This window comes from Megalops cyprinoides, chromosome 1, assembly GCF_013368585.1.
Source record: "Megalops cyprinoides isolate fMegCyp1 chromosome 1, fMegCyp1.pri, whole genome shotgun sequence".
In the NCBI taxonomy this organism is placed as follows: Eukaryota; Metazoa; Chordata; class Actinopteri; order Elopiformes; family Megalopidae; genus Megalops; species Megalops cyprinoides.
The window spans coordinates 26,727,534-26,836,428 of NC_050583.1; the positions used below are offsets into that span (position 1 = coordinate 26,727,534).

The following is a 108,895-nucleotide window of genomic DNA, read 5'->3' on the forward strand; positions in this document are numbered from 1 at the left end:
CATTTATGGTGCAATGCAACTGAGGCTTGCATTTAAATTTTGATTTAGTAAATTCAACAGAATAATTAATGGACCCCCTCCCAGTTTAAATGCTTTCATCTTGGTTTTTACACATCCATGTGTAGACTTACATTTATGCTGATGCTGTACCTTAGAAACAGCATTTAGCATATTTAACCCATTAAGGAAGGGTAGATTAGTAAATCCTCCCTGCATCCTACAAAACCCTACATTGTTTTGCCTTAGCTGACCATAACATATATGCAGTCCTTTAATGACACTGGTCTTAGGTATCAGGAAAGACAGAACTTGAAAGTGACTATGAAGAGACATGAAACTGTGACTGAGATGAAGATAAAGACAGACATATATATATATATATATATATATATATATATATATATATATATATATATATATATATATATATATATATATATATAGAGAGAGAGAGAGAGAGAGAGAGGGGTGACAGGGTTACCCAGCCTGAAGAGAGGTGCAAAATGTAAATAAATAAGGGTTGGAAGATTTAGAACTTGCATGTTAATCATTATTTATGTAGTTTTTTTGATATAAGGAGAATAATGTCCACCAATTCTCTGTTGTAAAATTGTGTGGCATGATGAGGAAACAGTCATGGTGAGGTCAACGGTCAGAGAAAAATACCCCCACCTCACCTGTTCCACTGGCAGCTTAATGTGAGGGCTGAAAGCTCCCTGCACTGCACTGCCCCGCCCCCAGTTCCCTCCCATCTCCCTAATTATTTGTAGCTAATTAAGCGACACTATGAGCAGGGATGTGGAGAGACAGCCCCTCGATTGAAAAGCCTCACTCTTACCCTTCATTAATGGAATGCTTAAAACAATGTCAAATAAATGAGAGGATAAATGGTGTGCTCCTGTTAAATAGTGCCATGGGAGCGCTGGGGACAGATCCCGCTTTAGCAGGATAATGGATGTTAAAACGGAGCCAACAGGAGACACAGTCCCCAGGTAGTCCAGCTATCCAGGAGACATATTCTTAGTAATTCTTCTGAAGGATCAAGCTTATCCCGAAGCAATCCTAAAAATAAAATGGATATCTAAGACTATTTTCATGACTTGTTTTATTCTTCTGTTAAAATCAAAGTGTCATACAGTAATAATTACTCCGTAGCTTTTGGCAACTCCAGTCATCGGAATCCTCTGTGGTGCAGTAATGCATATGTTGTAAAGTCTTGTTAAAACAGTGGTAATAATGCAGCTCCATGTTGAAGTTTAGGCCGCAGTGCTTACAAAAAGGCTTCATTGTAATGGATTTATTCATATTGTGTTCAGAGCCATTTGAAATGGATGAAAAGGTTTATCCTAATTTAGAGCTCTGGAGGTAAAGCAGCATGCTCCTCTGGTCAAATCCAGATCAGTTTGGCCCTGCAGCAGTACAGGAACAGCACTTAAAACAGTGATGCTATGGATGACTTGGGACATCTGATGTGGTGATTTAGAGGGTGTGCAAAGGTAGTGGGGGTTGGCGTGGGGGGGGGGCTCACTTCTGCCAGCAAGAACTGTGAATGTTTTTGGCAGCCCGATATATCCACACATTTTATTCATGTCACAGTTAATTAAAGGGCATTGGCATTTCAGATGTATTGACTGTAAAGCCTACTGCCGCTGGCTGGATTAAATCTCTTGATTGATTTTGCTGCCCACAGCAAACCAGGAACAGTGTGAGCCCATTGCATGTTGGGAGGGGAAATCAAGTAGTTACCTCACAACCACCACCGACACCACACACACACACACACACACACTCACACACACACACACACACACACACACACACACACACACACACACACATATACCCACACTATCTCTCTCTCTCTCTGTATTTCTCTCTCTCTCACTTACTCCCTCTTTTTCTGTCACTCCCATCTGTCTCTGAAATAAGATAAATTTGTATAGCCATCAGGGTTACATTAGTGACCTTCCGCACCTGTCATTTGCTGTCCTATCATTAAAGCCAGAGATACTTTCCTGATTTTTAAATACGTCTCTCATGTAATGATCACCATTAGTGATACATTTCAATTTGCAGTACAATACAGTCTCGACACCCATATTCCACTGGACGTGTGAATTAAGTAGCGATTAAAATGATACCATTGGTGCATGCTTTTTCTGCAGCATTTGTTCAGGTTAAAAGTGTCACTGTGTGCAGAAGCGTGTCAGTCCTCTCCACCCAAGGCACATCGGGCACATGAAAAGTAGGGTGCGATTTAACTTCCCTGGACTGTTTTCATCCAGCTGCAGATCACCTGTACATCATAGTCGCTGGTCCCTTTTCCTGTAGACAGAGGAGAAGATCTATAGGAAATCAATACAGAGCCCGTTTATACAGCACTGCACTGCAGCAGTGGCACTTCGGCACTGATTAGACCGTATTTCCACCCTTTTGGGCAGAGCAGAGCCACCATCTCCTCCCCCTTCCCCTCGTCCTAACTTCATCACTGCTCCAGTGCCCTCCACATGAACTGCCAGCCCACGCTGACGTTGGCTGTGAAAAAAGGACAGCGTCCAAAAGGAATGAACTGAAATACGCAGCCAAAATAGTGCTCCACAGCTGTTTTCAGGAACTGAAATGAATAATACATCAATGTGGATATAAATGTTTCTTCCATTATGCTTTGAATCACTCATTTATTCATGAAGGCCACGGCAGAAAAACAATTCCCAACAGGTATGCACATCCGATATTTTACTAATGTTGTTCAGTCAAGTGGTTGTAGCTGAGAAATCATAATCACCCCGCTGTTTGCCAGAGCTGCATATCTTTAATCAATATCGTCTGCCTTAAGGACCCTTCTTGATGAGACACATTCATATTATAGCGATCACAATTAAATAGGGGTTTGTCATAAATGTGTTAAATGTCCTCCTCTATGGCTGTATCCCTGAGCTCCTCGGCCCTTTGTCTGTCTATGCAGTGATTGAAAGTCATAGTGAAAAGGGCAACAGTTCAGGACTACAGCCACTACATCTCACTCCCAAGAGCCAGACAGCTGGGCCTCATGTTCCCATGACAACCCTCGATTCCATCTCCATAGAAACCATGATTCCTTCTAGAACAGGAGCAGGAAGGAGCAAGCATCCCTCTATCAAAGCTCAACGATGCTGTTTTTTACTGTGAAATCCCTCCATGTTGTGCTGTCAAACGTCAGCTTTTTTTTTTAACGGGGCTGCTGTATAAGCAAGATTCGTGCAAAAGACAGGTGGTTTAACAAATTATATAAAATGGCTATGGTATTAAACAAGGGCCATAGCCATATGATTTATGTGAAAGCTTCAGATCCGAAATATTCATTTACATGCCAACATAACTACCAAAGCTTCAGAGAAGAGGAGCTTTTTATTGAAGGGGAAAACTAGGAAAAATATGAAGCAAACCCATTCAAAATGAGTATAAAATATTTCTGCAGTTTTGATGATTGCATTTTAAAAGGTTATAGCACAGCCTGTTAAATTTGACAGTCAAATATTACACACAATAGTATAGGGGTTGAAAACCAGTGGCCTATAGGGATGTTCTACAGCAAGAAAACATCAGAATAGTTCCACAGGTGCTGACAGGACCCAGAAGAGCTTGCTGCAGGACTCTGTCTTTCTGTGGAAAGAATGGCTATAATTAAATGGCAAATGGCTTTAATGAATTTCCCGCATTGCAAGGAATCGTAATTAACTCCTCCAGTCAATCATTGCTGTGAAAGCACAGAGCTCAATCAAGGCAAAAACTTTATCGACGAGATTAAAACAAGAGAACTTAACTGTTCACTCCTTTGGTAAGACTGCCAGCAGTCATTTATAAACCTCCTTTTTGTTTTGTTTTAAATTAGTTCTACATTCCTGTGGAAAGAGAGCTGAGTAATTTTTTCTTTTAAAAAATCTTATTAATACTTTTTTCAGAACTAACAGATTTTCCTACTGGAATTATAAACCAGTAGTAAAATCAATTAATACTTAACTTTCTCTTGCCTGCCCCATACCACCCCCCCCCCCCCCCCCCCCCCACACACACACCTCATAAAAAAGGACAATAGTACTTTGTCAGAACATTGTGGTGTTTTGACATTTTCAAACAGAATACAGCTGAAGGGATGGAAAACAAGAGGGAAATTATTTCAGTATACCCAATCTGTAAATATTGATGTGCTTAGTTTCGCCTAAGGCTACAAGAACAGAACAATTTGTAAAAAAACAGCATTTATAAAATACCATCTGAAACTCAAAAATGAAAGTAAAGTAAGTATATTGCTGGTCCCTAAAGATGTGTAACCCAATCTAAATGTCTCTAATGTCTTATTTTACTAGTAATTGAACTGAGATGTAAGTGAAAAAGCAAGCCGACTATTCAACAAATTAACTAGCCACTTAATCAACATTAAAATGAAGGTCTTATAACTCAAAGAAAGAACTCAATTAGATAGTGTGCTTTAAATAAAAAAATGCTGTCACATTTTTTTGTATTTTTACTTTCATATGTTACCTATAGACTTACAGACCACTCTGCTGAAGACCTACAGTTTTCTCCCTTTGTTCAGCTACATATTTTGGAGTAATTTAGAGTAATCCTTTAGAGTAACACATTTAGAGTAATCTTTACTGCACCAAAAAAAAACATGATCATGATTTTTTTCCCCATTGCTGTCATGATGGGGCAACATCTCCACTAAGGTGAGAAAGATAGCCTTCAAAATACATCTGTGAAGTCCCCACACATTTGACCATGCTGACTGTCTCACAGTGGGAAGTGAATCGGAGGACTGGATATAGGAAGCATCCTGAACTACAGTGCTCTGTTGTAGTTTTATCTTCATATGCTTTCAGGTTTTCTCATTTCAAAGAAATATGATGTCGCCTGGCTTTGAAAGGAGGCTAGGCAGGACTGTTTATTAGGCCTGGAGTTGTGTGTGTGTGTGTGTGTGTGTGTGTGTGTGTGTGTGTGTGTGTGTGTGTGTGTGTGTGTGTGTGGGGGGGGGGGGGGGGGATCAATAGCAGTCTCCATGCAGCTTCATCTATCTTTAATAGTGTGAACTCTCTTTAAACCCTCTCATGGAGAGAGCCGTGCAGCTTGCAACTGAAATAGAGGAGCATGTAGAGGGAGGGGAGGACACGGAGATGGAAACAGGAGTCTGGGGGACAACGGTAAAAGTGCACACTACTAGCAAAGGAATTGTGCAATGTGAAACAGTGGATCTGATCTGGTGTGTCACACCATGGTTATTATTGCTTTCTCGCATTGCCTTCATGACTGCTGTGTGCTGGCTCCTTTCTGTGGAGTCAGGATCTGCAAGGAGTATGGAGATATGGAGGAACAGAGGCAGGTGGGAGACTGAGACTGACTCCCACTGTGAGATCCCTGTGGATGGTGAGGGGTCATCTGTGCTGTCAGACATGAGTGAAGACCAAGGAGGTGAGCTCCGGCAGGTGTCCAAGACTGCCACCTTGCCAGCCACCTCTCCTCTCATTCCTCTTACCAAACCACTGTTAATGGAAACTGCATGTCTATAACCTACTCCTACTGGCCTACCCCAGGCCTTGGCTCTCACTCACTTGGGTGTGGCCTCTGTCTTTCCACAGCCAATCAAATCTACCTTGTGCTCGTGCACTCACTCCAACCAAACAGGCATACACTCTGCAGAGAGCTGGGCCCAGACTGGTCTGCCGAGGGAAAATAAAAATGCACATAAAATTTCTTATCAGCGTTCTTTGTGATTTGTGGGAAGAGGCACAAAAGGCCAGAGATCTCTAAGCCTTCTTAGAGAAAACACAGACCCAGCCACCTGCGAAGGTACAAACCCCTCTGAGTGACACAGACAGGGGCTGTGACAGACCGCCTGAGGTGCTGACAGGCAGAGCGATGCCCGAAACCCCCCCCCCCCCCCCCCCCCCCCCGACTGGAGCTGCACAAACACACACACCGTGCTGGTACTGAGCCGCTGCCAGACTCCCCACCTGTCACCTAATGGCCTTATTAAGGAGATGGGGGCGGCCCCACATAGTGGAGCAGGAGGTTAGTCCATTCCCTGCCTTCACACCCTGATGGATTGAGCCACCGCTATCTGCCAAGCTGTCACTCAAGCTAAGAGCCTGGCTTTGATTGCACAGCCAACGCTTTGTAAGCACTGCATCGATTGGGTTTATTTGTATACCGCCACAATCCCCCCAGTTCCACTTAAAAGTGCAGTCCTGTAGTTCATGTTTTACTTTCATCACTCGCGAGCCCCGGATAATTCAATGTGCAAACACCCCTGGTGCAAAAATAGGCAGCAATAGAAGGTACTGCTTGATGATACTCCGCTCATACAATTGAACTAATTCAATTTACACTGTATTTTTAGAAACTGTCTAAAAGTCACACATCAAAGCTGAATCTGCCCCCACAGGAGGAAATGGCATCACCTCAGAGTGTGAAAGAAGGAATCCCCATATCATTATTTTTTCACACCGGTGACATGAGGTGAGTCCTACTGCCGTAGTGCAATAGGTGTTACTGTAAACCCAGTGGAACACTCTCCTCTATGGGCTTTATGGTTCAGCAGGAAGGACTTTGAAGCCTCTTTCACATCGGAGAACAGAGAACAGCTCTACCTGCTTTGTCAAAGTTCACAGACTAATTCTGAAAGCTGAAGTGTGTTATGTCTCAAGCCACTCTCTGAAAAAAATCAGAGGCTGCATTATGGGTTGCAAAACACACAACAATAAACATTTACAACATGTACTTTTGTAGAGGTATTTACACTTAGTGTCAGAATAAATCTCCCAGAATCCAAATAAATCTCAATAACAAGAGTATAAGACTGGAGATGAAAAACCCTCTCACTCATCCTGCAGCGTTAATGAAATTAAACCTTACTATAAACCAAAAAATGATATTTTTAACTATATACCTAGCTAGTCGTATTTTATTTACATATCTCACCTAGAGACTGAGATGGCGATATCAAGTGTAGTCTGTGTTGATAAATAATATTTGACTGAATCAGCACTAAAATATACAGGGAAAAAACAGGATTAATGGCATTACTTTAAAAATCTTTAATTTCTCTTTTTCCTTGCATACTTATAACAATATTACTGATGAGCTAGCTAGATAAGAAATCAACAAGAGTCCTATAGAAAAGATAAAATGTCACTGAAACATGATCCATTCTGAAGAAAGGTAGCGACCATGATGAGGTTAATGGGCTTTGTAATGACAGTATGCCTAGGCACTCTATCAGGATTGTTAAACTAACAATAAAATTGAATCTTGCTTTATAATCTGCATAGATTGAATTGTAACACACAATGTAACCATGTTCCTTTGTTTTACTATGCTTCACTTGTGTTTTCTTTTGTGCTGTAGGCCACTACGTGAGAAATTTTAACGAGAAAACCATTAAGAGTTAAACCAGTTGGGCAATAAACTAGTAGTGACACAACACAGGGAGACCTCTTCCCCAGCTCATGCCATGCCTCCCCAGTAGACATTGCTGACAGCTATTTAGGCTCATTAATACCAGACAAATAGGAGTACTCTCACCTGTGCCGGGTGTGGGAGTGAGAGGGATTTGCTGTTGTAAGCAGTGGAAATGGTGTGTAAATTAGAATCTACATTAGTGTACGACTTTGTCTGGAGGAGAACCTGACTTGTTTTTTTGACCTGTCTTTGGATTGGATCTACCTTTTTCGATTCCCCCTGTTGGACCTGTATGCCTTATTTTTTTTCTTTTTATTCTATTAAAAGCCCAGTGTTTGCACTGTGGGAACCACATTGGTCTTTTGAAATTATCATACGCATGCTGGCACTGAGGCTCGGCCTCTCACCATGTCAAACAATCACGATTTCTGCCATTTGTCCCCAGAACTGGTCAGAGCGTGAATGGCACAGGAGAGCACTGCATTGCAGCTTCAGATTTACCTGTGATATCACAGCCAATTAAAAAAGCAGACCTGGCTGCAGCCTCCCTAAAACAAACAACCATAAAGCTGGAGGAGAGTCTCAGAGGTGCCGGCGGTTTATAGAGGGCAGTGTTAACTACAGCTGTGGGCATCGTCACTGATGACACTGATTAATGCCTGAGAGTTCCTTGCTGCCAAGCTGCTGTGATAAGATCCCAGCGGAAGATAAATCAGTCCTCGGCAGCCCCACAGATCAGGCCCTATTTGACAGCTGTCAGAGAGCGGTGACAAGGAGACCTGCGGCAAGACCCCACTGTGCCACCTCCCCAGACGCACCCTGCACCCCTCCAGCGCTCACCTCCTGCCAGTCAGACACCTCCTGATGGGTGCACGCACACACAGACACACACAGACATACACACACGTACACCCACACACAGACACAGACACCTCCTACTCTCTCTCACACACACACAAACACGCACACTCATGCCCTCAAACGCATACACAAACATACTCCCCCCAATACACACACACTCTCCCCCAAACGCACTGATACCCCCTCCTAACACCCACAAAAGTTCACATGCACACATACACATTCTCTCCCACACATGTATGCACACACAAGCTCATAACACGAGCAAGCACCTACGGATCCACAGCTTCCTCGCTTCATCTGATCTGATGCCATCTTATGGGTTATGGCAGCTTCAATGAGGGTCAAAAACAGAACATAAAAATTAAACAACAGATCAATAATCAGGGGGACACACTACAGCAATATAATACATTATTTACGTGTTAAACTGGTCTGTGCAGTCTCCAAATCATGCAACGCTCTTCAAAGAAGCAGCAAAATTAAGAGCACTGTTAAATAATAAATCCCTAAATCATATGCCGCTACCTATTCAAGGAGAGAGGGGGTGTGTGTCTGTAACTGTTTTAGGGCCTTAACAGACACAGGGTGGTTTTCAGCACGATGTACCAGAAACGCGGCACTTGCAAAGCCTAGCATCAGAGTGTTGTTCCAGGGATCTGAGCCAAGAGCATGGTCCCACCATACAGGGCCCCTGCTGCTGTAATGCCTCCCACCCCACTGATTCACAGCCCTGACTGCATCTCTCCGCTGATCACTTCCAGTCCCCCAGAGTCTGCTCATCAATTCACTCCGGGTGCCTCTGCGGCGGAGGGGATCCTAATGACACAGGAAGTGGCGCCTATTTTCGAGCGACGACGCAGCGTTGTCGTGGTCTGGAAAAAACGAGCCCGCTCCCCCCTTCCGTCACGTTGAATAAGAAACCCTTTGAGCAGCCGCGCACTTTCATTAGGCTGGACGGAGTCCATCTCCAGGTTGTAGACCGGCGCAGACCTGCATTAAAATGAACTGACAGGAATGATCTGCACAACAAAAAGCCCTGACGGCGGTGACAATGCAGAGGAGGTTTCCAGACACTGTACAAGCACTATTTTATTTACCCTCTGAGGCTCTGAAGACATTATTCTATTGGCATACGAGGCACACATAGCACCATGATAGGGGGTTTACGCAGAGTGAGAGCATGCAGGCTGTGTCACCTTTTGTTGATTTAAATCAGAAACCGCACTATTATAAAAACGTCTCGGCCCGTATCGTCCACAAACAGCTGCTGTGAGAGGACAAATCCCCTGGTGAAAAATGGCTGTCTGACGAGTTTAACAGCAATCCTGCTGTAACACGGTGAGGTCTGGCTGCTTTCTCTGGCTGCTTGTACCAATTTAATGCTCTTTTGCTCTCATATGGGAATACAGGCAGTCACCCATTGACTTCTGGAAATTTGCAGATTAATGTTTTGGTGCTGATCATCATTAATGGCTTAGTGGAGACAGGTAATGAAGTCATTAATTAAAAGGTGGTTTTGTCTCATTTGTCGTGATTATGATGTCATTTTTAAAGCTGACAGTGAGCACTGGGTTTGAATGTTTGAACAGGAAAATTAACTTGTATATTGTGTGCACACCTGTTTGTATAATTCAACTAAGAATGCATTTGTACCTGCTTGTATGAGCATTGGGGAATGCAGAATCAGTGCAGCTCCTATCCTGAGGATTGTGGGGTACTGTGAAATATTATTATTATTATTATTATTATTATTATTATTATTATGAGTAGTAGTAGTAGTGGGAGTAGTAGTATCCCTTGTAGAGGTAGAAGCTGCAGCAGTAGCAATAGTAATAATTACTTTTTTAGCCCCTTAGTCAAAGTTACTTTACTTACTGAGGCAGATGTCATTCCAAATTACACTGCATTTCAAAATTTTGTTTGAATCAAAAAGCAAAGTATAAAGTGCAGCACAGTCCACAGCAGACAACTACTTGAGGTAACATAAAGCTATCTTATCTATTAACACACACATATCTATCTACCAACAGCAATAAAAGTTATAATCATCCAGGTGCTGGTGTCATTATAACTAAAAACAGCAGCCCAATGTGTCTCATGGTCTCATTGCACCCATAGGTCAGGGCAGACTCCAGCCTTAAGGGATGAGCCTTCAGAAGCTGGTGAGTCATTATGCTATCTTTATCAGTGACAAGTTTATGTGCTGTTCACTTTGTGTGAATGTTCATTTAGTTGTAAATAAGAACCAAAGCTAATCTGAAACGCATTCATGGTTTTGTAATTCCCAGAACACACATTATGATTACTGAAAATAGTTAGCAAGTACACTGCAAGTGTATCTGACACATGATACAGCGGAATCACTGAAGCCAGGGCTGACAGCACGTGTTTTCAAATCAGGGAACTGTGGTATGTTAGCACTGCAACATGTGGCTATGACTATCACTATGCCTATTTTACCAAGCTTGCTATTTTCTTGCAAGATTACTTAGACATTTTAAAGAACGGAACATACCTTTGGAGCATATGTCAGCTACCCACTGTGTCTACAAATTCACCAAGGTTTTTCTTTCCATTTATTATTTATTTCTTGGGTGTCATTGTAGAGGGGCCTCTGTAGACGGATCAAATAAAGTCTGGGTGTCCCATATCTCAGAAAGCTGCTCCATTTGGGCCTCTCTGCAATGTCCTCCTGTTGCTATTGTGTCTCTCCTCTTCCTTGGCTCTCTCTGTCTCTGCATCTTGAAAGAAACAGCTGCTGAAACATTATGTTGTTAAATGGTCATTTCTCATTGGTTGTTGGCAGTCCTTCTCGTCAGCTCGACCCCCGGAAACCTGACAGAAGGCGATTCTGGCAAAAATGCCTCAAACGCAAGAAACTGACTCATAGCTTGGAGGTGCTCAAAAGAGCAATTATCATTACTTGCAAACACCTGGCATGGTGCAGGATCTACTTTCGTAAAAGAGCCAAAGATGCAGCTAAAATGTTCAAACATTCAGGCATGCTGTCTTCATCAGTGAAATACAGGTTGCCTGTAGTAGAATGACGGCAGTATTCCAAAATATTTGAAACATTTAGCTTCGTATTTACTATGTATCACGAGTTAACAAATTACTTTTAAATTTGCACCTCAGTTTTTAGCCATGGGCTACAATAAGAGCATAATACACTTCTGTTGAATAGCACAAGATTTAAAATGTAAAGCCAATCTAAAATTTCAGCTTGTTCACACCAAATTTCATAACAGATATTTGGAGGGGTAAATCAGAGCTAAAAGTCATTTTTTGTGCTCTAAGCCTGTTCTCTGCTCATCAGATGAGAAAAAGTGTCAGAGGACATTTGTGAATGCAGGTTACTTAAATTTTATGTCCATTTTTTAAAAAAAAATTAGAAACTGTGAAAAGTAAAAAAACAATAAAAGTTTATCCTTAATTCATGGGAGACCTACTGCAGATCAGCCAGCTTCACAATTTACAAAACACAGAATATATTGCTCACCCCTTAACTTTAATTTGTGGCAATGTAGCTCTGTGAATTGCATTGTTATCCATAATTATTCATGTAAACTTACCTAAACCCAGACTTCAAACACTTCTGAGCTGTATATACAGTCTACGCTTTGTTCGCTATGCTGTTGTCATACCATTTACAGTTTGAACACAATTTCCTTTCACTGTTTGCTAGCTGATATGCAGCACATGTCTGAAATGTGAAATGTCGGAATTGTTAAGAATGCATTTCCTTTATATTGTCTCCTATAATGGTGTTCAATCACTTTGAAATCTCAGAATCTGAGGGTCTGTGGTCTCAGATCAAATGTTTTGTGATCAGTTCTTGTTCAAGTCTTGTTCAATATGTTTGTTTCAAATACTAAGTTGTTGATTTTTCACAGGAATGTGTTTTGATGTGGCTGTATAGTTGCTGGATGCCAGTTGACCCACACAACTGGACGACTGGCACAGTGAGTTCTTCTCACACGGACATGGATGGATGAAGAGCGCAGCGTCTGAGAGTGCTCAGTATTCCACACACAACCAACTAGGCTGCTGTCTGCCTGAGGGTCCTGAGAGAAGGATGGGTAGAGATACCAGTGTAGCCTGCAAGACGCCATGTTTTATTCAAACTCACCAGGTGTGCCAGGGGTTTCTGTGGCTGATGTGAGAGAACAGCTCAGTTTTTCTTGGGTGGAATGAGTAGAAGGAGCACAAAATGAAAGTGAGTAAAAAACAGGAAGGAGAGAGAGGAACGGGCCGCTGAAGGATACCAGCTTTAGGAAGAGGGGAGACTAACAAGGAAAAAGGCGAAAGGAAGGAATGAGACAAGAGACAGAGGGAAGGCCTGGGGTTCTCTTCACGGAGCTTCCACCTGATGCTACAGCCAGCCCTCTTAACGATGACCTTTGCCTGATCTACAACCCTCCCAGAGGGTCTTTCAAAGTCAAAAGGAAAAACAAGTCAAGTTGTAACTCAAAGTGCATTCTTTGCTCTGATTTTAGAGCCCCTCAAAGGCCCTGGAAAAATATTTACATTTAGAAATCACCACCGTCACCCTCTCACCGCCATCTTGCCTGATATTTGTATTCACTTCTATATGCCTCACGCTTCTGCTGTCTTCTCACCACATTAAACATGACGTGCTATCCTATGGAAGAGTGACAGAGGCCTGGGAGCAGGGGAGGAAATATATCAAGATGACAACCACCCAAACATCAGGGAGCTTTGCCAGGGTGTCAAAAACCATACTACCGATAAGATCAAATATGCATATCTGAATAATTAGGCAATTATGTATTATTCATAAAAACAGTCAATAACTTACAAGCACAAAACATCCATTATTCATACCCAGAGCTGACCCTGAGTGAAAATATGAGGCCTGAGGGGCCTGTGTTTCAGCAGAGCCCATCCCAGAGTTTTACAAATGAGCCTCAAATCAGATGCAGCTCAACGCCAGGACGGCTATAGTTAACCGGTATTTGAATTTGAGGAGAAATGAGATTAATGGCCTGAAAGAAACTGATTACCCTCAACAAATGGGCTCTGTTTCCTCCGGTAATACACAGAGGATCCCCCATTGTGTGAGCCATGCAAACAATGTTGCCTTGGGCTGAGATTTTTCCCAAATGCCTCAAACCCTCTGCCCTTACCCCCTCACCCTGCCCCGACCAAGAAGCCCCCTGCCTGTGAAGGTGATCAATTCTGCCTGCTAAATGGGGCCGCAATCCCACAGCAAATTTACACAACCTTATTTGTTTTGGAGAGCAATGTAAATACAAATTAGTCATAAAATTGCTTTGCACTTCAGGGTATGGTGCAACGAATCACCATCTGCAGGATATAAATTAGTGGGATTCAATTACGGTGGAATTTCCCATTCGAAACTGCTGAAGTCAACACGACGTGGAGGGCAGAGAAGCTCATTAGGTCATTTTATTTGGCCTTCTTTATTTTTGCATAGGGGGAGGATATAACCCTCCTGTCTGGTGTCCACGCTCACTCATCACCTCCGGAGACCCGGTCCTGCAGGGTTACAGTTTAATTGCTTAATGGGATTGGAGATCAGGTCTGTTTAGATCATAAGACAATCAGAGCCACTGAGCTAATCATAGGCCCCTACTGCCTCTCCATCTGCCCACAGCCACCATCCTGCTGCTCCTCACTCCACCGTACCCTCAGCCAACCTCCAGTCACTCACCTGTTAGAATCACTTACCAACCTGCTTTACGTTGTATTCAACATTCAGAAGTTATACTTAGCTGTCTGGCAGAAATAATCATTATGTCGTTACATTGTAATGGTTGTTAAATGAATAAAAAAGATATTGTGATTAAGCTTGTAATTAGAGACTAATTCTAGATTACAGTTAATCAATAATTTTAAATGAATGCATTTCAAAATAAAAGATAACTAAAGATTGAAAAATCTTTTGTTTGCAAGTCCTTCAGTAAGTGAAACTGTTAAATAAAAATATTTCTAATGGAAGTTTTGTTGTTTTAAAATGACCTTGGCCTTGAATGTTTTTCACCTCTTCAAGTGTAATGTGTTCATAATGATAGAGAATACAAAGCAAACAAGGCTCATATTTTTCTTTACACATACTGTAATAAGTTAAGGCTTTCCACACAACCAATTTCATACAGTGCAATCACAATTTACATTGCCGACATTCACTTGAATCAAATGCAATCAGCTAAGAAACAACACTCTTCCACAAAAAGAGAAAATCGAGACATGAAATCAATTTACAAATCTTCAATGCAATGGGAAATTTACATTCTTGCCCTTAGCAGTAGAGTAATTATTGAAAGTAGTTGTAGCCTACCAGTTAAATACATACTGTGTCTTTCTAATGAGCCAGTTTCCAACACAGCAGAACCTGATGATGTTTTCAGGAGATTCTACCTCTCCATGATTCTGTAATATCTTACTTTTTCATAGCTTACAACCATTTCACGCCTGAAAACTATTGGTGCTGGTATGACAGTGGCCACAGAAATTAACTTCTGTGTTAAATATCGTCAACATTGTCTGCATAATTCCCTTAAGTGTAAGTCATGCATCTCCTGCTGCTTTTGCAGTGTACCTTACATGAAAATGATATGGAGATGATCTTGGGAAACACAAGCCAAGCAGATGTACAAAGGCACGAGCACATACTGAATGAAATTGTTGATGGGTAAATTTGTAGAATGGGACATGTGGTGTTGCAGTTGTGGATGTGAAGAGGCCTGCTTCAATTTCACCAGCTGCAGAAAACAGTAATTAGATATCCTTAACTGAATCCCATACTAACCTGTAATTGGCAGATCTCAATACGCAATTTTTCACAGAATACTGTATTTCAACTGAAATGTTGTTCAGGTAAAAGGTCTAAAACTGAAATGAATTATTTGAAAGAATAAGGTTAAATTTATCAGGGAATAGTCCACTCTGAATTTGGAAATAACACCAGTAAAAATGAGATTTTTGTTTTATTATTTTAATATGTCAAGTTACTGGTTAGAGCCCTGCTGCGGACCTTTCCCAATGATAGCCAGTGAGTTTGTCAGTCCTTCATGTTTTCCGGGTAACCAACATCCGTGAACAATTGAAAGTCTGCCTCTGATGTGATTTGTGACGTCATGTGTGACAAAATAGTGTATTTGTGTGTATTCTGCCTGTTGCTCAGTCTGCACAGTCTAAATACTGCCCCTGCCCCAGTGACAATCCACTATTATACGAAGGACATGTTGACGGCCCTGAGATAGTGTAGCAAACAAATATCAGTAACGGCGAATACGTAATTAACCAGTTAGGCACTGTTTGGCCGAAATTGATTCTTCTGATTTTATACGTAGTCCGTTTGCTGAAATTCTACTTCATTGCATGAAACGGCTGGTCTATATTCCAAGCCAATATGACTGTATTGTTCCAAAACACAGGTAAAACTAGATTTAATATGGGAAAAGAGTACCAGTTTAAATGTATGCCCATGTTTGGTAATATATTTAAAAAATCACATTTTTAACAGTGAGGAGATTTTACGCATAAACATTTTAATTCCCCTGACAGCTTTCTCAGAGGATCTTTATTCAGAGTCACTTCTTTCAATGTGTGATGGTGCCATAGACTTCTCTCCACCATCACCTCCACATAGCACAGTGATAGGCAGCTGACATCTTCATACGACCACTAAAGGAGAAACCTGAAGACCTTTCTGACTAAAATTACTGTTGAACTATACTCAGACCTTTCTTGATTGAAATGTGTGGCAATGAAGACTTCAGTACAATAACAAATAATACAACCAATACATTGAAATAATAACAAACAAATCATATAATATTCATGCTAGGGACATTTCAGCTTTCAGAGGCTATAGCAATATATAACTATATTCATAAAACATCCAACAGTAGTCCAAAGCAAAAGGTAATCAGTTGATCTGGGTTCATTTCTGTAAATATGTCTGTGAGCCAGGAATATGAGAAGGCTGGAAACACCAGCATGTATCCAGCATGGTTAGAAGAACGCACTCCTGCTGTGAAACTGAAGTGAATTTAGAAACAGACTCTCAAATATGTGACTCTGCCTACATGAAACTATTATTGCTTTACAGATTTTTTACTGTATGCAATTTTGACTTATCAGTCTGTTCATATACATAATAGATTTAAATGGGATTATGTTAACACAAAGCAAGTTATGATAAAATACCAAGCAATATAGTCTACACAAGCCAGGTTTCTAGGTTATAAGATTAAGTTTATTCTCGACTTGAATCATAAATTAGTTGTGGTAGTTCACAACCATTGGTCATTGCATATATACTGCTATATTTTAATTATTCACGAAAAAAACAACCAAAATACATTTATGACCTTGAATGCTAACAATCTCCACTGTGTTTCTATACTGTCCAAAGGTTTGGAGAAAAATTCTTCAAGCCTCACTGTCAACATAACAGCTTTTTGCAATGATATGCAATGATCGTGTCTTTGCCCTCTTGATAAAGTCATAGAATTATTGTTACAGAAAAAAAGGTAAACGAAAAAGATTGCTGGGTTAATGAATAAATAAAAAGGTCAATCACTGATAACACAATGCAAATAAAATCTCAGATTTAATACCAACCACTGCGATGTCCATGTTCTCACTCAGGCTTTGTTTTCTGGAACATCAGAGGAGGAAGAGTTGCTCAACGCATCCCCAGACTCACGTAGGAGAGCAGCAGGCAATGCCACACTCCAGGGGCTCTGTCTCTCAACTGTGCATTTCAACATTGCTACCGCTATCCTTATAACCACATCTAGTGTGCTTGTCTGTGAAATGAAGCCCAGAATTATCCATCTTAATTATCCAGCTGAGGTTTTTGTAGGTGTTTTATAGGCCTTGATACATTTTGTTTCTAGCTCCTTATTCATGAATGTATGTATCCAAAAATATATCTGTAGGGATTCCTACAGAAATTACTTCTAGGCAACCATAAAATGTAACCTTGTTGAAATGTATTAAATTAAAAATTTAATATGTGCCTTTTTTGTTAAAATGTTCAGGTGTTAAAAGCCTATATGTCTGTTTTCAGTAATTATTGTTTTGTGCTTGACAAAGCACAAATGAAATGACAAAAACAAAAACACTTATATATTTAGTGTGGTGGTGATAATAACTAAGCCATGGTGGGCAAAATAATTGTACAATTAGGGGAATAATGACATGACAGGATTGTATGCACTGCTTCTGTTGAGCATGATGCTTATCTCCATCCACTACAGGTTAGGCTTTGGTCTTTTTTGGATCTTTCCAAGGGAAACAAAAGAAATTGTCAACCTTGAAAAGTGGCTTCAGTTAGTTGCATGTTCTTGCAGTGCTGGGTTTATACAGGTAATTACTAAAGTAGTCATAAACAAAGTATATAAATTAAAAATGGCTTCAACCTCCATTAGAGGTACATGCTATTCGGCCTTTCAAATACAAAGATACAAGTATGTCCCTATAAATAGAGTACAGCATGTATGTCACAAATGGGCAGACATTAAAATCTGTTGTCTTTTACATATACTTATTACTTATACATACAACAGGTGCACTGAAACGTGTTTTGGTGGAACAAAATGCTAAAAGTCCATATTTACCTGAAATGTGCACATGTTGCATTTCAATTTTCTGTAAGATCTAATGGGACAGTTCTAATGTAGCTCTCTTTTTCTTTAATAGCTGTTACCTATACAGGTATTGTCACCATGATTGAAAATACACAGACATCAATTATTTATGTAATCTGGTTTATTCATTTGTAGTCCAACATAGCAGCTGTCTGCAGCTGTTGTAGCTTTGGCTGTTAGTAATAGTGATGATTCACTTTTTATATACTGAGATAGACTCAGTAAAAACATCTCTTTTAGCTCCTGCTACAGCATGAAACTGCTCAATTAAATTTAGCCGCTTTCCCAAGTCTTTTCTTCCTAATTACTGTGGCGATGCCAACCGTCGCACCACGAGATTTTATTAATTTGAGCCAGTAGATCATGAACGGCCTCCTAATGAGCAACGTTAGCCAACTAGCCTGGTGATGATGGCATTGGCAGTGCCACACAGACCAAAGAGGGCACCCCGTGCCCAGCTCCTGGCCGCCTGCTCACCGCTCACTTTCCAAACCCATAGTGACAGATACACCAATGCGCTGACTGTTCCATTTATTATTGAACACTTCCAATAAATATTTGCCTGACCTGACACAGTGAGTAATAACTCAGGGCATCCAGCTTGACAAATTATACACTGTCGGAATTTAAAATCACGCCCTTGCTCACTCGCTTTCTGCACCCCCCCAACCCCCCCCCCCCCCAGTGCACACACACACACACACACACACGCACACACACACACATCCTACTCAGTTAACTGCAACAAACTAATGGACCTCTAAAGCCCCACTTCCCCAAACTGCACCGTTAGTCCGCAAATCCGCAGCTGTGGAGCAGGGATCAGCACAACACAGAGTAAAGTCCGAGCAGGAAGGAGAGAGCACCGCCCCGCCCGCATTCCCATCCCAAATGACCTCTAACTGACAGCATCTTGACTTTGGGCTCCTCTCTGCACTCATGCAGAACCCTGACAAACGGACCGCACAGCCTGTTTGTTCGACAGCCGACCCCCTGCCTCCCGGGCTCCAGCCCTGCCAGTCTCCAGCCATCCCCTTAGTGTTGCCCCCATCGCCCCCCACACCAGCATTCCCCAACTGTGTCATCATTAGCTCTCTGACTATCTGACAACTGAGGGTGTTGGGGGGGCACATGCTATATCCAGCACTTGCAGCAACATCCCAACCACACTGCTTTAATAATAACGTGCACAGCCAACTGCTGATTCTATTCATCATTTTGCCAATTACTCATCTCTTTTCACTAATTAATTCAATTAATCAGCAAAGGTACACACTTCCACTAACAAGAACCGTATGTGGTGTTTTTCATGATATCATTATTATCGCATGCTTGCTGCACAGCGAAGGGCGAGCTAAAGTTAAAATTAACAACAATGGCGCTGAAAGTCACATCCTCCTCTTCATGCGGTTAACCACACTCGGCGAGACGCTGGAACATTAATGTAATCACTGCCATGTTTTGGCAGTGCAATGGCATTAGATTAATGAACTTCCATTTCAACCAATGAGAGTGTGTAATATATCCGTTAATGGTTGGGTAGATGTAGTAGTAGCTAAAAATACCATTAATCAATTATAATTTACTTACATTTATGCTGAAAATGCAATGATATTTAGAGTTTGCTTTTTAATTCACTCACGCAGAAGATTAACCTCCTGTGCATATGTGTAACACCATTATTTTTACCAGGGGATTGTGACACTGGCAACACGGTTCATACATGCAAATTACACAATTAAATATAACACAGAGACTTACATACAGTACTCAGAGATCAAAGGAAAAAAAAACATCAGGACTTTAGGAAGTAGAAGTAGAAGGGAAAAGTTGCTGCCCTGACTTTGTCCAAGGACTCTGATCTGAGGGACTCCACCGAAGAAGTGCCTGCCAGGCGCTGCCAAGCATGCAGACAGCAGCGCTCCTGAGAAGAGGACTGAGCCCCATCAGGCCCAGAATCCTCTGCCTGACAGGCCTTTTATTATCATTATTTCTTTTCTTTTGTCGTGGAGTTAGGCACTGAAAATCTTTCAAATCCAGAGGCGGGCAGTCACCGAGACCTTGTTGAATTACTCTGCGGCTAAGCCTTTATCTGATTCGCTAGGCTGGTTTGAGCCAGCGGTGCGTGGGCAGGGCTCGCTTACCTGGGCGGCCTAAGCACCGTGACGGAAATAATGCTGATATCATGAAGCAGGCACTGGGCCCGTGTCACCAGGCCTGGGAGTCGGGATCAGTCATGCTGGAACACAAATAATGAGCACAAGGGTGAGGGATGAGCTCACTGGAGCCTATTTTACCCGATGCAGTGATGCAGCCTTACATGCCCTGACGTACGAGGGGAGAGACCTGGGTTTAAACCCAGGGGGAGTGACCGATAATGGGAGCCACGCTGCAGTCTTCAGTGGGCATTGTTACAGAAAAGAATTGCAGTTTGGTCCAGCTCAGCATGGCATGTAGCGGTCAAGAAACTGGACTGATAATCTAAGAATCGCAGGCTGGATTCCTGGCTGAGCTGTTGAGCGAAGGCACTCAACCTGAATTATTTGAGATGTCCAGCTGTATAAATGGATAACACGTCAACTGTAAGTTCTAGAAGTTGCCCTGGAAAATGGTTTCTGCCTAGCAAATAAATACGAATAATGGCCATGCGGAGGGAATGGCCTCATTCAGACGGTCACAGTTCAGGGCCCTTGACAGGAGACAGGAATGCCTGGCATGCAATATTAAATACCCCGTAGAGCAGGACTGACTGACAGGCAGGTATACATTCCATCATTATTTATTTGCTTAGCAGACACTAAATTTATTCATATTGTCCATTTCTACAGCTGAAGTGATTCCAACCAAATGCCTTCCTCCAGGGAGCAACAGCGGTGCCCCATGGCCTTGCAGCCAGAACCTGAAGCCCTCTCTCAATTCCACTCCTTAACCACTACACCAAACTGCTGCCCTCTGGTTCCCTAACAAATACATCGCCTTTCTGTAGGGGTCTTTTTGAAGGTAGATATCATTGCCAGGCACGGGCTTTGTCATTATTCACTGCACTGTGTAGGGGTACTCTGTGAAGAACAGGACAGATGTGGCAGAGGAGAGAAACTGTGTAGAAGGACAAGTGGAGCGCACTTGAGCTGAGCAGCAGTGGAGGGGAGCGATCGCTACATAATTTAATTACATCACGCCATCAGTCATCCCTGACTGTGTATTTCATTGTGGTGACAGAATGTGTTTCCTGGCCCTTACTTAGACTGGCACTCAGGGTTGTCAGATCTCAGTCCACAGCCGCGTCTCTCTCCCTCTCTCTCACTGCCTCCGTCTTCGACACAGCGAGGCAGTAGATACAATTACCCATTCGAATCAGGTTTCGCCGCGCTAAAATAATCCTGCTCATTATTTCTATGAATATTTCATGAATCCATCTTTCACGGCATTCTCGGAGAACAGCTTTTATTAATATCTCAATGTTTTCTGCCCCCTTCCTTTGGGTGATTTGTGTCTTCATTGACATGTCATGACTGATGGGATGATTCTCCCAATGCTGGAAACCCAGTGACCCTGCCTACACACTGCCTGCTGTACCACTTCAATGCACCCACCTCATGCACAGGAATCATTCGGTAGCAATTGCAAGCATGGCCCCGGAGTAAACTTTGCCCTCTCAAATATATGCTAAAGTCAAAGTGAAAGTCAGGGCTAGTCAAAGTGACTGAGATGTTCAAAGCGTGCCATAATTCATAAAGACATTCATAATTAAGAATTTTTTTTGAAACAATGGCTAAGAGTATCTCCAAGCTCTATGTTCCAATGAGTAGGACATTTGAAAAATGAAGTGTTATGAGTGTGAACAGTAACATTTACATGCCCCATAGAATCAATGAGCCAAAATTTATTTTAATTTGTAATGCCTCTATCTATGATATGAAATAGACAAGCGAAGCCTGCAACAAAACAGAGCCCTGCTCCAGTGACTGTACGCCTCTTCTTGGTGTATTCCATTCTCTATTTTGTGTCCTAGCACTATCTGCAGCCTCAGAGTTCAACACAAGCTAACTGGCCGTCTTTCAGGACATTTGACCAAGGCCAGCCCAACACAGCCAGTGCCATTGAATCCCCGCAGGCTGAAAAGGACTAGAGAAAGCTTGGAGAACATTCTGACACAGGGCGTATTGGCCCTGCCTCGGTTAGTGAGGCTGAGGCTAAGAGCCCTATGGTGCTACACACTAAGCAGAGGGCTGCACAACTGGCTCTGGTGATAAGAATGTTTGAAGGGAAAATAGCCCCAATGCACTTCAAAAGCAGTCTGCAATCTCCTTTGCCTTCCTTTTCCACAGAGTTCAATATTAATGCCAGCACAGGGGAGACTAGGCATCTTGCTTCATTAAATATTCCTTGTGCAATACTAAGACCATGGACATTACAGCCAGCTGCCTTCTAGCAAGGTGTATTTGGCCTGCCACTGATGTGGAAAATGGTAAAACACTGTATTGTGTCAGAGATGATTTGACTGTACACTGTAGGAAGAGGTATGGTGTCATTATGTATGGTTGTAGGTTTTATTGCTAATAGAACACCACTGGTGTACAATCGAGCGAGGTGTTTCATCTCAATCTCTCTTGTAAAAACCCAGCTGTCTTGCTTAACTTAGACTCCGTAACTGAACTGTAAAACTAGGAGCCTTATAAGCATCAGGACAACCCAAATTGAATTTCCAATGAACAAATTCAACATCAGCAAAAAAGAAAAAGAAATACTTACTATTTTATAAAAAGTACCTTTTGATGAACTGGTACATTTCCTGCAGAAAGCATTGCACGCAGCTATTTTTGCCACATGCAAACACACAGGTGTTGATAAGAAAGGCTTTCTCCATTGCTAAGACACTGGAACCATCATGAAATTTTTCCAACTGTTGAACGATGTCACTCAAAAAAACATTTTTCCTTCCTCCTTATGAGTGGCCAGTTAGTTTAGTCTTTTCTGAAATGTATTCATCACATTCGTTTGGAAGATTTTTTCTTCTCTGTGGACATCAGTTTAGACCAGGCACTGTACTAATTTATGATGTATGGATATGTCACTATTCAGGTATAGTGAAGAGCATATGTGTTCCATGAACATGTCAAACACCATAAAATCACTAAGCATGTTCTCTAGAATACTTTTGAGGATTGTTCAACATTTACCCGACCATTGCATTAGCCCCCTTTCCAACCCCCTTTTTTTTACTGGTTCAGTAAAATGCCCTGCTGCTGCTTTGTCTTCTGCGGGTAATTAGTTGTGTCAGTGAGTGGTAGCTAGCTGGTCATCTGTCTTGTCTAGAACACAAAATATAAATGATTCCAAATTATCATTTGATTTTATTCAAATAGTATACCTTTTTGCCCAAGAAATTGTTAAGTGTGGGAGGACCTACAGGTATCTTATTATCTTCAAAAGTGTGCTTATGATATGCGTCCTGAGAGAGCTGGCTAGCTAAGTTAGTTAGGCATAATATTTGCACATGTAGAAGCAACATGTTTATGCATGTTTAATTTCTACTGTAGCTAATTGCCGAAAAAACAAAATAGCACACGGGAAAGGCAAGAGCCCAGCACACAAAGGGTGTCTGCTCTCAATCACATTACCTGCATTATCTCCAGAGAACATCTTCTGCAGGAACACAAGAAAACCTCAAGTGGCCAAAGTGTTATTCTGAAAGGACACCAGGAGGCAAATCACTTACAAGTGAACTTGGTGTCAGGGTGCCCCAAAGGTTTTCAAATGGTATTCATGCTACTACATGGAGGCATGCTAAAACTATTGTTGCGTAATCCTGACAAGAAATTCACTGTGAAGATTCAGTTCTCTAGTTGTACTGTTTAAGACATTGTTGGAGAGTCCAGATTTTTAAATTACAATGAATATTTGTTTAATATTTAAACAACAAAATAAATATACCACTGTTTCTTACTCTGTTTTCCAAAAAATAAAACTCAGTGGTAACAAAAAGCAAGTGTTAAGTTAAAGTAATAATAGTTATTTTACTGGAGTGTCTGTCTTGGGAGCTGAGTTCCAAATTAAAGAAAAACATGGTCAGTAACCTTTTGTAGTATGTGCAAAAGGTTTTTTATTAATGTTTAAAACCACACTGAGGCCTTTCAACCCGACATCACGTCAGAAGACCTAAAAATGACCATCAAAATGTGTTTGCCCTGTTAATAACGCATTAATAAAAGCAAATTCATTGGAGTCATTGTAGTCCTTGGAAGTTGCTGCTCACTCTGTCTGTTCTGCTGCTATCTATTTTAAATAATCCCTTCCCGATTGAGAGAAAGTCTAAACTGAACAATGGATACAAGCAACCATTTTGTGGTTGGATGCCAGAAAAAAAGCTAAATGAAATAGACTCAGTCCATAGACTGTAAGTCATTTATATGCTGAAATCTTATACCTTATTATGACCTTGTTTATTTCTGCAGAAATAACCACAAGCAGCATCCAAATACTACACATACTAAATTAGTGCTCTAATAGGATATTGACTACGGGAATGGTGCATATATCTAAATATTGTTCTGCTACAACAACAAAAGACCATACCTCAATGAAATGGGACTGCAATTGTATCCCCAGATTCTGCAGTAACAAGAGGAAGGTTGAGTAAGCTGTGTTTTGCAAGCTTAAAGTTAAGAAATCAATACCATGTAACAGGAGGTCTTTTAAAACACTTCATTTCCCCTGTCTGGGAGCAGTTAAGTAGCCCTCCCTTCTACCATACGCAGACTTGATCCTACATGGTTTGAGTGTCCGATAAGAATGGCTAAACCCGTCAAATATCAAATGTTGTTGCTGCCTTTCTTTTCATCCTTAACTCATGTCAAACTGCGCAGAATGTCATTGTAATTGCCATTTTATTTTCATGCACGTATAGGTGATTTTGTACTATACTCTTCTAAATCTTGTTTGGAGTCAGCAAATTCAGAGGACAAAACACTTCATTTGTATTATTGTGGCTTTGTAGTGACAAGTTTCCAGGCACATTTAATAATTTTCAGAGATTTCATATACAGATGTTAAGTCACAAAATCAGCACCTCAGGACCAGTAAACATGCACAGGTTTAAAATTGTATAATGCCATAAATATATCAGGGCATTACCTGACTGTTGGTAGCTTCTTCCCATTCTCATGAGCTTAGATACAGTTATCAAGATTTTTAGATCAGGAGAAAAAGGACTGGCAAACATTCCCAAACTTTTTTTCTCTGTAAAATTCCAAAAACTTCTTGACAGGTGACAAAATGGATTTGGTGCACCAATATATGTAGATTGTGAAATTCTTTTCCAGACTACATTAAGGTAAGCTACTGCGTGCAATCTCCACAAATATCCATTTCAAGACAGACATAAAAACAAGTTTGTTTAAACAACCAAAGACTAAAAACCTCATCCACCATAAGATGGCAGCATTGACACATAAAATCAAGCTCTGGGGCACGGAAGTTAGCTGAGCTATGTGCAATTAGTTATTTGTAATATTGGTTACATTTTTGATTAGTTTGTGCAAAACAAAGTGCTGTGAAAACTAAATGAATCTGATGTATTGTCAACCTCAATGTGCAGTTGAAAGCCTCTGTGAATTCTACTACTTACAAGTCAATCGAAACATGACACTGTCATCTCTTATACCACCCTTTGTCTTGTCTAAGAGAGATGAGATTCTTGTTCTCCACAACAGTGAACCTGGCTTGCTGGAACAGTGATTTATGGCTTAAGTGTAGGTGCCTGGGCTTAATGCCCCATAGATCAGTCATTCTTCATCTGTGGCACAACACCGCCCCCAACTGACAAGCGTCTGAGACCACGCCACATTTTCTCAGAAAAAGGTTTTTGCATTTTTTTTTTTATTATCTCAACATAATCAAATCTTGACATAATTTAAGATTGATTCTCGACCCCACAACCCCCACCACCCCCCTCATCCCACCCCACTACCCAGCCCATCAGCAGTACCACAGGCCGTCACTCAATCATTCCAACCCAGGAAGCTGCCAGGGGTCACTCAAACTCTCATAAGCAACCTGAACTTCGGATACAAAATCATTTTTTAAAACTGCAGGACAGAAACATTAATCACATAAAATAAAATCTCCCCATTAATTTGGGGAAAAAAAAAAAAAAAAGAAAAACGTGTCAAGGTAGGTGTGTGACCCACCTTCACAGACAGTGACATGCACGCTTCTGTGAGGCGAGTGATCTGAATCAGGGAGCGTCGTACACACAGAGACTCAAGCGCATGATCCCCCCCTGCTGCTGGATCTGAGGGACTGCGAGTGCTGGGGCCCAGGGTGACATCACCCTGCAAAGCCATACTTAAATCCACATGCTCCCTGAGAGCGCTCTCACTCAAAACATTTCACAATCACATCTAAAGATTTATTGTTCATAAATTAATCTCTCCAGGTTACATCCCATTTTCCTCATATCTGTAGGCTCCTAGATATTCACAATAATTCTTATACCTGCAGTTTCCCCAGACTGCCTCATCTCTTCTAAGCAGACACACAAACATACACATACACTCCCCCACTACCCAAAACCATATTCTAGAGACAAAGTCATACACAGGAACAGACACAATCTTTCCTTTGTCCTTTAGAGCTTTTGCAAAAGGGCTCAGATATCAAGTAACACATGAAAAAGGTACAAAAAGGCCCATATTGACGGTATGGATTCTTCCAAGGGTGTGAAACATCCATCAGAGGCACACCTGACAGAAGTGACAGTGTACTGCAGAAGGTCCACTCTCATCTACCCTGCCTTGAAATGTTCCCAGCTCCAGAGCAGAATCCATGCTGGCAATATCAGTCCATCAGTCCATGCAGCTACAAGGTGATGTGGGAGTGACTGCAGTTCTGGTTGTCCCGTCAGCTCTGGAAACGTGGGTGGGGTCTGCAGTCCTCTTTGGTCTCCTCATGTGCGCCTGGTTTTCTGCCTCTTGGCTTGGCGTTTGGCATCGTCCAGGACTGCGCCGTCCCCCCCTGTCTGCGCCAGTCCTCGAACCCCCTGCACACGGCTCAGCAGCTGTAGGAGCAAAGGGATGACCTGGAAAACACGTTGCCCGGGCCTCGGTTAACTCATTTTACTGCAGTCGCCGGTGGGTACTGGGCAAACTACCAAGAGCTGCAGGCAATTTCGAGTAGTGACAGATTTCACTCGGGTCAGCTCAGGACATCAAGCCTCTAGCAGCATCACAAAGGATAATACATCAAACAACTTCATGGAGAACATGGAGGAGGTGCAAGTGCAACACTGGAGCTGGCCAGCTTGTAACACAACAGTTAAATATACAATGAAATGAAATGATGCGGAAAGTTGTGATCTGAAGGAATGCATGAGGAAGTGTACCTTCTCGTGGTTATAAGCAGCTAAAAGAAGCAGCAGAGTGAGGGGCAGTGCAATGTACGACCCCTGGGCCACATCCTGGTCAGGCACTTTGCGCTGAAAAACGAACAACATTCACTCCATGAATTCACATGTAGTATTGGACTGAGTTCATGGGATAGAAGGAGGCATTCAAATCCACCACGAAGAAATCAGCCTGTTAAACAAAATCCATTAAAACAGTCAATTATCTCCTCAACCATACTACACCTAACTGGAGAGTCCTATAGACGCAATACATGCAAAGACTGGAGTTTACTGCTACACTAAGCATTTTTTTTCACCGCCCCAAATAAAATCCAAATTGGTCTTTTTACATTTGCATTTTGACTTATGGAGGCTTTATCATACAGGCAGAGTGCAGACAGCATTTCTCGATCTATTTTGTAAGTCTAGTTGTTCAAAGCTGCGGCAAGCTGCAGCAACTGTACTTGTTCTATTCAGCTGATTCTGTAAAAGCAGAAATAATTAATAGATGGGACACGTGTGGGCTAGTACTCACGGTGGGGTTAAAGGTCAGCGTGACGTGCTTGTGGTACCCAGTGGCAGTGAAGGAGACCTGGGGCCGGGAGAAGTCGTACTGCGAACGGGACAGGGTGGAGTCCAGCACAAGCACGTAGCTCTGTGCAGAGAAGAGACAGCATAGTCAATGAAACAAGCACAATAACCAGGGACTCAGAAAAACTATTCCTTGTGCATGGCTCTTTGACCAGTGCATTTAGTAGCAGCCTGCCATATCCACATCCCATTTGATCCTGTTATATACTGGGACAAAACTGCACGTAACATTCAAATGCCAAAAAGGGGTGGAAATGACACCAGTGTATCTATGCTATCCCTGAAATTTCAGGTAGCTCATTAGCCAAGATGTTGACATCTCCCAAAAAAACAACAAATGCATCACATTCGCAGTCATCCCCAAAATTCTGCCCAACAAAGGAGTATGTCAGACACCCCAAGCTTAGGTGACAGGGCTAGCATGAGGTTGACAGGACTCACCTCTCCATCCCGCAGCAGCGGAGCAAAGTGGAAGAAGAGCGACTGACCCAGGGACACACTGTGAACTGGGTTGTCCAGGTTGTCACTCTTATAAAGCTTCACCTGACATTAAAGGGGTGCAAGTAAACTGTTAGCACTACACAAAAAGGCTGAAATAAGAGACTTGCACTCAGAAGAAAGATCAAGCCATAGGTGACCATTAAGATGTCTTTTTGACATGCAGAACCAGTCAAACGTTCGGACAGTGGGAAACATGCATTCAAAGACATTTTGATCTAAAGATTTGAGCTTATATGCTTAAAATTTGTTTCTTGGACAAATATAGAGAGTGAAGTTGATGCCTATGTATGCATTTCTTTCTAAAAAAAATAAAAAAAAAAATTTTTTGGCTACTTTGAAGAATGTCTAATATAGGTTAGTTCTGATTTGTTTGAATTTGTTTGAAGACTTTTTTGGGCACTGGCCAAAAACCTTCTCTAAAACCTTACAGTCAGGTCAGACATTAGGCTCTAAATCAAGTGAGACCAGGCTGGAAAACATGGAACAATACTAATGCTTCCTTTCTCTCATGGGTGTCAATGACTTCCACTTGACTTGACATGTGCTTAATATGTGCTCCTATGGGAAATGGCATGCTGACACTGAAAGCCTGGCTTGCGGCCTAGCCGGTTATCGGAGCTACTAAGGCTCTGCCTCTGTGGTTCTGTGGGCCGGCCGAGAGGATGTGTGAAAGATGAGAGCGGCCTTACCCAGAGAGTGGGAAGGTGTTCTGGGGATGTGATGACGTTGCCACTCAGATCAAACTGATTGATCTGTCTGAAGGCGATGATGTTCACACCTTCAATGTCACTATTCTCAACCTAGACATTCATACCAAAAAAAAAAAAAACATTAAGAGTTCAGTACAATAGTATAAATCTGTTTAATTCACAATACAGCTCAGGCAATCATAGTTTACAGTGTCAGGATGGATCTGAAGCAAAACAGCAACACAGCGCTGAACTCTCACCTCAATAGGCCTGTGCTGGGGCAGGGCTCTCTCTATGTGGTCGTTACCTTCAGCTCTCAGCTGGATCACATATTTGCACCCAGGCTGTGAAAGACATTAAAAAAAAACAGCTATTAAACAGATAAACTGTTGCAAGATGACACTCCAAATCATTAAATTCCCCACCACTTCACAAAAAAGGCTGACAGCACACTGTCTGCTTATTTCACCAATTAGAGATAGCGGTGCGACAAAATAACAATGCAATTATTTTTTTTTATCTCCGCCCTACTTGAACATGACAAGTACGTTCTCATAACATCAATCCAAAGGTGAGAATGAAATTCATCCCCTGGTTCTCCTGTATTGTTTCTGTCTTTTTGAGACCCCCCCCCCCCCACCCCCACGTGTGGGCCTGCCAGCTTGACTCACCAGCAGGCCCCGTAGCCTGAAGCGACCCTCCTCGTCCGTCACAGTGTCCTCGCTGTACAGGCTGCACTCCCCCTGACCCACTGCCTCCACCGCCACCCCCTGTTCCGCGTCACCACTCAGGGAAAGCACAGCACCGTAGCAGCTGCAGGGTGAGGAAGAGAGAGGGGGGGTGAGACCCACAATGCACTGCTCCTCCTTTACTTAAGTCCCAATGACAGAGACAAAAGGAAAATCACGAAAATAATGATCACAGGAAAATTACAACCGACAGTGAGTCAGGGTAGCTGAATCCTATCCTTCCATAAGCCAGGCCACTGCTCTGCCATCCTGACCCTACCTGTACGCAGTTTTGAAGCCAGTGATGGCGATGTTGAGGGTCTGACCCTCCTCCACTTCAATCATCTGAGATGCAGGCTCAAAGCGGAACTCCTTCATCATCGGCTTGAAGTAGTACTGACCGGGACTCTGCGTAGAGAGAGAACGGGATCACTGAAGAGAAATTACGAGAGCTCAACCATCACCCACAGCTACTGGAGCGGGACAGCACTAATGAGAGACAAAGCTGTCTGTGTGTATGTGAACATGGCTTGGAAAGGGCAGATGGCCTTCAAGGCTGCAGACTCGTGGTGGGATGGGACGTACCAGATTGTTGAAGGTGAGGAGGCCAGTTTCCTGGGTAAGCAGGTTGGAACGGAACTGACCGCCGCTGAGAGAGAGAAGGACTCCAGAGAGGGGCTGGCCATCCTCTGCCTTGATCTACAAGCAACATACAGCAAAGACGCCGGGTGACCACTGTGCCACACAGGCCCACCGAATGCCACATAAAATCATCAACATCTCGCCAGTATGCTGTGCCTGTCTCAGTGCTGTAACTCAGAAAGAACTGCGATCAAAGAAAAACAGTTCTAAATCTCTCACTAACACAGAATGGACACCTTTAGAATGCATTATCCACAGTCCTCTAGGTCAACATGCATTTGTGTGCCTTTCCAACTCGGGACCTAACTGCTCATTAGAATAAGGAGACAAATTGCCTGTCTGAAATGAAAGGTACCGATAAATTCACCTTTACAAGGTTATCCCTTACATACCCAAGGAAGACGTGACATTAGGACAAAAACCATGCTAAGTCCTAGCATTTGGCCCACTGACAGAACACATTAACAATGTTTTCCCAAGTTTCTACCTCAAAGGTGACCCCTGCCAGGGCAAAGGCCTTGAAATCCCTCTGAGTGCCCTCCACCGGCGTCAGCACAAAACCCTCTTTGCTGGCGCTGATGTCATACTGCAGGTCACTGTGCAGTGGCCCCACACTGGGAGACGAGAGATGAGAGAAACAGCTTCTCTGAGGCTGCGCTCTGTACAGTACCAACCTGCACCTTCAGCTATATCTCATTTACATCATAGTAACATAGTGCAGAGCAGTGTTAAAGTAGCATTTACAAGGCCTGTGATTCACAATTACTATTCATACTCGTAAGCTGGTAAACATGTGCCACCGCTCAGCTCATGGTGAAACTACTTTCACAGATGCAGTCCTTTTAAGACCAGCGGACGTACAGACTGAAGAGGCTGCCATACCTGTATGCTCCCTTCTCATTGGTGAACACAGTGATGAGGGGCGTTGCCGCTCCTCTTTCGCTGATGGATATTTCCACACCCTCCAGCTCGGGTGACACTTGTCCCTCCAGGAAGAGTCCCGCTTGCCCAGCAATACTCACCAGGCGCCCGGGACAGCCCTCTGTCGGTACAGAGGAGATTGTGCTTCGTCACACAGCTGTATCGCACAAGGTGGGCCCTGCCTGCACTGCGATGGCACACTTTCACTCTCAGGTTTCAGAAGAGTCACTCCACCCAGAGGCTCCTACCTCCAGTGATGGTGGCCTCCACTTCGGGCGGGTAGAAGAGGAGCTCTTTGGAGGAGGGCGTCACTGTGATCTTCTCCCCAGCCCTGTGAGAGAAGACAGAGAGGCCGTAAAAGGCTGCCAAATAAACTAACCTATCTATCAATCAATCACCAGCGTGATCCAGAGGGCCGCTTCCTCTTATGAGCAAGATGTTACCACGGGCACTTCATCATCAAAATAACACTCCGTGGCGATCTGCAGTCCTGTCTCATTTTCTTAATCACTTTCGTTTGAGCACCACAGGCACGCTGACAGCTTTTTGGGCTGCAGTTCTGATCTGGAAGGTGACTGTACTGTGTGTTGTTGGGTTCCAGCACGGTGAAATTAAGACTCACACTAATGGCACTGCATCACTATTCCCTGTGTACACAGAGAGAGTCCTAGGCGCCCCTGAGCTGCCTGGTGCTATAAGGCCATGAGGCTATGATAGAGGCTATGATACCTCTGCTTCTCCCACTGTTACTAAGGAGTTGTTCCAGTGCAGAAGTACAGAATTGTGATCATTTGGGTCACTGTTTGAGTGACTCAAATTGGGTTTTCATTACAGCGCACGGTACCTGGCCCAGTAGGAGAACTCGTAGTGGAAGGGCCCGTGCAGGTCGTCGGCTTTCTCCTGCACCGGGGGGCTCTCCTTGCCCTCCTCCTCGCCGCGCCGCTCCCTCTCCTGCCTGCGCAGCTCGATCTCCTGCAGCTGCTGCTCCTGCCGCAGCTCCTCCTGGGACCGCAGGGGCCCCAGCACCAGCGCCGGCTCACTCTCAATAGAAGACCTGAGGGACAGGAGTGACCGGCCGTTAACGATCACAGCACTGCGTTAACATTTAAAATCAGCACCTGCTTGTAACTGGACACGCAACTTAAACGTTTCTGCAATCCGCCAGCACCGTTCTTTTGATTACCTTTTCAGGTTCATAAAGTTCATTGTGACGAATATGGGCTTTGCTTACTCTTCTCAAGTGTTAGGTTTTTAGGGTACCTTAAAGGGTGGTCTAATATCTTCAAGTGTCGAACCACACGTCTAAATTGCACATTAAAGTGGGAGGCACAGCAAAACATTTTAGCATTTAAAATACACTTAATTGACCTCTTCATGAGCTCTTGATTTATTCTGAGATAAAGCAGAGCATGGCAATTATTGCTCTCACTGAGTCTCACTACCTCACTTCAACTCCATACTTTTGAGAAGAGAAGAGAATAAAAGTTCCACAGAACTGCTAAGCTTGTGAGTCATCTTACTTTGTCCTCAAGTTCAAAGGTTCTCTGGTCTGAAGGGGATGTATGTTTAACTATACATACAGTTTTATACAGTATCAATTCACACTCAGTTCTGCCTGGTACAGAAACACATTGTAAAGTGATTGAGCCAAGCAGAATCAAATGCATCATGTCCTTTTGAGAGAAAAAAAAATATAACCTTGATGCTCGCTGAAAAAATGTTCAGAATGTGAGGCACTTAAGGAAGCCAAATGTTCCAGAATGCACCATCGTTTTCCATTCCAACAAATAGAACATACATAAAAACATCTGACAGCACTGCTTTTCTTCCCTTCTGCTGCCCCCATGACCACTATAAATGCACCACATCACAAGAAAATGCAGGGGTGAATCACTCCCAGTGGAAACTCACTTGATGGTCACGGTGACATCCATGATCTTGTCGGTTGTGATGAGCCCGGTCATGTGGTGCCTGACCGCAGTCAGAGTGAGGATGCTGGGGGCGGAGCTGAAAGAGACACGCGGCGAGTCATCCGGTGGCTGGGCCGCGACACACAGCGAAGCGCAAGCACACCTTCTGCCCTGATCATTACTCTGAATAAGCACTACTCTTTACGTCACAGCAGATGCAACTGAGACCATTTATGCATGCAAAGCACACAGATAACACTCACGTGTCATAGGTGTAATAATCCTGCTCAAACTGGTGGCAGGATCGAGGTGTCACTTTGTACACGCCTACCGAGAAGAAAAACCGTTACCCCAACAGTTCGTCATATGGGTGACACAATGGAGGTCTGAGGAGGTAGGGGAGTGGTGTCATACCTGGCTTGGACAGGCAAAAGCGGTTGACTCCCTTGGAGAGGTTGTAAATTCCAACATTCTCAGGTATGCTGTCATCTTGGAAGAATTCCTGCCATAGAAGAGAGAAGGTCAAGTGAGAGCTCTTTGACTGGCCAGTGGCAGAGAGATGGTAGAGAGAGAGCAGGGGCATTTTAGGTACTGACCAGTGTGATGGCGTGGGAGAGGGAGCAGCGCAGCATGTATCCCGTCTGTCTGAACTCCAATCCCAGCACATCTGTGTCCAGCACCTCCACCTCCACGGACTTGTGTTTCCAGCACCACTCCTCATGGGAGATACTCGCTGCCACAGACAGAGCAGAGAGATAAATGCCCCTGGATTAGCCCCACCAAGACACTTGTGCCAGGGGCTTATTCTGCAGTAGGTGTGCTCTAGGTTAATTCAGTAAGGTCGCTGCCTATGGGGCGGAACTGCGTTACATCCTCTCATGAGTGCTAATGCTCACCTTTGTACTTTCCTGGCAGGACGTTGTCGAATGAGAATGTGAGCGAGTCGGCCTTCCCCGAGACCTGAACACTGCGCCGCTCGCCCTGTCGGCTCACAGGCTGCAGGGTCACTGTCAGGTCACCGCAGGCCGCTGAGAGACACACAGGGAGGTGGGGGAAGGGACGGGGTTAACAACCGACTCAGCACAGCACGTTCCACCACACCTCGCCACTTGGAGAGTTCCGACAAAATCCAGCCAGGGGAGACTCACCCAGGCAGGACACCTTTCCAGACACAGAGGCCATGAACTGCGTGAAGTGGAGGTCAGACAGAGGCTGGTCCACAAGAGACACCTCCAGAGCCTGAGGCTGCAGTGCCAGACCGGCCTTCACTTCAGCCTCTGGGAGGGACACCTACACAAAGGACACGCTGTGAGAGCAGTACGGACTTCCCTGTGAAAACTTAAGAAAGCAAAAGCAGGTAGTCCTTACAAAACAAGACAAAAAGCTGTCCTTTGCTTTAAGTACCTGGATGCTGTAGTCCCCTGGTCTGGCCTGGAAACAAAACGCCCCCTGCTGGTCAGAGTCTGTAGTGCGGACAGCGGCCTTGTCTTGCCCTTGGGGGGTTAGGGTGACACGGTAGCGGCCCTGTTGCTTCATGCCCTCGGGCAGCCGGGTGATGGAGATCTGGCCACACACGCTGAACCTGTAAACAGAGTGTGAGACAGGCCTCAGTTTTAAAATGTCTCCAGGCTCTGCCTAAGCCTAAGAAAATATGCTGCCTGAGAAGGATACATTTTTAATAGCACTGTGTCAGTCAATGTGAGTCAGCACCCACCCCGCTGTGATGATATCAGGCAGCTGCGGCGTATTAGGGGCAATCTTCACTGTGATTGGCTCAAAGAACATGAGCTCCTTGTGCGTGCGAATAGTATAGGTTCCGGCGGTCATGTTCTCCAAGCGGAAAGAGCCGTCCTCTTTGGTCAGCACTGAAAGAGAAAAGATACATCCAATCATCAGCCAGCAGACTGTCACAAAGGGCGAGACTGAAACGGTGACACCTATTTGTTGTTCTCAGATGAAATCTCTATGCAGCAGTACAGAGGATTTAATCCAGACACTCTGAAATGGGTCAACCCCTCTCAAAAGACTTGGTTCCGACACCCACCGTCACACACCCACATTATGCTTTGTGGTCTCATTCTTTGAAAACATCCGTTTATGCTGTAAAACCAGATTTGTCCACCGCATGGTGCTGCCTGGAGGTGGTCATTTAAAGTAAAGAATAAACTTAAATGCAATTCTCTTGACAGGAAAAAATACCCATCAAAGTTTTGCACACTGACAATCTGCATAACTTCAGAATGTAATCTGAGGAGTAAAGCACCATACTACTTGTCAGACAAAGACAAACTGCATCATATACCGTTCAATTAAATATTAAAATTATGTAGGCTTAAAAAAGGGCACTTTGCTATTGATTTGGATTCCTTGTGCCCTTATATATTACTACAACCAAGGCAAGTCCAAATCGGTGTCATAGTTTTGAAAGTATTGATTTTGACGGGAAACAAGCTGGGTGGCTTGGTTAATGTTAATTAACTGTTATCCACGCAACCAGCAAACTTCTTTTTTTTTGTACAAAAAAATTGAAGCCACCTCTCTCCTCACTCCTACACCATCTGATACAATGACAACAGGTTCCAAGACTGTTGGTGTCAAATGTCTTAGATTATCTGGAATAGAAAGAGTCAAATATAGTGGCTTCACAGAATGTGATGAAAACCCATTCTGAACAATCCTAAAAGTTACGAAGATGATTTACGTATAAATACACATCTTTATTTAGTTATGAAGTAAAGCTAAAGCTGGACAAACCATGAAAGAGGACAACTCCTTTGAGCAGATATGTTCCACACCAAAATAACCTTCCCAGTTCCCTGGATCCAAACCTCTGCCCTTGAGAATGCGAAAGGTTCCCCGAGGGGGGCACAGGATTGAGGTTCTCACCTTTGATCTGATTGTTGAGCGTGACCGTGGCATCAGGAACGCCCTCCCCATCAGGGCTATTGAGCACCCTGCCGGTCACAGAGAAGCCCATCACACGGAAAACAGGCTGGGAAGAGAGCAACAAAACGATCACACCGCAAAGCCGCTGCTTACACACATACCCCCGAGCCTCTGCGCGGCACTGGCACTGTAAAACCAAACGCTGCGTGAAGAGTATTAATGCTTCATTTCCACGGACAGATAGCGACTCCACAACACGGGCAAGAAGCGCAGGAAGCCGCAGGCAGACATGCCAGGATCAAGAGCTTTGCGCTTACTTCCAGTTTTAAGCTGTTGTGCTCCACTCTGAACTCCATCCGAGATGGTGCAACATCGAAGGTGATTCTCTCTCCTCTGTAGAAAGGCACCTGAAACACGGCAGAGTCAGCACATGACAACACAACACAGGAGACAAACACTGGAACTGGACATCCACTGGCAGTGGATGAAATTTAGCGTGTGAAATTTACATTAAAACCAATCAATTAAGCAAGCAAAGATTCAGATGCCTTTACCTTGCTTTTACTGAGTGATGATCTATTGTATTTCAGGATAGCAAGATATATATTGGCTCACACATAGAAAATTTTTTTTTGCTGTACCAGTAGGAGTTAATCCAATAGCGGTTGCTAGTGCATATTGATTTACACAGTTATTTGTATTAAAAATAATGGCATTTATAAAATTAGCTGAATACACACATTCAAACATCTTACGATGCTATTCTAAGATAAATATGAGACTAAACATGAGCATTTGCATTAGATGCTACTATAATTAACCACATCTTTTCTACATACAAGGGAAAGATGTATTGTTACTTATCACTTTTATACAGTTTACAACAGCAACTATGAAGAGGCTGTTGGGGAAACAGCATGTGGTACAGTTTGATTTCATGGCTGTAGTGTGCTGATGAAAGCAGTGGTCTTACCACTGTGTACTCCCCGCTGGCCAGAGAGGGGAAGGTGAAGGTGCCATCTTCCCGGGACAGAACGCTGCACAGGTAAGAGAGGGACTCTTCTCCTGACAAAGCACCCTCCACCGGGGCCATGTTGCACCCTGCGATGTCCTGGGACACACAGGAACACAGGTCAGAGCACCGTCCCAGCAGCTCACCTAAATCTACACCTCAGCACTGACTCGCCTAGATATCTCTGAAGAGCTGCAGCTCAGAGAGCAGAACCAAGAGTTCAAAGCAGTTCCTCAAGATCTTTTATGAACACAACTGTGAACACAACTGATGAGCGGTCAATGTACAGCATCAGTGACGCTGGTCCCACTCACCTCTTTCTTGACTGTAGCTGAGTAGAGTAGAAAGGTGACCTCCTTCATGGGCTCTCCATCGCTTCGCACTTCCCCAGAAACATCATAACCTCCCACCACTAGGGGCGCTGCAGCCGGGGCATTGGCATTGGACACACGCACTGTGGTAGCGCTCTGCGGGGAAAGGGAATGACTACTTCTTGTCTGCTCTGACCTGCTCATAATATAATAACATAATATAGTGCTTTGTAATATCATGAAAATGCAGATGAACCCTGAAAATACAGTGGCTGTCTAACTGTTCACTGTTAGTTCACGTCTGTATCTTTCTAGTAATGCATAACAGGAGAGCGCAGTATACACAGCATGGCCACTACGATATTTACAGAAAGGAAGACTGGAATGTAAGCAGAATAACAACTCTGAGCCTCCTTTGGAGGTTGTAAAACTCACTTCCTGCAGAATCCAGGACGGATGGGTTGCAGTGATTTCATAATCTCCAGGCAGAACTTTGAAGAAGGTATACCTGTCATAGAGATGCAGAGAAAATAGAATAGAGAGAGTAAATAGTGTTAACATGACCATGAGGAAAAAAAAATCTTTAAATCTGCACAGGTTCCATTTCACTGAAAGGCTAAAACTTGTGAACCGCCATCATAGAGACAATCTGACAGAACACAATTTACATGACATGCTGTTAGCTAAAGTGAATCCATCCTCATATCTGTCAGGATTTGGACACTAATGCTTGTAAGGATGTGAACATTAGAGTTTGTGAGGATGTGCGCCAGGTGAGATTAAGTTCTCTTGCACTCACTTTCCTCCTGGCTGCGTGAGCACCGTCTGCAGGTTCGATTCCGCTCCACTCTTTCGCAAGCTCACCTCCACCCCAGCTGGACCCAGCTGCTGCCCCTTACTTAGCACCTGAGCCAGGACACACAGCAACGAGAATCTCAGAACCAACTAAACTCTTCCTTAGGTCCAGAAGAGACACCACATTCCTTACAACTGTACTTGGAAGTGTGTCTGTTCATCTCACCGTTCCTGACACAGAGAAGCCTGTGAAGACAAAGTTAATGTCCTCCCCTTTGGTGCAGATGTCAGTCAGTCCATCCACATGAAGATCCACACTGGTGGTCTCTGAAAACAGACAATCAGGACATGTTACAGCACACATACCACCAAAGGTGTTAGACCAAAATATGTAAAAAGAGAGCAAGCTACCTACCAAAGCTCCATCCTAGAGGTGGCTCAATCTTCAGGATAAAATCTCCCTTGAAACACGGACACATGAAAATGTTAAAATTACACCTGCTGTTGTTGGGAATATGCAATACAACGAATACCTGCTTGCACAACCCTTCCCCACAATCCTACCTTGTCATAGAGTGGAATCATAAAGTAGCCATTGATTGGAGCACAGTCGGTTTGGTACTTCAAGGAGCCTTGTTTGGTATATAATTTAATCTGGGGAAAAACAGGGAAATTTACTACTTTATTATTTATTGAAGGAATAGAACAAAACACTCATATTCATGCAAAGCAATGTGGTAATGAAGCATCCCCCAGCCCAGCTGTCACGGTCAGCAACTTAGGCAAGCCCCCCTTCTGATAATCTTATTACGGCTGTCTGTGGAGCCTACCACCACGTCAGCACAAAGGGGTTTAAATTGAGAATACATCAGCTAAGGCATCTATGACCACCTGATAAAGTCCACTGAGAACACTATACATGTGAAGCCACATATTTCAAATATTACCAGCAACTGACAGCACAGACTGATTCTTAGAAATGAAGTAACATTTCACTGGTTTAAAATGTCAGAAGCCAGACGGCTGCAGGTAACGAAGAGTTAGCTAGCTAGGCAGTTCTAATAATCCTGGACGTTGAAATACTAGTTAGCGCATAGCTAGGTCAGGAGGTATTCAAAATATTAGGTTTACAATTCACATTGGCTTGCTAGCGGAACACTACCTATGTTGTTGTTTGCTAAATGCCCTGAATTTGAATAAGACGTGACTACCTAAATAGCTGGCCTGCTAACGTCAATTTGTTCGGCCAACTTCATGAAACTTGTTGGCTAACTTGCAGTGCTTCGTGACAAGGTTAATAGCTACCCATTTACAAACGCTGGAAACGAAGAACTTCCCGTTACCTATCGCAACAAGTCTGTAAACTGTTGGCCAGCTCAATTTATGTATCCAGATAGCTGGCTACTGACAAGGTTGCATTTTTCCTATGACTTTTGATGCGATCGTGCATATGAAGCCTGTCTTACGCTTCCGTGAAATTACTAGGACGTTGGCCAGCTAACCTGCTTCATTCAAACTACAGGTGCAGAGAGGAAGATCAAGTTTACCAAAGTCACCACCCTACGGTTGGCCGATGCTCACCTCGATGAGGGAATAATTGATTTCCACATCTGATTTGACGAATCCCCCGCAGCCCACCACGATGTCATCAGCCTTAAGATACTTCAATTGGGAGGCAAGAACACCAAGTAATATCCACAATACCTCCATCCCTCACAGTTTAACCTAAACCGAAGCAGACCCAGGTTAGCTAACGTTAACTGGATAAATGCCCGTCTCCCGTCTTAGCTGTCAGACCGAAAAAGCACGCTGCTGCCGGTTCCGGGCCTACGGGCCTCGACATTCACGGTACTTGTCCAGCTTATTTTTAAGTGATAAAAGTGAGCAATGACATTAGTTACGACATCTGCTGGTGAGGAGGTAGTACTGCGTACTTTGCTTGGTTCAGCTGGCCTTTACTTCAAACCAAATTCATAGCTCTAAAATATGGATACAATGAAACAAATAATAATATATAAACAACATTACAATGTAAACAATAGTAGCCGTCTAATGAGTAGTCTTATGTCTTAAAGAGACAATACTGAAAATAAATCGCCAGAGAAATTAGATTCATAATATTTTTCTTCAGCTTTTAATGGTATTGTTTTCAACATTACCATAACTTTGCCACATCTCTAATAGACATTGATTGTGCCACTGATCTTTGTTGTGAGAGGGCAGTAACAATAAAATCATTAATCTAATTATAATGTATACAATATCTAATTAATAAGCATGAGAATAAATATGTTAATTTTAACAATTTCCTCTGTTGTTCCTCATCTGTCTATGTAGCAGCACAGATTGTCTTTGTTTGCTTGTCAGACACAGACCTCTTAAGCTGTTCTAGGCCTCCCCACTGTTTGTTGCACCAGGTAACCTGCCACAGAGATGTGGCTTCCCCGCCTTACTCACCCTTTTCCTCACTAAAACATTACGCATATGAACTTCAGGCCCTTAGAAAATATTATGGTACATTTTGTCCTCCATATAAATTCAGTCTGTAATGCTCATCTTAGCAAGGTAGTGCTGCTTTATTTGACATGTGGTACTTGCTAGCTTAGCCACCATTTGCAAGGATACAATTACATTACATTACTGCCATTTAGCAGACACTCTCATCCAGAGCAATTTACATAGGTTACAATTTTTACATGTTGTCCATTTATACAGCTAGATATTTACTGAGGCAATTGTGAGCTAAGTACTTTACCCCAGGGTACAACCACAGTGTCCCAGCGGGGAATCTGTCCAGCAACATTTACGTTTTAAGTCTTGCTCCTTACCACTATGTTACACTGCTTTCCCAGTTCAAAGATATATGCTGATCAAAAAAAATTAATGGTTGATAATTTTACTACATTCATACAGAACAATATTTTGGGAGCAAACTTGCTAGGAAGCTACCCAGTCAGATAGAATGGTAGGATTTAAATACAAAAGAAGTGTTTTTTTTCACAGATTGCTAACTCAAATTTATGAAGTTCATAACAAAGTGAACCTACACAGTATTGATATTTTCCTAAGAATTTTCAAGATCTATCCTACAAAGTGTTGTGTGATTCCAGTCCCTCTGGCCTTGTCAACATTGACCATCAACATTTTTGACAGTACTATTTACTGCAAATAGATCCAGTAGGGGGAAAGCCAGACCAAGTTTTTTTATGTAAATCAGAAATGCAATCTTAGTATTATATAAAGCCCCTTTTCCTTTATTTACTCCTGTGTGAAAAAATCTTTTAGTGCATATTTTAACATTTATATCATGTATTTGCTTGTCTCCAATTCATAAAATTCACTTGATGAAAAAGGGTGAAGTTATGGCAGCCCACTAAAATGACATAATTTGTAATTATATGAAAGCCAGTATTCTACATGTGAAAGTATAGTTATGATGTTCAGTGTTAGTTCAAGTCTTATTAAACTCCAGCTTGATTCTTGACCATCTTCCACTGCTTACATTTCTGAATCTTATTGATCTCAAACATTTGGATAGTACTGAAAAAAAAGAGCTGCCATGTTGTCCTGACAGTGTTTTATATTGTCTCCATGACAGCAAGCTCTGATTGGAGGGACTAGGAAGCATTGTGTTCTGCACTACCTGGATACCAAAAGCAGATTTCACAGTTCAAGACTGCAAACAAATAAGTGGTACACAGCAGGAAAAGGAAAAAGGCAGGATGCCTTCAAATGATCTCATCAGTTCTGTTGCCAAAAAACTGTGAGTAGAAAAACCTTACTAGGTACTACAGAAAGGCATTTTTGAAATGCAAGGTAAAACATTATGATATACATGCTGGGACAACTGATTTCTGGCTATGCTCACTTTTTCTTTACTAAAATTCACTGCTTTTGTGTACGCAAGCTTTGTTAAATGGATATCACAACTTTACTGTACAAAAAAATGTCTTGTACTTTTAGTGCAAGACAACATTGTACTAAATTCATAAAAACGTGCTGCTAATACCATTGTGCTATTATACTAGTACTGCTCATTGCTGCTACACTGCTACTATATCAGGGTTTAGAATTTAGCAAATCTTTTTATAGTTGATAATAATATAAGAATATAATGATTGATACATCTCATGGTTGTTATAGAACATCACAGAATGTGTGCTTGCCTTGGCTCAATTTTAAAGCTAAAACTTCTAATGTGTTTATTTTTCCACAGACAACACTATGTTCAGGTGGGAAGGAAAGAAGATGGCTTTGACCTTTCACCAATGGTTGTGGATGTCTCCAAAGTGGTAGGGCAGTGTGTGAGAGGACAATTTCAGTGTGAGAATTGGTTTATGCTGTCTATCTCTTACAAAAATGTAATGTGTGGTACCACAGCACCCTCTTCTGAGTCCTGGGAAACTGCATGACCAGAGTAAAAAACATTACATCAGTGAAATGGACATTGGAGGGGTTCTGCGACTGGAGGGACTTAAGGTTACAACAGTGAAGCGGAGCCACTCGGAGCCAAGCCCTGAAAGGCAACGCACCATTAGATACTCTATAAGGCGCCAAATGAGGCATTCCAAGCTGGGTGTAAGATTTAAAATATTGAACATTTTAATTACTGTAGCCGACTTTACCATACCTCAGTGCGAATGTTACTGTAAGTAATCCACTCTCCCTTATATTAATATTTATGATTTAATGCTACAACCTTCATATTTCTCTAGAATCATAACATTTCCGGAGCCAGCAATGTGAACTATTGCAAGCACAGGTAAATTCTGACCAATGCTGTTAAGTCAATTAAATAAGCCTAATACATAAGGCATGTACAAAACTGTTGTTTCTCTTTATTTCAGAACTGCAGGTTATTTGCCAGAGCCATTGGCATTATATCGTAGAGCCCCTCCTCCATACATCTCCAAGGGAGAGCTGGTACGGCTTGTGTCATCTGCATCATGCCTCATAGATGCTGTGGTGAGCAATGTGTTCCTTACAAAAGGCAATGTTGCAATGCAATAGCAATTTCCACAGGAAATTTTGCAATTGTTCTAACTGCTCATATCTGCATTCTAATTCCTACATGCTAAAACAGGACTATTTAAAAACAATGTTCACCCAAATGTGTTAAGCTTGAGCATTTACTCCTCAGATGTTTCCAATGATAGACTGCCTGCATATTTCAAACATAAACATGTAAAAAAGACAGCAAAGTGAAGACTAAAGCCAATACCCAAAGCTATTTTAAAATTCCCTTTGTTGTCTAGAATGCCAAGACCAGCTATGATATGAATGGTTGCACCGGGTTTGTGATGATCCTGGTGTTGTGGCAGGGTTTACACACTTGGACATGTTTTGCATGTTAAAACTTTTTTTTTTTCCATGTTGACCATGCTGAGTCACAGACACAAGCAGCATTTTTGGGACTGAGTCAACTAGCAGTCAGCAGCTTATGTGACTCACACAAGCACGCGTTCAGTTCAGAAAACATAACAGAGGACCAGTGGAAAAGAGACAGAGAACTGATGACTTACCCTTCCCAACCACAACAAACAAAATCTGCTTTGACACTGCATTTGCCTTCATTGTTTTTTGGCAAATCCAATGTTGTTGAAGGTTCTGTTGTGGATAGAGCAGAAAACACAAGCCAGTATCTTTATGGTTAATACTATGTGAGCCTTATGATACACTTATTGAACAGTGCTTTGTTTCTTTACTTCTCACACATATTACCGCTTTTGTCATAAAAGGAAGTGGTGTCTATGACTGGTGAAGTGGCAGACACCTCCAAAACAAAGAGTGGCCGAACCAGTACTTGCACTGGGGTGAGAATATGTTTCCTATTCATTTTCTGCTCTATTCATCTTAATTTCTTTTATTACGATCTTTTCTCCATCAAGCAATAACCAATGCCCATTGTTAAACACACCAGCATTTGTTTTGTAAGGCACGGTCTTCTCTGTAAAGCAGCACTCCTCTCTTTATGTCATTCATCCTGGAATGTGTGGGATAGCTTGTCGTGTTGGACAGCATGTAAAGGAAGTTCCAGTGCGACCACGTGCAACCATATCCTGTGACATTCATGGCAGTGTTTTAGGGTTGTACACTATGAATGGTGACAACCCTTGTATTTCAAGCCTTGTTGAATAGATAGTCCATGTCTCTTTGAATGTGGAAAGTGCACGAAACCAATGCAGAACGGATTCTCCTTTTTTTTCCCCATTTTTCTCCCCAATTTGCCCTCCTCTGAGACATGTGATGTCAGCCGCTGCTTCTTTTCACACTGCGGTCCACAAGTCCACAGCACAGAGATGAGCCTGAGGAAGACATTTTGTATGCAGCTCTGGCACGTGAACCACAGGCGCCCAATTGACCAGCAGGGGTCACTGTTGCTAATGGGACTGAAGCCCCTGCCGACGTACCCACCCCTATCCCCGGCGGAACGAAGCCAATGTGTTCTGCCTGTGAGCTCCCGGTCACTGTCAGTTAGTGACGCGGTCAGGTTCAAACCCAGGCCGTAGCGTTCAGTCTACACTCAGAACGAGTGCTTTTACCGACTGAGCCACTCGGGAGCCCTGGACAGATTCTCTTTAACATGCTCAATTTCTCTCTTGAATTTCTCAATGAATTTCTCTCTTCCAGAAAGACATCTTCTTACCAGCCATCCAAACAGGAGGAGGTGAGACTTTGAATGACTTTAAAAAAAGTGTTATGAACGTCTTGCCTAACACTTCAAATCTGATTCAAGTTTAAATCAATAAATTTGATTTACTGAACTGCTTAGCAATTCAAATTTGATTGGGAACATCTGTGCCAAGAACAGTTGTCCTTTTTGTCTTCCAGAGACCAAGAGAAAGGCCCAGTCCAAGAGACAGCTGAAAGGCAGAGGCAGTGACATGAGGATGGGCTGGAGGACCATCCTCAGACCTGGTAGTCCTGATCCCAGATCAGGCAGAGCAGGCACACGCTGCAGGACAGCTGTATCAGTGAGGAGAAGGAGCCCTCTGTGTGAGGGTACAGCAGGAGCCAAGGGAGGCTCAGAGATAGAGACAGGAGCAGTGGGAACAGACGGCAGCCCTGGGACAGGGGGTACACAGGCTCACACAGAGTCCTTCAGGAAGCCAGAGAACAGCAAAGAAAGAGACACAGAGAACAGTGAACTGGCGCTCAATGCAGACAGGAAAGACACAGGCTCACTAGGGAAAGCTAGTGACTACATTTTGGAGGAAGAGGAGAGCGCCCCCTTCAAAACTAAAGACCAGATGGCTTCCACCATTCCCCCAAGCTTAGAGGACCAGAATGTGGAAGCAGACAGACCCTCCCTTCTCAGAAGCTGCCTGGCTTTATCTGGAGGCACAGAGAGTAGCAGTGACCAATCGGAATCTGAGGATGAAACAGAAGGTGAAGAGAGCTTCTCTACTGGTAACGCTGAAGACAAGGCCGTTCAGCTCATGGCACCCACAGTAGATTCAGTAGGAGGTATATCACCCAGAGGGTGATCAACCCTTGAGGCAATGAGAATCCAGATCCCCTGAGTCACAATGGTGATCATCTGCAGAGAGACAGGGGAGATACTGTAACCAGTTCTGGCTGGCCTGATGTTAGCCTTGAATTGGACAGTCTTCCTTTTTCTGACAGATGGTGTGTCTGTCTGTTGAGGTGCATCTGTCTGGGATAATCCCACACACAGGCCAATGTAGTTTAGTGTAGCATAGTTGTTAAGGAGCAGGACTCATAACCGAAAGGTTGTCGGGGGAACTACTGTACCCTTGGACAAGGTATTTAACCCACAATCACCTCAGTAAATATCCAACTGTATAAATGAACAACATTGTAAAAAACCTGTAATTGATATAAGTCGCTCTGGATAATGTTTTTGCAACATTAATAAATTACTCAAATTCCTACAAGTCTTAAAAATAAGCAAACATTGGCACATATTACAGTAAATCGGACATACAAAATGTTTTCTTAACAAACAAATGTATATTTTAAATGAAGATTTCATATTTCAATGGAGTTCACTGAACTGAAAAATAACACTTTAGTAGAAACAATATTTTGGTTATAAAATCCCAAATGATCAGACTAATATTTTTGCATGAGTGGCTACTTAAAATATTTAAAAATGTCTCAACAGTGTATTAAAAGCAATTAAATTGTGCAAACACAGAGAAAATGCTCAAGGAAAAAAGCAACCTCCATCTACTGCATTATATTCAGCAGGTTGGAAGAGTTGTAGTGGTTACAGACCATACTTGGTACAGTGTCTGCTTGTACATTCATTCACAAACACTGTAAAGGCAGCTTTTGAATCAAGGGCAGTCTGTTTAAGCATACCCAAATACTTATAGAAACAGGAAATATCAGTTAGAAAGCCTATGAAAAGGCCAACAGATGGCTACAAGGACATTAATGGCCCGATTCACAGTGGCTTATTTTGATCACGATTCCTCACACAAAAAATATCACAGAGAATGCCATTTCTGTACAAGCTGTAAATACTCTGCAAAAACACTATTTCCCTTTACAGCAGGTTTGAAAGGGTGGCAAGTGGTCTTGTGTACTATAACAAACCGCCTGTTGTTCAATTTGCCAATGACAATTAAAAACTTCTAGCTGTTATATACGCAAGCCTTTTGAAGTGTTATATAGTCTTGTTGTGTGCTACATCCTTATTTTTTAATTTTTAGAGAAAAGCATATAAGTGTTTTTAACTGAACTAAAAAAAAGTCCTTCCTGGAAGGAAATGGTGGCAAGTTCACCAGAATTCATAACAAAAGTAACAAACTGAAACATAAGTTAAAAAAACAAAAACAACAAAGGAATGAAGAATGAAGACATTTAAAAATACAAAACACTATCTAGACAAGGTTATAAGAACCAAACAGTGGCCTAAATGGTTAAAAAAGGACAAATATATCAACTTAAGGCTCAAGGTCCAGCTATTAGTCCAGGCTTATCACTGGTTTGTGATTTCTGGGGTATACAAGGGAGTATGGGAGCCCAGCTGTTGTAAACCTTTCAGTGCTTAGAGTTTCAGCTTAGGTCCCTCACAGGCAGCAACCAGCAGACCGAGCAAACATGTCATCACCCTCGGCTCACTTCGGGTCAGACAGTCTGCCCCAGTCTGAGAAACACAGTGTGCGCCTGCCCATATCATGCGTGTGTGGCAGAGTCGGAAGGCGGCTGGACCAGAAACACTCCTCCAGGGTTGCTGTAGTTTTGGGCACTCTCCCTGCTGGACCGGGAATGTACCTGCAGAGACCTCTGCGCCTGGCACAGCTTCTGGATCAGGAACCGTTTGTCCCTGCCCTCCTGATGAGCAGAGAGGGAGACAAAAGAGCCACATTAATGACCCCTCCAACAGTCTTCACTTCCCCCGATCTAGGCATCTCTCTCATACTTGTAGCTTTACGGTGTCTTGTTAAGTGCTCCTATGCACTCACCATGGCCAGCTGTTCCCTCAGCTGGTTCACCACACGCTTGTGAGCTCCAGCCAGTGCAATGACGTAGAACATGGCCAGGCTACAGAACACACAGAACACAGCATGTCAACATCTGCCAGGTTTAGCACAGACATCAATCTGTATATGGTGAAAAGCTGGCAACGTGATAAAAAGGCAAAAGGTAAACCATACTCACGTAAACAAACTTACCATGTAATTACAAAGAAGGTGACAGCAAAGGGCTCAGAGGAGATGGCCCAGAGGAAGCCTTGCAGCCCTTTGGGCAGCTGGGATACAGTATGCGGGACCACCTTCCACGATGTAGTGTAGTTGACAAAGGGGCCACATGCTTGGGAGCAGCTGATCCTAGCAATGAAAAAAGCAGGAGACGCCATGTTTAAAGTCAATTTCATATAGAGCGTGCACAGACTCACACGCACACAGTGTCAAGGACACGGAGCAGCGGGATAAAGCGGCACTCACTGTGCGATGCTAGCAGCAAGGGGCACGCAGGCCAGAGCCAGGCCAATCAGCAGCACTGCCAGGAAAAAGAAGTTGGAGCTGGAGGCACGGAAGGGCCGGGTGGCTGGGCGGCAGTTGTTCACAAGGGTCATCTGCACAGCAGAAGTACAACAATGTTATTCTCCTAATGGCAGCAAGCTACGCCTTAATACATCTTTACACAAGTGATTATGATAAAAAGAGTCAAAGTATTCCCTTCAAAACTTTTTAGTCGAAAAACACATCATCAGGGCAGTCCCCTACCATCAATAAATAACACCAGAAAAAATAGGACCTATCACTGTCAAATTAAGTAAGCCGAGGAAAACAGGTCATGTAACTTGACTTCCACTTAATTCACTGCTGTCTTTTCAGGCCAGACAAGACCCACACTATCAGCTGGATCAGTGACTTGTACGGAAGGCAGTCGACCTTTTTGATGTAGAAGACGATGAAGTACTTGATGGTGCTAATGGCTGGGAGCAGGGGGCAGTAGAAGGTGCCGATCCAGCAGATGGTCTGTCCGTACACAATCTCCAGCACGTTCTGGGGGATGGCAAACTCCTGCTGACCCCACCATTTGGCCAGTCCGCAGTCACAGTGAGTCACAATCAGCCTTAGACAAGGAAAAAAATGCTCAAGACTGGGCACCAAGAGTGATATTATCTGTTTAAAGTAGACAAGCCGTGCAGATTCATTATTTGCACATACAGTGTCCTAAATACATTTCATGCCTTTTGAGTTGGCACAAGGACTTACTTTCTTGGAAACTCCACAAGGACAGTGGCAGCGCCAATGATGATGAAATCAAAGATCATGAGTTTGTACATCTCCTGGCCTACACGGGATTCCCAGCACTTGAGGCAGGAGAGAAGGAACTTAGGATAAGTCTCACCCCAGCCACACCCACCCCGCAACTCCCAACTCCCTGTACCTCCTTCTTTCACCCTCAATAAACCAAACCACTCCCTCAAGCTCACTCTCTCCCTCCCCCTCATTCACTCCAGGTGACTCACTCCTTCCCTTTCTTGCAATTCACTCCCTCCCTCTACGCCTCTCACTCACTCCCTCATTTCCTCACCGGGTAGAGTGTGTGGTTGTACCCACACTGACAGGTACTGTCTCCACAGGAAGTGATCTGGGACCAGAGGGAGAAGAGCAGCACCCCGATGCTGGCCAGGCGCATGAACACGCACCTTGAGAGAAAGGAAGGAAGGAAAAAAACATGAGCCAGCTGCGAATAAACAGCCATGCTTACCAAACATAGTTATTTGCAGAGGATCTCAGGTCAGTTTAGCAATGATGTTTAGATGATGGTGTTCAGATTCAAACAAGAAAAGCAAATAAAATTTTCTATTCAAAGTGAGCCCTGGTTGGATGCACACATTCACATTGCACAGTGCCAGAAGGCGCTCTCACCTCATCAGTGTGAATCGTATCTCAAAGGCAGGAGAGTAGTCCTCAAACTGGATGATAAGGGTGAACATTAGCGGGGTGATGAAATTGGCCAGGGTGATGACAATGGAGGGCAGGTACTCATAGATCAGGTCTAGGATGAAGTTGGTTGGTGGTTGTTTGGTCTGTGCAAAAGAAAACATATACCTTCGCATTAACATACAGTAGAGGCAAAACGCATTTTGGTTTACCAGTCTGAAAGAATGTTGGGGGGGGGGGGGGACACCACTAGACCTCCTCTTTGAACAACAGCTGTTAATAATGTGTTTGTATCTGTTAATAGTGCTGCTTGACTGGGTTTTGCACCTGAAACTGCTGCGAGTGAATGGTGGCTCTGTAGATGCAGTAGAAGCAGGTAGCCAGCACAGCCACCACGAATAAGTTGAGGACCAGCCGTAGCAGGTATATCCGGCACTTCTCTCTGCGCGTGCGGTCCGCTATCTTCTGCTTTATGCGCTCCTCCTCCAAGTCTGCCTGCAGTGAGAGTGCAGAGTCAGGGTGAGTGGAATTAAGCTTGTTCTGCCCCCTCTCTGACAGGCCCTAGAGCTCCTCCTCACCTTCAGCTCATACAGCAGACTGCTCCTCTTCAGCTTGGCTGCATTCTCGTTGGTAATGCAGAAGTCCCAGCCAGCAAAGATCTTATTGCAGAAGCTCTGGAAGCGATCCTCATCTTGCACCAGGTTCCTTTTAAAGCCAGCTGCTGACCTGCAGGTTGGAGGAGACCTATGACACAATCTGCAACCAAGGCTGACAAAGCAGCAGACTCCGCTTTAGATGGTCTGACGGCTCCCTCTGCTCACTGTTCGTTCCACTCTTTCCTGCTTTTATCCACTTTTATGAAAGGATCTCCTACAAAGCCATTTTATGTCTCGCCAAACATCTGACAAAACAGTGTGAGTGGCATTAATTTTGGGTGGTACCTTTTCACAATCCAGATGAGACTCAGGAAGAGGTAGGCAACAGTGACGAGCAGGTAGGCCAGGGGGAGACTGTATGTAAATTTGGGGAAACGTATGGCTTCCACCTTATAATATCCATAGAAGAGGTAGGTTTCTTCCAGAAAGCCCTGCATAACATGAAACAAAAGCGAGATGTTAAGCAGTTACGTTCACAAGTACACACCATCAAAAGAAAGGCCTATACCCTTATCCATATCCTATACATACGCCTTTTCCATTGTAGCTAATGTAGTCTGTTTTCAATTTTCTACAAGAGAGGAACCCTGGCTACAGATGCAGTAAGGATTGAACTGACAACCCTCTTGGAAACAGTTTGAAGCCATATCCATATTCCATACTGTTGCGCCATCTTTTACCATCTCTGAAAATTGTGATCAACTGTTTAGGTCTGATGTGTTGCCTTGGAAACAAAAGTGGAATTTTAAATCCTCTCTAATTCAATGAAAGAAAACCTGAGAGGTAAAGACTGTTCACTGTGTCAAAAATTAAACTTAGTCTCATAGCAACAATATGCCTGAGAAAAAATACCCATGACAAAGACATCCTTGAACATTTAACTGAGAAATATTCTGAGTTCCATCTGACATATAGAAAAGTAGTTCAAAATCCAGATGCAGTAGCACATACCGTCCCTGAGAGCAGGTCTGTGATATGCTGGTGGAACACAACCAGCCCACGACGAGAAGCGCTCGGATAGTTACTGCATTCACTTCCTGAAAAGCATACAAGCTCATCACACAGTGTAATGCACATATCAAAGGCGGCTCAATAAGTGAAACATACCCTGGACACCCCATGTATTTAAAAATAAGCCTTGCAAAGATCATCTCCTAGGTGTGCTTGGTAGGACAAACCATTTGCATTACATTCTAGTAAACATTGGGAGATATTCCACAAAGAGTTCAAAATGAATTCACACTGACTGAAAGCTTCATTCTGTCAAACCTTACACATACATACTGAGATTCACTGTGAGAATGTGAGGATTTAACTGGTTATCAGCCATCATTCAAAAGGACAGTGATGCTCTCTGAGCATTGGACAGAACCCTGTCTAGTTGGACTGTTGTTCATTGGTGTTGCTCTCTAAATGCACTATAAGGAGGAGCTATTCACCATCAGAGCGATTGAAGGTAATGTTTCCCGAGGCATGGGGTGCGATGATGATGGGCAGCATGACGAAGCCAAACATCAGGAGGAAGATGACAAAGTTGAGCAGTACCAAGAAGCGCAGGAAGGAGAAGTAAGACAGGATGCCGGTGCCAAACATGCCTGAGGAACAAAGAGGACTCTCTGAGAGTGAAGCACATGAACAGCATTTATTGTCCATCACAGTCTCAGACTAAGACCCAGAATCCAACTACATAATCCTTTCTGCTTAACTTTGAGTTGTGAATTTAAGAAAGTACGAGATTAAGAACTTTGCGACAACACTTAAAACTAACACTTGCGGAAATTCTTTCCTCAAAGTTAAGAATGACAGTCTTTGTGGTAAACCTGAATCTGTCCTAAAAGAAGACGAGATTAAGGGCTAGCTTGTCTCTCTCACCCTCTATGACGTGGATGTCCCCTCTCCAAAGCTCGAGTGCTCTTAGCATCTCAACGCTGTCCTCTTTCAGTCTCTTCAGGGTTCGCCGTGTGTTCTGACGCCACTGCTTCCAGCTGCTCAGGTCTCTGTCCTGCTCCATTCGCTGCTCCCTAAGATACAATCTCTCCCCAGTGAGCTGGTCCAAGCAATCAGGGCTTATCCTCACCCATCAACCCCTCCCAACCAGCCAAAACTCACTAACACCAAGGCCCCAAGCAACCACTGCCCATACCGCCAGACAGAAAACAAAATTTATTTTTCAATGTGATGTTTTTCATGATGTCTAACATGGTCTCTTGATTGATATGCCTGCCTCCAATCTCAAACACCATTTCTTACAAAGTAGTAGGCAGTGTTAAACAGTGATGTTGTGGAATTATATTAGACTGAGTAATTGAGACCGTAGAAAGGTAATTCAATAACAGAGGCCTCTTGCATTCAAGGAAGAAATGAGACTCATGCAACATGATCTCTGTAGTCAGCAATTCAATACACCCCAAGAGAACCACTTGCTGTCACAGCTAAGGAAATTATAGTTGTCACATACTAAATCATATGATACTTTGGGTGCACAACCCAAATCTCATGAGAATCCTGCTTTACTGAAGTGTTTGTTTTCCATGGCAGGACTGAGAGTGTGGTCTGGAGACAATCCAGAGGTACAGTATTCCAACAGCAGTACGTAAACTGCACTTCAGTGTGCCGACACTGATATTCATCCCCAATTTCAGAAGCCATTGAGATAGAATACAGTAGACTTCTGAGGACGAAATCACACTCCATTCATAGGCATTCATATATTCTTTAACCACAAATATTGCACCCTCATAGTTACAATATTGAGGTTTTTACAGATCAAGCAAATCAATTATTAGTGCATAAAAAGCAAACTGCTCCTAAACATTCGTTTTGTACAATGGACAGGTAGATCAGAAGAGATGACAGTGATGGCAGATCAGCACATTCAGCAGAGATGACAGTTATACCACATCTCTACGTAATGAGACAAACAAGGAGCATAACCTGGCGGAGTAGTTTACTCACCTGTCTCTGCGCTTCTCCTCCATGGTTTTGGGAAGCTCACGGACGGGCCTTTGGACAGAGGGAGCCTTTGGTCTCTCCTCCACCTTGTCCCCTTTCCATCTCCAGCTAGAGGATGAGCCCAGTCGCCCGCGAGAGCTGCCTCTCCTTTTCGTGCTGCCTGAGGTAGAGGACTTCCTGCGGTACAGCAGTGACTGATAGCTTGGCAGCTGGTCCAGTAACGGGTTACAGGAAGGACCACTGCGGTCTGAGTAGAACACTGCAGAGGAGAGAGAGATGGTTAAACAAAGGACAGCAGACAGAGAATAGAGCAACAGGCGCAGGCAGCTTGATGACCTAATGCTAGTGCAAACCATCACATGACTACAAAAACAACATTTTTTGAAAGTCAGCCTGCCACTCCATTTAATTGTCTGCTGTTGCTTCCAGTCACCTGCTTGGATCCAATCAGTACATTTACATTATTGTGGCTGCTTTTTGATATTGCAGTGTAGCATAGTGGTAAGGATCAGGGCTCATTAACCAAAAGGTTGCCAGCTTCATTTCCCGCTGGGACACTGTTGCTGTACCCTTGGGCTAGGCACTTAACCCAAAATTGCCTCAGTAAATATCCAGCTGCATAAATGTGTAAAATTGTAACCTATGCAAGTCACTCTGGATAAGAGCATCTGCTAAATGACAATAATGTAATGTAACTAACTATACAGAACCCTTATACAGCCTTGCACTAGAATATACATAGACTGGCTACACGAAGGAAAGCGCTCTAATGTCTCATACAATCTGCAGCACTTTTTATGTACAAAGCTCACGTGTAAAGTTCTCATTAACATAACTAATACTTATGTAGGCTAAATATCATTTTACACTCGTAGTGCGCAGAGTTCTTATTTTCGTATGCTATGTATGATCTTTGTTTGTAGGACATGTTATTAAAAAGGCATATACAAATATTGTATGGTTTCTGTTCATAAATACTAGTTAAAGTTAGCTAAACAGAAATTGGTTGGAAGGGACTAAACGTGGGAAGTGCTGTAAATCGTCTATCAAAATCAAATCAATTATCAACTCTGACGCTTAGATAAAGTGTTGCAGTCCTACCAAAATACTGTCAAAAGTGAGGCCAATTAACTTGGCTGGCTACTGCTGTATGACTTTAAATAACTGAATATATTTTAACTGTTACAAAATATATCGAGTTTACAAATTATTATTACATAGAATTTAGCTACCTTTAGCCATGAATCTACCTACAAGCCAGCTATTGTATTCTAAACTGAAACACTCAGCTCGTTGGCTGACATTACATTTTCCTAGAATTGTGCAAACGTGTCCCCTAGATTAGCACGATGACTAACATGTTAGCTAGTTAACGTTGGCAACAATGGAGAAATAAACGGTAGAAGGTTGTTATCTCTAAACAATTAGCTGATTGAATGCAGTGTAATGTGATGTGATGATCTGACAGTTCGGTGTAACAATGAAACTGTTAGTGAACTGGCAGTGCTGCCCCCAATTAGCTAGCTAACCACATAGATAGGCTTGTTACCTATTTAGCCTACGATAGCTAGCTAACGTTACCAATTGAGGACAGTAGTTGTTAAATCATCAACCGTCTTCGGCCCAAGAGTCGATCATTAACGTGTTCTAGCTAGCTAGTTTGCTTAGAGACTTATTTAAGTCTCTAAACAGCCGAAAAATATCTTGGGACAAGACAAACGTCAGCATTCCAAAAGTGGATGAAGACACGTACCTGAGTCAACAGAATCCATTAATATTTCTTATTTACGCCTGTGGCTAAATCTTCTTTGCTAGTTATCAAAAACTTAACTAGCTAAAGTCGAAACTTTAGCTAGTCTCTTGCTCGCTCAAGTAGAAAGCGAGGTGGCTAGCGTTTGCTAGCTTCAGAAGTTTTCGCCCTGAGTGCCAAGCTCTTCCCTTCCTGTAATCCCAAAACACGCTATACTGGATCCGACAGACGTCAGATAGGCCACAGGCATATAACAAAGTACTAGATTAGTCGCATTTTCTTGTCTCGTTCAAACAATCCACGCTCCATTGCATGAAAAACACAATATACTAAAAGAAAAATGATCGTTTAGCTAATTTATACACTTGTATACTGTGTGTTCTTCGATCTTATAAGGCCAACAAATTTTGCATAAAACTGGACACTAACCGTTCTAGTAATTCTATATCTGTGGTTATGCCACACCTATAGAGCAAGTTGAATTAACAGTCTGTGCCTTTAGTTGCCTATTTTGTAAATGCACAATAGTGACTTCGCCCTTCTTTTGATGTAGTGCTCTGAGATTTAGCAGTTTTTTTTATAATGGCTTTGACATTTATAAATGATGGTTTTATATTTCTCAAGAATAATCATGTTTTAAAAAGTGACCAACCATAAAGTATGACAATACTGTTTGTAAACTGCAGACAAGTATCTATGGAATGATGCATTATATTATTATTATGCATTATAGCTTCATTCGGGTGCTTAAAAATTCCTCTAATAAGTAAACATCTACCTTTCGCCTGCTGACAAGACAAATAAGTCTTGCAGTATTTTATTTACATTTATTTTATTTAATAAACACTATCAAGCTCCGCGCTTTATGCATTGACGTAGTTAGTCATTTTAGTGTTTACAACACCACCTTTGTACCTTTGCACGTGCTCTTATCTAAACTGTGAATGTTTCTAAATTGGACATTATACCAGTCAAATCGCGGATTGTGCAAAATGGAACAGAGATATTTTATTATGTTTAATTTACTCGTATATTCCCATAAGCGTACTAGCACCCTGCACTACATTGCTGGTTGTCTCCCTGGTTACAGTTTCAAGATTCCCTCTTTGGCAGCCCCCTAGCGGTGGAATCTCACACTAGGAAAAGAGAGACGCAAACTCTGTTGCTTCCAAATGACAGACTGTAATGCACGTGTTTTGATTCGTTCTGTGTTTATAGTGTAGTGGAATGTTTCTGATAACTGTAGACTGTAGATAACTGTAGTTTTTATTTTATTTTTTTAATTTCTATTTTCGTGCAAAGGATTTGTATTTGAGCAGCATCTATATGTAAATCAGTGGGTCCACACTGTAGAAACATAATGTCTATTGCATTATACTGCTCTTGAACCTGTAACAGCAACATGCAACAGCAGATAGGCCATCAGAGCACATGCAACCATTTTATATAGGAGAACTGAAGTGAGACACTTTATTATACCTCCTCATTAGTGAGAAACATTATTAAAATAAGAATTTTAATTCATTCGTAAATATTTTTTTCACTTTATGCAGGGTATGGCAGATACTCGAATCGTCCTCCGCTGTCAGAATTCAAGTGTATGTGAGAACGGCATTTTGGGTCTGGGATCACTATTAGTTAATTTTGCTGAATCAATTCCTGGATTGTTACAACGCGCAGTAACGTCGTCAGTGTGCATGCATAATAAATGAAAACCCATGGACTTTAATCTTTACAACTTTCCACCGCAGTTTCCGGGAGGATTCTATCCGCTACCGCTTGTTACCACGTCCGACTGGCATTCTCACACAAGCGAGATCTCACGGACATTCAGGTGGACGTGGATAATATTGAATGCGAATGAGATATTGAATGCGAACGTGAAGTTATTTAGTTTTTCAAGAGATTGGTTAGCTAGCAAACTGTTTGTTCAAACTACATTTTGACTTATCTATATGGATCATCCTGGCACATGAGAAAGCGGTTTCCTATCCCGTTCAGATTTTTTTTCCGAGCAAAGCAACCAAGTGAGGTAAGCCAGATCAGTTTAATAGCGAAAAGTATATATGGCTATAGCTCGTAACTGCTTGTTACTGTTATGTTTTTGAAATTAACATTGCTTCATTTCCTGGTAACTTCTGAGATAGTGGTTCATAGGAAATGAAATTCATTTTACTCTCAGAGGGCGAGGTGTTCTAAAGAGTTTGCATTGCTATAATTTAGATTGTTTTGATACGAATTAGTTTGTCACTCAGTCTGCAGTGTTTTAAACTCCGACTTCATTGCTATTTTCTTATAAAAAGTGAAGCAGATAAACGTGATCATTAATACCAAAGAAAAATATATCATCACACAACCACTAAAGGATAACAACATCTTACTGTAGAGCTAACTTCTCCCGTTTGTGTTTTACTACATTCAGTGGTGTTGCAACATAAAGGCTGTTTCGAGAGAAACTGTATCCTCCCGATTAATCTGTAATGAGAGACGCCCAGTGATGGGAAGACGATTGGGTTACCCAGTGAAGTCATAGGAACAAGCGTGCTGTCAGGCTTTTAAAAGCGCACACATGCCGCCGTTCTCAGCCTTGTATCAGATTTTTATGTCATAGATTCTTAGGAAGATCATACAAGGGTGTCATTTTTATTCAACAGTTTGCTGTGTAGCAGACATTTCAGAGTTCCACATTTCAGATTCCAGCAGATAACTGACATCCGCTCAACTCTGGGGTGGCTCTCTGCCACTCCAACTCTGACCATGTTGACCACAGAGCTAGTTGGAGTTTACATGCCATCAGTCCCAGGCCACATGGAATACTGAGTCTGGAGTGGACCACAAAGAGCTGACCAGAAAGAGCGTAGTGAGAGAGCAGAACGAGGACCTCATGTCATTTTACAACACAGACGGGATATTCAACCCTGCCTACCATGACAGCGAAACCCTGGAAATCCACAGAAGGTTTGTCTGCATCATGTATTGAAATCTCTTTTCACATGGCAAAAATGTTAAACACTGTACATTATTCTCATGGACTGTTGAGTTTCAACAGACAGCCTATATAATATAGGATGTTGTGGTAAAGTGCTGATTGTGGGCTCTTAATAAGGAATGGCTTCATGATGGATACTAGTGAAGCAGAGGTGGGTTTAAATCAGGACATTCTTCCTGGTATTCTCTTATTTACCCAGATAATAAGGAAATGTTTGAATCAAGTAGACAGACAAAAAAAAATCCATTACCTGTTTTCAGTGTTAGTAGATTATGTACTGAAATGAAGTAAAATTAGCAAAAATTAAACAAAATGAGAAAAAAAGAAACCTGAGGCCAACCAGCAAACATTCAGGGGCAGATTAAATTTATCTGATCCATCCAATGTTCCAAATTTAGTCTTTAGTCCTTCTCCACTCCTGACTGAGATCCTTTCTGTGAAAGAGAAGAATGTGAAGCCTTTAACTGGGAACATCTTAGAGGCTGTCACATTACATAAGTTTTCAGTATTGTTATTTTTGCAACATATGTTAATATATGATATTAATAGATAGTTGGCTTAGGAACACCAGTTTAACTGGATTATGTTTAATATTCAGGCATATAACTTTTAAATAATCAGAATCTTTACAGAGAGATCAGTTAGCCTTCCATCCAGTGCCTAATTGAGGTCCATCTTCTTTGTGTGTCATCTGCAGCACTTCCAGAAGGTCTCATCACTACAACCCTTATGACACGGATCAAGAACCCTGGCAAAGGGGTGTGTTCCATGATGCGCTGCCATCCTACAATGAACAGAGCAGGGCTCCCTGGGACAGCAGGCAGGGCAGCTGGAGGGCAACAGACAACATGGCAATGGGCCTCATTCCAACTCAGCAGGGCAGCCTGAGATGGGAGCATAACCAGAGTGAGTGACTCACACCTGAATATGTTGATGATTTAGAGACTGTGAGAAATAATTTCGCTATTTTTAAATCTGGTCAGGGTGAAGCGACTGCCAAGGAAGTTATTTGCACATGCGTGAACGTATAAAAGGCCAGCATGTCATCCTATGCACCATGTCGTGGATGCTACAGTAGTGGTTTCTTATGTGCCTGTTTTCTGTCCTCATCTTCAGCCAGTGGTGGGTACCAGATAAACTCTGCAGTAGACTACAGCACAGCCCACCAGGAACAGTCACCAGGGACCTCACCCATTGGTGAGAAACAGATTATTGAAGCATTCACTCACTACTTCAACCATTCAAGTTATCTTTTGGTTGGTGGCACTAGGCCGCAAGGTTTTATTATTTCTAGTATCAAGTGTGAAGTTCAAACTAATATATACCATATTGAACAAAATATAAGTGATGCTAGCCAATTTATTCAGTATTTTATTAAGATGATGTTTGTTATATTTAATTCTAATTTATTACATGTCAAATATTGATGGGTGAAGGAGTTTATATTCCTCAGTAAGGGCACGCCTCTTAGGTATGTTTACTTGAACACCAATGCTCTGACTACATTGGCAGTTAAGTTTATAAAAGCCTATACACCATGCTGTCATTTAAAATATGAACAGCTGTAGGGAAACTCAGACTCCCCACCATCCACCCCCCTTTCTCTCTAGTGCCCCTCTAAGATCATCCTCATCTCCTCCACCCACCACTCCTTATGTGCAACCCCCAGGCCTTCATTAAAAGAGTTTCCTCTTGGTGAACTGAGTCATGTGCAGCATGAATAAATGTATATATATATACATTTTAAAGGTTTTTAAAAATAAGTTACAAAAGGGGACTACCCTCTCACTGTAGGGAGGGATTGCAAAACACTTCCTGTTATTAGAAGTCAGGAATATTCTAGCGTGAGTATGAGGAGGTATGCAAATTAGTTTTTATTATATTGGGAACTTTAAGCAAAACTTTGAATGTGTTTGCATTTATGGGTTTTTTTAAAGATGGAAACTTACCTGGGATTTCTTGGTTGATGCAGGCTGGCTGGATTATTTTGGTGATCCTTTTTTGCAGAGTGAATGAAACATTTGATTGTATTAGTTCATTTGAACAGCAAGAAATATGTCACAATGTGCTTGACTTTCAGTTTTCAAATAGCTGACAGCTTGACCACTATAAGAAGTGGCTTGGCAGAAACAAGTTATGGGGCTTTTATCTTCTAAAATACCTGGCAAAGTTTGTGCCAATTCTCATGTTAGTAGAGGGGAGAATGAGGGGAGAAAAGTTCATTTCTTTTGTAATACAGTAAAAAGTAAAAATGCAGTAAAAACTAAAAAAGTGGACTTTTCAAAATGAAATTCTTCTAAAACATGGAGAAGTATTGGCCTTAAAATTGTGTATGCAAAAGTAAATGGCTCTTGGCCTCCTTTTGACTCCTAAACTCTTTTTTGGGTTCTTAGTTTTATGCTTGTTTTTGTGTTTCCTGTACAGTTTGATGATGGCCTGGTTTAGATTAGGCAAGAGTTTTTAAGGAGGCAAAAGTGGCAGTATTTTGTCAGGTTTGAGCAGAGTAATAATTTCAACTGTTGTCATTCCTATAAGTGAAATGAGGAGATAATTCTTCTATAAGGTTTCAAAAGTATTTTTATGCAGGGGAACACAGTTGTTTTCTTTGAAGAGTCCCCAAATGAGGTAGATATCTCAGCCCCCAGATTCAATACTCTTTGAAGACCATGAAGGGGGGAGTTTTGTTTGATCTAATCAAACTGGTTGAGAGGTAGGATTTGAGATCATCAGAAATTAATCATTAATGGTCTTAAGAATGTGGTGAAGTGAGGTGTGGTGCTGTTTAATGAAAAGAAGTATATCAGCACAACAACTGAGAGTACTTTTGTGGTAATGTGGCTGGATTCTGGAAGCTTGTGTCTTTCGGAGCTGATAGGATGTAAATTTGATAAGGAGCCCCTAGCCTTTCTTCTGACTGCTGATTTGTCATTAACTCTGAACACATTAATAAAGAATATTACTATTTGGTCTTAAAATCTTAGACAGACCCGGATTTTCAACAATCAAACTTTTGGAAATTCAGCCTCAGGTTAGCAGTGAAGGTTAACTAGGCTCACCCTAAAACAATACCAGGCTGGTCCAACATCACCAATGCAATTTAATACTAAAATGAACATTAAAATATTTACTCACTACATATATAACACAGGAATGTATACCACCAATCTAAATTTGGGGTTCTAAATTTGGGGTTTCTTGTGCTAAAAGGAAGCATATACAGCATAGAAGAAATAACAAATGAGCTAACTCCCCCTCATCAGACAAAGCATAATAACATATACATTGTTGTTCATACATGTTTGTACATGCAGTGTAGTGGGACATGAGAATTATTCTCCAGGCACTTGAAATGGATGTGGCAGCTTTTAGTTTGGTGAGGACTTTTGTGGGGTTGTTCGTCTGGACAAGACAAAGTAAATCATTACTTTTGAAAACCCAGTTTCCTTAAATTATTAGTTATCCCTCTGGTAACAAAATATGTCTATAAAACACCAAAATCTCCCCTCTGCAGCAACTTCAGGCTTGTCTTGTAATGATTAATTGCAAGAAAGAAAGACAAGGTGAAATTCTGTGAATAGAATAAACCTACAATTTAGGGGTAAACAGAAAAACAGAACACAGTACTTTGAAGCAACATTATTCTTAGTTGCACCCTCAATGATACAATAGATTAATTTAAGATGAAAAGAAGGAGAACAGGAACTGTTTAGTCTATGACCTAAGCAGCAAACAAAGCTTTTGGATTTTTGTTTATCATTAATAACCAACTGATATTCAAGACATGATCAAACTTACATTATTGATGTGTATGTCATGCAGATTCTTAAAAACATGTATTTTCAAATTACATAATGGGATATGGGCTCTAGAGACAAACACCCTTGAATTAGTCTCATATTTTCAACAGGGACAAATTACAGAAAGATTACGTGTTCTGATCCTGGTAGAAGTCCCTAGCACTGCATTAACTAGATAAGCACAGTAGTCTTGGGAACAGGAAAACACAGACTCAAATGAACAAGAGTGGTGCTGCCTTACTGTAGTATTTAAAACACTTCCTTGTACAGTTAATGTGGGGGAGAGAGAGAGTTCAGATGTTTTTGACCGATATGCAGTATGGTAGGGCAATTAACCTGTCATTATTGCACCTCATTGCAATGCTGAAATTAGCTGATTATACAAGCCTGATTGTGACATCAGTTTACAGATATTGATTTAAGATCTGAGAAAAAAACAAGTTACCGTTTAAAATCTGGACCTGTTCAGAGAAACAAAATGCTTAACTTCAGATTGGTTACCATAGTAAGTGATTATGCTTTCTTATATCATAGTCTTATGTGAGGTATTGAGGAGATCAGTAAATGTCTACATCGAGTGAGTGCTGCAGTTTGAAATGTAGCATTTGCTCTATAATAAAATTATATTCACAGAGGCTTTTACATTTAAGAAGAAAATCTATATATTAACTCAAAAGAGTAGTCCTAAGTATCATAACATCTGCAGTTTAAGAATTTTACTCATGATGATAAAGGATTGTAAAACTGTTACTGATGAAATTATGTGAACATTTGTAAAAGAAAAAATGCTGTTATTTATTTATTTGGTATATGTTCTTACTGGGGTGACTTACAAGGCATTCATGACAAGATACTGTACGTATAAGTGGAAATTGTAAAAACATTTATTGTGACCCATCGTTGTATTTTCCCTTTTTTCATGAATAGTGGAGAATGTTTAGAAAATATGGCCAAACACAAGCAAGCATTTTGATCAGAAGAAAACAAGGCTACACAAAGACACTGTGGACGTACTGTATACTTTTATTTACCTTTAAGTTAAATGCTTCACAAAATTAAACAAATCATAGAGGTCTGACACCCAACCACAGCCTGCTGGAACTTACCATTAGAGATCAAACTCAAGTTGGGTCAAGCGCATATTTTATGTCTAACATGCGGGCACAGGTTGGGTCAGGTGTTATATTTGGTTTTTATATGTTTACCCATAATCATGACTTAACATGACTTAACTACATGCCTAATTTACCAAACTGAAAAGTTCAGCCAAATTGCTTTGTAATATCTTTGTGTCATGCCACTGCAACACATGTTGTTTAGGAGGGAAAAAATGTAGACAACTAAGATGAGCATGGTCAGTGTAATTTGTAAGCAGAATGGATGCAGGTGCAATCAAATGAAAATTCTTATCAGGCAAGCTTTTGTGGACTAATTGTAGTCTACTCATAAGCTCATTCTAGCTGATATGGTTAGCCATGTTTGCCAATCAAGGAAAAAATTTATGGATAGACCGGACCACCATTTGTCAATAAGACACAGTCTTTTCCCTCTTATGCTGTCAGGTTGTTTGTTGTCATGTAATCCAACAACTTGTGGATATTCTCTTTGCATTCAGCAGCGGATATCTTGTTTCACAGTTATTTTTAGCAGTAGGTAATTTGTAGCTTGGTAAGGTGGTAAGATAATTTAAGAGGTAGAAAGATTTGTGTAGTTTGGTTACCCTGCATCTGGCATGGTGCTTTCAGAGCCTCACAGCAGTGTGCTTTGGCAAGCTTTGTCAAGCCAGGCAACTTTTGACGAAGTCTTATGTCAGTAGTGCTAAGATACTATGTGATCATTGCATTATATGTTTGTGACTGAATTGGTAATATAATTGTAATAGCTGTCTTGTGCCATCAGATAGGTCAATGCGACGAAGAGGAACACGGAAAATGAGCCTGTTTCCAGGTGGTGGTGTAGCCCTGGGAAAACTGGGCATGACTGAGGAAGACATCAGGGAGGAAATTGAAAGTGGTGAGACACGGGAATACAAAGCATATGCTGACATGATGGAGTTACCGTACATTAGGGAGAAATGAACAGTAAATGTACTGTATGAGTTGAATTTTCATATTTTGTATGCCATTCTGATGTAACAGTTTGAGGTTTAATCCTGAAGTCTCCCTTCCCTGAAGTTTCATGCATGCAGAGCCTACTTCCACCCATTGCCCTACAGATGAAATACTGAAAATGTTTTGCATGCAGTTAGATTATTTTGGAGAATATATTTTTCCTTGGGAAAGATGTTCAAGTTACCATGTGTTGTGTGAAGATAAATAAACTATATTAAGTGAATAGCCACATTTGATTTAAGAAGTATGAATTGATCCTGCCATTTCAGTGGCTGTTTATCCTCAAAGGAAGAAAAAGCAGGTGTACTGGTATTTGTTTTTGCACCCTAAACATAAACACACATCGGCTTTAGCTTGAAACAAACACCTTCCTTTAAAATGGGTGCGTTATTTTGTTTGCCTACTGAGCCATTTGTCAGTAGCACTTTCAAAGCAATGAGGTTGAACTCGCATGTTAGCAGAGACTCAGATTGTGTGTTCCACAGAGGAGCAAGACTTGGTGAAAGAACTGGCCGCTATGTCATCCAGGGACCAAATCCGAGCCATACGAGAGCTCCCAATGAGCATTGAAGATAAAAAACATATCAGGTAGGCCAAGTTGCTGGATGTCAAAGGTCTAATATCCCACTTTATTACGCTGAGTTAAACATTAAGTTCATTTTAGAATAGATAATAGACTACATCATCGCAGAGGCAAATACAATGTATACCCAAGGAGAGGCAACTTACTGCAGTCATTGACATCACACTTTTTATGTAAGGAGACTGGTTGTGTATTACTCTCTCCTGTCCTATCAATAATTGTGTAAACATTTAAAATAAGAGCATGTGGAAGTCCCATATTTGTAGCCAAATTTATGTTAGTGAGATAAAGAATGGTGTCTGACTAATAGCATGAATAGGCAGTAAAGTACATAAAAAATTAAGATGCCAGATAGTAAGCTAGTACATTTCCACTTTCCCCAGGAGCCAAGTACTTGCTCATAAGTCCTCCAAGCGGGGTCTCCAGCTGACCTGCTGTACAGACTGCTCTGAGCAGGTTTCTCTGGTGAGGAGCTGCTGACTACCATAGAAACCCTGTTTGTTTTTAAAGTGAATTCCTCATGACTGCATTGTGGGATAATGTGGTGTTCAAAGCCCTGTTGCAGGCACTTGCTTGTTTATGAAACTCTTTTTCTGCTGTTCTCTGTGACTCTTAAATCAAAGTGAAAATATTTCAACATAATTAGCATTCACTGTCAGTTATACAGGAGTCTCTGAGATTCTATTGCAACACCACATTCAGAAGTTTACATTGTGAGGCTTACTTTCACCATTGAAATATGTGTGGCAGCTGATGCCATTCTCAAATTTCAGTTGCACTGACAAACATACTCCAGAACAGCAAAACTAATTTCACAAACTGGTGCATAGAAATATAAGTCTGTAAACTTGATACCATGACAGGCAGCTCAATTACCCCCAATATTTTATGCAAAGGCATGCTTGCATCCTGCACAGTACACATTTCTCTGATCTTTCCTCACAGTCCTTCCGCAGGTGTGGAACCACCATGGTGTCAGCCAGACAAGCCATGGAGTTGTGGCAGGGCACCATGAAGGAGATTGGGGGGAAGTTTGGCACCAGTGTCCTCTCTTACTTTCTGTTCCTCAAGTGGCTGCTCATGTTCAACATTTTCTCCTTCCTGGTCAATTTTGGTTTCATCACCGTGCCCCAGCTGGTGCAACCGCCTAACAAAACAGCCGATGTGGGATTCAGGGGGCTGGAGCTCCTCACTGGAGCTGTGAGTTCTGACACACTTCAGTTTTATGCCCTGCATTTACAAGTCACATATCAGCATAGGGAAAGCAGTAACATACTTGCATGTCTGATTAAATTAAGCATTTAAAGTAGTCATTAGCAATTTGAAACGATCAGATTTCTTCAGAAGTATACTCAGTAGGCGATTTGAGGGGGGATGAGGGGGGGATGCTATTCCCCTTGCTAGCAAAATGACCAAAATGCATCCCCCTTGTTAACCTGCCATCCCCCCTCTCCATCCCCCAGTTAGTAGCAGAGAGAGTGCTGCATGTGCATCTGCCATCCCCCTGTTACAAATTAACAAATTACCTACTGGATATACTTAAGCTTTTGAACAGATTATTGTTTTATTGCTTTGTAATCGTTGAAATTATACCGTAATGTGTATCATTGTGCTAATGTTTTTTTTTCGTAGGGCTATTTCAACAAGACAGTGATGTATTATGGTGGCTACAGTAATGGAACAATCGGGACCCAACCTGAGTATGACATGCAGCTGGCTTACTTTTTCACCATTGCTGCTTACTTGGTGCTGTGTGGAGCCTCTCTGATCTACAGGTTAGTATGATGGGGCAACACAAATGAGGCAGCTAAGGGAAAACAGCACAATCAAAATCAGCATTTACAATGGTATTTTTGCTTTGGAGAAACTGTATCTCTTGAGCTGTAGTCTTTCTCCTTGGGCCCTGCCCACCCTTTTCTTCCATTTTCAGTATGGCTCGGTCTTTCCAGAGGAACTTTGTGCTGTCATACCCAGCCTCTGGCAGTGCCTGGCGTCTGCTGTGCAGCTGGGATTTCAAAGTCACCAATGACAGAGCCATAAGACAACGCAAGAATAACCTCAGAATACAACTCAAGGTGATCATACTTCCATATCCACACTGATGGCCCATTTCAGTCCTCTATGATACATCTTCTGTCTTCTTCTGTCTTTGTTTTCACTTCATTTGTTTGATCTGTCCTCTGATCTGACTTCCATCAGGAGTCCCTTTCAGAAAAGCTCCAAGGAATCCATTTGACCACATCAGAGAAATTGAAACAGTTTGGGATCCACCTGGGTACCTGGCTCATCTCTACTGGTTTGGCAGCAGGCTCCTGTGCTGCCATCTACTTCCTCTATGAGTCCAACCTGGAAGTGAGTCCAGCACAGCTAGAGAAAAACTTACCATTTGCCAACTCATTTATTTCCCTGGATTCGATAGACCAAAAATCTTCCATTAGAATGCTGGCCGAATTGTGCAGATTTGTTGCTGACAACTCCATATACCATGCCATTTTCTTCAAAGGTATAACTGTTAAATGTTTCTGCATGTTACAAGAAAGCCATAACATGAAAGTTAATGCAGCTTTTTGGTGTAACTAATTGGCTTGTTTCCCTGTTCTCTCAGGTGGTTAAAGATCCACAGGCCCCTACTAGCCTGCTAAATGAAGCCTCCACTTTGCTTTTGCCCTTTGTGGTGTCCCTCTTCAACCTTGTCATCCCACTGCTGTACTCACTGCTCAACAAGGCTGAGCGGTACTCCAACCCTCGCATGCAGATCTACGTCATCGTCCTCAGGTTTGGGCTATGCGCCAAGGTCCACTCCTGTCCTCCATCCACTGGCCTTTCTCCCAGCCAGACAATGCAAAAATACAAAATATTTTTCAAAAAAGAGTAGCAAATAAAATTAAAAAACAACCAAAAAACACCCAGTTCATTTGCTCATGTAATTAAGTCTGAAAAATGGCTATTGGTCAGAGAAACCTCATGTTTGCAAAGCACACATTACTGTAAAGGCAACACATTGTTTTGAAGATGCTCTTTTGCGTCACTCTGGTAGAGTAATTACAGATCATGTTACTTGGTTTTTGCGTATGAGCATATAGTTAAGCATTTCTCTCCAACTAGGTGAAGGTAATTTAATTTGCATGTTACAATAGACATAGACAAGCAGATGCAACTCCCATCTTGGTCATCATTCTGTTTGTCATTGGTACTTGTAGCTCTGTCATTTCCACTGAAACAAAATTGCACCTTTCAAAGTCAGGAGCTACCTCTGTCAAATTGTATAATTTGGATTGGTCTCGCACATAGCTTTATGGGAAAAGCCTCTGTTCTTTAAAACCTTCGTCTGGCGCTTAACATAACCACAGATATTACCTTGTCTGTTTGATAACATACTCAGTACTGTGGGTTTCTTTTTCATTTATCTTTAGAAATGTCTTCCTGAAAATGTCTATTCTGGGAATTCTTTGCTACTATTGGATGCATGATGTGGCCAGTAATATTTCAGTAAGTCCCTTTTACACTAGTGAAACATTGTTTATTGTACCACAGGGGTGAATGATATATTATATATATATTGTTATAGTTGTGATACTTGTGGTTATCTCATATGTTGGTGGTTCATTTAGAGTGTATCAATTTGGTTAATGCTAGTGAATGCCACCTATGACATAATCACAACAATTTACTGTCTTCCTCAGTGCTGGGAGTCCTTTGTTGGACAAGATCTGTACCGACTAGTGATCATGGACTTCATCTTCATAATGTTTGGCTCCTTCTTTGGAGAGTTCCTACGCAAGTGAGTTGGCAATGTTACCCCTTCAGTCTTCAATTGAATACATTATTGCAATTCAATGTACTAATTAAAAATGATGATTCAGAATCTTAATACGTAGCTGTTTCCTGTGCGTGTCTCAGTGTGATTGGGACCAAGTGTCTGCCAAGTCTGGGGGTTCCAGAGTTTGATGTGGCCAGGAATGTCCTTGACCTGATCTACGCACAGACACTGGCATGGTGCTGCTTTTCTTACTGTTCTCTCCCCAGTTATGTTGATCAAATTTCATGCCTACATGTCTGCCTGACTCTTCCCAACAACTGTCTATAATTTCTCTCACTGCAGGATTGGGATTTACTTCTCTCCACTGCTGCCAGTAATACAGCTGATCAAATTGTTCATCACATTTTACCTGAAGAAGGTATGTTGTTCAAAAGAGCCTTGCCTCATGTGTCAGTAACGTGAAGCCTTTGTTGATATATAGACAATGGCAGATGAGCTTCCCGCTGAAAAGACTGCCTTTCTTTCTCCCCTCACTTCTGTCTACCCTCTGCCCCATGCTCATATTACTCTCCCTAAAAGCTTCCATTAAAGCAGTATAAATTACCAAGGCACAGTAATTATGATCAAGAAGTCCCATTTAGTGCATTTTTGAAATGATACCTTTCTAAAGATCAGTTCTATTAGGAGTACAATTTAACATTATACCACATTAGCACAATCCAAATGGAAACATTCCTGTTTGACACGCCTTTCTTCCTTTGCTGTTCAGGTGAGCCTGATTCGGAACTGCCAGCCCCCTCGACGTTCCGGCAGGGCTGCACAGATGCAAACCATCTTTATCGCACTGCTTTTCTTCCCCTCTTTTGTGGGGGCACTGTCCATGGTGGCCTATACTGTGTGGAGGTATGAACACTCTGGGCAAGGGGTCTTAGTGCATTGTCTGTAAAAGAGGAACAGACCCATCCAAAATCTGCTGCATCTGGCTGACCTTCTATTTGTCTGTCCTTGTCCTGTTTGCTCTCCCTCTAGCCTGAAGCCCTCAGACAGCTGTGGGCCCTTCCAGGGCCTTAACACCACCTTTGAAGCTGTGGCCCTCTGGATGGACAGAGAGGCAGATATCCCAGGATCCATGTGGGCTGTTTGGATCTACGAGAATGTGATCAAAAGCGAGCTCTTCTTCTTCCTCCTCACACTCATCTTCCTGTGAGCTCATCTTTCACCTGTTTTCCCACGTTGTGCATATTGATAATGTGTATGCCCATTAGACTTTCCTCCTTAAATATGCCATGCCTGTGGGTATTTGTCGACAGCAATTGGTGAAAAATGAACTTACAATTCTGGAAATTTATTTATGGAGTAAATTGCTGAAACTGCTTCTTTGTGTTTGTCTCTCCTCTTCCTAGGGTTCTGATATACTTCTTCTGGCAAATCACTCAGGGACGTAAACTGCTGATTGTTCTTCTCAGGGAGCAGATCATTAATGTGAGTCTGTAACTTTTAATTTCACCATGCATCCTCACTTGAGCACAGGAGTCACATGGATCGACTTTACCAATATTGCTGTTATCAAATATTCCCTCTCTTTTGTGAATCCTTTTATCATCCCCTCACCCTGTGTTGCTCCTGCACCCTGTGCTCTCCTTTCATCCTGGCTCTGTATCCCACCTGTCTCCACATATTAGGAGGGGAAAGACAAGGCTTTCTTGCTTATGAAGCTGCAGAATCTCCAGAAAGCAAAGAAGACAACAGCTTCCCTCCAGCCTACCAACACACAACAACCCAAGGTCGGTGGACTACTTTGAGGCCAATATCGATCTGTTAATCCTCATAACAAATCAGGACAGCCAGTCTGAGTTTTCTGTTTTGGTGACTCAAAAGAACAACAAAGGACATAGGAATTTCAATGTCATGAAGTAATTGTGGCATTGAATGATAACAATTAAAGTTATACTTTTCTTGCAGGTCAAATTCACAGGATTTTTACGTACGGCATTCAGTTTGTAGCCTGTCACCTTCTGATGTGTCACTGTGACATGATGTATGAGAAGTTATTTTCGGATTTGTATTTGTTAAAGTGTAACACACGTTTTATTCCAAAATGGTATGCCCTTAGACGATATATTTTTAAATAAAAATAAAATTCATAGCAATTATAACTAGACAAAGAATGTTTGACCTGATGAACACAGCAAGTTTTTAATAGATGTCGAATGAAAAGAACAAACATTTATATGGCATCCTTGTTATAGATCCACAGCTGTGGTTGCAGACTGAGCATATGAAAAATTGGATGGTCTGTCCAGAGGCAGCACTGCAAGCATGACAAGCCCCCTCTTTTTGCATTTCTGCTTCAGGTGTTGAGTGCACTGCCCTTCCAGGTTTTCAAGCCCTTAAGGCAATGAAATTGCCAGAGTGTGAGGCCTCACTTGTCTTCTTTTAAATGGTGTATGTTGCATCTCCTCAGCATTGTTTTTAGCTGGTCCTTGAACCGCTTTTTTTGGCCACCAGAAGAGCATTGGACCTAGTGTAGCTGTCCATAGAGGCTTAGATATCAGGCATCAGACATGCGAGTTACATAGCCTTATGAGTTGGTGATGAAATATATCATAACATGGACTCCATGCTGGTAGTATTGGCACATCAAAGGTTTTCAGTATGTGGCACTTTATCTTGCTAGGAGATACTTTTGGAAGCATTTGATGTGGAAGGGCTCCAGATTCTTTCTATGGTGACTGTATGTAGTCCGGGTTTCACACCTGAATAATATGGTGGATAAACTGACTGTTTGACATACTTGCACTTTGTTGCAGGGGCTGAGATTGCTGTTTTGAAAAATTCTTTTCTTGAGGTGACTAAATGCAGCAGATGCTTGCTTAAGGCAATATTGAATCTCTTTATCCATGGTGATGCTCGCTGAGAAACTTCTGCATAATTCCTGGTCTTCTATTGTGAGGGCTGTTGGATGAGGCGGTGGTCCAAAATGCCCTTGACACACTTCAGTTTTGTGAGTGTTGACCATAAGGCCCATTCTTCTGTGTGCTGCAACAGCTGCTGTAAGGCTGGTTTGCAAGCCCTCTGGAGTGTGAGCTACCAGGAAACAATTAGTGTGCTCACACATACCAGGAAGATATGAAAGAGCACTGGAGCCAGCACACAGGCTTGTCTGACCCTGGTCTCCACACTGAAAGGCTTCTAATCCCCTGCCGCCATTTGGGCCATCATTCTGTGGTGATTAAGATTTCTGCCAGGGTATTGTTAGTTGTTTTGTTGTATTGTTGTATTTGTTGTTCTTTCAGTGTCTTGACTGCTGCTCTGATCTCGGCAAATGTTGGTGACTGGTCAAGGTCACGGATGGTGGGTTACAGGTAGCCACAGATATGGACAGACCAAACTGAAGGCAGCTAGGGAAAATATGAGGAAGTTAAATCTGGGTAAAGTGTCAGTGCTCTGATAAGGACAGCAGTCTTTATGAAACAGTAGCAAAGGTTTTGACTATATCATGGGTCTGTGTGACATAGCTCACTTAGATAGATTGGTGAGGAATTAAGACAGACAATTCCCTGTACTTCATATAACATAAGCTACTTGAGCAAAATTAACTGGCCAGCTGACTAGATAGTTCCATGTTTTTCACAATTAACTAACAACCTTGTCTTCGTATTTGTAATTACTGTCCAGTGATCTATAAATGCATTGTATAAATGATCTATAAATGTCACAAGTAATTTGAACATAGCTGTGTGATAACAAATACAACTGCTCATCCTCATCTTCCCCAACCAACCAGACAATGGTCTCCATTTTCCTAAAAGTTGAATACCAGTTACGAAATGATTACAGCACAGTGGCCACTCATTTCTATTTACAGTGTGGAAGACCTATCTTTCCCTCTTTTATACTTCATTCATAAAAATAAGATTTTCATGTGATGTCACGTAAAGTAAATCATAACCCATTTATCATGACAAAAACATGTGTTACCTTACCTTATATGCCATGAGCAAGCAGCTCACTGAAGGTGTATTGTTCATTTTGTAAAACATGAACTACTGAAGACACAGTTCTTTGACCTGTACCAGACGGGTCATGTGGCACATCGTATGAATAATATATGAATAATAAATCAGAATATGACAGTAGTAGACAAACACCAGGTACAAACTTATCATCTCTACATATACAATGACTTCTGACTTCTCTTTTTCAGAGATTTGATATGAGACAGCACATCGAACCAGATTATGATCAGGGTAAGTTCTCCCCTCCAGGAATTTTAAAATAAAGCGAGAAAACAAGGTTTTAAAAATGAGACAAAAATAACTCAATGACTCAAACACACATCATGCCTTTTATATTGCATTGATTCAACCAGGATCTTTTTTTTTCCAGAAGCCTAAGTGGTCCCAGCCCAATATCATTGTCCTCAATGCTCAAAGTGGGCCGGTACTCACTGGTACGCAGTACCGGCACTTCTACATTTTACTCTTTGGTGTACCATGACTTTTTCTTGCGTACTGGCACTTCTCACAAGCTGCCGGTACTCTTTTCTGCCCTCTCCATATCAGGTTCTGGGTGATTCATAATGACCCTGTATAAACTGCATTACCCAGGGGGTCTACATGGCACTCACCTGTTCCCGTTCTCTTGACAAGTCTAAGTAACGTTAATGCTAAGGAATGTTAATGCCAATACTGTTGGCCTGGCTCCAAAAGGGCACAAAGAGAACGTGTGAGTCAGACAATGACACAACAGAGCTTCAACCAGAACCAGTACTAAATGCAGGCCGGGAACAGCAAGCTAACGTTAGCGCCACTCCTAGCAGCGAGGAGCCTGTTGATGTGGCATCAGCAAAAACACCTGCAGCTACCGCTACCGCAGCCAATTATGGCATTAACAATAACGTCAGTAAAGATGAATAGTCCGACTGTTGGTCAAAAGATCAAATGATGTATTTTTGCTCCCAGAACAACTGGCTTATTGTCAAAGACAAAAAGCTTAGGTGCAAAGTATGTAGCAATGTTCCATTGCTTGCTGCTCAGAAAGAGCAGGGACTGAGGCTGTCAACTGAGTGGAGTGAGTGTTTAATTTCTGCCTTTGGCACTGACAAGGCTAGACAACAACAATCATTGGGTAATAAAATAGATGTGGAGTAACCTTGTTTTCATCACCCCTTGCAGAGTTCTCCATTGCAGGCCTGATGACTTCTATTACTCTAATAATTGAAATTAAGTTCTTTATTGTATGTGCAGTGACTACACAATGAAATTCTTAGCTTGTTTACATCTGAATGCTGCAGACATACTTAAAAAGAGACAGTGACTAGAAGTGTAAAAACACAATATAAACACACACACACAGATAACAGTACACATATATATAATATATAGTATCATATAGATATTACATTATTAAATTATTATACATTATTATTATATATTATAAAATTAATAGTTTGGGAAATGGTTGTCCCTTTGAGTAAACAAATGTATTTTGTGAACATCAGCGATATCTCCTAGTATCTTTTATTCACTGTAGAAATTCAGAATGTAGTACTGAATGATTTGCTGATACTGTGAATAAGGGGAGAAGCGGCACTTTTTTTTTCCACTTCAAGCACTGATTGTGCTTTAACGTTTTGAAAGGTATAGGTCACTTACAGTACAGAACAGACCCCTAATGTGGTGGTCATTAGTAGAAATGCATAATTAAATATTGTTTTTGTCAACAATTTTATATCCGTTTAAGACTATTCTGAATCTCTGAAACATATACACAACTATAACTGTGTACATGTTTCAGAACTTATTGCCAGTAATGCTTGTATCCTCCAATATTAAAAAGCATGGGGAAATAGCTTGAGACAGCTCCATGCAATTTCACAGTACATCTTTCCAAAGTAATTATGGACCGCAGATGGTCTGTTGAGACTGGGTGTAAATTGAAGGTACAAGAGTTGTGTTACAGACAAATCAAAATGAAAGTCACTATTCAGCAAGGCAAGCTGGCTGCGGTGGAATTTATTGCTATGCCAATGGTCTCAGAAATTATGGTTGCTATGTTTAAACAGTAGTAAAGAACAGTCCCAGAACACAGTCCCAGGCAGTACCAGTATCACTTTTATTACACAACTTACAAAAGTGCACAGTTAAGTGTGATAGTATGTATCATACTAATGATACACCAAGACAAAATGCAGTTGTCATGTGTCCTTTGAAATTTTATTATATTGTTTAATGCAGGACTCTGTGTTTGTTTGTCAGAATCTGAAGGTCTGCCACGCCCTGAAGAAGACATTGGTCCCTCTGTCCCCAGTGCTCTCATCCAGGCGATGCTGGCCAGGCGGATGGCTGAGGAAGAAGAGGAAGATGGATACTAAAAAGCATGAAGGATGGTCTGACACACTGCAAGATTTTTGTCAAGAAAATGCATTATTACTGAGTTACCTCAAGATATGGAGCAAAAGTTTTATCGCAAAAGAGCAAGTCAAGAAATGGACTTCAAATAGCAATAAACAGATGGATCCACATTCCGCCCTGGACCGACGCCTTTCTTTTCAAATATTTTCTCAGTAGAGTGGTTCATGCTGTATTCCTGACAGGTGAAAATACAGAACAAGCCTTACTCTGTGTATGACAAGCACACCTCATATCTATGATTTGAAACCTATCATCACTTTCACAATGGTTTTCCACACCATTTTGAAAAACACTCCATTATGTTCGTGTTACCAATAGGAGTAATATCCTTTATGTAAGATGATAAATCATTAACATTTGTAAGACTTGTACAATTTATAAGAGATTATTTTGAAGTTAACAACATTTATTAAACCATCCTTTAGCTTGTCATTTATAGTATAAAGGCTTATTTTACAGTAATTTTATATAATATATTAAAATACAAATTTTATGTAATGAGACTGTGCATTTGTGTACTTAATTGTTGTGAGAATGTGGTTATTAAGCATGCAGGTAGGTTCACTCAAGCACCCATGATGGCTCACAAATAATAAGTTATTATACCATGTACATCATTTAAGCACCTTCTATACATCTTTTTAAATGAAACATCAACCCACTCATTAATCACAAAGCATAAGCTCTGGGTAGCAGTTTGTGTTGCCTATGGAAAAAAAGCTTCCAAGCAACCTCATTAGTTTTGTAATTGGTATGCAACTGTGACATTTAAACTCAATTTAATATTAATTTAACCCTGCCAAATAGTCAACTGAGGTATCACTTACCTTGTAATACTAGACATCAATCTTTGCTTTAAAGGTCTAAGGTTATCTTCCATGTATAATACTGATTCAGAAAATAAATTAAAACCAGAATGCACCTCCTAGACTTCAAGCCACAGTCTACTGTAGCGAGAACCAAAGCTACCAGCATCTGTCTTGTTAGGCGTTCCAACAGATAAGTTGATATCTGTTGAACATAAGGAGATAGGGGGGAGGGGGCACCCTAATTACCATACCCATATATAAACCTACAGATCTCAATAAATCTAAAATACAGTTGTAGTTGTCTGATGCAAAATGAAACTTCAGTCAATCCTATATTTGTTCTTATTTTACTATGTACATTTTATTGCGTTAGAATTTAAACATAACCTCCAACAATCCTTAAGACGAAGGACAATTTGCCAATGATTATGTAAGATTATGTAGGGTACCTGTATTACAAACAGGCTGTGAAAACATACGTTTAACCGGGCAGAGTTATAAAAATAAAAATTTAGCAAGAGTTCCATATTTACAATGCAATAAAAATAAAAGAGCATACATGTCTGTAGGTTGCGTTTTAACGTAAAGAATTTATATCAAACTGGGTAGTTATGACCCAGTAGTGTAACCCTGGCACGCAAATTTTCAGTTAAAAACTCCAAATCCCGACAGACACCGCGAAGCTGTGGCCATTACACCTTCCTGTGATGTTGAAACAATAACCGCAAAATAAGCAACTCCGGCACATTCCGTTTGAACAATACACTTTGTTAGCCACTGGCTATATGCAGATTTTTACTTCACAGTGTTGTCCGAACGTTGATCAGCTCGTGAGGTGGCCTCAATCTTACTCTGGCGACATTCGTTGCTGCGAGGATTCCGTCTCGGTGTGAGCAGAATGCTTTCTGCAGCAGCGGCAGAGAGAAATAAGGAGCCCATTCTGACCGTTTTACGGGACTGTGTGGATTCAGACAGACCTCTTAATGCACTGGAGGTATCCTCGGGGTCAGGGCAGCATGTCGTTCACTTTGCCCAGACTTTGCGCAATGTCACATGGCAGCCATCCGACATTGATCAGCGGTCGATTGACAGGTAAGTTGCGAGTGTGTAGTAGGTAGGCTGCATTTCTGAATTTGACAGATCATGCCTTGAGTTATTTTGGTTAGGTTGATGCTCTTTCCTTGGGTGTAAACACATTCTATGATGTGAATCGGATGCATAGCAGTATGTCGTTAACTAAAAGGCTGAACCGAAAGTGTTATTCATGGCCAGTCTGACATTTCTCTGTCGCGGGCGTTAGCCGTGGCTAAGCACCCTTGCTGTAGTGGCCAAAATTTCAGCAACGGCTAATACGAGTCATGCCGACTATAATCCATTTGCTGTATAAAGCACTGTGTATGAGCATACCAGCTGTGTGACTTGTATGTCTGTCTTTCGCCTGTAAAGAAAGGGTATATGGCAATACACTGAAGTGGTACCTTTCACACAAGACAGACACTACAATAACGTCATTGCATTATCAGAATCAAGGATGTAACTAAGAGCATCCAATGATGGCACTGAAAAAACTGTAAAACAGAATCACCTAAAGTGGAAGGAAAAGATTTTGGAAATAAAACTGTCTAACCATCATTCAGAATTCATTTTACACATTTACAGCATGACACAAAAGGCGGTGTAATCATAATTAATATATTTTTTTTAATGATAAGAGACAATCACAATATCACATCTCAGTGGAACTCAGTGTGTGGTTCTGTGCAGCTTACAATATGTGGGTAACCTCGTAATTAATCAATTATAGTCATTATCATGATGATAGTTAATGTTGCCCCTCCAAAGCGACACTCTTATGGAAAACAACACTTCCTCCTTGTTACAGTTTGGAATGAAGTGAGCACTGAAACATGTTTTTTATATTCCATTAGTATAGAAGCATACAGACAGCTTCTGAAACTGGAGAACGTGAAGCCTGCAATTCGACTGGATGCCTCCCAGCCGTGGCAGAACTGGAGTGGGATACAGCCTGAGTCTCACCACCTCATTGTCAACATCAACATGATACACATCTCCCCGCTGGTGTGCACAGAGGTAATCACTGTCTTAGATCTACTTTAATTTAATGGAAACTAGAGACTGGCTGTGACACAGCAACCTCTATAAACCCAGTCTTGTTTAAAAATAATCTCTTTGCACAGAAACTGCGAACCCATGTATATCCAGGTTGTTTTGTCCTTTCCAGATCTTTAAATTTCAGCTGTAATTGCAGTGAATACAAGCAGTTGATGGTATTGGTTTGATTGCATTCAGTACATTGTCTTGTGTATTAGGCACTCATTTTAAAAACACTGTTTTTCTTTTGAAGGGTCTGTTCAAAGCTGCTGGAGTAATTCTGAAACCACATGGATTACTTCTGACATATGGGGTAGAGTGTACAATGTGTGCTTGTAGCACTCCAGATTATTTAATATATTCCATACATTTGTGTTTAATTGGCCATTTGCAAGATCTGCATGAAGTTTGCATTAAATAGGTAGAATTACACACAATCTCTATATAACTATATATATACATAATCCTGCCTACTTACATACACACACACACACACACACACACATACACAGTGGATCTAGAAAGTCTACACACCCTTTCCTACCACTTTGATGTTGTGGTAGCCCACAACATCAAAGTAGAAAGAAAAGTTTACACACATAATTTTGCTCAGGTCTAATCATTCACCATTTGAATCATGCCCAAAGCTAATTCACTTGACCTTTGACCAACTGAAGTGATTCTGATTAGTTCAGGTACTGAATATAATCAGCTGCTCCTGCAGGATTTCTCAGCTGGTTTCCTTGTTTTTTAATGCATGCCAGTGTAAGGAACAACTATGGGCAACAAGGAACTATTGAAATATTTTTGGGATGGAATTTTTGAAAGGTACACATCAGGAGAAGGTTACAAAAAGATATCAAAGGTCTTAAATATATCATGGAACACAGTAAAAACCATAGTAAAGAAATAGATTAAAAATGACACCACAAGGACCTTGCCTAGGTCAGGCCATCCCTCTAAGATGGATGACTCAGGAAACTCATCAGGAAGGCCACCAGGAGGCCAACAGCAACATTAAAAGGGCTGCAGGACTTCATGGCCACCATATGCACATTCTGAGCTTTGGGGAAGGATGGCAAGACGGAAGCCACTTCTCACAAAGAGGAACATCCAGTCTTGTCTATGAAAAAAGACACTACATCTCCTTTTGCCATGTGGAAATGGGTTTTGTAGTTTGACGAGACTAAGGTAGAACCTTTTGGCCTTAATTCAAAATGATGTGTTTGGTGCAAAACCAACACATCCCATCAACCTAAGAACACAGTCCCTACTGTCAAGCATGGTGGTGGAAGCATTATGCTATGGGGCTGTTTTTCTGCAGCAGCTGATAGAGGACTACGGAATATCAAAAGATGTGCTTCTGCCAAGTATTAAGTGTGTGCAGACGTATGCAAGACATTCAAAGTTTTTCATTTTTAATACTTAAAAAACAGAGGTATTTGATTTTCACTTGGATATAATTGGTTACAATGTTTAAATAAAGCCAAAAAGTCTGACTTCACTTGTATTGATTTCAGTCTTGAAGACACCAAAAACAAGACACTTTGAAATGGTGTGTAGACTTTCTAGATCCGCGTATATATATATATATATATATATATATATATATATATATATATATATGACACACACACACACACATTCTGAACATTTTGTTCTGACTGTGACTGAAAGTAACCACCTATCCAAACATTCTCATCTGGTCTTATTTTATACACAGCCCTATTCTGTGAATGGACTCATCACCCCAGAGAGCAATGTTGAATTTGATCACAGTCTGAGACAGAGGTAAGTGGAACTTCAGGCATTCAGGGTGAATTTTGTTAGGATCCCAACCATACACAAGAATCAACTGTGCTCTGGTACTGTGTAGATTCACTGATCTTAATGTTCTGTGAATCATGTGCTGCAAGCAGAGAATGGGATGAAGAATTTAAGATGAATACAAATACAGAGTTTCTTACTCTTTATTTGTCATGTGCACTGAGGGATGTTTCCTCTTGTCCTCAATGAAAGGAACATGGATGTATTTTTACTTTAGGCTTTATGTTACATTTCTTTCATAACAGACTAGACTTTCAGTATCAGTATTTCAAAGAATTGGATGCACTGTGCATATATTACAAAGATCAAGCAATCTGGTTTTGTGTCTGTAGGAACCCAGAATGGGGCCTGAGAGACATCTCCTTGCTGAGCTCTCTAGCTGAGAAGAATGGCATGTTTCTAGAAAAAGTGGTGAGTAATATTAACATTATCCGTTGGTGTTATGTGAAATATCCATTCATTGGGTAGTAGTGTGTTGAAGTGGTAAGGAACAGGGCTCATAACCCGAAAGGCTGAAGGTTTCAATCCCAGGTGGGCTACTGCTGTTGTACCCTTGTGAAACATTCTTTAGCCCGATTATAAATGGATTCATTATAAATGGAACATCTTATTATATTTATAGTAGTGTGAGTTGCTCTGGATAAGAGCATCTGCTAACCAGAAATGTAATGCAGTGTAATGCATAAACCTCAAGGGAGCAAATGGAAAGGGTAGTGTTCATGACCTATGTAGCTTTATTGGGATTTAATTTATAACCTTATATCGTGCTGTACGTGTACATGTGAAGTACACTCTTTAACATGTTGTTCATTTCCGATTTCTAGATTGACATGCCTGCAAACAACAAGTGCCTCCTTTTCCGAAAGGAAAGCCTGGTGTAGAGTCAGAGCTAAGATGCGCACCTCACCGAAACTCCAGCCCTCCATCCGAGATGTGGCTACCTTCTCACACCATTCATTCTGTTAGTCATTTCTGTCACCCAATCAGAAACTGGTCAACAAAGATATTTAATACATTAGCAGCTGCAGAGAATTACTTGCCTGAAAGATAAGTGCTTGATAACATAACTTGATTGTCATGCCATACATTATATCATACATACAACAAATGGTTTTTTGCGTACCTTCTAGCTCTGCCTTTAGCTTTTATGATAGCCTCACACCTCCTTGGCAATCTGTCTGAGAAGGTCTAGGGGCATTCCTGATGTAGTGCACAGGCAGTGTTTATAGCAGTACAGACCTCTTAAGGGTCCCCAGGACTATGCTCCACTACCTTTGTTGCAGTTTGGTCCCAAGTGACCTTGATGGATTTTTTTCGCCTCTTCATACCATACCTTCACACTGTCAGCACAATGACGGTGCCGTTTTGCTGTTGTCCTGTGCCTTCAGAATTTTCTGACATCCCTAGCCTCAGGAATGGCTTCAGAGCAATTGTGAAGCACAAGTCATAAATGCATCGCTTAGCATTGGTGTGCAGTTCTGTTTGTGATGAGTAATTCATTTTCACTGCTAGTGTATTATTAAGGTAAGTGGTGTGATCACAGGAACCTCAGCTGGGTGCTTCCTGTTATCCCTCAGTGCAGCCTCTCCATGGTAGGTTTCAGTGGCTCACTGTGGCACTTGCACTGCTTCACCATGCACCACCACCAATAGACTGCACTCTTCCCTATGGAGAAATTAAGAGCTAAAACATCCATCTCATCATTTAAGACTACCTTAGGTCAACATAAGCACACACACATACATGCACACATTATACTAGACCACAAAAAGTTTGGCTTACTATGTGATGAAATAAAAAATTAAAACCAAACATTCAATGATTGAGAATGGCCTTTTATTCTGCGGGCACTTGCTTAGATGTTATTTTGCTCCTAAAATATTGATAATTTGGTGATTCTTTGGGATAGCTGAGGTTAGATTTCTTCCCTGATTTATGTTGTATACCTCTTTCTCATAGAAACTTTGTGACACTGACTAGCAATACTTGATTTGTGTAAATTATGTAAGAAATAAAAGACAGAAGTCACCCCTCCCCCTAATAACAGACAGTTGATCTAATTGAACATAACATAGATAAACACAATTATTTGACTTTGAGGTAAATTATATAGATTTGTATAAACATACACTTAAAGCTACAAAACATTATATACACACATTACAGTACCTCTACAAGTCTGGTCCTACCTATGTATTCTACCATTTTTAATTATCCTTTATGTGAATACATCACTTTAAATGTCAGAGTGTCACATCTAATTTTACACACAGCAGAAACTTTTTAGCAAATTATATTATTGTGTCACACAATTGTAAAGAGACAGATGTATGCCAAGTATCAATGTGCAACCAAAAAGGACTGTTTTTTGAACAAACATATCTACTGTGAACTTTTCTGTGATTATTTTCATTTGAATACATATATTTCCAATTGAAATCATAAATGTAAAAAAAGTAATTTTAGCTCAGCATTAACTGTAGTTACCACTGAGCTCTAAGCAGAAGGTACCCATAGTTCCACCAGATGGCAGCATTGTCTGGTATGAACCCTAGTCCTGGAAGCGCTGCAGCAGTTCACAAGTCTTCTTCTCCAGTACCTCGTGGATTTTTTTCAACCTCCTGTCAGTAATGGGCCGCACGTAACTGTCAGGCTGGATCACGGCCATGCCATCTTGCACCTCCCCCATGACTAAAAGGGGACCGTCTTCCATGGTAATGTTGGGACAGGGACAGCTCCAGTCCATCTTAGCCAGCGTCACCTCCAGATGGCGGGTGTTGAAGAAGGACAGACCCATCTTCTCATCACGCAAGACTTCCTCAAGGCTGAAGCGAGCGATTCCAGAGTCCAGGTCCTCAATCAGCTCCGTGAGCCGCCCCACGATGGCGAAGTCGCTTCGGCACAAGTTCGGCACGATTTTTCCCTTGGTCCTGCACGTCTTACAGGGCCGGCTCTTCGGCTGCGGGCAGTTGGCTTCGCATTCCACCCTAGTGCGGAAGCTGTTGGGGTTGCCCTGACAGCCCCCATAGGCAAAGGCTTGGCACTGCTTTATAAGGGAGTTGTACGCCCAACGAGCCTCCCAGGCCTTGCAAGGCCCTTGCACTGCTGGCAGAGAGCAGATCCCCATGCCTTCCCGCTGGCACGATGCGCGACATTCCTCATAGGTCTCGAAGCGGTTCCTGCTGCCCTCGCAGCCCCCGTTTGTAAATGCCAGGCAGGTGCCTCGCTTGCTGTCGTAGTACCAGTCCACGTGGCGCTCGCCACACTCCCGCTTGTCCACCTCCGCCAAGCAGTCAGCAGGGGAGAAGGGCCGGCCCATGGGCACGCTCATGTCGGGGTCCTCCGAGAGGTCGTCCTCAGAGCGGCGAATGACAGACAGCGGGTAATCGGCACGCAGGATCCCAGCAGAGTTGCGGGCGGTGCATGTGTAGATGCCCGTGTCCCGGGCCTGCGCGTTGTAGATCACCAGCTGCCCGATGTTAGTGATGACCAGGTTGCCGTACATTTGGTCAGGCCTCATGATGAGGCTCTCACGACGCTCCGTCTGCTTCTCCCAGGTGATGTCCGGCTTTGGGACTCCAATGACATCACAGTGAAAGCTGACTGTGCCCCCCAGGTAAACAGACTGGTGGCTGGGGTTGCTGTAGAGCGTAGGGGGAAGTGGGTCTTCCTGAGATGAGGTGGGAGTGGGGTGTGCCGTTGTGTCCAGGGGCAGGGGGCTGGTGTGCGGCCAGGCCAAGTGGTAACGGCAGGTGACCACGGTCAAGGTGACTCCCCGGATGCAGGCCTCGGCATCCATGTAGCAGCGGTTGAAGTAGGTCATCCCGTCAGAGGCGCATGTGAAGCTGGGCTCCTTCTCACAGCGGTCCTGGCACTTGCAGACCGGTTGTCCCTCCCAGATGTCACACGTGGACCCTTGCTGGCTACAAACAAAGCCATGACAGCTGGCAGGACCGCCTCTCCCCACTGCCCCCGCTGCCCCACCCTGGCCCTCGGACTGTGCGGTGGAGCCATCAGAAAAGCGAGCAGCCACACAGCTGCGCAGTCCACATACGTTGGTGCAACACTTCTCAAAACCTGCACAGTCCTGCAGAGGACAACAGAGGTGCAAGCCATTAAATCGTTTCTATTTTTTAACAATACCTGTTAACATACAAAATCAAATAATAAACTTCAATTTAGAATTATAATGACTTATTGTAAATGATCGCAGATAATAAGATATTCCTAATTAATATAGTGAATAAAACGAGTTATAGACTCACTCTCTGTATATCTAACTTAACATATATGCACGCATACACACTAATAGTCTGCAAACACGCTAATCTGGACAAGGTGAAGCTCAGACAGTGTCAGTTACCTTTCATCCATTGTGACAATATATAAACATGTGACATGTAAACTAATAAAGCTAACATAAATGGGGTCTCACCTGGTCGACAAGACATTCCCGTTCGCAGGTGCTCTGTGCATCAACCCACAGGTTAGCATTCAGCTTGTTCGGGCAAACACCCGGGTGATCCGCTTTAGACCCAGCCAGGCTTGCACCCAAAGTTTGCGGGGGCAAAGCGCAGAAGAAAAGCCACAATAAAAGTGAAGGCAAGCCAAGTCTCCCAAAAGTAATTCCTCGAAAAATCAGTGAAATTGGCCAAAGTGCACGAGTGTCAATTTCAGCCTTTTTCTCTCGATGACCGAGGACTCTGCTCATTGTAAACCTAGAATGAACAAGGCAATTCGCCACCAACCGCTAACTAATTTCATAACTCCTGCTGCTACAACAAATAAAACATTTGTTCAATAGCTTTCGTGCATATAATTAGACCGTAACCAAACAACAATGGCCAATTTGTTGCACGCTGTGACGAAACTGTTTTCCAAGCGACTTCGCATTAAAAGTGTATTAACTATTGTTCCACACTAAGATGAACTGTTTTGTAGTCTCCACTTGCGCGTGAAAATCGCTTCTCCGAATCATAAAACTCAAAAGCTCCCGAGTATGGTGCAATTAATTCCTTGTTTCAAAAGACGAATTAGTCAAAAAAAGAGAGAGGGAACACCCATACACGATAAATTCGGCATGCAAAGGATTTCCTGCAGACTTTTGAGAGCAAGAGGACGAAGCTGTGTTCGGGGTACGGCGAAAATGTGAAAAGAGAGAATCTGGTCCTTATGTTCCAGGAGTCGGAAAGGGCAGCCCTTTGACCGCCCCCATAGACGTCCAACGTCTAAGAGTTTTATTAAGGAACACCCTGCGCTAAGCAACTGGACAAACATTGTAAAGACATCAAAGGAAAGATGAGGCCCACAGTCGCCTTGTCCGAGCAGCCTAACGCAGGGCCAAACTTCGCGGTGGGAAATCAATTGCTTTCCTAGCCCCGACATCACGATCATAAGAAATGCGAGCCGTCTAGAAATTTTCCAACCCTTAATTGAGCTTGTCTGTGAAATGAAATTAAATCGCGAAAAAAAAAAACAATGACATTTAAAAAGCACTGAAATGCAATCAAGTGTAACCACAAAAGGTCATTATCTCGAACTATAATTCGATTATCGAATAAAAATATAAAATAAAGTTGATAGGCCCATGTATTTGAATGCATATATCTATACATTAAATATCTCGTACCAAGACCCCAAACACGTTTAACGATTTCAGTAAAGTCGAACTATGTCTATTACTTTGTCTGATTTTCTATTCTGCATAAACGTCTTTGAACAGTTGCAAAACACGGAGTCTAGACCGGAACCTGGAAACGATTGGAGTGGGTTTTAAAAATATAAACAAACATGGCCCTTTAACGGTCGTCCAAGTCTAGACGTTGAGAGGTGAGGCACCATCACTCATTCACACAAAGCTTTGAGATGCCACGGTCAGGTGGGAAGACGTAAAGCGCGAGATTTTCAATGGTCAACGACACGCCTTTGTCTTCGCTTCGCTCGCAGACCCTGAGAAGTTACTCCCCTCCTTTTGATCGCAGGTGACCCCACAACCTTAGCGTGACTCCTGACCTCCACATTCAAGCGTCGGGGAAACGTCCTTGGGTAGCCAGGGCAGAGCAGAGACCGCTCAACAACACGAGGGAGACTAATCAATTCAGCACCCCACGGTTTTATTGCACTTGAGCATGGTACTGACAGACTCGGTTTATGAGAGGACAAAAACCTCCCAAGGGGACAAAGGGAACAAGAAATTCCCACAGTTTGTGCACTGACCGCATTAAAATAAAGCTTTGAATGGCACTATGTAAACCCCTCTCAAAGACCCTGGTGAAGGTCATAACAATGAGGATTTTGATTTTCTTTCTTGTGTAACCATAATGTTGGGAAGGGACAGCTAGAAATCAAACAAATGTAGAATGGTAGCGTATTGTTAACAACTTTATTTTGGGAAAGGTCTTGCTTTTCATAGACTAGCAACTGTACAGTCAAAAATAATTTAAAAACACATGTTTTTGTTTGCAGAACACTTAAAAAGCATTCTTCATTAAAGTTATCCAGCAGCATAAACCACAGGAAAATAGTGTTTACATGTGAATAATAATCACAATATTACATTTCCCTTTACCCAGCCCCTGAAGAAAAAAAAAGACTCAATTAGCAGGTTTAAGCTAACAGCTGGAGATTCCAACCCCAAACATCTGTATATTTGTAGGAATGTTACCGTATAACTATGCTGTCAGAACTCCATCAGTAGATCCTACTAAACAATCCCTTTAAAATGATCCTTATCAGGACACTATCAGAAAAGGTTTGCCCACATCCTTGGATCAGTTACAAGGTTCATTTAAAAAAATTCTACAGTAAAAATGGTTTCCACAAATTCTCATCTGAATCATTGTCCAGCCTACTAATGGATGTGTTACACAGTGGAAAAACTGTCAAACAGGTTTAAGGACAAAAACTAGCAAGAAACCAATCCTAAACGGATCAGTCCTCTAAGGAAGACACTTAAGCATAACACTGTACTTCAAATCTTTGCAGAGTCTAAGGTGCCAAACATGAGAGAAAAACAGCCCCCAAAAAGCCAGGAACATTGACGCAGTGGAAGGTCAGAGCTGATGTGCAGAAGAGGCCAAGAACAAAAGGGCAACACATTAAGGCTGCACAAGCGTGCTCTTAGCTGCAGCAGACCGCTCACTGGCCAATCCCTCCTTTCCATGCCAGCGTTCACATTCCCACCATTCCCACAGCAAGTTAAAATATTGGGCATAAACTTGTAAACCCTTGTGTGAAAACTAAAACAACAAGAAAAAGTCTTCAAGCAGTCCAGCGCTCAGCCATTTGACTTCATTGGCCAGCTCTGCAAGAGGAAGCTGGGTTGGGTCCCTGAGTTGGAGGGGCAGGTGGGGGGGGGGGGGGGGGGGGGGGGGGGGGGGGGGGGGGGGGGGGGGTGATTGCAGATTCAGTGCACACTAATGCAGTGTCTGTAAAAGAGAGGATTATGAATGCATTAATGGACCGATTCAGAGAGGAAGGGTAAGATTTGCAATATGAAACCAAGCAGCCCTGGTTTTGCTGCAATAACACCTCAAGCCTAAAGTGATGCAGAATCAGCAGCGCACAAAAACAGGAGTTTTCAGACCAAGGGTTTGAATGTACTGCAGGTTACAATAGGAAATGCTTCAGATTTACATATATAGACATTGGGCTGCAATGGCAAATGTGTTCAGCTCAAGCAGGCTGGAAACTGTATTTATATTTAATGTTTGCTTCATTTATAGATGTTACTAAGGGAGAAAGTAAAGCTCATTCTTGAATTGCGAAAGACTTTCACTTTGGCAACACTCAGTAACATTTCACCCTCATTTAAACCTTGATTTGTTCAATGTGCATTAAAAAAGCATGAAAAATATCTGAAGTTGTCAAGCATGTGCGATAATACTGAATGAATCTTATGCTGAAATAAAAACTGAGTATCTGAACCTGAACAAATATAACTGAATACTCCATTATAAAAAAAAGAAATTAGAAAAACACCTTGTTGAAGCTTAAATCAACAAGGCTTTGTAAGCACTTCAGTGCTACTCAACATACGGATAAATGAGGATTATGTGCTCTTCATTTGATTATTGTCATTTACGGATTTGGCACAAGGGGGCACTATGGGACATTAGAGAGCTGGGTGAAGGCAAGCATGAGATCTTGAGTAGATAGGAGGATACTTTAAAAGACTTAAGGTGACAACACCTAAGGGACCAAACAACACAGCATAGTCTCATTCATTCAGAAACACAACAGCCCTAAGATATTTGAATGCCTGGTTGTGTTATAAGGCATGTTAAAAACATCAAACACATTACAATCCATCTCTCTGTACAAACGGTGAGAGAAAGCCTGCACTGGAATCCATTCCAACCACCTCCCACCCTAACATTTCATATTTCGAAACCTCCCCTTGATGAGCTATGAGGCACAATCTAAACAGAAAAAGGTTCAGATATCTCATCAGTACACACCCAGGGCAAAACATCCCTAACAGTGCAGGCAAACTTCCAGCAGGTGCAGGAAATGCTCCAGACGTGGAGACTGGGTTCATTTCGGCATTGAGCCGTGGCTTATCAGACACAAGATAAACAAGGTTAAGGTCTGATCCTGTGACTTAGTACTGATACATTACTTTCATTGAAACAGAAAAACACATAGTAGTTAAGACTGCAGGGGTATGTTCTAAGTAAAACTCTTTACAGGACGGACAGATATTAGATTTTACGGTAAACCTGGTTTGCAAACCAAGTCTCAGCAGATTAGCTGACTTCACAGACATTAAATATGTATCACCACAACACAATCTCATCCCTAAATCCTGCCCTATGCATGTTATATTGCAGAAGTGGAGGGGTACCACAGAAGAAGTGCAGTCAGGGATAAAATGGGATGAAACCTAATGAATGAAATGTCACACCATGTATTAAAAATGGCAGCTGAAGTGGTGTTTCTGTAGCCATCCCTGTATGGGCTTCAATCAGGAGTAAGACATGGATAGGCTACACTGTAGGAAATACAGGGAAATGAACTCCAGACATTTTAAGTGTGGTGCAAACAGAGTGCTGAAACACCTTCCAGAAAATGTAAACTTCTTGTAGCTTTGTCAGAGTCTTCCATCTCAAACGCAAAGGGTCATTTTTAATTTCTCCGCATGTCAAGACTGCACAAGAGGAACTTCAGTGCAAAAAAAAAAATAAAATAAAACAAATTGACACTAGATTCATTTGCAATCTTGTCTTTGTTAAATATCAAGTATATATGGTGTATACATTAAAAAAAATGCATTAAAATAGTCCCATCCTTGGTTATAGTGTTGAATGACTCCAGCATGCTGAAGGAGCAGGTTGAAGAGCTGGATTCGTGACTGTGGAGGTTGAACAGGGAGGCAGAGCTTTGGCCTGGCTGGCTGGTTTCAGTCCTATCAGCTCGAATGCACACCTCAGTAGGCGGAGCTCTGTCAGTTCCTCCCGGGAGATGAGAATCTCGGTGGCAGGAAGGTGCAGGACTCTGTCTCAGGCCAGCGCACAGCCCTAAAGCTGTGGCCGCAGGAGGAGGCGCAGGGGACACAGGGCTCGGTGCCCATGTTTCCACGCTAAGAGATCTTGCAGTTATTCCTGGCACAGTTCTGAGGGGGGCTCTGCGGTGGCCGGATGGATTTGGAGCGTTTGAGGCTGTTGCCCTTGCTGCCCCCGGCAGCATTGGCCAGCGAGTACGAGCGGCCGTGCATCATGACAGCGTTCATGCCGTTCGCCATTGAAAAGGACTTGAGGTGGCTCTTGATGGCCACAGGCAGGGGCAGCTTGTCGATGAGGTGGACTGGGGTACAGGACACGATGGCACGGCAGCACAGGTCTTGGAGGCTAAACACTGTGGGGAAGAGAGGCAACACAGAGATGTGATGTACACATTCTTACCTTTCAAGTGCAGAGAAAGACTCTCAATGCTACACTCACAGCAATCTCATCTTAAAGATAATATTGCCACTGTTCATCTTTAAGATACAGAACCTGATCTACTGGCTCTACATAGTAGGCCCTCACTACCCGTAACCTTGAGTCAATGATTTTAGACAATTTGTGAACGGTCTTTCTCCTCAATTATCCATGGTTCATGTTCCTTTTTTTGGCCCAAAATTACCCAAAACTTCCAGTCGTAAGAATGCAGCTTACACATGTCCACTGTGCCCATGTGCATTGCAGTGTGGAAGCAACTGTCATAAGAAGGATGCATGCCAGCACATCAGGTGAAATGCTAGATTCCATTGAGGACTGTACAACAGAGAGCTGTTATTAGTGCAAGAGTCACACTGAGAAAATGAATACAGGCTTTAGGTGACTTTAAACTGAAAATGTTTGAAAATTTTCTGATTTTTCTCATGATTTATTCAACCTATCAAAATGTATTTATGTCTCTGTAGCACTTCATGTGGTCAGGGAATTAGTTATTTGGAGATACACCATTAAGGGGAAACTATACAACAGCTTGCAAAGATGTTAACAGGGACAGATCTGCATGATAACAGTTCATCTCCAAGCTACTCAGGTTGAAGGTTGTGTCAGTGTTTGCTTTTGTTGACTACCTTTGCTTAGACTCAGAAAGCTATATTGTCATTGTTAATACTGCTATTGAGCAGTTCTGTCCTTCTGCATATTTGAGCTGTCTTTGGACAGAGAGCTAACAGTTGACTGCCTCCACTATGTCATGGCACAATTTTGTAGATTTTGTAGTATCACAAACAAGATGACACATCACACAACCTGTTGATTATAGCTTAACTGTACAGCACATGACTTGTATTTATCATTAATTTTATCTATGTATTTCCAAGAAGTGCTGTTACTTGAAAGCGGTACATCTTTTCATCACACACTACTATAGATAACAAGACTAATGGTGCTAACCAGTCAATCGATCAACAATAATAAAAAAAATTAAAAACACCCAAACAAAAAAAAAAAAAAACCTGTGAATTTCAGAGTTACATGAGTTGATGTTAGAATGATCACACCAGTAAACCAGCTGTTTTTCACTGGGTCTCACTAAAGGGTTATCTATATATGTCTTGATATATATGATTACAGCCAGAAAGCATGTGACAACAGCATGATTTCCTAACACAAGCAAATTTGCAATTCGATTCTATATTCAGAGATTATGGTCACATTACCCTGTACAATACTGGCAAAACACTGAACAGAGCTAATACTCCATCAAGGTGTTAGGGTGAGTTTCTTTTATTAGTAGCTACTTAGCCTGAGCTTTTACTTTCCCAAATTTACTGCAAATTAGCTATCCGTCTCAAAGACGCCTAACACCATTAACTTGCATGTTTACAGAACAGGACAGAACAAACAACTGATGGGTAGCCAGCTGTGTCATAGTGAGCAATTGTTTACAAAGTAACCATTGTTGTAAAATGACCACATCAAAAAATGCTAAAAAAACATAATTCTTTAGTTTTCCCTCTTCTGTTTGTGCAACTGTCTGTGTCAACAGCACACCAACTGAAAGGCATTATCAGTACAGTAAAAAATTCAATACAGTTGAATGTCTTTCTGATCAAAAACCATCATACATACATTTTATGACGTTCAAAACGGTAGACTTCTCACTGTGACATCAAATGAAACCTAAGACTAAGATAAGTATAGATTTTTCAAAGTATACCATACTTATTCCTAACTTTGATGTGTATATTACATGAAATTGGGCACGTCTCTCTAGGCTCATCTCCGCTTGACCCCAATTTCCCACACGTAAACCCTTGCTAAGTGTAATTCAGGAACACAACCCCCATGGCTTACAAAAAACAAGTTTTTTTTTAACAAGTCTGATCATTTCTTTATCTATTTTAACAAATGTATACACTATGATGCGCAGGTTAAAATGGCCAGACAAAGCCCCACAAAGCCAGAACCAGACTCCTTTCAATCTATCAAATTCCAGCAGGGGGCAACGCCATATAACTTCCAAAATAACAGTTCCCTTCAAAAATATAGAAAACAATGTGTTCTTTGTGCTATTACAGACATTTCAGTTTTTAAATTATTACAGGAGACCACAAGAAGCCAATGAATCCTAGTGAAATAAGTAATTTACCTTGTCCACTTAGCAAGTCAATTTCTAACACAATATTAATTTACACAATTACATTTTAGTACTCAACTATAATTTGTAGAGAAAGAATCTATCATTGAATACTTTCAAAAGCACCCAGTGATCTTCTCTGCCCTTTTAGAATGAAACTAAGGCACAACATTTGGTTGGATGTAGTAAGAAACTGTTAATCAGACTGGTAAGGACCATAAGCTTTAGTATGGGATTGGAAAGTCCAAAGAAATCATTTACCTTGGTGTAGTTTTCATTGAGATACTGTTTTTTTCCAGACGAAGAACTTCCCATTAAATATGCATGTTTAATGCTGATATTAAAATAAGGCATGGATAATGTTTCAGGCAGTAACCTTGAGTGCCTTTTAAAACAATCAGAAAGTATCCTGCTTGGGCTGTTAAGAGAATGCACTACTGTAAACTTAAGCGGTAAAAGTAAATATATACGAAAATTAAATTAAAAGCTCCAGCATCCAAGAAATACATTAACAGCACTCAGCCTCAGTCCCAGCCAATGAAGGAATGTCACTAATGCTGCCTAATGTACCCTGATGGGAAATCTCATTTTGTGGCTTAAAGAGAAAGAGAATACAGGCTCCACTGAATGCCCTCTGTCTCTAATTAAATAGCGCTGGTTTGGATGCAGCAGAAGGTGGTTACTGGAAGTGGATGGAGAACTGTGCTGAGCGGGCGATTTCTCTGCTTCCCTGCTGCGCCCGTGTCCTTACTGAGTGCCTTCCACACCAATTCCCTGGAGGCTGAGAGGCCTACTCATCACACAGGACTGTGGCAGGCACAGAGCCCTGCAAATACTGTCGGCAATGCATACTTCACCCCCTCCTTTCCTTTAAACGAGTAGCATGAGCCCTGAGTGTTATGTGCAGAAGAGCCATATTCATGAAAGCTCGACTGAAAAACTGCTAAGCACATAAAGTACTGGTCCCAGATTATGGTAATATATCACTGTAAATTGAAAAATGCAGGTCTAATCAACTAGCATTGAAATGTCAGTTTTGAAGCATGGCACAAAGCAATGAATTAGCAGAAATCTTTGCAGTTTGACCTGCACCAGGTTTTCACATTTACACCCCCTTTATAAGATGGGCCATTCCAGTCAGAGCATAGCCTTACTCATTACACAGGCTTTGAATTGAGTTTCGTTACCATCTAGTCCTATGGGTTTGACAATAAGTGCTCAGCAGTGATCACACACTCACTCTCTCTCTCACACACACACATTCTCTATCTTCTGTTGGCTTACCTCTGTTGGGTCTCCAGAACTTCTCCATGCCATGCCTCATGAGGACAATGCGGGACAGCTCGGTGAATGATTCGATCACATTGAAGTTGCAGAGGGGGCTCACTTCAAAGAAGGTCATGCCGTTCTTCTCAGCATAGGCCCGAGCCTGCTCTGTGGGCACCTGCCGCTTGAATGCCAGGTGTAACCGATTGCCCACTAGGATGCGTGGCACACCGGGCGCGTGCTGGACATAGGAAAATTGAGAATCAGTCAATCGAGAATGAAACATCTGATTGCGATGTGTTTTGGTCAGATCAACTGTATCCAATGTCATTGGTGCTAACACAAACAAGGTTCATAAACATTTTTACCAATAAACTTCCATGACTTTTCCATGCCTTTGAGGCAAATTTTCATGACCATAGATTCTCTGAAACATCTGCATATACATGAAAAATAAGAATAAAAATCCATGTCAAAATTTACCACAGTATATTTTAACTAAAATTAATGACAAGCTATGTGGTTTGATACAAAACAAACATTTATTTAAGTAACACTGACACACCAGTAAGATGTTTACAGAATAAAATGTGACCCTGGGAACTCCATTGTGTAGCCCTACTAAGTAACACTCACATAAACTTCAGAAGGCAGCAGTATCAGGGAGAAACTGTCTTTTGGAATACAAGATTTTGTAACTAAGAAGATTTTAAACCAACTATGCCTCCTATTTAGCATTAACCTAATTAAGCATTAACAGAGGATAACCTTCCCTGTTTGAATCCCCCAAAAACAATCCACACACACTCAGGTCGCAGCCTGATGTTACCCCATGCAGAGAACAACATAATGTCAAGTGATGTGACTGATCTGCCCAAACATTAAAGTATCGTTTAACCCTTTTGCGGGTACGGTCACATCGGTGTGAGCAGCCGTTTAGTGTGTATGCTAACACCGGTGTGATTAGAACACGAGATTGGAAAAATTCTAGCTAATTTTAGCTTTGAGGAAACAGTGATTTAACATAAAAAAATAGCAAATGCGGCGGTGGAAACTATGAGAAGCTTAAAATGCTAATGAAAACATAACGAACCATATAACATAACACACGCACTACATAGCATAAAATAAGTTACGAGCGAAAGGGTTAGCCAATATAGATTTTTCTCAGTCGATCTTAACTGAACCACATATACTCTATTATACAGGTATTTGTGAAGCAAATTTCCATGACTTTTCCAAAACTTTCTGGTTTTATTTATTTTTCCAAAACTTGTCCAGGCCTGGAAATTGCTATGTTCAAATTCCATGATTTTTCCAGGTTTTTCATGACCGTATGAACCCTACACAGAGAAATGCAATTCGTTCACTTACAGAACAGTTCACAGCAGATCATACGTAATCAAATGAGGTGAATGACTAAAATCACTGTTAAGCGGGTCATATTACCCAAAAGAGATTCATTTTACATTCTGTTGAAGTGGTAGCCTATACTGCTGTCTTCATTAAGTGGAGAGGGGGTCTGGAGCTGAGCATTCCTAACCAGGCCCAAATCCAGTGAAGTGCCGTGGCCAGCAGGAATGTGAGAGAGAAGAAAGAGCTGATCTGAGTGAAGGGTGTGCTGGCTCTAGCTTTAAACATCGGCCCCCTCTGTCTATTTTCAAGATCCAGATTTGCTGCAGAGGTGGAGCAGGAAAGAGCACCGTCTCGCACATACAGGAGAGGTCTAAAATAACACGTGCACCCCTGCCCCCACAGGACGTCCTCCAAGGGAACCGGACAGGATTCTTCCGCAGAGCAGGCAGGAAACGGAGGAAGTGGACGGAAGCGCGCCAGAGAGCCGTGCCCTGCATTCCAACCCTTCTGGGCCGCTTCTGCGGCCTACGCGCTTTCTGCTGTTTTTTCAGAGGGCTTTGTTGCAAAGCTGGGCAAGGACTGCTCTACGTACTCCGGTGTACAAGGACAGACCCTGACTGGGTTCTGGGGGGGGAGTCAGACCGAGGGCACCTCCTGTTGCGTCTGAAACCCTGACTGCAAGCAGCCTGGGTGCTCCGAGATTTGTGGCACTTGATATGAAAAACCGCAAGGAATAAAACAAAAGCTCATAAAAGCAACCTCACCTCATCAATTTCCCGGATCCACCGGTCAATGCCGTCGAATGACCAGCGGTTGGTGATGTCATACACCAACAGGATTCCCTTGGGACAACAGAACATTGGGAGACCACGATTTATCACTGGTTCATATCATTCAACATGCTGAGGCATCCCTGCAGCACCAATCACGTTTGTTAAAGCAACACTCACTGACAAAAGCTTTAATCAGGGTGTGTCTGTAGATTACATTTCACCCACAGGCTCCCAGAAAATGTCCGTTCTTTTGTTGGTTGAAGTAGCGTAAACTCTACATAAACAGTTTTAAATCTGTTCGTGAGCCAGTCTTATTAAAACCCCATTTCCCATGGTCCCTGCAGAGATGAGGTCATGGGACACCTCCTCACAGTCTCTAAAGACAGGGTGTGAGTAAAACCGGGGCTGATTTCATTTCCACAGCTCTGCACACTAATTCTCCTAAAATAATGGATATTGTTTCACAGAGAGAAAAACAGTTTGCTGAAATAAAGTAGTACAGGGAAATGTACATTGATGTAGATTAATTACACAGAAAACTGCTAAATGTCAGAAAGACTCCAGCACAGGTTACAACTTGCTACATTGTACGGAAGCATTCAACATGTAGCCATGTGTTGGACTCGTAAGATCCTCACCTGTGCCCCTCTGGAGTATGACCTGAAGATGGTGCAGAATCTACCCTGTCCTGAGGTGTCCCTGACAGACAGAGAAAGACAGAGAGACAGACAGTCAACACTACTGCGGTACTACATGCAGGACTATTTCAGGAACAATCTGCTTAAAAACCAACACGACAGAATTCTCTTGGCTTTCTCTCAATGACACCACACAGAAAATTAGGGCTGGGCGATATAGCTGTCGCGATATACTGTATGTATGTATGTGGCGTTAGGTTTCTTCCAGTATTGCTTTCCCTTTAGTCATACCTAATGCGGGAGCACACCTCCAAAGTTCAGTGAAATGCTTCCGGGGCAGAAAAATATCACTTGTATCTATATGTTGGTTAACTTACCTATTAGCTTTGAAAAACACAGCATATGTTTTCACTCTTTATCTTTGTAGCCATGTGTTTCTATCTACCACATGGAAGCAGCATAGTGCTGTTGCTGTGATATCAACATTGAATAGATACGAGTGGTGTTTTTTCCCCCAGAAGCATTTCACATGGCCTTGGAAAACTGGAGGTGTGCTTCCGCATCAGGTATGACTAAAGGGAAAACAATACAGGAAGAAACCTAACGCCACATACCGGGGATAGCTGATATTGCACTAAAAATAGCTATTTGATATATCGCGACTGCTATATCGCCCAGCCCTAAAATACAAAATTAAACTTCAGCTGTACTTATCTAATTTCCCCTACTGCCATTTTCAAGCCCTGGGTATGTTTTCTGAGGCTTCAATAGAAATTGAGAGGTTCAATGTTTAAAACAGATCTCCAATCCTATCTGAAGATACTGGACGGTTGCACAACACTATTGTGGAGTCTTGTGGAATGCCTTTCTTATCAGTTGCTGGTGTTAAAAGGCAATAAACCCCCTCTGGAGTTCTTCACCTCTAAGAACACTTTGAAGTAGAACTGCATTTGAGTTTTCTTATAGATAAGAATGAGTAAAATAACTCTTTGTTGTATGTCTGTCTAGCATATGCTTCTTGAGGCAATGTTGGAACTTCTATTCTTAATATTTGATTTGATTTAACTGTCATTGGAAAGTAAATCTTCCAAACTGTTGGACCTTTTCTGAAATAAGAGGTCAAAAACAGGCCACAATAAGGAGCTCATCTAATCATGGTGTACAATCCCTCAACTGGATAAATGCCTTTTATCTGCTTAAATCTACTGTTTGAATGTTCCAAAACTGGAATCTGTAGACAGGGACAAGCCAATCAATCAGAACATCCACCAATGGGATCTCTTAACATGTGAACACATGAATAGACAGAAAAGCAGTGCTGTCATCCTTGCAGATAAGATTACAGGAATAAAACACTCACATTACAACAATGCTAAAAGGTTCACTCACTGTAAGTGCATTGTTTATTCAACAGTGAAAAAGACGAGATTATCAAAAATGAGTACAAACACCCCAGATTGATTTCTGACTGAATCCCTATTGTAAACCATCCTTCCAGGGTTAGATAAAGCATTTGTTATCCACTTCATATGGCAACAGTGAGGGACAGCAATTCAGTCAGACAATAATTAAGAAGTCTGTTGGGTTACGGGATTACATAACAAATCCAAGGGATATCATTCAAATCCTTCAAACTTGGCAACTAAATGCAAACAGACATATGACCATATATGAAGCAGCTTGATTCTGTCAGTGTGCAGCACATAGCACAGAGAAATGGACCACCTTGGTGCTCTCTCTATGGGATAACTGTGCCCTTAACAGCAGCAACGTCTGCGTCATACTAGGCTTTTTTTCTTCTCGTTATGATAAGGTAAATCAGTGTAAGCAGTTCAACAACCACCTGTTTGCTTCCACTATACAAAATTGGCCAGAAGAAACCCTCTGCACAGCACAATTTTTCCCATTAAGTGAAGAGCCAAAATTTAGACATGTCAGACTGGAGATGACTCATCCAGAGACTGATGTCTTACATTAAGATCCATATAATTTTAATATGCCCAATTTAACAAAGTCAGAAAAGCGCCGGCTAAAAAGGTTGAGTCATCCCTAAAGGAGAACTGATTGTAAAATGGCTTCAGATGTTCCTTACATTTGCCAAGAAGAAACAAAAAAAAGCACTGCTCAACATTTAGAGATAAATCACATCCTCTGCCAGCACATGCTTGTGGGCCAACATATCCTTTATGTGTGACAGTTGAGAGCGCCTGCAATTATTGTTAAACATGCTAATGTTAATCCGCTTAAAAGCTAAGGCAGTGACCCCTATAGTCCTGCGCATTTTCCTTTCGCACCGGCAGTGTCCTACGCTGCCAACTTCACCCTGGTGCAGCTCATTGATTTCGTTCATTTAATGCTATATACAGAATAACATCTACATTCCAGGAACTGCAGGACTCTGAGACAAAAGATCAGCGCCAGAAATTCCGGCCAATGCCATATCCGTTCCTCCAGCAGCTATAACAAATGAGGGCAATTTCATTAGCGGGTCGATTAAGGTAAAAATGAATAATTTAGACCTGCTTTCAGGACAGTGAGAACAGGCACAATGAAGGATATATTACATACACACACATACACATACACACACACACACACAGTGCTCATGTGCTTGGGCTGGAACAATTAGATGCCAAGAGTGAAACTGCAGGAACAACATAAAAACTTGTCAGGTTTTATACTGTAGAAAGGCTTTCTGCATGGTTGCAAAGTGCACTATTGCATCCGTATTGTTGTGCTATACATACCACAGTTCCAGCTTGACTCTTCTCCCATCCAGAAGAATTGTGGTGGTTTTGTAGTCAATCCCTGGAAAGAAATAGAGACATGAAATAAGGAGAGAGCAGGACCTATCACGGGTGCAGGGCTAAGCCTGTCAATTGCAGGCATAAAACCCCGATCAAACAGGAATGTGCCATCAAAAATGCAGCTTCTTCAACAATAAAAATACTAGCTGACACTGCTGAAGTTTCTAATATATACATATTTGGTCTATACAACTGAACAGATGAATTTTATTAGACAGCTTTCTTACACAGCCAGGTTCTAGTGTTTAAATCATCAATTCCAAATATCTGATTTTGCGACCTACAAACATTATCTCATCTCAACAGAGAATGAAGGTAGTGGTCCACTGTTATGGCCTGGCCAGCAAGGGCCTTTTGTTAGAATCGGAGCCATGTAGAGAGAGACTTGCGTCAACGGAAGGTCAAAATGCTTGATCATCACGTGATTCACGTAGACTTCAGAAGGAAGTTCTTGGCGGGCAATTTGAATGCGTAAAAACAGAGAGACAGAACTGCAATTTTTGGTAATTATTTGTCAATAAATGCATTGCATAGCACACCAACATGTGTATGTAATTACATCAATATATATTTTTAAAAAAGTAAAATTCAGTATTATTTGAGGATTAGTGTGAACAGCTAGCGTTACCTGCCTTGTTGACATATTTTAGGCTAATATTACCTTGGTTAAAGAGGATGTTGCTGTTGTTTATTGCTTTGAATTCTTTTTTATTATTATATTCTTAAACTTGTATGGTAGTCAAGAGCAATCATATCCTAAAGTTTATTGATATATTTAGAGGGAGGGGAAGGGAAGGAATGTTTCAAAATTCAGATCAGATTAATTTTCCACCATTTCTTTAAATCATGGTGGTTTCAGTAATCCCACGGTAACTGAGGGCCTAAGTAATCTTAATGACTTATTGACTAATGTAATCTTTATGACTTTCAGATAGGACAGAAGGAGACCGACAGGTGACTATCAATGATTATCATGAATTCATTAAATAAATCTCTAATAAACTCAGAAACATGAATAGCATGTCATGCAATACGTCTGTGCCCTTTCCCCCGTGTTGTCCGCGCATATAGTCTCCGCCATGGTTTGCTGTGCTGCATTTTGTGATGCTCCAATCACTCGGAGAAAGGAGTACGAAAGTATGGTTTCCCCACTGACATGGAGAGGAGAAAAAAATGGTTGGCTCAAGTTAGCAGGAGCAATCTTACTATCACTAAAGATTACAACAGCAAAAAAATATGTGAGGTAATCATATTCAAACACTGCATTTGCACTTTTTCACAAAGATCACACCATTGGGAAGCTTAATGTTTGGTTATCAAAAATAAATTTGCCATCAATCCAAAATCAGCTGAGCTGCAACATAACATTGACAGGTAATAGTAAACAAAATCACAAAGCCCAAAAACACTCAACCCATAAGTTACGTTTTTGTTTACTGTTTAGAAGTCTCAAATATGCACTCTAAATCCATATCAATAGCGATATATCACAAAAATAGCTCTCTTCCTTATTATTGTGTAACGTTAGCTCGTACTCCAAAATGGATATCCTCATTTCACCACCTCCACCTACCACTCTACAATCACATGCCCCGATGTTATATTTAACTAATATTCAACTCCTCCCACCCTGCAAAAAATCAAGTTTAGAAGCCTTTTACTTTAATTCCACAGCGTTGGATGAAATGACTTTAAGAGAACAGAATTTACAATTAATAGGCTGTTTGTGGTTAATGTTATGTGTTGCTAACTTTATCCAGTATCCTAGCCTAATCTGTTATCTGTTAGCGTTCCCTAAATCTACTAATTTAGTAATTTAAATACACTAACATGCTTTAATGCACATGTTAATTTGATTCAGATGTGCTGGTAATATACACAATCTGATTCTTTAAACGTCTTACCCTTTAAAAGTGCATCACTATTCTGCTGCAACTCTACTGTGCTGCTAGTATTTGCTGCTAACTTCCAGGAACTATTGAGAGGCTCCACGATCCGCCATTACTGTAAAAAAATGGTCCATTGGAGAGAATGGAGATGACGCTACTCTCTCTCTACATGGCTCTGGTTAGAATGTCATTGTTACACAAATGTGAAAGATCTTTGGCCAGCTCTATTTTGTTTTGATAAATGAAATTTGTGTTTCAACCCAAAAATGAAAACAAAAGAAATGGGTGACTTAAAAATATTTTATTTCCTTAAATGGGAAATGAGCCAGGAGAAACAATGATCCAATCCAGTACATTCCATTTGTAAAAGAAAATGCACATGGCAGATTCAGAGAACACCTGGCAACTTTCCAGACTATGCTAAAAAAGATTGACCAGTTAAAGTACAATATTTGCACAAATTCCCTTTAAATGCTAGTATCAGTTTCTGAATGTCCTGTGATAAAAAGAGGCTGGGAAAATGGGAAAGATGGTGTCTCAGTTTCCCAAGACATTTCATAAACTTTGCCAATTCAGTAATTTGGTAAATGTTTCAACAATAAGATAAACTCATGAAATTACTTTTATTTTCCATTTATTTTAGAAGGTACATCCCAGCGATGGTTCGAAACAAATGTATTTCAACCATCTTTAAGAAAATGATTAAAAAACAACTAGCAAAAAAAAAACTGAAATGTAGAAAGTGCCAAGAAATACGTGGAAAAAACAAACCTGTCCAAAGTGCACTAGAATTGGAATTTACCCTTTTGAAAGATTTAAAAGTAGTGTCTGTACATTTGTAATGCTGAATAATGGCAGATGGCTTTAACAAAAAAAAAAGAAGTCTGCAAACTGGAATATGACAGTTGGAAGGGAAAAAAAAAATCACATGTACGCCTTGGAGATACATTTCCCAGACGGAAAAATTTAGAGAACTTTCGAGTATCCAAACTGATGACAAGCTGTCATGTCTGGTGCAGGATTGGTTACAGACAATGTATTTAGTCATTGTGATATTAAAAAATCTGGTTAGCTAGCAAGGTCGATTTTTAAGGCATTATAAACAACAAATAAGTTTAAAACTTCAAAATAAACTAACTAATGACAAAAGGTCAAGGAGAATCTGTGTTTCAGGCTCTTCAGTCCAGTTTTTTTCTGCAGGTTGCTCCCCTAGAACATCACATCCAGTTTAGATGGATTTTCCCCACCCATGTTCTAGCAGGGTAGGCCGTTTTGGGTTTGTTCCTTGCTTTATAATATGCATACCTACAAAACTGTTAAGAAAGGAAAAACATTTCATTTACATTTCTGGCGAGGTTACCTTTTAAACTCCAATTACCACTACAATCCCAAAGTATTTAAGGTCTCCTCCAAAACCATCAGTGGTTAGGAGGTGGTTCAGAAATACTGCTTGCTGATATACTCTAGAGGAGCAACAAGTAGTTGAAGCAGTTTAAAATTTAATGAGTAGACGGACTGATGGAAATTCTTGACAATCTCTCCATCGAATTTTCAAGCCATGAGTCCTCTAGCACCAGGGGTGTAACATTTACTGTATGAAATACAGCTTTCACGATGCACTTGATTTTTTTAAATACCACTACAGGGAGGTGGAATATTTAGTTTGTCCAAGGTAATTAATGTAAAGGGGTCCAGTTAGTCTGTTGAATGCTTGGGTTACATAAATGCTGGCAGACTACAATATGAACATTATCCCAAACAGAACACTGTCCAAGTGCATCCCTTTGAACAAAGCTTCCTCCTCCCAATCTCACACACAAATCCATCTGTGTCTGCATCAAACCCCTCCAAGAATTTTTTTTTAATGATCGTATTTGGTTGGTTACAATCTACTGATAAACCCTGCTATGTCAGAGGCCATGTGACAGCTTTTCCTCTGTTTTTACTGATCCTTTTGCATCAGTTAATTTGGTGCTTTCTGAAGCTGTTCCACAGCCGTTTTCATATTATTTGGAAATAATGCGTACAGTAATGGCATCATTCTGAATTCTCCAATTACCCTAAGAATCCTGGTATGCTGACAAGAGGAGGAGCCATGGGAGTCTTGTGCACAGCTGCCATGACTGTATGATCTTCACAAGTTGCATTCAGACCCACTGTGTTATTATGTCTTGTGTAAACACCACATCCTTTGCTTATGTTGCCAGCACTCCTTCAGCCAAACCCACCTAAAAAAGAAAACTAATCACACCCTACACAATTGCAGTCCCGCTTTCATCCAGACTGTTTATTTGCACACCAAAAACTGTCTCCCAAGTGAGTACAGCTCCAAATGAGAAAACCCAACTGGCAGTGCCACTAAAACAGAGAGACAACGGCCTTGACAAAGGCCATGACTTTCAGCACCAGCGGTCCGAGAGCACTGCCGGTGACACAGCATCCCCCGAGTGAAGAGCATCGGTCACAGACACTACACAGGGAGATGAATCACAGCTGCTGCTGCAGACCAGTCAGTCTTCAGGGCGAGAAGCCAGACCGGACCAGCAAGACCATACAGGGGCTGTCGATCACGTGTTCCTCAAGCATTATTAAACATCTAAAAGTGACACAACTGAGGAGAAGACTACATCGCAGGCATTCAATACCGCTCAGGAGTGACCGACTCAAACTTAGACATTGCTTCACCTACTCTAAAAACAGGGCCAAAACAGGGCAAAGATCTGAGTCTATCTGACTAGCATCCATGAGCACTGCAGTTCAACACCAGATTCACTTGATCTCCTCACTGTATTAGTCAACCAGCTGCCACCCTCAGAATGGTGGGCTGTTATTAGCTCCTCCTCCATACAGCAACATCCCTTTCAGCAGTTTAATACAAGGGGTAGCAGGTGTTACTGAGACAAGGCAGGCTTCCTGATCACTAGCTCCAACAGACGTTGAATGAAGGCCATCCGAGCAAAACACAGGAGCATTTCAATCTAAAGACTGAATCTGCAAATTATTCATGCATCTATTAACGTAAATGTTTTAGCTTCTAGCACAGAGTGGCGTGGTATATACTGAAGGATATCTAAAGTAACTTCCTTTCTGATTCTATGAAAAGAAGTCTTGAAATACGGCAAATCTGATTTTGACAACAGTAGGAGCAGAGAGAGAAACTCTGGTCATGGAATTATACCTGATGACATCTTGCACTGCAAAAGCAAGCAGTGGTGGTTAAACCGAGCTAGCTACAGACTACATACTGCTTATATATGTATATGTTAAAACAATAGAGGAAGCATGTGACCGTATTCTGGTACAAAGAAAAAAAAAAACAATGCCCTTTCTGTAAATAGTTCCTAAAGCTTCAGAAAAGAGGAATATGTTGATCGTAGGGTGACAGCCGCACACCCATGTAACAGCCATGCTGTGACCTCACCAAGCTCCATGATGTCATCACGCTTACAGGTGTTTATAAGGTAACTGTTAAAACGGATGACTGACTGCCCTTTCCACCAAAGAATCTACATGACCCATTGGCAGGACAATAATCATATTAGGTAGGCCTGCAGACACTCAAGCACACAAAACCACTGCGAATTTCAGTCCCAATGAAACAGGACTCAGCAAGTGAACCTTGGGCTAAGGGGCTCCATTAACATCCGAGGCAGGAGAAAGCTGTTGACACTGTACTGCTAGCTGCCTTAAGGGACTGTGGCAGCCACATAACAGTCAATTCAGCTGATATTCTTCTCTCCATGTCAAGCTAAAGTGACTGTCACCTGCTGCTTTAAGGGAAGAATGAAGACCGCCAATTCGATCTGTCCTCTGCTATTCAAATATTAAATTTTCTCTTTTTCAAATATGAAATTGAAAAAAAAAATCAATTGACCCATGACCCTCAAAATATTCACAAATGATTCCCTTCAGCTTCCTTTCTTGTCCAAGCAGAAAAGTGTCTTACTGCCTTTAGATCTCCATCACAGCAGACAGCATGTGAGAGTCCTCTGTTGTTCAAGCAAAAGGACTTCACCCATCTGCAGAGGTGCTGCTAGGCTTTACTTCGCATGCCTCTGATGAGAGAATTTCTATAAAAGATTTTAATGATTCATACTTGCAGTCTCTTAAGAGAAGAAGCAGTGCCGGCTGTGATGAATTATATATTTGAAGTATGAAATATTTATCTCAACAGCTAGGCCAAATATGCCTCCTGGGAAGAAAAAAAAACAGCATGACATTTTGCACTGGCTTTTTGACAGTCTCCTTGAGTTCTGCACAGAATCTATGACAAGTGCCACTGGATCCTGACAACCACTCTGTTTTATTGTTCCAGCAGCAAAAAAGGAGCTTTGTGGGGCATTTCAGACGTTAACGGTTGTAACAAAACCCACCACCCATAACTATTAAGACACACTGGAAGAGACAGCCCATCTACGGAGTGCAGGCCTAGTAATACAAATTTAGAATAGGATTATTCTGATAAATTCACTCAAAGACAAATTCTTGTATGACTCCTGAGGCAGTAGTTTGCAAGGAATGCCAGTCAAAGCAAGAACAGAGTAAATCATTGTGAAAGATGATGTTCTTTTGCAGATAAAGACAGAGAACCTAATATGTGCTGAAGTACAGCAGACCAGGCAAATAGAAAAAAAAAATGTTGGCGTAGTCCCCTCTAATTAAGGCGAGATACATTCAGTGTGTGATTTATCCTCTGCGGCACCTCTGTATTGGAGTACAACAGCAATGCTGACGCCAGGCCAACAGCTCTCTGCTCCTTGCTCCATTCAAAGTAAGCCGGCCTGATGAGCCAAACTCTACTAACAGTATGCGGATTGCTGTGGCCCAGGCCTTCTCAGTCACAGTGTGGCAAAATCAATTCTGACAGGACTGTGAAATGTCCCACATCTAACCACCCAACATCTCAGGAGGAGCCAGCTCCCTTCAACCTCGCCACAGAGGCGAAAGCAATTGGTCACCCCACATTAATGCTCATTTAGACTCCTGTGCCAAGGGGGAAAAGTATTTTGTTAATTGTTTCTGCTAAAAACCCGGCTTGTTCAATAGGTATTTTGTTCCAGTAGCCTCGTCTGTCACACAACACTTGGGACAAGCAAGCTGTAACATGCTTTCATGCTCAGAGAGACGATCAGGCAGGTTCTGATAACTTGAGCTTTGTAGAGGTCAAGATGTGGCACATTCTTTCTGAAAACATATTAAGCTATATGAATATTGGGTACATATATATATATATATATATATATCTACACACAACATGTATGTTTGTGTTTTTTTTTGGGGGGGGGGGGGCTTTTTTGTTCGCTGTACATCACACAGGGTGACATTACACAGAAGCATACTTTTCTCTTGTGTGAATGATGTATACAGGTCTAAGTTCAGGTAGCTCCTGAGAAAGACATTTTGTTGATAAAATAATCACAAACCTAGATATGATACATATTAGGTCTCTTGCTCTAGTTGGTATCTTATGAAGGTTTTATCAGTCTTGTAAATCCTACAGGTTGCATGCGACAGATGACTGAAATAATCCCACTTCCTTACACTAGCCCCTCTAACCCAAAACTGAAGGGTCACTGACACTGTAATTGTGAATGTAATTGATCTTGCATAGTCCTAAACACAAAATCAAGACACAGCAGAAGACATTTTGTGCATATATCCCTAGCTCTACACCTTACATTATGAGAGAATCCATTAACAAGAGTAGGCCTCACATTCTCTTTGCTGTGTAATGAATTTCTAACATCCAGGTCTCAACCAGTGGTCTTTCAATTGAATAATATTTTAGGTCCCCAACTTACTACATACTGTACAGCTGATTTCCTGAAGAGTGAAGATTTACGTGAAACTTACCACTGCTGTATGCATAAGGGGACTCGGCTGATCCGTCCTGTAGGCTGTCCAGGATCTCCCCCTTCCCCACGTCACTGTCTCCCACCAGGAGGAACTTGAGGAGATAGTCATAACTCTTGACTGGGCTGCCCGGGGTGCCCATTTTTCCTCGCATCTGAACCAGGTGAGGTGGGAGATGGGTGTACCCGTAAACACCTCTCCCGGGAGCACCCTTCTTGTACGTCCCGTTCCAGATCAAACGTTTACTGCATGCACCTTCACATTAAATTCGTCGACCTACTCAGAATTCCGCAGGAAGGGAGCTAGCGTTCTCTTCAGCAAGGATGTGGAATATTTCGGGGTATCTAAACAGTATCTAACGTCTCTGGCATATAGCTAACTCGCTAAATACAGTTGTGAAAACCTGTCAAAGCCGTTGCCCTAGTTAACAGTTGCAATCTGAATGACGCTCACAAGATCATATTGAACAAAGCTGGGGTGACGGCGTATGCGTAGACACACTACCTAGCAAGCGAACTTAGCCAACTTCTAATTATCCGTCCGACAGCTCCCGCCGAGAACAAATCACCAGGTAGCCAGATAACAAAATGGTTTTGAGGTTGAACAACTGGCTCTTACCACTCCCGATGGCTGCACGTCTGCTTAAGATATTTGAATTTCAGCAGTTTCCATCAAACCACACAGCTGCCTAGCTGACTGCTGTTTACCAAAAACATGAGCAAGAAATCCAGAATGCAATGCAAACGAATTTTCCTGTTGTGCTATGACCTGGGAAGAAAACCACATCGATGTTTGCTATGATGAGCTCTGGTTACGTTTTAGACTATTGTTCTGTTCCGAGAGGTTAGGTAGCAACACAAAGAACATATTTCGAATGAACTGCCAAAATGTCAACTGGCTGCCTCGCTATCTCTATTCTCTAGCAACAAATCATTGCAAACAACAACAATAAGTATGGCCAGCGAGATTATTTTAGCCAGCTAACTCTGCCAGCTTTACACCTATTCAAAAAAGGACTTCGGACACTTACGAGGGAAATCCATCATATTAACCATACCATGATCTGCCAACTTGCTAGCAGGCTAGTCCGGACACCGGAGTTGTTATACGTTAAGTTAGATACAACAGAGAACATCTCTATTATTATACAGTGTATCTAGCTTGCTGACCTGAACCTCACATCCAACGAAACTAGATATGATCGTATATATGTTGTGATGTTAGCTAGTAAGATAGCCGCAGAACATTTTCCGTCCAAAAATCGAGTCCAGAGCCAGCAAGCTAGCTAGCTACTGTAGCTAGAGTACGGCGGAACATCCGACCGGCTAGCCAATACGTGTAAACAAGAGTTTTAGCTAGCTAGCTACAAATCTTGCTATTACTCTGGCTGGCTAGCTGTTGATCGTTAAATACTAAGCTTAAAGATAAACGAAAGACAGTCACCCGAGTACACAAACGATTCTGTTGCTGTTGCTTCCGCTTCAAGGCGACGAAAACACGGCATGCATCACTACTTCCACTCCGAGGTTTGGTTCCCGGCCCTACCTAGCTCGCCAACAAAGATCGCATACTCCAACGGTATTTGTACAGACACTTTCGGCGCAAAACGGTCTGATTCCTTAGGTATGATGACACAGTGATTTGAGATCAAATCAGAACTGGAACCTAAGCCATATGAATTGAAATAGTTTGGATTTTATTTTCCAGATTTGTAGCTACTCATGTCCACTCAGGCAGTATACAAGTCACCTAGCTGCTGCTGCGCTGTCACTGGCGGGTGACACAGCACACGCTGCAACTCTGCCCACCCCCAACAATTACAAATCCCACCCTCTTCCGCTTTGAAATTGATACACCGCTGGAAGATTTCCAGCCTTAGGTTATATAATCAGTATCAAAAACCTAACTGGACATATGAACGTATATCAAGAGCAGGCTGAACACAGCCTTGATTAATATTATCTCTCATAGTAGTGCCATTTGTTGGGAAAAAACAAACACTTTTATTCACGACCTGTATGAAATTGAATAATTTCCGATTTTAATTCATGAACACTATGTTGACACATGTAGCTATTATTGCAATTTTGACAGACTGAACATTGAACATTTTGCCTTAATTTAAAGGCAAATCATTTTGGAGACGTTTTAATTTTGCAAAATGGCAGTACAAATTTGTGGGAAATAAATAAAACTGACAAGATGTATCTTAACTACATTGCAGATAACCTATTTTTGGTACAAGTTTCATAAAATGAAAATTCTGCCTACTGTTGTTGAAGCTAAAAGTATTTGGTGGCTCATTATGAATTTGAAACTCCCTAACCAATCAAATCATCCTAGACATGCAACCGTTGAGGATGGAGGCAACAGAGGAGTTAAATGTGTGACTAGTATATATCCATGGTTCAGCTCATATTCAAAAGACCACCTTAAAATGTTTTGTTAGCATCTTAGCACGTTGGTATGACTTAAGTTACTTCGCTAAGGATGGAAGATATCGAAAACTTTCTCACTGGCTGCTGATGCTAGGCTAATTACTTAATAACTGTAGTAACAAAAAAAAGGGGGGGGGGGGGCTGTTTTTACTCCATAAAATAGATATTTACAGTAGATTTTTTTTACTTATGTACTTCCTTAATTGACCTCAATCAAATAATGAACACTCATTTTAAACAAGAAATATTCTGATTTCAGACTCAGATGTCCAGCTGACTGAGAGAAATGTTAGCTTGTTTTTACTTATTGGCACACGTTTAATTTCACTTTCGATATGACCCCCAAATCT

The 108,895-nt window shown here is 41.8% G+C and overlaps 6 protein-coding genes across 6 annotated transcripts; 2 read left to right on the top strand and 4 right to left on the bottom strand.

Moving 5' to 3' along the window:
- Nucleotides 1-26,076: 26,076 nt before the first annotated feature.
- On the bottom strand, nt 26,077-40,162 carry nomo (nodal modulator). The gene is made up of 31 exons (XM_036525902.1): nt 39,898-40,162; nt 38,881-38,970; nt 38,732-38,777; nt 38,543-38,643; nt 38,321-38,427; nt 37,957-38,029; nt 37,525-37,677; nt 37,172-37,309; nt 36,516-36,605; nt 36,199-36,304; nt 35,027-35,177; nt 34,717-34,894; nt 34,461-34,602; nt 34,209-34,340; nt 33,909-34,045; nt 33,727-33,814; nt 33,576-33,639; nt 33,314-33,409; nt 32,247-32,456; nt 31,651-31,733; nt 31,364-31,523; nt 30,969-31,095; nt 30,425-30,538; nt 30,120-30,247; nt 29,783-29,924; nt 29,372-29,455; nt 29,112-29,222; nt 28,363-28,464; nt 27,866-27,985; nt 27,328-27,420; nt 26,077-27,024 (listed from the first exon to the last, which is right to left on the bottom strand). Exons 1-31 carry the CDS (start codon nt 40,024-40,026, stop codon nt 26,893-26,895), a joined length of 3,627 nt encoding a protein of 1,208 aa, XP_036381795.1. The 5' UTR covers nt 40,027-40,162; the 3' UTR covers nt 26,077-26,892.
- Nucleotides 40,163-47,200: 7,038 nt separating this feature from the next.
- On the bottom strand, nt 47,201-55,226 carry LOC118775939 (transmembrane channel-like protein 7). Its single transcript, XM_036525917.1, has 16 exons — nt 55,050-55,226; nt 53,300-53,555; nt 52,217-52,365; nt 51,784-51,939; nt 51,296-51,381; nt 50,630-50,775; nt 50,267-50,414; nt 50,016-50,183; nt 49,674-49,834; nt 49,336-49,450; nt 49,014-49,111; nt 48,687-48,870; nt 48,237-48,367; nt 47,964-48,119; nt 47,754-47,832; nt 47,201-47,622 (listed from the first exon to the last, which is right to left on the bottom strand). Exons 1-16 carry the CDS (start codon nt 55,066-55,068, stop codon nt 47,464-47,466), a joined length of 2,211 nt encoding a protein of 736 aa, XP_036381810.1. The 5' UTR covers nt 55,069-55,226; the 3' UTR covers nt 47,201-47,463.
- A 1,645-nt stretch (nt 55,227-56,871) lies between these two features.
- On the top strand, nt 56,872-74,679 carry tmc5 (transmembrane channel like 5). The gene is made up of 22 exons (XM_036529935.1): nt 56,872-57,078; nt 57,817-58,004; nt 58,733-58,941; nt 59,152-59,232; nt 63,732-63,845; nt 64,429-64,531; nt 64,910-64,991; nt 65,472-65,726; nt 66,159-66,301; nt 66,457-66,601; nt 66,726-66,878; nt 67,132-67,301; nt 67,940-68,015; nt 68,210-68,307; nt 68,427-68,522; nt 68,629-68,704; nt 69,056-69,189; nt 69,316-69,489; nt 69,690-69,768; nt 69,969-70,070; nt 72,494-72,536; nt 74,547-74,679. The coding sequence occupies exons 2-22, from the start codon at nt 57,931-57,933 to the stop codon at nt 74,660-74,662; spliced, it is 2,523 nt and encodes an 840-aa protein (XP_036385828.1). The 5' UTR covers nt 56,872-57,078; nt 57,817-57,930; the 3' UTR covers nt 74,663-74,679.
- Nucleotides 74,680-76,226: 1,547 nt separating this feature from the next.
- Nucleotides 76,227-81,235, top strand: mettl26 (methyltransferase like 26). Its single transcript, XM_036529945.1, has 6 exons — nt 76,227-76,603; nt 77,440-77,602; nt 77,877-77,936; nt 79,347-79,414; nt 79,783-79,861; nt 80,275-81,235. Exons 1-6 carry the CDS (start codon nt 76,410-76,412, stop codon nt 80,329-80,331), a joined length of 621 nt encoding a protein of 206 aa, XP_036385838.1. The 5' UTR covers nt 76,227-76,409; the 3' UTR covers nt 80,332-81,235.
- Nucleotides 81,236-82,001: 766 nt separating this feature from the next.
- wfikkn1 (WAP, follistatin/kazal, immunoglobulin, kunitz and netrin domain containing 1) lies at nt 82,002-84,161 on the bottom strand. Its single transcript, XM_036530398.1, has 2 exons — nt 83,886-84,161; nt 82,002-83,537 (listed from the first exon to the last, which is right to left on the bottom strand). The coding sequence occupies exons 1-2, from the start codon at nt 84,159-84,161 to the stop codon at nt 82,002-82,004; spliced, it is 1,812 nt and encodes a 603-aa protein (XP_036386291.1).
- A 2,677-nt stretch (nt 84,162-86,838) lies between these two features.
- On the bottom strand, nt 86,839-107,495 carry LOC118787944 (ras-related protein Rab-40C). The gene is made up of 6 exons (XM_036543728.1): nt 106,108-107,495; nt 98,306-98,366; nt 95,559-95,619; nt 94,912-94,989; nt 92,810-93,032; nt 86,839-89,305 (listed from the first exon to the last, which is right to left on the bottom strand). The coding sequence occupies exons 1-6, from the start codon at nt 106,259-106,261 to the stop codon at nt 89,031-89,033; spliced, it is 852 nt and encodes a 283-aa protein (XP_036399621.1). The 5' UTR covers nt 106,262-107,495; the 3' UTR covers nt 86,839-89,030.
- Between the last annotated feature and the right edge of the window lie 1,400 nt (nt 107,496-108,895).

Coding starts and splice junctions, on each gene's coding strand:
- nomo (XM_036525902.1), bottom strand. CDS start 40,026: ATGGAGGTATTGTGGATATTACTTGGTGTTCTTGCCTCCCAATTGAAG. Junction 34,895..35,026: donor CCTGATATCATCACAGCGGG/GTGGGTGCTGAC, acceptor CTCTGTTTACAG/GTTCAGCGTGTGTGGCCAGA. Junction 28,465..29,111: donor AACACCTTCCCACTCTCTGG/GTAAGGCCGCTC, acceptor CTTTAATGTCAG/GTGAAGCTTTATAAGAGTGA.
- LOC118775939 (XM_036525917.1), bottom strand. Junction 50,776..51,295: donor CAGACCTGCTCTCAGGGACG/GTATGTGCTACT, acceptor CATGTTATGCAG/GGCTTTCTGGAAGAAACCTA. Junction 49,451..49,673: donor ATACGATTCACACTGATGAG/GTGAGAGCGCCT, acceptor CTTTCTCTCAAG/GTGCGTGTTCATGCGCCTGG.
- tmc5 (XM_036529935.1), top strand. CDS start 57,931: ATGTCATTTTACAACACAGACGGGATATTCAACCCTGCCTACCATGAC. Junction 64,992..65,471: donor GCTCTGAGCAGGTTTCTCTG/GTGAGGAGCTGC, acceptor CTTTCCTCACAG/TCCTTCCGCAGGTGTGGAAC. Junction 67,302..67,939: donor ATCTACGTCATCGTCCTCAG/GTTTGGGCTATG, acceptor ATTTATCTTTAG/AAATGTCTTCCTGAAAATGT.
- mettl26 (XM_036529945.1), top strand. CDS start 76,410: ATGCTTTCTGCAGCAGCGGCAGAGAGAAATAAGGAGCCCATTCTGACC. Junction 77,937..79,346: donor GATTACTTCTGACATATGGG/GTAGAGTGTACA, acceptor TTTTATACACAG/CCCTATTCTGTGAATGGACT. Junction 79,862..80,274: donor GCATGTTTCTAGAAAAAGTG/GTGAGTAATATT, acceptor TCCGATTTCTAG/ATTGACATGCCTGCAAACAA.
- wfikkn1 (XM_036530398.1), bottom strand. CDS start 84,161: ATGAGCAGAGTCCTCGGTCATCGAGAGAAAAAGGCTGAAATTGACACT. Junction 83,538..83,885: donor GGGAATGTCTTGTCGACCAG/GTGAGACCCCAT, acceptor TGTCCTCTGCAG/GACTGTGCAGGTTTTGAGAA.
- LOC118787944 (XM_036543728.1), bottom strand. CDS start 106,261: ATGCGAGGAAAAATGGGCACCCCGGGCAGCCCAGTCAAGAGTTATGAC. Junction 98,367..106,107: donor CCCTTATGCATACAGCAGTG/GTAAGTTTCACG, acceptor ATTTCTTTCCAG/GGATTGACTACAAAACCACC. Junction 89,306..92,809: donor GTTCTGGAGACCCAACAGAG/GTAAGCCAACAG, acceptor TCTTCCCCACAG/TGTTTAGCCTCCAAGACCTG.